Source organism: Hippocampus zosterae, chromosome 10 (genome assembly GCF_025434085.1).
Source record: "Hippocampus zosterae strain Florida chromosome 10, ASM2543408v3, whole genome shotgun sequence".
NCBI classification, from domain to species: Eukaryota; Metazoa; Chordata; class Actinopteri; order Syngnathiformes; family Syngnathidae; genus Hippocampus; species Hippocampus zosterae.
In genome coordinates, this window is record NC_067460.1 from 18,113,091 (window position 1) to 18,252,598 (window position 139,508).

At 42.8% G+C, this 139,508-nt stretch overlaps 5 protein-coding genes and 1 long non-coding RNA gene across 9 annotated transcripts; 2 read left to right on the forward strand and 4 right to left on the reverse strand.

Moving 5' to 3' along the window:
- Positions 1 to 1,237: 1,237 nt before the first annotated feature.
- taf15 (TAF15 RNA polymerase II, TATA box binding protein (TBP)-associated factor) lies at positions 1,238 to 7,768 on the forward strand. Of its 2 annotated transcripts, XM_052077373.1 has the most exons (16): positions 1,238 to 1,402; positions 2,077 to 2,110; positions 2,195 to 2,228; positions 2,315 to 2,402; positions 2,487 to 2,559; positions 2,671 to 2,816; positions 2,895 to 3,087; positions 5,101 to 5,135; positions 5,646 to 5,678; positions 5,859 to 5,968; positions 6,135 to 6,264; positions 6,342 to 6,437; positions 6,519 to 6,588; positions 6,674 to 6,759; positions 6,852 to 6,990; positions 7,370 to 7,768. In XM_052077373.1, the coding sequence occupies exons 1-16, from the start codon at positions 1,393 to 1,395 to the stop codon at positions 7,407 to 7,409; spliced, it is 1,317 nt and encodes a 438-aa protein (XP_051933333.1). In that variant the 5' UTR covers positions 1,238 to 1,392; the 3' UTR covers positions 7,410 to 7,768. The 2 variants fall into 2 exon arrangements, with proteins under 2 accessions (XP_051933333.1, XP_051933334.1); XM_052077374.1 differs by lacking the exon at positions 5,101 to 5,135.
- A 146-nt stretch (positions 7,769 to 7,914) lies between these two features.
- Positions 7,915 to 19,216, forward strand: mmp28 (matrix metallopeptidase 28). Of its 2 annotated transcripts, none has more exons than XM_052077371.1 (8): positions 7,915 to 8,246; positions 9,279 to 9,355; positions 10,570 to 10,769; positions 14,853 to 15,086; positions 16,009 to 16,254; positions 18,014 to 18,157; positions 18,258 to 18,425; positions 18,547 to 19,216. In XM_052077371.1, the coding sequence occupies exons 1-8, from the start codon at positions 8,139 to 8,141 to the stop codon at positions 18,939 to 18,941; spliced, it is 1,572 nt and encodes a 523-aa protein (XP_051933331.1). In that variant the 5' UTR covers positions 7,915 to 8,138; the 3' UTR covers positions 18,942 to 19,216. The 2 variants fall into 2 exon arrangements, with proteins under 2 accessions (XP_051933331.1, XP_051933332.1); XM_052077372.1 differs by having other exon boundaries at positions 14,853 to 15,074.
- A 232-nt stretch (positions 19,217 to 19,448) lies between these two features.
- Positions 19,449 to 25,448, reverse strand: LOC127608827 (protein FAM124B). Of its 2 annotated transcripts, none has more exons than XM_052078236.1 (6): positions 24,482 to 25,448; positions 24,089 to 24,120; positions 22,793 to 23,002; positions 22,276 to 22,671; positions 21,992 to 22,188; positions 19,449 to 21,004 (listed from the first exon to the last, which is right to left on the reverse strand). In XM_052078236.1, the coding sequence occupies exons 1-6, from the start codon at positions 24,508 to 24,510 to the stop codon at positions 20,354 to 20,356; spliced, it is 1,515 nt and encodes a 504-aa protein (XP_051934196.1). In that variant the 5' UTR covers positions 24,511 to 25,448; the 3' UTR covers positions 19,449 to 20,353. The 2 variants fall into 2 exon arrangements, with proteins under 2 accessions (XP_051934196.1, XP_051934197.1); XM_052078237.1 differs by having other exon boundaries at positions 24,452 to 25,448.
- A 145-nt stretch (positions 25,449 to 25,593) lies between these two features.
- On the reverse strand, positions 25,594 to 34,708 carry cul3b (cullin 3b). The gene is made up of 16 exons (XM_052078234.1): positions 34,440 to 34,708; positions 32,695 to 32,892; positions 31,729 to 31,842; positions 31,474 to 31,634; positions 31,250 to 31,364; positions 30,787 to 31,015; positions 29,948 to 30,093; positions 29,371 to 29,547; positions 29,125 to 29,295; positions 28,826 to 28,933; positions 28,306 to 28,430; positions 27,981 to 28,077; positions 27,535 to 27,669; positions 27,216 to 27,402; positions 26,872 to 27,017; positions 25,594 to 26,756 (listed from the first exon to the last, which is right to left on the reverse strand). The coding sequence occupies exons 1-16, from the start codon at positions 34,500 to 34,502 to the stop codon at positions 26,625 to 26,627; spliced, it is 2,304 nt and encodes a 767-aa protein (XP_051934194.1). The 5' UTR covers positions 34,503 to 34,708; the 3' UTR covers positions 25,594 to 26,624.
- A 1,492-nt stretch (positions 34,709 to 36,200) lies between these two features.
- LOC127608823 (cGMP-dependent 3',5'-cyclic phosphodiesterase) lies at positions 36,201 to 117,370 on the reverse strand. The gene is given in 32 exon segments (XM_052078233.1): positions 36,201 to 39,111; positions 39,871 to 39,977; positions 40,079 to 40,117; positions 40,559 to 40,671; positions 41,345 to 41,444; positions 41,523 to 41,597; positions 42,132 to 42,179; positions 42,591 to 42,678; positions 42,764 to 42,886; positions 43,285 to 43,355; positions 43,473 to 43,595; positions 43,695 to 43,772; positions 44,730 to 44,842; positions 46,027 to 46,201; positions 46,697 to 46,778; positions 46,956 to 47,019; positions 47,486 to 47,525; positions 47,627 to 47,738; positions 50,491 to 50,621; positions 50,891 to 50,959; positions 51,294 to 51,335; positions 51,460 to 51,534; positions 53,006 to 53,058; positions 53,536 to 53,692; positions 53,844 to 53,903; positions 54,085 to 54,140; positions 55,539 to 55,648; positions 60,357 to 60,427; positions 60,429 to 60,449; positions 61,598 to 61,687; positions 116,874 to 116,964; positions 117,187 to 117,370. Coding segments are annotated over 32 exon segments (2,847 nt in total). The 5' UTR covers positions 117,222 to 117,370; the 3' UTR covers positions 36,201 to 38,876.
- LOC127608830 (uncharacterized) lies at positions 106,314 to 109,749 on the reverse strand. Its single transcript, XR_007964341.1, has 2 exons — positions 109,614 to 109,749; positions 106,314 to 109,229 (listed from the first exon to the last, which is right to left on the reverse strand). It is a non-coding gene; the product is annotated as an uncharacterized LOC127608830 (long non-coding RNA).
- Positions 117,371 to 139,508: the final 22,138 nt, after the last annotated feature.

A 139,508-nucleotide genomic window follows, 5' to 3' on the forward strand; every position in this document is an offset into this window, starting at 1 on the left:
TGTAACCCCGCCTCTTGCACATTATCAGCTGGGATAGACACCCACGAGCCACAACCCTATTGCAGCTAAGTACTGTACTATACAGTAGAAGATGAGTAGATGCAATTTCCCATGCTTATCTAAACGGATAACGTTCCACACAGGTACTTCTGACACTGGGCTCTGACCTTTTGTTGCTGTTCCTTACTCCATGTATTTGACTACAAAGAAGTTTAAATTATAGTCATATGTTTTAATTTGATGCACATTGTGCAAAGAAACTAAACTTTTCTGAATATATTATGCTGAAAATCTTTCAAAATTGACTATATATTATTATTTATTTGCTGCTGATAGAAAAAAAGTCTACCTTTTCCTGATTTTACCATGCGTTACTGAATATACTGTAGTCGTTTCGTAGCCAAGATGTTTCAGGAAAAAGGTACACCTGTTAATGAATGTAACCCTTAATTCACAAATATTAGGCATATTACTTTATTTTTATTATTCTAAAATATCTGCTAGGGAGATTCCAAATCAGCGGGAAAAAAAATCTTGAAAATTTTACTTGCATGTGGTATTCAAAACTTTTGACTCCGCCCACGTGGACACTGAGCGTCTCTTTTTTGTGTGTGTTGTTGTATTTCCTTAGTGGTTTAGTGACGCGCTGTCGTATGATGTCACGCTTACTATTATAAACACTTTAATGAAGATCGACAATGACAAACTCAACTCTCAAACAGTCGGGAGGCAGCTAACGGAACTTTTGTACGGAAATCGTCGAAACGGCCATTCTGGGTTAACAGAGGTAGCCACGGAAGCTCGTCAAACGTGTTCCGATACCCTGAAATGAGGACTTGACGTTTGTTCTGCATGTCTTGTCCATTGGGGTCAACGTTTGTGGTAAAAAAAACGTCCTTCACGAAGAAATGAGTGGGATAGATGCAGTTAGCACATGTCCCCAGCAAAGGGCGCACTCCCTGTATTTGAGGTTAGTACAGTACTGTATTTGGGTTTAAGTCAATTGAAAAAGCTTGCCACTTTCGATGTAATTTTTACCTCATTAGACGGTGCATTATTATAGCTGCTAAGGAGACAGTTTAACAAAAAAACGGGGGGAGTTTACAGATTGGTTATCCGTGTGTGCGCAGCCAAATGTTTAGTTCCACCCCACACGTCGAAATGGACCATGAGCGATGAGGCACGCTAATTCTCTTTAACAATAGATGGCGGTAGAGCAATAGCAATTTGGATATCTGATGCCTTTATGAGGTAGTAGAAGAAGAATATCCATAAGGGAAGTGCAGCAGGAGGTTGGCCTAGCACTCAACCGAGGGGCGTTGTGACACACTTACCGGTTTTTTATTTAATATATCTCTGGAGAAACACGCCATCGATTTTTAGGCGAGCACCATGGCCACCGGTAAGACTTTCATTCTATATTTGAATGTAATGCGGATCGATTTATTCCATGTGAGTTCAAGATGAAAATAACTCCCTAACTGGCTAACTCGCTTGCTCACCGCGAGGCCTAATGTGGAAACCGTCTACTTCCTGGTATTGCCGTTTTGAATAGCTGAATGGCATCTGTTTCAATACTTGTTAACCTTTTTGGCGTACTAGGTCTACTCGTAAGTTTGGCCTCCTTTGTGATTTTCAACCTTCTTATTCCCATAAAATTGCAAATAGGCCTGGCAATGGCGTTCTTCGCTAACTTGGCCCGAGGCGCCCGATCGTCTGCATGAATGTCTCTTTGTTTACAACTTAGCCGTTGTCTTCCGTTTAAAGTCAACACGCGTGGATGCGAAGATGCATTATTCTGCAAATACGCAACGCTCCCCTTCAGTCCGCATATACTACGAATCACCATCGTTTTCAATTTGAAGTTCGTTGCGATTTGATCAACTTATGATTTCCAAACGTCTGCGTCGATCCAAGGTTTAGTCGGAGCCTCATTTGACCGCCATTTTCACCGGAACAGCGTGATGGAAGGCGTGTTGAGTCGCTGCCCGAGCTGTAACTGGATATCCTTTACAATGATGAACGTTCTGCTCTTTCATGTTGTTTAAATAACATTCAAACATCCCGTTCTTTCAGATTCGGGTTTTGGACAGCATGGTGGCTCACAGAGGTAAATTTACATTGATGCATTTATTTCATGTGAAGGTTTCCAATTTTGAAGGATACTAAATTGTACCTCACGATTGTCTTCCAGTTATGGCTCATTTGGCGGACAACAGAGTGGACAGGTAAAATCTGCATTTAACCAATGACTATTTGGTATTGGACACATCCCGAATTGTCTTTCTGATGTGTCCTTGCTCATATGTTACAGAGTTTTGGTCAAGGCCAAGGAAATGGTGCAGGTTCCTTTGGGGGCCAAAGCTATGGTGGTTATGGTGGACAGCAATCTGGAACACAAGGTGTTGTATCATGATTTGTGTGTAAACCTATCATTGTACAAAGCCAGATAATGACTGGCATTTTTAAAATATTTTTTTTGACAGAGGGATATGGCCAGTCTCAGGGAGGCTATGGGCAGCAACAGGGCTATGATAATTATGGACAGGAGTCATCTGGGTGAGCCTTTTAATTATACAAAAGTTGAACAAGGTCTGTTCAACATGCCTTTGTACATTCAGAGAAATGGCAGACTCCTTTTGTTTGCTGACTCCTTTTGTTAACTGACAGTGAGAAGCCATATGGACAACAGGCGTCATATGGTAGTCAAGGACAAAGTGGAGATGGCTTTGGTCAACAAGGATCATACGGTGGCCAGGGACAAAGTGGTGGTGGAGGCGGCGGTGGCGGTGGTGGTTATGGAAGATGGAGTGAAGGTAAAGAAGTAACCTTTTGTTGGTTGTTATGTTATCAAAGAGCATCAGATCTTATTTGTCTTTCTCCAAATGTGATAGGGGACAGTGGCGGACAGGGCGGCAGGTATGGCCGTGACCAAGGAGACCGGTCCGAAGGAGGCGGCGGTTACAGAGGCCGGGGTCGTGGTGGCTACGACCGTGGCGGCTATGACCGAGGTGGCTATGACCGTGGCGGTTATGACCGCAGTGGTGGCTATGACCGTGGTGGAAGAGGAGGACATCCTGGTATGGGGTAAGTTGCGCAGTGCCACTACCCCTAAGGTACTTCAATATTTTGTAACGTGGTACACAACTTCATCCATCAAACTTGAAATCAACAGTGCGCACTACATTAGGCCCGTAAACCTGAATTCTGTGTCAATCTATTACTTGTATACAGGGGGTCCTCGGTTTATGACGGAGTTTCTGTTCCCATGTCGACATAACTGCAGTTTGTACGCAAGTTGGAACGCGCCATTATCTATCAATGTTTATGTTCTAAATTTTAAATCTGAATTGCAGGAAGCATTTCTTTTTTTTGGGTGGGGGGCACTTTTAGTCCATAAGTAAAAGACAATCAAATGAAAAACGGTAAATACAGTGGTAACTGGTAGTGCCTTTGTCGCACCCTTGAATGTCATTTGTATGAAAAAACACTTGTAGGCTATAAATGGAAATATTGGAAGTATGGGTGCTGCATGTGTAGGACTTCTCGTGCCATTTGTCAACATTTGTAACCTCGAAGTGTCGCATTTTTGGACCGCTTTATCCGAGGCCCTCTGTATTCAATTCACACGCAAAACGGCTGACTTACTCAAAAATGCATTTAAGAAAACGGTAAAGCAGTCAGGGGTGTTGCCATTATGGGGGTGTATGGTAAAACAACTGTCTCAACACTTTTATCAAGATGGAAGAAGCCAAACTGCCTAACTTGGAAGACAGAGGCTGGGGGAGCGTGTTTCACATGTTTTAGATTTGGGAATCAATATTTTATTCAGCAAATGTTTATGAATATCAGAAATCAGTAACTTCAGCTGATGGAAAATGGGCATTTGCGCTGTGTGCTTTATCTGAATAGAACACAAGCATAGCACACCTAATTCTCTATCTCCTTAGAGAAGCGTGGACTTTTTTTTCCTATTTCATTTAAAATCAATTTCAGCGAGCCTCATTTCTGTCAAGGGCCAAGTCGTTATTGACTCTGCACAAGGTTCCTAGTGGATGTCAGCAGTTTCATGGTCTATTTTTGTCAGATGGTTGAAGTGCCCAAAATAGAGGGCACAAGTCCGATCAACAGTAAACTGTCAGCAATTGGGGAGGTGAAAAATGACTCATTTGTGACCCAGCATGGCAAAAACTCGCATTGACCCATATTTCAGAAATGAAACCAAAAAAAAGTCAGCTTTCCAATGATTAGAAGAGAATTATTATTTTAATTCCTTTTTTTTTTAACTTTGCCTCATTTGTGTGTTGGCAAAACCAGTCACTTGAATACATGACACAAGGATGCAGGTGTAAGATTTGAGCAAATAAATTGCACGGCCAAGGAGCGTTAACGTGCCAATAACTGAAGCCTTTCAAAGGTCCATCGACTCTAGAGAGGAAGTGTGAGTGAAACACTTTGGTCTGTCCTTGTTCTGAGGATCATGTAGCTTTTGAACAAGGAACTCTTGGCTGAAACGCTGCGGTTAGACCTGGAGCGACGTCGTCAGCTGCTTCGCATTCTACAGGTTTCATTCAACTATTGTATTTTTGACAATGGCCAGCATGTGTGTTCTGTTAACATGGATCTACATTTTATACTACAGGTGTTGACAGTGATTGAACTATAACAAGGACCTCAGTTAAAGGATGTCAAAACCGCACTCAGTGGAAGATTGCGTATCAAGCCCTTCTCACCAATTTGGCCTGTGACGCTAAAACAAAAATTTGCCTGACTATGCTATTTCAACACCATCTTCTAATTTCTTTTTCTTTAAAAAAATTCCTCTGAATGGAAAACGGCAACAAGTATGAAATTGGTTAAACTCTTGTGAGTGACCAAGCGACGTGTGATAACTGTCTTCACACGTCTGCTTGAGTCCAAACTACCTGGTCATCTATCTGTTCACTGATAATTGTCAAGGACTAACAACACTCCTCGTGTGAGACATTCCACATAGTCACACACCCTGACAGGAGTGCAAACTGGTGGGATGTAGGGGAGCTTTGAGCTCTCAGTTGGGACAAAGGAAAAGCCATCAATTCTTCAATTTTTCCTCTGCAGAGGTGGTGACCGTGGTGGCTTCAAAAATTTCGGTGGTAAGTGACGAGCATCAGAACTGTCGGTGGGGGAGGAAAAAAAAACTTGAGTTAGAACAAAAGGAAAACTGGGGATAAAACAACTCTGAATGCCATCAATATCATGCCAAGACCGCAGGGGATTCGACTGATTTGGATTTCTCTTTAGTCTTCAGATACGGTAACAGACATGGGGCCTGAGATGTAAAATAATGGTAATGGTTGCATGAGGACAACGCTTTATTATTAACGTGGCAGGTGTTCCCGGGATGAAGAGGTAAACTTCCTAGAACTTGAAAACTTGGTGGAGGAAAAAAAGAAAGAAAGGGGGGGAAAAACGGAATGAGGCTGTTTGTCGGTGAAAGGTGACTTTGAGCCTACGGTATGAAAACCCCAAACACATCTGTAAACATGGACTTTTGTTAAATTTCCATTTTGTTAACCTCTGCTAGGATGTGATTGATATGAAATGAGGCAAGATGTTGAAGATCTCTTGCTCATGTGCTCTTGGTCCTCTTACCTGTTTTGCAGGCTCTAGAGATTATGGCTCACGGGATGACTCTGGTAAGTTGCAGACCATGCGTGATCATGTTGACTATACTTACTAGTTACCAAATATGAAAATGTCACCAACAGTATCTGGTTGAGTTTTCTTCGAACAAAGAAGCACCATTCGTTTGAAGATGCTTGTGGTGGCTTCTTTGATCACTACTGATGAATTTGTTTTCATTTTCCACCCCATAGGTGGGGATCAGGACAACTCTGACAACAACACCATTTTTGTCCAAGGCCTGGGAGAAGAGGCCACAGTTCAGGAAGTGGGCGACTACTTCAAGCAAATTGGCATTATTAAGGTATTGAGTTGCGCGTTTACCCCGGAGAAACCTACGCTCGCTATCTCAAACGTGTCCCACTGCTGTCTGCGCTGTGTTAAACTTTTGATGCTTGAAACACTTAACAATAAGTGGGGGAGCTGGGTTACATATGGCTTCTGAAAATTGTGAACTTTGTCACTTTCAGGTGAACAAGAAGACTGGTCAGCCAATGATCAACCTTTACTCTGACAAGGCCACTGGCCGGCCCAAGGGCGAAGCAACGGTGTCTTTTGATGACCCGCCTTCTGCCAAAGCTGCCATTGACTGGTTTGACGGTAATGGCACTCACACACAGACCGACGTAGGATTGCATCATTTGGTGTCTTCTAACTGCTCCCGTTTGTCGTCGCAGGCAAAGAATTCAATGGCAAACCCATCAAAGTGTCATTCGCCACCCGCAGAGCTGAGTTCACGCAGCGTGGCGGAGGACGAGGTGGCGGAAGAGGAGGTCGGTGGAGGGAGGAAATAAACCTATTTCACACATCCTCCCCCTCCGTGTTAATATGTTCGTTCCCCTTTACGCTTGCAGGCTTCAGAGGTCGCGGAGGTGGTGGTCCTAACTTTGACATGAAGGGCGGAGACTGGCCTTGCCCCAACAGGTTTGTCTGCGATGGACAACAACTATGCGCATCTGATGCCCATCTCAATTCACTCAGATCCTCCTGCGTTCTGCGTCGTTTTCAGCTCCTGCGGCAACATGAATTTCGCACGGCGACAAGAGTGTAACAAGTGCGGTGCCCCCAAACCTGGAGATGCAGGAGGATTTGGAGGTGCCCGATTGCCTTCTCCCGCAATCCTGATCTGTTCTTTTGGTTCCATGCATGTACACGTGGAAAGTCGCAACACATTGCTTGTTTTACAGACCGCGGAGGCAGAGGTGGTTATGGCGGCGACAGGGGGGGTGGATTCCGCGGCCGCGGAGGATTCCGTGGCGGCGACCGTGGCGGCTATGGCGGTGATCGTGGTGGTGGATATGGAGGGGGATACAAAATGGGAGGAAGGTTGGTATTTTAATTTGATTGTCTTCGACTATCAGAATATCACCTCTGTTAAACACACTAATTAATATTAAACAGCAATCATGTAAATGAGTGGTAATAATAGATCTGTCTAGATTCAGCTTCCTCTGCCAGCAGAGGGCATCATCCACTTCATTGTTAAGCTTAAGTGGACGACTGAGCTGTTTTATATGAAAAGTGATACATTTTACAGTATGGTCCGCTGTTTGGAATGTGAACATTGTGTACGAACGTCACGGCATGACAATTGTTGGCTAAAAGAAGATGGCTGTCTGCGTTAAAATAAAGATGCACGGTGGATTTGGAGTAATGATGGTTCACACTTTGCCAACTTTTTTCTTGGTCTGAATCTGTCTTTCAGAGGTGACCGAAGGGATGACAGAAGAGAGCGGCCATATTAAAAGTTTCGAGCAGATGGGCATCACTACAGCTACAGAGTCCCCCATAGACAGAGCTTCGTCAAAGTGGGATAAAACAGACATTTTTGACTTGTCCACATTTTTCATCAACTGCTGCAAGTCAAGAATATTATTCACTCTATATGTGAGACAGTTTGTACTATGACAAGGACTCACTGGCTGTGGCATGTGCTCAAATGAATTAGTTTCATTTATTTGTACATCTTTTAATTTCCTGTCCTGGTTGCAGATGTGTGGTAGACTTCGTACCATTGTTTTGTATGAACGGAATAAAATGTTTTACTTTGTTTCTCTCCCCCCCCTAACAAATATTAAACTGATCTTTCGTTTTGTGTTATGTACGGTACACTAAATGCTTTAAATTACTTTGAAGAAAATAGAAATCTTAAAAAAAGTTAATTGATTGTAAACCTGGAACTCAAAATTTACACATACCGATCAACTGTTTTGTTAGCGACAAAAATATTAAAGATAGTTTGGGTTGAAGGAAGTGCAACTACAAGGGTTTGATATACGTCGTCTCGGGAAGGGCGGGGTGGGACCGTCCCCCGCCTAACCCGACGCTTGATCAAGTCACTGCTCACCGGCATGGAGACGCTCTGCCAGAAAGGCAGTTGTGCACTTGGTTGTGGCCGGACAACCGCTGTTGTCATGAGAGGTCCGTCTGAGGTCCAGTAATGCGCCGTGTGCCAACGCCGGGCCCGCTCCACGATGAACCGGTACCGGGCTGCTAGCAACGCGAAGCCCGCCTGGGTCCTGGCTGCGACCTGTTTGATCAGCGCCCGCGCTGCCTTCGGCTCTCCGCTGCTCGACCCACAGGTACTTACGCTCTTAAATGTTTACCTTAGAACCACTACACTGCCTTTTTGAGGTCTATGGCTAAATTTGGTCGACTTTCATCGTTTCTGAATGAGTGAGGAGATTTGTGTGATGTTTTGTACACTGTTTACAATTTTGGAGCTCTCCTGGGTCTTAATTACCTCACCGCGCCACCAACACAGGAAATGTATCTGCTCCTTTTGCCTTGTTTGTTGATAGAGTCAACATTTTTAAAAAGTGGGATGGGGAAACTTTCTGTTCTCACGGATTTATAATACTTTAATTTCATTCACTGGGGATGTATGTCAATTTCTGTTCTCACTGCTCGCTCCTTTGCGCCTTCTGGTAGAAAGCAAAAACAAAACAAAACCGTGTCAAGCTATAGTCTACAAGAAAATCTGAATTTTAGTTGCTGGTAGAGGAATTAAATGGTGGCAGGTGTGCGCTGACTCATTTCACAAGAGTAAAAATTTAAATGGTTACACTCACGCAATGTTACACAGTCCCTGTATATATTGTATATTGTATATTGTTACTTTCCGTTTAAAAAAAGATTCATTTGTTTTAAATACTGTTGAGTTCTACAAGTTACGGGTCACATTAATGGTGACGGTTTTGCAATGATTTATTGAATTTTGGTTTCATTTTCTATCACAAGGACCTGCAATTTCAGTTGGGATGTGAAGACTTTGGATTTGGTTTTTCAAGGCTCATCTCTGTTGTGGTTTTACACTGCTGCACGATACTTCTCCCCGTCCAACAATACCCCGTGGCATCATTCTTTGCGTGTAGACAGACAGGAATTTTTATATTGCGCATTCATTTCTGCCTTGCCTCGTTTTTTTTTTAATTTTCCATCTTTAAACATATCTGTAATCACAGAGCCTGTGCTAGTATCTGACCAAGCACTATGATTATTACAAATCATCATCTCAAACCCAATGCACCGCTGTTTGTTACCATGTACCAAGTTAATTACAGTACATTGTGTTTGCATGCCTCCACGCTTATTGATCATGATATCAATTGCAGGCATTTCTGGAAAAATATGGCTACCTTCATGATGACCACTTCATCCACAATGCAGTTGAGATGCAGTCAGCAATCCAGTAAGTTCCTTTTCTCAAAGCCACAAAACCCTGACGTAATGTGACAGATTTTATTTGCGGCGGTGAGAGCCAAATGATACCCTGTGTTCATCAGTGTGTGGAGCCTTGGCTTGGTAAAAGGCCCCCCCAAGGTCCCTCCCTCACTCACCTCTAAACCACAAACCTCTCCTGAACCCTCCCTGAACCATCCAGGAATGTCAGGAGCCTCAACCTCGCCTTCCAACCTGCATGCTTGCCAGTATAATCATGGAAAAAGATTGAACATGCCCACAAGTAGGCTTTACTTTGGCCCAGTTAGTCAAACTATGCAATTGATGTTTGGCTGCAGGGCGCGTTCATTTGCACCATGCCACTGCGTGTCCCTGGATTTAACATTTTCATATCGGTCTCGCAGTTTATTAAACTTCAATCCCTGCACGGCCATTTTGTTGTCTGTGTGTAAAGCTTGACAGTTGGACTCCATGTAAAATCATTAAGCAGCATTGTGACCTAAATATCTATTATTTTTTCTCCCAAAGAATAACTTTGTCTGAAATATTGTATGTTTTATATGCTATCTGTTTCCCCACCTTTGCATATTTTACATCAGAAAAATGCTATGGATCACCAAACAAAAAGGGGTTAAAAAATAGATTTTAAAATTCTCACCACCAGAACTAAAACCTGGTTCAAGAAAAAAAAACACAAGTGGAATCCCCTGTAAGTAGTGTCTACCGTGTGGTATTGTGAATGAAGGTTTTAAATAACTCTAGTTTTGATTAATGCGTTATTGAATTATAGGGCGTGTTTTATTTCTTTAAATAAATACCTACTATAAACCGCAATGTTGTGGCAGAGCCCCAACTGGGGACAGGAGTTGAAAATTACTACAAATTATGAAGTACCTATATATGTATCACATCAATTGCAAGCTTGTTAAGTACTGGGATGTTTGACTGCATTGTCCCCCGTTCGATAAAGAACAAAATAAAAACAAATCTCTATCGGGACTCCCATTCACCCATTTGGACAATTTACAATGAACGTTCCACGTGTGTTCTTTGAAGAAAAAGGGAAAAGATGCCAAGTCAGTAATACAGGAGCTGAGATTCCAACCCAGATTCGCAGAGCTATGTCATGCTAACCGCTATCCCCAATGTAACGTGTTCAAAATGGCATCTCAAAAATGCATGTGAGCAATGCGCCGTTAATCCAAACATTTGCCCTCTTTTTAGGAAATTCCAGCGGTTGTCTCGCCTACCCGTGACAGGTGAATTAGACAGCGCCACCCTGAGGCAGATGGCCGAGCCGCGCTGCGGCGTGTCAGACAAGGGCAGCCAGCAGGTGTGGGCCCAGAGGGTAAACTTCATCTTCACCTCCAGGAGTTCTGCAGCAGGACCGCCGTGGCGCCGCAGGAAGCGCTCTGCCATAAAAGGTTGCGTGTTTGTTTGTTTCAAATGTGCATCGTAGACTCGGGCCTTCTTTGTCATGGGTGCGTGCATGCTGTGCGCCGGTGTCTCACTTTGTATTAAACAGGGAGGGTCCACCTTTTGGTAAACTAAAATCACTTAAACGAGCTGAGGGTTGCGATAAAAGATGGTCGCAATTGTCGGATGCCAGATTCTCTGGCATTTGTTGTTGCAGATCTTCAAGCATGATCTTTTGAGGGGTAAAAAATCATGCAGATTATGGCACAAAAAAAAACAATGATCACACCTTACAATAGTTTTCATAGTGTTCCAGTTGTCTGCGTGTTACGGCATTTTGATTTTGCTTCTTAGTGCTTTTTTTTGTAGATTATAGACAGGCCTCCAGGGTACTATCCTAATGTTCGGCTCCAAACGCAGCTGTAAAAGTATTTACGGCTGGAAAGCTCAGTGCAATTTAACACGGCTAAACAGCGCCATATTGAACGGCAGTTAGGAATGGCCCTGAAATGCTCAATTTCTTGCAGACGCTTTGAAATAAGAAAGTTCTCCGTCGCTAGTTTAGAGCACGTTAAATGACATTTGTGATGATTCAGTCGCATACATGGCTCGTGTGGATTTTCTCCCAGGTACTTTCTCATGAGAATGCCTTGGAGTGACTTTCCTTCTCCCCGTCGGGTGGGAGTGCGGTTGCCCGCCAGACCAGCGCTTTCCCTTTGCTTGGCCCACGCAGCCTTGTGATGGGTCACGTCGCGCATTCCTCACTGTCACATGAAAAGTTGGTTAACGTTTGGGGAATGCACCGACGGGCTGACGTGTGCCGCCTGCCGCGTCATGTTGGTACCTGACATGTTCCATCTGGCAAACGCGTCCACAACTGGCTGAACGCTGCGTTCAAACGAGGAGAAGCGTCGTATTTATTTTGATGAATCAATACAGAACGGCGATAACGCGCAATCAGCCGCCAAGCTCGCCGTTGAAAATCGCCGTGGCACTCCTGCGCTATGGCCTCAGTCCAATTCTGTTCATCTGGAGCCACAGTTGCTGTCATTTTCTGGGATGTACACGGGCGGTTGGCACATCACCTTTATTAGTATATATTGAAAACACCGCTTTGTATCCCACCACCAAGACGACTTTTTTTTCTTCAGATAAATATCAATATGAGTGCTCAACTTTTTTTTTTTACAATGCATTTACTGTTCCCACCGCTTCTGAGCATGTCGCAAAACAAATCTTGACTTGTGTGTTGTGACGGACGTTCCCACTAATATTTACAGAGCTGACATTCCACCACCCGCGTTCTTGATAAGTGCTACCAAAGTGGCGGCTGTATGCATGCGTTCGACTACCGGATATTTTTCACAGGTGCCATGTCGGAACACCCTTTAACCTCTGCCCTGCTTTTGTAGCACACAGCTCCCAAAGCGAATTTTATACAATTTGACTAGATTGGAAAGAAATTTAATTCAACAGATGCAACCTTTTGTAAATTAGTCCATCCAGCCATCCCGTTCACATTATACAGTTTCAAGTTGATTTTAGTGCCCACTGTGGGCAACAATGAGCCTTTGTCAAGACTTTATGTACGATTTGGAAAAAGAAAAAAAAACTACAATTTTTAGTCCCAAAGTACACAACTCCACATCCTCGTGGTCAAAATAAAAGTCGCTCAGTCCAAGTAGGGTGAACTTTAAAGGAAAGAAGTATTTGCTTTTCAAATTACTTACAGATTGAAAGTACTTTTTGTCGCGACACAATGTGTCCTGTAACATTACATTCAAGCAATCTGACTGCATAATATGTTGGATTCATTCCTATGAAATGAAAATTCTTGAATGAGAAGCACATCGTACATCGGACAAAACCCCCTCCCAAAAAACAGAACCTCTGTAAATTTTTATACAGCCTAAAGCCAAAGATGGCAAGTCCATTTTGGGGTTAACAGCATGTAAAAGCAAATTTTCTCAACACGGTGTTGCCAACTTAGTCCTCTTTCTCCACCGCTTTTCCAAGTGAAATAACTTAAGTTCACACGTGTCAGCCGTTGTCTTTAGCGCTCGTAACCCCGTCGGCTTCTATACAAACAATAACTCCTGTTATCTTGCTCATCGCAGTCACTTCCTAAGGCCTGAGATAACCACAGCGACGCTACACTGGGCATCATCGCGATTGCTTCCATCAGGGAAGTGGAGGAATGTTGCGCGTATCGAACTTCCTGGCCTCTCAGCTGTCCACGGGGACCTTCTCGCTATGGAGCTGTGAGAGAGAAGGCCCCTGGACTGAAATCATACGTGCATGTGTGATAGGAAACTCTATGAAAAAAAAACAAAAACCAACTGATGGACACATCAGTGGGGTGGCCACACTCACGCTGGCCATCCCACTGAAAAATTTCTGGCTCCGCCTCCGGTGTTTCCCCCCACATTTGGATGGGCTCCAGCTAAGCTGCTACTATTGAGAAAATGCACAGTAGAAATTGGGCAGGTGACAAACTGAAGTCGCAAAGGATTTGCGTGCGCTCATTTCACTCGAGCGCAAACCCGCATGAAAAAAAAATCAATGCGAATTTTTTTTTAAAAAGTGTGGAGTGAGTCTGAACGTGTTTCGGTTATGGTGTACTTTCAGCCTGTCATTACTTGAATGAGGTCATTCTAATATTAGCCTCCACTAAGATAAAACAGGACTGTGTTTATCCTCACTCTTGGTTACGTCATGCGGTTCTCTCACTTGACAACTGCCAGAACCACATTCATCAACCTCGGAAAAAACAGTCCAAACTTAAGTATCCAAATCCTGAATATGTGTGAGTGTGTGTATACATGTATAATTAAAAAAAAAAATTAAACAGTAAGTCATTCTCTTGCTCACCGTCAGCAACATTAACGCCAGATGTTCCAAAAGTTTTGCCCGTGTATCTAAATCTTGTTTCCTGTCATGCAGCCGCTGTGTCTCTGTGTGCTGTGGATGTGTACTGCATGCCTGGCTGCCTTTGTGTGTTTGCTCCGGTCGCAGATCGACGCGTTGTGTATTCCTGTGTATATACCGCAGGGTAACTTGTGTCAATTAAACAGCAGCTGAATGCGTATTGCCATTTCCTCCACTTCTGCATATCCATAAACAAGTGTTTGGGGATGTTTATGATCACACGCGCTTGTGCTAGCCGTGAGCCGTGAAAACCACACAGGCAAGTCGGCCTGTAGTCACTGGTTGTTAGTCTGAGACGTTTAGTTAGTAGCTTTTATGGATAATGTATTATTTGAACTTGCGAGGGGGCGGCCCGGTAGTTCAGTGGTTAGCACGTCGGCTTCCCAGTGCAGAGGTACCGGGTTCGATTCTAGCTCCGGCCTCCCTGTGTGGAATTTGCATGTTCTCCCCGGGCCTGCGTGGGTTTTCTCCGGGTGCTCCGGTTTCCTCCCACATTCCAAAAACATGCGTGGCAGGCTCTAAATTGTCCCTAGGTGTGAATGTGAGCGTGGGTGGTTTTTTGTCTCTGTGTGCCCTGCGATTGGCTGGCAACCAATCCAGGGTGTCCCCCACCTGCTGCCCGAAGACGGCTCCAGCGCCCCCGCGACCCTGGTGAGGATTAAGCGGTTCGGAAAATGGATGGATGGATGGATGACCTTGCGAGTCGTCGTGGCTCCGCTCGGAAACAACAACCAATGGATGGAATTACAAGATGAAAGTACAATCTAGCCTGCTGCAAATGAAAACAACAGAGCAATTTTTAGCGAGGCTGTCGTCAAGTTCCTCTTTATCAAGTCCAAGTCAGAGTCCACAAAATCCGAGTCAAAGTCCAGATGAGATCAAGTGTAAACCTATGGAAGCAGATTGTTGCCACACCAGCAACAAACAAACAAATAAATAAAAAACCCACAAAATGTATCATGGTCTTTACAATGTAAAATATGCGATACTTATCATGTAAAAATGTGAAAATTACAAAATTATTGTTAGATGATCAGATTGAAGTCAATTGACTTGTGAATTGATGTGATGTGTATATATTGTGTATGTCATTTTAGCCAGTTTGTGCGCTGAGCACGTCAACACTTGCATGGCTCATTTCGTGTGTGTGTGTGTGTTTGTAGGTGACAAGTGGTACAAGAGTCACCTGGCCTACCAGATAGTGAACTGGCCCAGCCACCTGTCTCTGGGCTCAGTGCGACTGGCAGTGAGCGCCGCTTTCCAGGTGTGGAGCAACGTGTCAGGCCTGGCGTTCCAGGAGGCCCCCCAGGGCCCCGCAGACATCCGGCTGGCCTTTTACGAGGGTGACCACAATGACGGGGCTGGCAACGCCTTTGATGGACCAGGTTTGGGACAAAGTGAATTTCCTGGTGATAATTGCCAAGGGTAGATATTCGAATGTCTGCAGTGGATGGAATTTCCTGTCTTCAGAATTTTCATTTTGTGCAATATAGGCCGTTGTAAGTTATGTTCACAGCAAACGTTATCTCAAGGCACTTAACATTAACATCTGGTGCAGGTATCGAAACCCAACTCCTCACATATTAAATAAATGAATAAATAAATAACAAAAACAGACTCGGCCTTGTGGACTAGTGGTTAGCTCGTCCACCTCACAGTGCAGAGGCCAATCGGTTCGATTCCGGCTCCGGCCTTCCTGTGTGGAGTTTGCATGCTCTGCGTTGGTTTTCTCCAGATACTCCGGTTTCCTCCCACATTCCAAAAACATGCATGGCAGGCTGATTGCACACTCTAAATTGACCCTCGGTGTGAGTGTGAGCACGGGTGGTTGTACGATTGGCCGGCAACCGGTTCAGGGCGTCCTCCGCGTACTGCCCAAAGATGGCTGGATTGGCTCCAGCAGCGACCCTTGTGAGGATAAAGCCGATCAGATGGATGGAACAAAAACAGACCCCTGCATGACCAAACTCTATTCCCAACCAGCCTATTATTATTATTATTATTATGCGTTTTTCATTCGTCATTGGGTGAGTAAAATAATACAAAAGCTTATGTTTTCTTTAACGCTCTAATATTTGAATTTAAGACAAGACACAGCATGTCCTCATAAACTGTCATTTGTCCTTAGAAAGATAACAAGTCGATGACCTACTTCTCAAAGTATTTTGACTGCACTTTGAATTTTCCAAAGAAAATCCTCCAATTTAAACGCGTCTACTTTAATTTGCTCCGATCTCATGACACATTCTCTTTATGTACATTGAGAGGTGAAGTGAGAGGGCGAAAAATGTGACCTTGTATCCTTTCTGTGCCTTTCAGGCGGAACCTTGGCTCACGCCTTCCTCCCCCGCCGAGGGGAGGCCCATTTTGACAAGGCGGAAAGGTGGACCCTAAACGGACATAAGGGCCACAATCTCTTCATGGTGATGGCCCACGAGATCGGACACACTCTGGGTTTGGAGCACTCGCCCGTGCGTCACGCGCTCATGTCGCCGTACTACAGGAAGCTGGGCCGCAGTCTGGTCATGAGCTGGGATGACATCTTGGCCGTGCAGCAGCTGTACGGTGAGATGTTTCACACTTTGATTACAAAAACAAACGTATCGCATGTCTTCCCCCTTTGGTCCTCTGGAAAAATTTTGCATGCAGACAACGGTGTTGTCGCCATCACAGAAAAATATGTCGTTCGTCGCGCACCGATTTTGGCCTAAGATGTAAAAAAGTTGATTTCAAAAATTTCTAAAATAAAACAAGACGCGTTGATCTCCCTGAAGACTGCCTCCAAAAAAATGCTCGTGAGCATGCCACCTGACATTTTGTGCACAACATGTTCACTCCTATTTCATTCACAGACAAGGCACAAAACCACTTCCTGGTGAGGTGCAGTTATTTTCTTCCCACCGTCTTTTCTTCAAGTGCCTAAACAGTTCATCTGGGCGTGTCTGTATGGTTAAGTCTGTGCCCAGGTGCAATCCAGCTGACGACAAAAAGCATCGAGTTGATTCTGACTTTCTAGTCGTAGCGTGTGCACGGCGTCCCGCGTGCACACCACAGCTGCCTCCATGCGAATGTAAACTGACAAGGACGAGAAGGACAGCTGTGGACATGTTACAGCTGCTTCCAGCTATGTGTGTGCAAGTGTTTGTGTGCATGCGTGACGAGTAATGAGTCACACATAAGAGGCAATAAGAAAACCTTTATTAGTCTCGCAATGGAGAAATTCCCAAAGAGCAGCAAAGTTATTAACCTCCTTGGACCCCGAACTCTTGAATGACTGTACTGTCCACGTACATTCAGCGAATGAGTTAAAATTGTGAAATGCTTTGCATAGCAATATCTAGAATAGCAACAGTAGAAGTCACTTCACCGCGCTTCCCTAAATTAGAACCTCAATTAAATTGTCATATTATTTGACAAAGAAAACAAAGAATTCTTTTTTTACTTGATGAAACGTCCTCGTAAGTGGACGCCAGGCCCTTATAGTCCAAAATGTAACCTTATAGTCTTCAAAGCCAAAGACGCCATGTCCACACACGTGGACGCACAGGTTGTTGTAGAACAACAAAATATAGGAGCTGCTGGAAAGGCAGCCGCTCTCGCGGCGCCATTTTGAAGTCAAAATAACAAAAATAACACAACACAGCACATAGGACACAGACAGTCGTGCAATTTTCACCACTTTTCTGCATATACTTTGTTGTCTGAAGCAGTTGTAGATGATAACAATGAGAATCTACCACAGCCTTTGTGTGTGTGTGTGTGTGTGTGTGATCGCCCTAACCCCAAACGCCCGAACCCCAATCACCCAAACTCCAAACGCCCAAACCCCAATCGCCCAAACCTCAAGCGCCTTAACCCCAAGTGTGTGTGTGTGTGTGTGTGTGTGTGTGTGTTGCTGACTTCCCGATTGCACAGGGTAAAAGAACAGACAATTGTTTTGTTTGGACTTTTATAAATAAAAGTCTTTTTTATATTTAATATAAAAACTAATTTTTTAATATTAAATTTAGTATAAAATTCTTTTTTAATATCACAACCGTTACTGTAAATCGGCATACGCAATTTGGAGGTGTGGTGGTGGTGGTGGGGGGTGGGATGACGATGATCAATCAGCAGACCAGTTGTCTTGCTCAAATGAGCTAGTTTAGCGGGGCTAGCCGTGTCTTATGCAAATGAGCAACTTTATATCCCGCCCCTCAATCTCTCAGCCAGCGACAAGTCTGCCTTACCTCTCTGCCTATGAGAGGACAATCCAGCCCGGGAGCGGGGCCCTTTTTCCTGCTTTTGATGCCGTTTTTTGTCCTTCTTTCACGCTATGGTTCAGGTAAGCCGCCCGGCGATCGGCTCGTGCGACTGCCCGGTGAGGTGCTGCACGCCGCCCTGCAGGAGTGGGAGTTCATGGACGTCCACGAGAGCAGCGGTCTGCCTCTCTACTGCCGCTCGGGTGTGTTTGATGCCATCACCGCGGGTGAGCCATGACTCGGAATGAGATATTTATGCGCCCTCTATTGTATTTAAGTGACATCATTTTGAATCATCGGGAAGTGTTATTGTTGTCTTGAATCCAGACCCGAACGGGACGGTGCTGGTGTTCCGAGGCAGCGTGTACTGGAGTGTGTCACCTGAGGGGCGCGTGAGTGGCGCGTCGCCTCTCCGTCAGCATTGGGCTGACCTCCCGTCGGCCATTGAGGCGGCCGCGTTTTCGCCTCTAGACGCAAAGTGGTACTTCTTTAAAGGTATTTGGTTTTTTTTTTTTTTTTTTTGGTTGGCTTGTTTGTTTGTTTTTAATCGTACGGTTGAGATGGTGTTGTGGTTGTGATGCACGCTTGAATGGAGTGCTTGTTATTTTTCCTTCAGGGAAGCATATATGGCGCTACACAGGCCAAGTACTTGACGCAGGCTTCCCCCGGCAGAGCACCGATATAGGCCTACCTCGCCACCCGGACTGCGCCTTCTTCTACACCCCTTTGGGTCACATGGTACTGCTTAAGGGCTCCCGCTACTTTGTTTTCAACCTGCAAACCTTTCGCAGAGAGCCCTACTACCCCCGCAAGCTGAAAGACTGGGCCGGTGTACCGCAGGGCACCAACGGAGCACTGAGTCGTCCAGATGGGCGCCTCTACTTTTTCAGGCAGCGCCACTTCTGGAGGTTTGACCCAGTAAAAGTGCGAGTCACCAGGGTGGGCCAGTGGGTCAAGGAGCTGAATTGGACTGGTTGTGCTGTAGCTCCTCAAGGCAATGACATTCTTTGATCAGCGCAGAGAGCGCTTCTTTATCTTACTTTCTGGGAGGTTGCAAAGTATTTTTTTGCATGAGCACAAAAAGGCATGCTCACCTACCGCCATACTTATTGTGCATTTGATTGTTTTATATACAGGTACATGGCCAAAACTTTTTTATATATATATATATTTTTTTACATAGACATATTTACGACTACTACTGAATTAGCATAGTTAATCAAAAACTCTAGTTACGCGTGGCACCATAGCAACAGCACTCCGTCGTAAACCTGGGATCGCCTGTGGATGAATGCCCGAAGATGGCTGGTATAGGCTCCAGCACCCCCGCGACCCTGGTGAGGATTAAGCGGTTCGGAAAATGGATGGATGGATGGAAAAGACTTCGGGGAAAAACCTGGATTTACATTTCTCCAACACAACATTTAAATTAATGGTCTAAGATGAATTGAATGACTGCATAAAGATGTGCAATTGTAGCCACGTTTGAACAACACGTTGCAACAACAATATCACACAGTTATTCAAAAGCCTTTAATTGGATGGACATGTATAATATTAGCCTTTTTGATGCAGAATTGGAAACGACTTAGCAAATGTTAACTGTGAACAGTCACTAAAATAATGAATAAGGCCCAAGAAGCAGCACTTTGAAAACACCGTGATTAATGTACGAGGCACAAGACAGCAAACAATGTTTGACATCATTAGTCATAAAACTCAAGTTGTGCTACTAACTTGTGATACCAAATCAAAAGTGGATTTATCCACCACTACCAACAGCTCATCTTGAAATGCAATTTATTACACACCACAAAGGTTTGGTCATCGGGTTTAATATTTGTTCACAACAATGTAGGTTACACATTTCTCCGAAATACATAAAAATAATTTTGTTCGGTGTTAAAAAAAAAAAAATCCTGCTGGAAAGGATTTATATATTGATTTGATACGTTTAATTAATCAATTCCAATAACGCAGCTTCTGTGCTGATGTTTTTTATTTTATTTTACAAGCAAATAAAATATTTCCTATTCACAAAATAACACATCAGTTGCATGTCGATATACAAAGAACTAGAAAACTATTCATCCACCTATCTTCTACGGCGTTCTTATGGCCCACGATATTTGAGAAACAGTGTTTACCGTCATCGGCCTGCAGGTGAGCAGGACCACATCTCAGCCGACTTTGAGCAAGTCTAGGTTGACACCCTGGACCGGTCGCCCGTCAATCGCATGGCACATTCACACAATAACATTGAAATAAAACGACACAATGTCCACTGTACCCTGGACAAATATTTACACTTATGTTTCTGATGTGGCATTTACGAGTTTGAGTCAAAGCAACAAGTCACGGAATACTTCAAAAGTGGCACCTTACCCGCAAGCTGAACTTTCGTGCGGCTCTCTCCGGCGGCTTCAGATGAAGAACTCGTCGGCTTGTTCCTCGGCATTTGCGAGTGATGGCGGCGTCTTGGCAAAAAGCTCCACGGCGGCGCCGCTGGTCTCAATGTAAGAGGAATCCGTCGTGCGCCGCGCTCTGAAATTGCTGACGTCGTCGGCGCAATCCGAGGAACGCCACTTCCCGGGGGGGCTCCGCGCTTTGGCCGAGGGGTTCCGCGGCCGACACAAACTCAAAAGCTCCACGGAAGAGGAGCGAGTGATGCCGGCGAGCACGGGGATCCCCGTGTCCACGTTGGTTTCCCCCTCCCGCTCGTTCTCCTCCGGCGGCAGGCGGGACAGCGAACGGGTGAGCGGGGGACGCAGGGGGGAGTCGGAGGAAGGAGGCGGGGCTGGGCTGCTGCGTTGGGAAGAGTAGCAAGAGCTGCTCGGAGGAGTGCTGCAGAGGCTACCTGATCCTTGGCTCCCCGGTGGCTTCTCCGGAGCGCTCTCATCGGCGACTCTCAGGCCTGCGGACCGGCTTTGCCAGGCAGGCGGAGCCTGGCGGTTGCTAGGCGATACGTTTTGGGTGTGTCCTCCGCATTTCAGCTGCATGGCCCGGGGAGGCGCGGCGGAGGTGGGGGGGAAAGCGCAGGTCAAAGGTGGCTTGGCTTGTGTCGTGGTTTTCACCTGCGGCGCGGAACGAATAGAGGGATTACCATTTGGAGCTTTTCAAACAGGAGAAGCGAGCAAAACAACTGAATTAACAAACACGCATCCAGCACGTGACATCTTTGACAGCTTTAAGATCCTGTGATTGACACACACACACACACGCACTAAGAGCATTCTTCAGGAAATCATCTCATACCGTCACGTCTGTCGCGCTTTACAGTTTTATCTTTAAATCTTACAATAAATTCAATAAAACCATTCAAAGGAGGGTGTTGCTATGCTAATGTTAAAATGAAACATTGATGTTTTCATGCAATTTATTGTTCAATATCATCGCCTTCTTTAAAATAAGGTCCACATAATTTTCTGGCAGAAAACACGTAAAGCAACATGAAATGCTGATTATATTTAACTCATTCAGCACCAACCAATTCTGGACCAAGTCTGAAAAGACGTTCAAAAACGTCTTTGGGAGTGAATGAGGTAAATATCATCTCACTTCAGAGGTACAATTTAATGATCTGTTGAACTAAAGGATGGAGCTGATTTTAACAAGTGGAGAGCCTGAAGAGAAGTTTTTTTTCTCAAAATACAGTATGACTGAAGCCATAGTAAAATAAATAGGATATTGTATTATGTATTCACAATATTAGGTACTTACGCACCCTCCAATCTGCTCCAAATCAAGACCCACATTAAAAATTCTCCTTTTACAAAATAACCACTAACGCTACATTCACATAACAATTTCACCTTGTTCACAGAAAGAACTCCAACCGCAAGTAACTCAATAAGGTTCGGCATGCTCCACACACAAGTTGAAAGTGTTTTACGAAACTCTAAAAAAAAAAAAAACAAAACAAAACCTACCAGATATCCCGCAATTCACTATTCTAACGCACAAAATGTGAACATGTTTCAAATAAAACGACCAAAAAAAACATGGATGATTTTTTTTTGATCACCGAGTTGTGAGGCGCTCGTGACTTGCGGGTGACCTACCTGGAAGAGAACCTTGTTTCCATCCAGGTCTTCGGTCTGCCAGCGAGAGGTGCTGATGGGCGTGCACGGGTTGGGCAGCAGGGGCACCAACTGGCCGATTTCATCCACGCCGAACTGCAGCACGGCAGAGTCACACGGCTCCACGCAGACCCCCGCTGACACCTGCTTGATCGCGAGCTGCAGGCAGAGGCCCGGCTCTGCGCGGAGCACCAAACAAAACAAAGCCATGAAGCAAAATATCCAAGCGGCCGTCGTTAAAAAGCGTGAAGAATGCGGCGTCTTGCCCGTGTGGAGGGTGAACCAGCAGAAGCCCGTCTTCTGCTCCTCCGCCTGCTGCTGCAGCACCGTTTCATAGAAGCGCACGGCGTCCTCGTAGTTGTCGTAGGCGCTGTACAGCGTCACGCGGAGGATCTCCCCGCCGCAGTGCACCGGTCGGACCCCCCACACGGGCATCCCCGCGCCCAGGCTGTAAAAGTCCCGACTGGGCAGGAGGTAGGGCCGCAACAGGGCGTTGACGGCCGAGCTGCCGGAGGAATTGTGGAGCCCGGCCGATTTGCTGCTGCAGCTCTCCGTGTGGTGGTACTGCCAGGGCGGCCGCTGGAAAAAGTCCAGAACTTTCAGGATTCGCTCTTCTCCATAAGCCTCGTGGAGAAAGAAAGTGATGGCAAGGGAAGGGGAGCCTAGGGGGGGAAAAAAAACAACATTTGACAGTGTAATACCTGCAATGAAAAGTTCATGAAATCAAGCAAGCGAGAGGTGTGGTTTTAGGACTTTAACACAGGAGCTCAGGAAGGCCCCTACCGGCCTGCGGACAGAGCCGAGCGTAGCCGCCGTGGGGAGACGCCCTCTCAGACACGTGAAAGACGCGGAGGCTTGGGCAGATCCAGCGGATTAGACGGTCCAGGCTGTGCTGCAGCAGCAGAGAGTCTCCGGGGTTGGCAAGGAGGTGCAAGTTTAGAACTAAGAGGCGCTGCTGGTGCTGCTCGCGGGCGCGGCGGCTCACCAGCTCAGCTAATAAAGAAAAGTTCCAAAAGTGACAACGATGCAGAGTAGTTTGTCTCCCATGTGGAACAGGTTAGGTAAGGCACAGGAAACGTAAGTGCTCAAGTACTAGCCACACGAGCTAGTCCGTAAACAAACACGACGGCTAAGCATTTGGCCACAAACGAGCTGGTCCGCAACGTGCTTTGGCGGTACCGTACACCAAGTTAGTTTGAATATCGGTGCAGGTCGAAAGACAACTAGTACTGAGCAAACACTATTTCGAGTGGTATTTCTAAAGTATTGTTTTGTGTTTTTTGTTACTGTAAAGTGTCCTTGGGTGTCTTGAAAGGAGATTATAAATAAAATGTATTATTATTATTATTATTAAAAGCTTTTCACATTAAACGCTCTTGGTGTGTTTACTGGTTAGTCATTCAAAGTGTTGCAGTTGCACTTTCTGCTTTGTTTATGTCTGAAAAAGAAGACATAATATTGATAGTGCCCTTTCCAAAAATAAAACTATTTGTGTAATAAGTAAAACCTGCTGGCTGCATTTTATGCAATTGTATTTTATTTGAATCTATAAAAATGGGTCTCGACTTTGTGACAAGAGGACAATGTGGGTCTCTGGGTGACGCACTGGACTAGAATGCAAGAGTAGGGGGGGGGGGGATATATATCTAGCAGGTTTAAATGGTGGGTCTTTTCTTTAGTAGCCAACTTTGTACAAACATCGCTTGTTACTAAAATGTGCCAGAAATTCAGACAAAGCCTCGTATTGGCTCTCATTGCTGGAGTACCGAATAAGTGTCCAGCAAGTGTTCTTTTGCTTGAATCAAACAGTATATTTACTCATCGATGTGATCACAGATTGGAATAGTGCAAAACTGCAAACTGTAAATCACTTAAACAAATACGTCTTTGTCTGTCTCTCAAAAGTGAACATTATATTCTTTGCGTTGGCAAAACGTTGACAGCTCTTATGTAGAATGTCATTCGTTGTACAACTGTACCAAATAATGGGGATATTCGCTTGAGCCCGTCTATATGATGATTACACCCAATGAGCCATTTCAGTGGTGCTTTTCAGAGTGAGGAATTAAGCAGACTTACCGGCAGATGTTGACATCCTACTGGAGTCCGATCTAAGACAGAACATAAGAACATGATTTCAAAGTTTCGAAAACAACGTACTGAATCCATCTTGTGGGGGAGGGCCCGGACACCTGCCGCTTCAGTCCTGGTCGTCATGACAACGCATTGTTAGCTATCAGGAACTCGTACGGTTCAACGAGAACGCATTCAAATGCAAACGAAACCGACATAAAATGCATGTATATCATTTAAAAAGGGAGCCAGAAATAAAGGAAAATTGAAAATGTTGGAAGCAAATGGCAGCCGGTTCCAGAAAGTTACTTTCCATTTTGTCTCCGGTCAAAAGGCGAGGATGGCTAACTGCCGTTAGCCTGAAGCTACCTTCAAGCGAACCACGAGCAACGCTTAGACTCATTTGGCAATTCCAGCTTCGGGGTCATCTTGCGCTCTCTTGAACAGCATCGCTCGTGCCAACATGGCCCTGATCACTCTTCACGTGCAGACCAAGTTTCGGCGGCGACGGCTGACAGGCTGCGGGCCAAGAGGCGAGCATCCTGGATGACTTCTCCCCGCCGTTATGTTGCTCCCCAAAAAAGTGGGAACAGACGCGGAGGCGATGACGTCACCGGTCAACCAGACCCCGTTGGGCTCAACTGACAACACTGTAATGTTCTTAACTCGGCTAGCCCGCAAAAACAAACACGGCAAGACTCGTCGATGTTGGGTTTAGTTGATCCTGGGCGAAAGGAGGAGACTCGAAGTGTTGTTAAAGCCGTCGCTAATGCGGCGAGCAGATGGCGCGTGCGCCGAGACAAAAGAGCCCAGACGGCCTCTACAGATCGAAAAGTGCATGGAAGCCTTCAACTTAAAGCCATTGTTTGTTCAAAGCTCGCTAAGAGCATTACAGCCCACTTTTAGCTCGCTCTTTGGGGGACGCCCCCGTTTAGGAAGGCTTGCGTTCGTTACCACGTTCGGAGACAACAACTCTCGGTACAACGTCACTCAACAAGTTGGAAAAAAAACCTGCGCTACTTCATTAACTGGGTGGAGCTCGGACTTAGGGAGAACATTTCAACCATTAGTTCATTCATTCATTACATTTTTATAGTGTCATGCCGCAAAATAAAAAAGCTAACTCTTCTGAAACAATACGATCAACGTTACCCGTGCACAATAATGGTGCAATTTGTTTGATCCAATTTGCATTTCATTTATTTAGCCTTTTCATTTCACATCCACTGGGGTTTGCAATCATTTGCGTTAACTATGTGTTCCCTTTAGTAAAGTGGTACATACAAGTTCATTTGGTGATTTTCCAAAATGTCAAATAATACAAGTGACCTGAAGTGGACCTGAAAACAAAATGTGAGAGTTGTACTTGGTTTGTGGGATGCCCGCAGAGCTCCTTCGGTGAAGTAAGATGAATGAGTGGGTCTAGCTTTAAGTACATTTAATGGATAAATGCAGAGGCAGTTGACAGTTGCTTGGGCCTTCATCTTGGATGAACATCAAAAGAGAGAACATCTGTTTTATTCTACATTTATTATGATGAAAACAAGGCCCTGTACAATCCACCTTTGCAGTGAGTACAATAATTATTTTACAATTTGTACACATTAGAACATGGTGCAAGTAAGGTTCCACCCATTCAAAATGCAACCAAGAATGAAAAAACAAAACAAAAACCTCATCGCAACCTGCACCACAGGGATGTAGCCATTCAGAGAGCAGCCGCTATTATGTGGTCACTCATACAGGCCTGAGTCATATGTCATGATGGACCAAAACATCTATGGATCTTTAAATTGGTCTTATTCCCACGAAGGAGTCGGGTGGTAAAAGTGCGGTGGTTTAGCCTCTGAAAAATATTGTATGTGACAATGGCGTTTAACAGGATAGGAGAAGGAGCAATTAATGACTTCCAGGCATTGAACAACCTCAGAAACAGATAGTTTTGCAAAATAAATTAAGCACTCGTCAAGTTTTCTCAAGTACTCAAAGTGAATTTGACCGACATCACCGTAAGCCAAGTGCATGCCAGTTAACACTTTGCCCTCTTTGCTCCATTTCCCATCCTCCGAGAGGGGAAAGAGTGTCTGTACAGCCATCGTTGTGCCACAAAACACAAACAGAACACAGACATCTACAATTAAAACTGGGGCGTGAATTCAAAAGCTTTCTTAAGTCTCTGTGTAGCCACAACACGTTTGCTTCGTAACCACCGAGCAACAACACTCCTCCTTCAACCTTTTGGTCAAAACAGGCTCTCACAATTCTCTCCAAAGGCCACAAGAAACATAACTTTTGTACAAAACTAGACCTTGCAGTCATTTCTGTTAGCAGAAGAAATCTAATATTGCTAGAAAACTTCCCCATCCGTTGCGTGATTTTGTTTTTTGTCTCCTAACATTTTTTATGGAAGAAAAGTTTAACTTCCCAGTGTATCCCAGAATCAATGATGAGAGCACTTCCAAGTTCATTCAAACGCATAGCAGTCCACAAAAACAAGGCTCGCTGTTTCTCCCGACTGTATGGTGCACTGAATCGACGTGGTTTACGCTACATAGGTATACACCTTGCGGTCCTCTGGCGTTCTTGCCAAGTATTCCCTCTCAATGAGTCCTTCAATACGCTTCTTAATGACTACAGGACTGGGGAGGAATCGCGCTCGCAATTGTTGTGTGACCTGGAGAATAAAAAAGAAAAAAATTATTAAGTAAAAGCTAAAATTGGACTTTGCTGTTGAGGAGATTAACACCAAAATGTACAAAAACATTTTTTTAAAAAAGGAGCCAACGTACCTCTGCTACTAGGACATTGTGCTGCATCTTCTTCCTCGACTTCATGATGCGAACAATAGCAGCTTCAATCTCATGCTTCCTGTCATCGTCCACCTTCTGTCGGGTTTCTTTCCTCTCTGGGTCTGACTCACCCTGTTTAGCAGCCACTAGGGGGCACAATTGGCAACGGTCAAGACTACCTTCATGACTCAAGGCACGCGTTGAAAAGTATTTCATCAGCTTCATTTAAACTTCGAGCATCATGAGTAAAAACGTTACAGTGAACCACAGTTCTTGAAAAAGAAGGAAAAAAAAAGACAGTTCCAGAACACGACAGCTCGAATTTACTTGAAGGACCGCCATACCTGTTTGGATTTTGACCCTGTGCAGTTTGGAGGTAAACTGGTCATTGACTGTAAACACGTGGCCATTCTCAATCTCCTTCGACTTCGGCTCCTTGGTGAGCACTCTCTGGGTGGGCTTCCCACAGGCCAGCGACTGCAGCGCCCGTACCAGCTCCCTCTCCGGAATATCCGTCTCCTGTTGGATCTCCTACAGGGTTGGGAAACCAAGGGAAGGACGGACACATTAGAGTCCTTATGCAGAGTCCAGCATCAGCAGGAAAGACGCAGTAGATTTGTGTTCTTTAGTTTGTGTAGATGAGGAAAACAAAAGGACTGTCACCTCAAAGGTGGACTTTTCTCTGTTGTTGAAAAGCATGAGGATGGTCATCTGAAAGGTGGACACCTGCAAGATATGCTTCCTGGTGTTGGAACCAGTTACTTGCGCTCCGCCGACACCGACCTCTGACCCATCCTCCTGTAGACACAACATGTTATCACTAAAAACAAAAGCGTACACATTAGCTCTTCAATTTCTCTTTTAGAAAAACACATTCCTGTTTTAAGATGAGAACATGCACGAAAGATATATTAGTTGCATGCAATCCATCATTGTGGGATCAAGAGCAGAGTGTGAGAAAGGTCTTTCCTGTGTACCACTCGATTACACGACCTCACTCGATATCACGCAAGAGAACTTGAAATCGTGCAAAAATGAAAACGTCGCATGAAAGCAAACTTGATGGCTCTTGAACCACTTCCGTTTCACACCTTCTGAATGGCACATACCTTTTTAATAGGGCCATAGAAGGTGGCGTTTAGATCTGCGGAGCCCATGTGGTGCTGCAGCGTGAGTTGTCTGCCACTGTGCTTCCCAAGATAAAACCTACGTGCACAATGAAGTCGCGCAAGAGCAATGTCAAAGAATAGTCGCCGTGGCTTCACGAATGATAAATCTTGCTTCGAGATAGAATAGATTAGCTTGAAACTGGCAAGAAACATATGGGGAATACATCAGGAATTCAAACAATGCTTTAAGTAAAACAAAATGCAAAAATAAATTCACGATTAAAAAAAAAAACGCATAGCAAAACATCCTGTTCATTGTACGGACCTTCTGAAGACTTCAAAAGCATGTCGAGGCGAAGGAGGGATGTTGCATTTGGGTGTTGCTGACTGTGTCGGCCAGTAACCTGTCGTCAGCACCCTCACAGTGAGATCGACGCCGCCGAGAGACACCTGAGGCAACCCGTAAATGCATAAATAAGACAGTAATATCGCAGCAGAGTGTGTCTTGCGTTGTAAAGAACAGTCCGGTAGGCTCTACAATAATCCATGCGGCCATGCCGACTCAATGCGCAGTCCTTGTGTACACACGTTTACTTAAAATGTTACAACCTGCCGAGGGGATAACAGATTAAAAAATAGCCAATAGCTAGAATCTGTCATATTTCTAAGCACATGTTAATTGATATAAAATGCCCCCTGGGAATAAATAAGATATATTTGAACACACAGAGTAAACAAACAAGTTATTTGATTGACATATTGATCCATCCTCGCAGCTCGGCGGTCAGCCGAGCGATGATACAGTAGAAGGTGGCAGGGAGGTGCGGCGTTTTGCGTCAGCTCACCCCTGTGGTCTGCATATGTTGCCGAAACTCATCCATGGTGGTGTTGGAGATGCTCATATCTCTGAACATGCCTTCCAGTTTCGACGTGAACTGACAGCCGCACTCGGTCTGACGACGGATGAGCAAAAGGACGAGGCTCAGAAATGAGACATACCAACTATACTTCATGAGATGCAATCAGCTGACCGTCGTGTGTGAATGTACATTGTTCTCAAAATTGTGATCTTGCATTTGGAAGATGTCAAAAAAATAGGTTGAAAGATAACTCTTTATGTGCATGCTGGTAATTTGTCACACACCTTGAGTTTGGAGATCATGTTCTTCTCTGAGTCATCCGAGACACTCTTGTTGGTGAGCAGCCTGCGGGCCAGATGTTGTTTGTAGTACCTCTCAAACACATCCTTCTCCTGCATGAAGCGGAACAGCACCATGGCCTTGTCCAGTATGGACTCCACCTCCTGCTCTGTCAGCTGAAGAACAAAAAAAAAATGTATACGATGCTTCCTGGAGAAAGCGGGGGTGTGGTATAGAACGGTCAAACTCACCCCTTTTACTCCTTTTTTCAGTTTATCATCGATGAAAAGTGAGAGGTACTCCGGCGAGCGTGAGTTGAGGTTGAGGAAGTACTCAAAGTCTCCAGCAATGGTTTGTTTGAAGAGACGGTCATTACTGAAGGATTCCTGGAGGAATCGGTCAAAACGCAACTTCAGGTCCAGTAGACCCTGTGGGAAGAAGAGAGAATAAGCCAGGGCCATCCAATCAAAGGAACAGCAACCTCACATAGAAAACACCCTCATCCAAAATACCTAAACAGGGTCTCACAAAAACAGCCAGATACCCAAATGTTTGGAAGGCACAAAAATTACATTACAAGTCATAATTGCACTCACTTTACACAAAATATGTGAACCTACCGACCAAATACCCTTTAGGGTACTCAAAGTACTCGAAGGTTCAGTATTTCAAGGCTAAATAATGATGCCAATTTGAAGTGCGACTTGATTATCATCAAGACGCTTATTTCAAACCAATTTATTCTCTACCACTCAGAATCATGGTATCGGGTTATTCTTTTCTTGACTGGCTGGCATATGAAAATGCATTGTGGGCTGCTCGGTGTACCTGGATGTAGTCCACGGGGTTCTTCCCTTCTCCCTCCTCAGACACGAGAGCCTTGCCTTGCTCCCGAAGGTACGAGCTCATACACTCGCACATAGTCTTCAGTCCATTTGGAACTCGACTGAACAGCTTGTACATACATGCCAGATCTGGGGATTGGCGTGCACAGAACCCCCACACACATATTAGAAGTACATTCTTAGTGGCTGACAAACAGGATTCATCCTTGTTCACATAAAAAAAAAAACAAAGTCAGATACAGTATTTGTGAACATTCAGAACATACTGGAGACAAAACACATTCTTTGTTCTACAAGCGGCCAGACTGTCGGCTGATAACCGATTGACGCAATCAACTTCAGTTTGTTTTCGTTTGGTGCAGTTTGGTCAAGTGTCAAATGACCTTCACCATAGCATGTAAATAGTTGAGATAGGTGAGTGACAAATCAAGTTTTCCACTACGCACACATTGTATATGGATGGATAACGTATTAGCCGCCCTTGAACTTTTTATACCTTTTGCCACATTTCAGGCTTCAAACAAGGACATAACGTGTGATTTTTTTTTGTGTGAAGACTCAACACCAAAGGGGACGCAATTGTAAAGTGGACCAAAATAATTATTTTTTACTTTTTTTTTGTTAATGTACATCTCCTCTATTGTGTTCCTTGTTATTTGTTCATTGTCCATATATTCTCGCTGTCAAAAAGAAAAGGCCAATTTTGCTCCACTTTGTGCATGTAGTTCTTCTTGATTAAACTCTTGTAACCAATAACAGAAGTGAGCAATGTCACAAGGTGTGTTGTGCTGCACAAACCAGCGCGGAAAACAGCAGCCTTACCATCGGTTTTGCCATTCTTCAGCATGTGGACCAGACCGGAGTTCTCCATCTCCACAATGGTCTTCATGTGCTTGGATATGAGCTCCCGCTCCACTACCTTGACAATGGGCTCCTCGGTGGATTTATCCAGGCAGTGCATCACCCGCTCAATCTCCTCATTAATCCTGGCTTCTACTTTCTTTATGTACACACTCGCACTGTTTTCTGCGAGGAACTTCTGGCTCTCCATCTAAGAGAAACAGGAAATGCAACATTAATTTTCTTGATATATTTGTTCATCCTTGTTATTTGTTTTGGACCGAATTGTAACCAACGTGCCTCACCGACTTTCGCGTTCTTTAGTCTAATATTGATGTTTTTGAAGTGTGAAAGAAAGCACCTTTGAAGTACTGTTTTTCTTGTATGTGAGTAAATGGTGACGCGTGAATCGGCAGGGCTACACTGTCGAATCTATTTGACAGACCTGGAAAAACTCTGCAGACATTTCCAAGAAAGGTGCTTCAAAGTCCTCTTCATAAACTGATCTGCCTTCAAGACCGAGGATCATCAACATTTGGCAGGCATTTCTGATGGCGCCCCTAATGGATCGCAGACCAAACATGAATTCCACTGTCACTAGTTCCAAATAAATTCTGTTTACTCAAAGGTAAGGGCAATAAATCTACAAAATGATGATTGGTGTTGTACCTGTCCACCACTTCCCCCTTCCTTTCACGTGCGATCATGTCCAGTAGGGTTTGTCGGAGGTGGTCTCTGATACAGCCATAGCGGACAACCTGATCTCGAAATATGATGAGACCCAAGTTGTAGACATTCTCCACATTATTCTGCTGCACATAAACTCGGTCCTGTGGAAAGAGAAGAGTGTTGATGATGTTAAAACTAAGTGGCGGGCAGTCTCAAGGTGCTCAGCGTGGCTCAGAGTAAACAAAATCAGCTGACCATGTACATCAGAATGTCCCGGATCATCACCATTGCAGTCTGATGGTCATTCCAAGCCTGGTTTAGAGTTTGGAGGAAGTTATTGTTCAGGGAGTTGAGGACATCTTCTCGTACCTTTGCGGAGGGGGGAAAAAAACAACAACACACAAGTGGGTATGTGTCCGCACACGATGCAGCGGAAGTGACCAGAACTAAACAGAGAATTGCACTATTTATATCAACGTTCTTATGGTTTTCCTGTCTTCGTTTATGAAAATCGACCCTTTGCTAGATCATGGAACATCACTTGCAGACATTCAGCACCGCGATTTGAGTCCCTGCAGTGTGACTCAGCAGACATGGGGTAAAAAGAAATGTCACAGTCGATTTTAAGGGCAAGCTGACCGCCCCCCCCCCCCCCCCCCCCCACACTCCCCAATCTGGAGACTTGATGAATAATCACATGAGATCAAATAACACATGCCATTTTCACATCTACAAATCGATGTGCTGCTGACAAAACGGATTAGGCAGTCAAAAGGATTAATTAGTCTTCAACAAATGAAAAAAAGTCTGGTATGAAAAGGTATGTAACTTTTGTGTGTCACTATTTTCTTTCTTTTTTTTTACCATTGAACAGGTTTGACACCACTTCTCATCAACAATCTGTTCATTCTTGCAGTTAGAGTGGTGATGACCTGCACTGTATCAGCAACATCGAAGTAGCCCCTGTGTAGCCTTAAGATTGGCTACAACTAAATTAGAAACACTTCTCAGTGCGATGCCGTGTGGGAGTACATTTAATCGATGGACAACAACTACCCACCTAGATTCCTTTCCTTAAACAAAAACACTGATCACTTGTTCTAGAGGTTATTGTTACCACTGTTGTAAAGTTGGTGAATTTGAAATAAAAATGTCACAAGTCATTTCTTTTCAGCTGTAATCACAGCCATTTGTGATTCCGTGCACGTGAGTCGACCTTACTTTGTTGATCAGATGTTCAGTGACAACCTCCCGCAGTCCGGTGTAAAGTTTCTCGCCGTGTTTGTGGAGCACCATGGTATAGGCGTTCCTGTAAAGCTCCTCAAAGCTCAGGCCGCTGTTGTTCTTCCTCTGAATCTCCTGAATGGCATTTTTGAGGAGGTCCCATATATTGTTCACATACTTCTCATCCATGGTCATCTGCAAGGTAATTGGACATCAATGTTTTCACATTTTTATGCCAACATTTGGAAGTGAATCTTGAATGTGTCCTTCACTGGCACTAAAATTCCGTATCGCCTCTCTTAAGCATTTTTCACGCTGAGTTTCCATTCATTATCCATATTGCTCATCCTCAATGGGATCACGGGTGTACCTGATCGCACATAAATCAGGTGGGTGTACAAGTACACCATCAGCGACAATTGTGAACATCCATCCATCTATTTTCTATCGCGGGTGAGCTGCAGCCTATCCCAGCTGACTAATTGCATCCACCCTGGACCGGTTGCCAGGCCAATTGCAGAGCACATAGAGACAAACAACCATTCACAGGGTCTTCAATTAACTTACCATGTGTGTTTTTGGAATGTGTAAGGACACCCTAGTATCAGGGAAAAATAAAATAAAAATAAAGCAAGCAATAAATAGCACGGGGAGGCAAATTTAACACATGAAAGCCAGAACAACAAATTTCAACCCAACCTTTGAACTGCTATGCGAATTTGCTCACCACATGCTCCAACCACCATGTGAGCTGAATGATGATCATGATTTATCCAAAAGTGATTATTATTTAGGGGAGGGAGGGGGCGGTGGTGGAGAGTGGGTCATTCCCACCTTCATTTTATCTTGTCAAGAAGCAAGACCAAGCATGAATGTATATTCCACTGGGCCTTATCAACAGGTCCACCCGGATCAAGTTAACAACAGTTAGGCAGTTTGAGGCCACGGTCACATGGTTTAAGCCATCATTAGAACAGGAACAGCAGCCAGAAGGTCCATTTGGAAGATATACAAGCTCCCTTCACCAGTTCCACGAATGAATTTCTATAATTATGCGAAACGAGGTCAGCTGAATACGAGGGCGTCCGATGACTAGCAGACAAAGGGGGTGTCAGGTGGACGGATAAGATTCCTCCAACACCCCTGCAATTCGAAAATATCGATCCACTGAGTTAAGATCTAGTGTCCATTACAGCGTCTGCAAACCCAGAACGATGCTAACTACCCCAATAATTGTTAGCATCGATCTACATGGAGTGACGTCTGTTTGTTCTTGTATGTCGCCGATGGGTAACCTGACATTATAGGGCACAGATGTCAGTTATTATAAACGTTCAAATCAGGTTACATCCGCGGTAGGCATTTTATTGTCAAAAGCAAAAATAACCAAAACAACAAGTGTCACGAGTCGAGCTAATGTTAGCGTCAACGACTCATACGACCATCAAGCTAACGTTAGGGAGCTTTCAAGCTAACTGGCAAAATAACAAACACGAAAATATTTGAAGAGACGTCCCTCGATGTTCGTTGAATAATACACGCAACTCCTCTAAAAGGCTACAATATGTGCGTGTGGGGGAGGTTTGGGGGGTTAGGCGACATTTGACGGCGCCACTGTTTACTCCGAGTCATCTCTAGCTCAGCTGGTTAGCTTCTGAGCTAGCCAGCCAGCAGCCTGAGACCACGGTGATCGAGTCACCGCCTGGCGGGCAGGCAAGGCATCGTCTCCGGCGTCCACTTACAGGAAAGGCCCGTATCCTCATTTTGGTGTCCTTCTTGGTGTTGCCTTTGCTGAGATTGGACATGGTTGCCTCGTCCGTGAGCTCTATATTCACATTAAAAAGTTCTCCAGGGAGGGACGGGGCGACTACAGGGTACCGAAGCCGACGACTAGCTTTCACTCGACCTCGTCGCTCCGTGTCCCGGCGCAGTAAGTTTATTGTTGACAGCCAAATTCACCAGTAGTACTTGGCTCAGGAATGGCGGATGAGCTACAAGTCTCATTGCGCAGAGCTCACGCGCTCCAGATCTCGCGAGAGTTGCAGAAAACAGCACTACCTGTACTGTATTCAGTAGTGGATTATCATTTGCATTTCAACATGAATTAACATAAACACTTTGCTCTGATTTTAGTTGCATTCAAACACAATGGACGTCATTAATCTAATGGTATAATTTACAACTCAATTTGCCCAAGTAACATCAGCAGTTCTGCAGTGTTGTCGTTATAATTTCAGAATTAGCAGCATTGGAAAGTAATTAAGTACTTAAATAGATTATTTAGGCATCGGTATTCTACTGCTTTAAAAATATTTTCTAACGACGTTTTACTCCTTTGGTTAAAATTGTTACTCTTGATACCTGCCTTGATGACGACATGACGCGAAAAGACGAAAACAGAGACAAATCGACTGCTTTTGAGAACTTATTGAGCGATTTTGTGATTCTTATTGAACTTGGGGAAACAGGGAGCGCAAAGTAGCGTCATAGAGGGATGTGATCGTGAAACGCAGAGAAGATACACACTCTCGACAACTATGTCAACAAATTCAGAAAAAGCAATATATTCCCATTCCACGATCATAATCCAGAAAATAGTTTGATGTTGCATCCAAAAACGATTTGTGGTGATGTGTCGTGTCGCGTGGCAGGTTAAAAAACAATTTGCTTCAGCTTAAAAATATCTATAATCAGAAAAAAACAGCATACCAAAAATGTGTAATTTCTTTCACTTGCTATGAGGGAGTTTAGCATTTTTGTTACTGTGCATCAAACGGCACACGGGCTTAATATTGTTTATTTGTGGATGATATTGCTATCACTTGACTTGAATCATCATCATCATCTCAACTTGTGTCTCGTTATTGGTGCTTCTTTCTGATGAAAACTTTAGGCCACTTTTATTCCTTGTGTGTAACTAGGATGGGTGATGCTTTGGCGTTAACTCTGTCAGATAATTGACTTGCAATTGAATCTTCTCGAATGGGATGTCGGCACTTAAATTCGCAGAACACCTTCTGTTGTCCTCCCAAAACTGCTCAGTGGGGTTGATTAAAAGCATAATTTATTGGCTGTTAAATTGAAATAATTAGCTAATTGGAACCTGGTTGACAAAACACATTGTTAACTGTCGTTTTTTTTCTTTTTGCGTATCCTTCTCTCCTCCCTACTGCACGTTTTACAACTGAGAAAGAGTGAAATCTTCCGGTGTCAGCATGTTTTTGCACATAAAATGTTGTTCATGTTATCCTGGGTGACAAATTGTCTTTCCAGTACAAAATTAGTATTCAGGATGCTATTCTTTTGCTTAATATAATTGATATGATTGAAGAAAGCACATTTTTGGTTTTGTGACAATATAATTGTTGGAAAGTCTACATTTATGAATATCGAATACGTTTGACAGAGATTTTTCACTTCTTCAAAGCTCATACTTTTCCATTAAAACATTGTCGGGAAAAAAAACTATCATTTCCCAGTCATCAACCATTTGGAGTCAGTAATGTTGACACCTTTCATCACATTTATTCCACAAATGAACCAAACAAAAGTCATCCATTTGTCTCCCCCCCCCCTCCCCCTATATCATTGTTCATTGAAAGTCAAGACATAGCCCAAGCTCTCAAGACTTAACAAAACAACAACAACAAAAAAAAGAAATCAATTACTATCTATTACCCAGTAAAGCATCTTTTATACAGTATCCGATTTGATTTGGCTCCTGTTTGTGCGACATGATCAAAACTCCAGAATACAGTAAATTTTTTTCTCATGTTTCTTGAAAACTCAGTTCGGAGGAAGGGGCGAGGGGTCATAATAAGCACTTTAACTACATAGAAAGTATTTCCGATGGCAATAATGACTGATAATGTAACGTTCTTCAAATCTTCCTATTTACAGGAATATTTTTTTAACACTGTTACCATGTAAATCACAGATGAGTTGGCCTTATCACAGGTTTGAGTCCTGCTGCATTGTGATGGGGACATTTCAAAGCTGGTAATAATGGAAGAGAAAAATAAAGTCATTTGACATATACAATAGCCCACATCGTCACTCTACAAGAGAATATGTTTACTTTTAACTCTGAAGCTTGGCCAGGGAGTCCAAATCTGCACCTGGCCAAATAGCCTTGACTCTTGAAAGGCATCGCACAACGACAGACACACACTCAATAATGAGATCGAAACTTTCTGAGGTATTCTGGGATTAAAACGGTCACACTTCAGTGACACCGTTATTTCGAAAGCCTCGGAGAGCTCCAATCACAGGAAATAAATTAACAAGCGCCAGAAGAATTTACATTTTCACTCAGGCAGACATTTCAAATTGCACATGGAAAAAAGGCAGCGTTACAGATGTTGCTTCAAATAAACTTAAATGGTATGGAGCAACGCAAAAGAAAGCTTGAGTGGGAGAGTAACTGTAAAAACACATAAATCTATGCCCTTTTTAAAGCACTTGAGTAGAAAACACTCAAGCCATGCTGTGTAAGTAAAATACACACACCAACATAACTGCCCATGACACACGTTGAAAGACAAAACAGTACACGTATACACCCTGATTGTATTATTCTATACTTTCCTCCACACCCAATGGCATTACCAGGGACGTAGCAATGCCATTTCAAATAAGCCAAACTGGCTTAATTGAAACCTCTCTTTCCCAGCTACCCACACAGCCAAACTTTTCATGCACTCATTTGGTCATGAACTTGCTCCCATCCACGCACGGGCACACACAGCCTACATCCAGTGTTCTCCGTTTAGACTTATGTTGTGTAACTCAGTGATTGGCTTGACAAAAGCTGCAGCATTTCCTATTTAAAACAAGATAAATGTGGTTCAACGTTTAACAAAGGACTCCCAATGTTTCTAAATGAGGCACAATCCGAGAGCTGGAAAAACAACCCCCCCCCAAAAAAACGGTCTAACTTTTCCTTTGGGAATAATTTCATTGATGGCTACATCGCTGATTCCTTTTTCTAGCCATACAGGCAACACCTGATCTGTGATACTTGCCAAATGGTGGTTTCATATTTCAAACCAAATGGGTGAAATGACAAAATCGAGGTCTTTACAAAGGCTATTTCACAAATATACCTTGTCTGAGCTGGTTCTTCAGTCACCACACTGATAGTCAAGCTATGTCTATAACAAATACACGATAATAAACAGGCTCTTTTATTTCCGTTGTATATATTAAAAGCTCTAAGAAAGGCAGCAAAGATGCACAATAAGGCAGATCCATATGACACAATTGGTGGAGCACGCTCAACTCTGGCTCATTTACACAACAGGTGGGATGGATCGTTTAAAGGGCTTCACTTTCATCGTCTATAGTGGTTCTGTGAGAATAGGAACAAAAAAAAGTTGGCAAATGAGTGGTGAAAGAATTTATTCCCTTGAAAACAATTCAAGAAGTTGTTGTGGTGTGGTTTTGAATTCGATTTTTTTTCCCTAATGTAATATGACGGTAGTAGAGGAGTGATTGTCGAAACTGTTTTGCCCAAAAGACTTTGAGTCAAAAGTCAAAACAAATTGCCCTTGCAGATTTTTGTGGTAATGCAGAAATGACGGACCGTAGGACTTCATTTGAATTTTCAATACAAAAATATTCTCATGAAAACGTGGACTGCGTTGTCACTTTGATGAAATTAAGAGTGATGGAAAAAGGGAATGAGACATCGCAAGCATTCTTAAAGTTGATGGCAGCTGCTTGTGTGTGAATGACACTCAAGCTATTCAAATCAATATTCAACATCATGGAACATGTCACTCAACTTATAAGCACTTGATAAGTACATGACAACGTATCACCCCCGAAAGTTTCTGTAAAGACGTTCACGTGTGTCAATGTGTTTGTACAATCTTAATCGGGAGGAGTACTGCACATATGAACTTGTAAAATATCTTATTCCAGTCGTCACTGCACCACCTTCTGCGATCGTGAGCTGGGGACACTAGCAACATGGAGCATGTGATCATGAAAACCACTTCAGATGTTTCAGATCGTTCGTCTCGTTGGATTTGTTGTAAATGATGTCCTGGCCGTCCCGCACGGCTGCTAAGACAAGGAGCAGTGGGACCCCTCCTTCTTCGGCCGTGAAAATGTGTCCCAGCCTCATTATCGGATCACCAAAAAATCTTCATGAGCCTGAAGACAGGCTACTGGTGTCACTGGCCGTGCCCCCCTTCACAATCGTCCAGGCAGCCGTTAAGGCAGAGGTGGTCACTCCCGAAAGCGCCCTGGGACTGCAGTAGCTCATATTCCTGGTCCAAGAAGTCTAGGCTGTTGTTGCTAGGCAACCCCCGGATGGTGAACTTGTGGGACACTTTGGTCCACTGCTCTCGATTCGCCGCCACCCTCTCGTAGAGCTCAATGGCCCCGGGAAATAGTTCAGAAAGCAGCCTAATGGAACACAATTAATTTAAGGTGTCAGTTTCAGAGGTAAATAGTCCCCCTACCAAAAAAAAAGTCTTTGCAATAACTGTAACTGATTTGACGGTGGGTAATCAGACCTACGAACGGACTAACTTTGCAGGTATGGTGCCACCTGCTATAAATGTATTTGGCCACTTGAGGGCAGCAACATTTAAATACAAAATCCATCTGATCATGAAGCCGATATGCTTCAGGTGTTGGCAGATTTTTCAGTCTCTTCTGCCAGGCTCTGAAGAAATTATCCAGACATTTGGCAATAAACTGTGCCACATTTACCTTTGGCTCTCGCTTTGTACTGGGGAGCGAGACGCCGCGTGTCTCTTTATTAATTTGGTTTCACTGATCTCCCATAATATTTATGATCTCGAAATGCTTGTTTGTACACAACCACAAAGCAACTCAATTGATAACCTTTGTATTTACTCTTGCATTCCAAGTAAGCAGAATTATAGTCTAGTTCGAGCTGGTGTTAGTCCAGTTCGATCAAGACTTTCTTGAATTTATTAGAATTCAAAAAGTGGCCCAATTTGGCTGCAAATGCACAACCACAACTCGAAAATCAATTGCTAATCAACTGAAGACTACACCCGACTGAAGATAAGCGGAAGAAACAATGAATGCGTGGATAATGTACAACGCAAAGTTTCTGTTTTGGTGGAGATTCCAACGGTGACCCTGATCAGGTGCATGAAGTGCTGATTTTACAGCGTTCTGTTCGTTACATACTTGTAAATGGGCATGGCGATATGCTCCATGAAGCTGATCTGTAGTTCTGGAATGTATGCTTTTTCCCGGTCCATCATCTCACTGGGCCTGTTCCCCATGGCTTTTTCCTATACGTACACACAACCAAGATTTCTTGTATTCATCACAGATCTTAGAAACACTTGATAAATTTGTTAAATAGCTTATTTTACAGTCTCTTGGCACATACCAGATCTCCTTGAGAGAAGAACTCCTTGTAGATAAGTTCCTGTAGACAAAGCAGAGGGACGTGTCATTGTTCATTCAGCATTGTTAAAAATCAGATATTTTTTTTAATTAAAACGTCACCAGGATAGAAAATCAATCATTGTATCAAAGCTTTCGAATCAGTTTATGTCGACTGAAAGATGAAGGTATCATGGCAAAACAATAAAAGCCAATATGTGAGGTCTTTATGAATTGAGGGTCACAGATTTGGTGTTGAAAACCAGATACATAATCCTATAAACATTGCCGTTCATACAATTCCCTTGAAATAAGTGTCCTTGCTCACAACTAAGCAGTATAAAACCTCTGTTATGGCACTTGTTCAATTAACAGGATGTTTAAGCTATGTGCTAGCAAGACCCGCTGTCCACTCCGATAGCAACAAGCAGCTTTACATCGATACAGTGCATGCATTACAAATGAACAAGAAAAAAGAACTGACGGCAATCTTGCGTGTGGTTTTCCAGCCCTTGGTTTGGTCTGACAGGTCACATGATGTCATCAGCAGGCACAGCAGCATGGAGCGGTGGATACTGCTCTTTGGATCGTAGCCATCTGAAGCCATCGACACACACACACGCACACACCATGTTACTTCAAATGGAACATTCAAATGAGTTGCAACGAATTTCTAAAATTGCTAACTCAGTTTATTCATCTCTCACTCATTGCTTTGAAGGACAGGACCGTGCAGTGTTACCGGAGTGCATTAAAAAGAATGTCAGAATGGGAACTGTATTCCTCGGCACAAGTCCATGACTGACGGGCACTCAGTCAAAATTTTTAATATCCTTGAATTGCTGAAGTAGCTCAAAATAGGTTCCATTTTGTCGACATTCAGCCAGAATTACTTTTAATTGATTGCATTCACACCTAACACACCACTGGTCAAGAGGTAATAGCCAATTATATTATGCAAAAACACAGTAAGTTACTGGCTCTACAAGTAGAAAGTCATTGGAATGGTAAAGGTTCTTTCCACTGTATTAATTTGGGATGTAATATATTAAAAAAAGATATCCTTAATTTGTCCCACACTGGGGAAATTTACATAATTTACAGCATACACTTACTAAAAAATGTACCTTTACAGGTGATCTGGTTATGAAGTGTTTTTGTAATAAATCAGACATAGTCTCAGAAAACAGGGTTCACTTTGAACATTAATTAAAAGGTAATAAAATAATTGATGGTGATAATGTCCCATCTCCCACCATCGTGTACCCACCATCAGCCATCTTCTGTAGGTCTTTGAATATGCGAAGGTGATGAGCCAGGTCTGTGGCCAGAATGATTTCCCTCATCAAGTCTAGCATGCGTTGGTAATCCTAAAGTCAGCAAAATATGAGAAGTTAATAAAAGTGTGAACAGATAGATACAAGTAAATGCAGTTGTGTAGATGGCACCTTTCGTGAAAACTTCTCAAAAATGTTGCAGCCTTGGGTGTTCAGAATGGCGATGGCCTGGGCAAAATGATGTCTCTGTCGGGGGGGAAAAATATAAATGAATGAGTCTGGAAAGAATTTTACTGTCATAAAAAGATGAATGAGAGATATGCGATTTAAAAACACCCACAGCTGTAGAAAGTGTAGGTTTTGACCACGAGGTGTCACGAAATACACAATAACACAACACAGGCAATTGACCATGTTCGACATTGCGTTTCTGAATGATTTTAGACTACTACAAATGATGGAAATTATCCTATTCTATGCCAAATACCCTACACACAGTATTTTAAATAACACTTAATGATGGTTAACATAACTAAAAAAACAGTAACACATACAAAAATCATGAACTGTTTTGAAAAGAGCAGAAGCTGCCTTATGTTGTCTCCTGTTCGTTCGAGTTTTGAATTGTTGTTCCATTTCCACCTTTCACTAAATCTTATGACCAATTTAGACGTTTTCTGAGGCTGGACTGTACTGTACAGCAATGGAAGCTACTGTATATTGCGACATGGCGCCATATCACACATTCCGGCTATTGGGTGTCTCTCACTGCATGTTTACCTCCATCACAGATCCCTCTGAGCTGTAGAGAGCAGCCAGCACAGATTGCTGAAAGCAGAGACGGTCAACAAATAAAACAGCCTTTCATGTCAAATGTTCCTTTGATGGAAAGGCAACAGGAGCAATTTTAAAAAAACAACATGTCTTTCATTGAACCTATGTTCTGAAGAATCTAGAAATACCAAGTGGAGTGGTGGGGTGGGGGTTTATACATGTGAGTGAAGCAGACAAACGTGCTTCCAGTCACAATGACATTTTGTGTCTGGTGGAGGTGAGACACAATCCCACAGGAAACCACTCACAAACATTTCTACTCCCGTTCTTCGCCTTGAAGTTGAGTTGCATTACGAAACTTCATTCTAGGACTGATGCTCGGGAGGCCGACTCCTCCTTTTAACCCAGCGTCTGTGTCACCGCATCGACTGTTCTAGCGGATATACTGTACTCGTATGTTCTCACCGAGGCCACTTGAAAGGAATTGTTGGTGCCACGATGGTCCAGGTCATGGCACAGACAGGAGACAAAGAGAGCTAGAATCTCTATATCCCTAAAAAATGAGAGCGGAGGAAATTGATTATTCACCACAGGCAACAAGTGGTGCCACTGTCGAGACTGCAGGGTTGGAGACTCACTCGAGGTAGTTGGACAGGCCAAGGTTTTTACAGAGCAGGTAGCAGAAGTGGGAGACGGAGAATGCGTGCATCCAGTTGTGGTATGGCGGGTCTCTGTAGCCTTTCTTGACCATAAGACAAAACCTACCCAGAGTATTTCAGAACAGTAGTTCAGAAAAATCAGTGTTGGTCTCCATTTAGGATTAAAAAGTCTATATTAAAAAGTATAGATTTTTTGATGGATACTCTTCCCCATAGTTGATGAACTCATTGAGTACCAGCCAAGTCTGAAAAGACGTTTAAAAACGTCTTTGGGAGTGAGTGAGTTAAGGAAACGGAGTCAAATACTGTATCGATACATGAGACCTGGGCAAAATTGAATGATTTTAAGTTTTAAACCTGTGTCAGGTATAATTATGCACAAAGGCATGACGTTAGGAGAGAAAATACATATAGTTAGGTGAAAAAGAAACACAACTGCATGCAAATAAACATTTGCAGTGCCACAAGTACTGCATTTTGGACTGCTGAGAATGTCAGACCTGGCAAGAGTCTGACGGTCGATCTTGTACGTGTTGATGAAACCCATGTCTTCAAACATGCTGAGGACACACTGCAGACACACACGGGAAAATCAGTTGCTATGCAATCACTCATCGCTTCCACTTCTTCCATACATCTTCCCTCATACGGCCTATCGCTCTTCATGTCCAAGACTCCCTCGGCTTACCATAGGTGTGGTCTCATCAGGTAGCGAGCGCGGGGTGTAGGTGAACTCAGCAAAGCAAGGGTGGATTTTCTTGACCGGCTCGATCCCTACCACCAGCAGTTTACACACCTCGTCCTCTGAAAGCTGAAGCATACACACACTGAATGATGCTACGTACAAAGCAACCAAGATTCAAACCATTGTCCCCGCCAGTGAGTAACAGCCATGCGATTTAAAGTTTACCTTCATGTGGTACTTCATCATTTCGTTGGCCAGGTGAGATCTGAACTGAGCTTCGTGAACCTTCTTGTAGAGCAAGGACTAAGGGCACAGCAAACACTTGCATAAATTGATTAGGAATACATTTTTTTAAATAGTTGTGATTCCCCAAATACTGTATATCACAACAATACAGTCAACCATCACTATTCCACTATCTCAAAAACATGTTTCACTCCATGTTTGTATTTTGCAGACGGTGGGGAGCCTTCTTGCCCCTTTGGGACATATGCTGCTGGGTCCACCTTAGATCCTTGGCAAAAGTGGAGAATGGTGGGCTTGACAATATTGTCCGTAGAAGATGTGGAAGACATCTAGGAAACTATAAATATATACAGCTTCATCTCAATGAATTTGAATATTGTGGAACACTAAATTTATTTCAATAGTTCAATAAAAAAAACTAAACTGAGATTAAAGGAATTTTACTTGTTAAATTGAACTACTGAAATAAATTAAGTTTGACTGAATTCATGGATTGAATTGGGGCGATCCAGCAAATGTTCTATTCTCTAAAAAAACAAAAAACAAAAAACAAAAAAAAAACTCCCAAATTGTCACCCAAGTAGCCTTTCTGTGATAATCCTTCCTATCGCAAACTCTGTATTAACAATCTTTGACAACTACATCAGATTGGGTTGAATGGGCTCGCGGCAGTGCCACAAAGCCTCTGCGCTACAACATAAAAGCAGCTTGCTTCTATCACGTACAGGAATCTCCCCCAATTTCCCCGGAGACTTTCGTTCTCTCTGTACTCTGACTCGACTCACATTTTTGTTCCCTCTGAGCTGATGCACGCTTGTCAGACAATTTCGATGCTCTCAGGTGCACCATGTACTAATTTACATCCATGATCAAGGTGAAGGTGTAATTACGGCCGGATTATTTCCTCAATCACCCAATCAATCAATCAAAGAGGATATGAGCAATGTGAAATAATATGAATCCATATCCCAGTAACAGTTATGTAAATAAATGGATGGGCGAGAAGAGACTTACATGGGCAATACTGATTCCACAGTAGATGGAAAAAGCTGTGGCCAGATCCTCATCAAAGCGGTTGAACCACGGCCCGTTCATTTTATTCACCAACTCAGCAACCCCGATCACCTCTGGGGAATATCAAGGTGGATTAAAAATCGATGAAAGTCAGATAATGAAGATGAATATGAGGAAGAACATGAGAGTGACAAATAGACAGCAACGTCAAGTCACTGCACTGTATTCCCCAACAACGCAGGGAAACTGTCCACACACCTAAAATCTTGTCGAAAGTCTTTCCAGAATCTGGGATGCTGTTATACTGTTGCTATAAAAAGATAACACAATATATATCTTGTCTTCTTGGTAAATCCCTGTGCATGTCAAAACATGTTATAGTTTCATTCATTTTGATCCTCACTAGGGTCGCGGGGGGTGCTGGAGCCTATCCCAGCTGTCTCCGGGCAGTAGGCGGGGGACACCCTGAATCGGTTGCCAGCCAATCGCAGGGCACACAGAAACGAACAACCATTCGCACTCACACTCACACCTAGGGACAATTTAGAGTGTTCAATCAGCCTGCCATGCATATTTTTGGAATGTGGGAGGAAACCGGAGCACCCGGAGAAAACCCACGCAGGCCCGGGGAGAACATGCAAACTCCACACAGGGAGGCCAAGTTTACATAAATTTATTGATATTCTGCCCCGGTATGTTTTAAGATGGGGCGGCCTGGTAGTCCAGTGGTTCGCGTTTTGACTTCACAGTTTAGAGGTGCAGGGTTCAATTCCGGCCGGCTCCGGCCTTCCTGTGTGGAGTTTGCATGTTCTCCCTGTGCCTGCGTGGGTTTTCTCCGGGTACTCGGGTTTCCTCCCACGTTCCCAAAACATGCATGGCAGGTTAATGGAACACTCTGAATTGTCCCTCGATGTGAGTGTAAGGGCGGATGGTTTTTCATCTCTGTGTCCCCCGCCTACTGCCTGAAGACGGCTCAGATAGGCTTGAGCACGCCCCGCGACCCTTGTGAGGATAAGCGGATCAGAAAAGTGTTTAAGATGGGTAATGGGTATCTGGACCTAACCACCTGCACCTAGAAAAACATGGACTATGGTCTATCTTCTCCCTTGAGTGACACGAGGCTGATGAGAACAGGTAAACTGTTCTGTCACTATGGAAAAAATTGCAACCCTTCGATTATAACGTTTCCAAAGTGCTAGCAGATCTATCCTGGAAGTGCACCTATGGAGGGACATGTGCTCTCTGCTATTTTTAAGAAATTTCCAAGTCACATGAAGACCGCCATCAATGATCTTACCGTTGGTCTCATCTTTGATGGGGAAGCAGAGGATGTTGCGAGTTCTGAAACCGGTACTGTCGTCCACACCACGGTAGAAAAGAGGATGGGAGTAGGCGTCCTTAATGTTCAGAATTTGACCTGTGGTCGCCACGTGACCAGCGATGCCTTGATCTGCTGGGATACGGAATTCCTTCTGCACACATGGAAATGCATAATACAAATACACCCATGTAAGTTTGTGTTACATTTCTTCTTTGCATTGTAGCAACAAGGTCCAACATGTCTGGCGCTGTCAGCAAGCACCAACACAATCAAAGTGGTGACTTGATCATTAACATGACGCCTGTCAAGTCTTATGTATCAATCTCTCATCTTTTTTTCACCGTGTATAGTTGCACACTTTGTAGATCACATTGATGGTGTCAATAAGTTTTGAAAGCTGACAACTGAATCAATGTGTGGCAACCCTTCATGTCCACATTTCGATACATCTGACTAGGGTCAGTTCGGTCAAAAGCAGGAGTCGCATTTAATGCATGTCTAAATGTGTTTGTAAGAATACAACTTTTCAGTGATTTTGAGGTTAGATCCTTAAATCGCAAAAAAAAAAAAAAAACAACAACAACAACAACCAAACAAAGTGGATCGTAACCGTGAGTTTGAAAATGGCAGCAGAATGTCGACATACCTCCTCGTCACTAACCACACCACCGTCAAACACCTTGGCCACTAACTCGTGGCTATGGCGATCCAGAAGGAACACTGAACAGCTGAAAAGACACACTGAAATGTTTAGACTGAGACAACCAGCACAGTGCAAAGCCCTCCGAATGACATTCATTCTATTTCATTGCAGGTCACCGTGAACCTTCATTAAAAGAGGCAAGATAGCATTTTGCAAAGGGAAATGAAGACATTCACACTGCAACCCCCACACGCTGGCTTACATCTCTGCACCACTGAGGTTCCTGGCCTCCACTATAATTTCCTGTAGGAGCACGGACACATCATCTGAAAGTATAAAAGAGATGGGAATAAAAATAAAATGGGGGCTGGGGGGAATTACAGTAGTTAACGGACGAGATAGACAAGGACAGATAGAACCACGAGTAACGGTGATTCTTTAATACAATCAGATAGAAGCTTAATTGTTAACAGTGCTCTATCCAAAGAGGTGCTGATTGTTTCACACGCAGGTTGATCTAATCTGCTCGAGCAGCAATCATGATGGCTCAGCCAAGAGTAATTGTACTGAGGGTGCCTACCGTTTAAGACAAGCTTTCACTTTTAAATGCCCTTGTTATTTTATGGCTCCGTGTCTTAATGCCTTTGCCGTCTTTCCTACATTACACGCACCATGCGTTTCCTTAGGCAATCACTTAGATATATTATATATCGGGTAAAAACAATAAATATTATGCCACGTCCGCTGTCACCGCAGTCAAGATACAGACAGGAAGACAGAACAACATCATACCCAAGTGTGTGAAGAGGTTCTTGGCCACTTGCAAGAGTGCCTATGTGGATGAAAAAAAGTGTACATAAAAAGCTTTTTGAATGAAATGCTCATGTCACATGAAATGAACACGCAAACAGAATGGGTGTATCGGCACATTACCTGGCACTCTACTTTCAGCTTCTGTTCCTTTTGGAAGGCCAAAGTTGAGGTGAGGACCGTTGAAGTGTAGCAGAAACAGTGCTGGATGGCGTGTTCATCGGCCTCTGTGTGTCTGTGGGGAACAGGTGACTCTGTTCTTGCATGCACTTTTACTACAGCCAATAAAGAGGATCAAGGATTCAAAGCTGAATTAAACAAAAAAAATCGTGACCTTTAGAAACATAACAATGCTCCGTTTTTCTATACGGTGTTTATTCAGCAGTCTAGTTATTTGCATGCTTGTAAATATGGCCTAAATATATGTCAGGATTAATAGACTGATGGAGGAATGTGGGCACTGGGGCAAATATTTCCAAATTTCAGTTGAAATACGTCAGCTTGCTTACTCGTGTGATTTCATATCCGATCAAGTCACAATATATAACAGGCAAATGAAAATTTGCTAACAGATGCTGACCTCTGAGATCATTGCCTGCAGTTGTGTCTTCCTGTCACGAGAGGGCAGTGGAGCATTAGCGGGCAATTGTGCAACTTAAAGAATACCTCCCAGGGCTTTCTTGCCCTTGGCTGACTGAGCCTTGTGGCAAACCTGCAAAGGAGGCAGGAATCATATCCAGCCTCAAACAGGCCTCCAAACATGTGAAATAAAGTTCACTCCCACTATAGCCCTTTGTGACGGTTGTTCAATCGAACACCAGGCTGTGGTCTTGAGTCTCTCCCTCTTTTTTTCCTTAAATTAAAAAGGCTCGGCTTGTTCTTTCCTATGAAGAAAATAGCCTTACAGTACATGGAAAGGTTTAAAGGCCGGCGGGACTCAGCTTCAAAAGACCAGAAGTCACAGTTGCGCACAAGGAAAATGGCACACAGAGATCATACAACGTACAGTTAAGAGATAGATGCCTGCTGCGGCGTTCCCATAGGCTTTCTTTAAGGGTTGTGAATCTATCTCTGTAATTACTAACCAAGGTTGGTCTGCAACACTGATTACAAAAGCTCAAAACTCAAGATGATGACAGTTCATTGAGGGCGTGAACGTGAAATGTTGTCCGTCTCCATATGGGGCGACCACCAGTCAAAGGTGTCGTCCGTCTTTTATGTGGAGTCAGATGGGAGAGAATCCACCTCCCTGCGACCTTGAACATCATAAGCGGTAAGAAAATGTCATAAGCGGTAAGAAAATGGAAGGATGTTGAGTGTGTGAGAAAAGATTCAGCATCCTGTGAGAGCAGTTACTGCCACAATCCTGCGGCTGTTACTATAGTAATGAGCTACCGAGAAAGCAAAGGACATGATTTTTTTTTCTTCCCCCCCCAGCTAGCGCAGGCTGCAGAACAAGGGTGCTTTCAAAAGATAAGCACTGTACCCAAGTGCATGGATACGTGATGTTGGTGAATGTGCAGGAAGAACAGACAAGAGACCTGAAGATACCGATATAGATGGCAGACAAAGCTGGCACCAAGGAGAGGTCAGATTCCTGCCAATTACACATACGCACACAAGAAGTGAGCTGACATATCGCCCGCAGCTTGATACAGTCGATTGATGTGGGCTGTGGGGTGTATCCTGCTGGTTCGGGGGATTAATAGAAACAGCAGTGAAAAGATCAATTGAAAGAATGATTGATCTGTTTGCCATTCCAGTAAGGCTGAAAATCCTGCAAAAGTTTCAAAATGGGAAACTTCCTACGGAAATGTCGGTTGAATGTTTGGGAATTTCCAGGAATTGAGGGCAATAAAAAGGGAACCTGGTGTGTTTGATTGTGAACTGTCCATACCAGATCCAGAAGGTACGGACTTGGATGGATTCGATAGTCAGGAGCGATAGAAAAATAAAGTGAGTACATTGTTAATTAAATACCTCAATAAACTACAACCAAACTACTGCTGCCTTTTGAAAAACATACGCCAGCGTGCATGCATGCTCTCGTATTGTTTAACCCTTGGGTTCTTCAAATGAAAAAAAAAACCCCAAGTTACGCATTTTACAATTTTTGTAATGATGTATTTTGTGTTATACAAACATTCTTTTTTTTTTTTTTTCAAACACTCAAAATGTTCAGAGGCATCTGTGCTATCCATACATATATAGTTTTTATTAGTTCTTTGGGATTTTTTATTCTTTATTTTTTGCAAAAGGAAAAATTGTGTCTGGAGGTCCCAACCAAGCCCTACTAACAATCCCGACTGGACGTGTTCATGTAAAATGCATTGGTTTGAAGCCTCCTGCAAAAAGGCAAACTCATTTGCGATCCTCTGGCGCCACCTAAAAGTTGCACAATTGGAATGACCTCAACCCAACAATGTGGCATGCATACGTCTGTCCAAGCGAAAACAAAGCGATTGACGTAAAAAATCGCGTGAAATGCATGTTTACACATTAGGTTTACGATGCATTCAAAAATATGAATTATAACGGGTCTCTATGGTGCAAAATATGTAAATTGTGAAGATTACGGAATCAAAACCTTTTTTATTATTGCTGCAATGCCTGAGAATTATCAGCCAGTGACATCATGAAATTTAGGCCATTTTAGAACCCCCCCATACGTTTCAGTTCTCTCGTGTTTTTTCGAATGCCTTTGCCTTTGATTCAAAGACATAATTTTACATTTATCGCAAGCGGTGGACTACGAGGGTTAAGTGAGCGTACGTTTTAACCACGCGTGTGTGTGTTCAAATAGCACCCGTGACTGACGCTACACCTTTTAATACGGTGCGCCGTATGGTCAAAAGTGACCCTTCATGTAGGCCGCTGTCAAATTAACGTTAGAATATTTCATGAGAACGCATGAATTTGAATGCATAAGAATCACACGCAGAGTAATTAGACCTTGAATGAAAAATGTGAGTCACTCACAAACATACCTCTGTCCACCCTGCTTGTTGAAGGCGCATGCCAGAGCCACCACTTGGCCCGTAGCCCTGCTCACAACTGGGACACACAGCATGGAGGAGATCTCACAGGCCAACATACTGCACAGCTGCCTGCGCTCCTCCTGGCGGGCAGGGAGATTGGCTCAGTGTGCACACAGAATGAACACGGAAACTGAGAGATAGACGGACAGATCGGTGAAAAAAACCCATGCACTTTCGATGCACTTCATTCACTCATGTACGTCGTTGCACGTGAATAAAATGTATGAAACTTCCATTTGAAGGGGAAAAAAAAGAGCAGAAAATTCCGTCAGTTGACCACGTTTTAATCACGTGCAACTGAAAGTTACGTTTTTTTTTTCAATGTGGGAAAAGAGATGAGTTCACTTACAGCACTGATGTCGCGAAGAGTTATTGACTTTTTCTTCTCGACAACCTGACCAAAACGTCCAAACATCAGCTGTGTACGAGAGAGCAAATGATCAGTAGAATGAAACGTTTGCGATTCAGTTCAATAATTTGGCATTAAGTCCAAAGAAATGGTGCATTGTCAAAATTACACCAAAGTGGTTGGGAACCAAAATCAACCTGTTTTTACGTCACCGGTCACTAGAAGAACAAAATTGTTCATTATCTAATGTACTTTTGATAACGATGAGGAGTAGTAAGTAGTTCTATAATTCACAATCAACTGCATCATGTGCAATTTCGGAGCATATTTCAATCCTGTCATGTTTTCGGACGACAAGATTCCACCCGACTGACTAAGTGGCAAACATGATTGCGGGTCTCACCGAGAAACTGATCTCCTCCTCCAGAACTTTGTCTCCGACTACCTAAAGGTCACAGAAATATGCGGCCACAAGACATTACAGGAATTCAATAGGAGTTAATAATGATTGAGGCAAATCACAAAGAGGCAGGCGCTGTTGACGTTGCATATTTGGCTTCTGAATGTACCTGGCAGAAAAGCTGGTGGTTGTCCTCAGACACTAACAGCAGACAACAACACTGTGACTGAGTCTGCTGCTGCAGCTATGTGGACACAAACACACGTGAGAAATATTGATCAGGACTCACACGGCAATGTGTTTGGTAGACCTATAAAACATAAAATGCATGATCAGGTTTCAATTCATGACTGATTTTCCTCTTACACTAAAGGTCATTTGATTAGCTGTGGAAGGTTTTGGATAAATTGAGCTCTTAATGAACTACTTACAGGAGATTTTGCCTTTATAAAGATAATCATGCTGGACACGAGCTGTTAACATCACTTTGTACGATGCAATTATAAAACATCCGACGGTGTCAGAAAAAAAACAACTGGGCGGTCAACTCTTTGTTATGTCAAAACCTTTGATGCGTATGTAATGGCAATTTGAACATACAACAGCGCTAAATGGAAGGAACTGTTCGTACTATTGAATGCTGACCGTACCTTTGAATGCTGACCGGTTATTTTGCGGATAAGCAAAGTTGCCTGCACACGCACTAGTCTGTACTCTGCTCAAAATGCTGACCTTCACCAACTCCCAACAAGATAAAATGAGATCGCAAGACGCAGAGTGGGAGAAGGCTCCCTTGACAGATGTGTGAATGGTGTCCCTCCATGTTTTTTTCTTTTCTTTTTCTTTCATAAATAAATCTCATCATTTTTTTAAATAAATACTTTCGTCGTCTTGGTTGTCCCTGGACAGGACACGTATCTTGTATTGTAGCGATGTGCAGTAACCGGGTTGTAATCATGTGTAGTCAGTGCGGGTATTACAAAAGTGACACGAGTGTACCTAAGGTGGTTGCAGAACGTATTTTGGGTACACATGTACATCAGTGCACATGTTGTATGCGCGTGCATCCACCCACACACTTGAGTATCAAAATAGCAGTGCTTCTTCACACTCCTGTAATCTACCAAAATGGCTGCGGGATAAGATTAAAAACCAGCCACAGCTAACATAACATACTCATCCCCCATTGACACACAATTGTACATACCCGCATATAAAAGGGCCCTTCACCCCATTTTCCCAAATACTTTAATCCAATGAGAAACACCACAAACTCCACCCACTATATTGCTCATTCGTTGCAATTTTCTGCTGCTACTTTTTCATATCCTTCTGGGTCCTATCTTGCCCATTTTATTAAAAAAAAATTAAAATACAACAACAACTATTTAACCCAAACCCGGTTGTATGCTTCCACTTCACACCTCTGTAGTTCATGTGACTTTCTCCTCCCGTGCCTCCTTTAAAGTCCATATTTGTATTTCATTTAAATTACCAGCTTTCAGCCCACCATTCAATCGCCTTTCTTTGTTTGTATTTGTTTCACTACAGCTTATATGCAAGCATGGATGTGATCAGCAGGTAAGCAACAACATTGTAAGCAGTATCGTGACAAATTGTGGTGCCGATAGGCAGAAGACACTTGAAAGGTTTTCACCTTTGGCAGGTATAGTGTGTATGCATGTGGGAGTGCACGACTGAAGTCAAACACTTACATAATTGATGACTTTGAGCTGGAGAGACGCTGCATCAAGGTCATAAAGCTCACCTAAAAGATAGGGCAGAGCGAGAGAGTGATGACTGTGAAACAGAGGAGCCACGGTACAAAAAAGAAGAAGGAGGAAAAAAAAAAAGAAAAGTCCGAGGTAGGGATGCAGAACATGTACGCGGCTTGGACAGAAAGCAATCGCCAGGGAGATGCTTTGTGACAGAGGGGTCAGGGAGCGGTGAACGCGAACCAGCAAACAGATACTGGAATAATGAAGACAAGACAAGTGAAGACTGCAAGGAAGGAGGAACTGAAGGTTTGACAGAGAGGAGGCAAGACAAAATGCAGAGACGGGCAGAGGCTGAGAGAACCCAAGGCAGCTTTCATTTGTTGCCAATTAGAAACCGGTAAATAAAGCTTACGTATGCTTGTGCAGCATTATCAAGTTCCATTATGCGTAAGGTTATAAACATTGACAAAGCAATGCATTCCGTTTTCACCCTAGCTCACTCGATGTGGATGCGTGCGTTTACATACCACAAAGTTGAAGGATGTTGCGGTCCAACTCGCTGTAGTCCCGGTCGGAGACGTCGAGGTGCAGCAGTGCATTGTGGGACTGAATGGGTGAGGGGCTGAGTGGGGGTCTCTGGTAGGACGCCTGAACAAGCTGGACGCGGACGCATGCCACAGAGGCCTGCGATGCCACCCAAAATAATTTTAAACAAACACATCAATGACCACATATGCTTTCCACACCAAGATCAAAAGGTCGGTCGAGGAATTTTCCGAAGAGATGGGAAAAAAAAAGGTCAAAACAAGAGATAATGCTGTTATGATGAACATACATGTTTTTCCAGCATAGTAAGATGCACTTCATCTTGGTCTGAGAGAGCACTACAGCCCACCTGCAAAAAAAACACACACACACACACGCACACACAAACATACACAAAGATAAGGGAAGATCTAGTCGGATCTGGGGAGCTCATTTGATAGCAAATTTCTACATCTCTTGTGACAATGCACCTATAGACATTGGTCTGCCATCACCATACTGTGTGCGGGTTTGTGTAAGCAAGGACTGACCAGTAAGACAGCAATGGCCTTGGTCCGCTCCTGGTCCAAGATAGGAATAACAACAGCTGAAAGAAAGAGCAAGCAAGGAAAGAAGGCAGGAGAGACAAAAGATATCTTAAGGTCTTCATTTAAATTCATTCTTTCACTCGCCCTTTCATTTCCCCTCCATGTCCTTGCCTTGCCTCACTCTTAATCTTTTTCTTTTCACCCAATTTGTTTTTCCTGTTGGGTGTGTGTGTGTGTGTGTGTGCGTGTGTGTGTGTGTGAATAGAACATGTAATATGAATTCAACAAGGACACAATAAACATCCTTGCATAACACTTGTTATGATTATCATTGTAGAAAGAGCAGCAACAGATACTGTAATTTTTTTTTCATTCATGACAGTGTAATTTTCTGGACATGTGGGAAATATAACCACATTTTCTGTCTTTGGCTTCTCCTCACTTGGGCCACGGTTAAACATGTTATTTATCAATTAATTTTAATGCTTTGAAGTATTTATTGTTCTTTCTGTTCCCTACCATCTTATCAAATGAACATCGACTTCATGTCTGCTTTCGAACACACAATTAAAAAAAAAACCTTGCTTAATATTTTGCAATTCAAATAAAGTCTATGCATGACATTCCATGTCGTTGGTTCCCATTTTCATCCTCTTATTTTTCATTCATTCATTCATTCATTCATTCATCTTCCGAGCCGCTTGATCCTCACTAGGGTCGCGGGGGTGCTGGAGCCTATCCCAGCTGTCTTCGGGCAGTAGGCGGGGGACACCCTGAATCGGTTGCCAGCCAATCGCAGGGCACACAGAAACGAACAACCATTCGCACTCACACTCACACCTAGGGACAATTTAGAGTGTTCAATCAGCCTGCCACGCATGTTTTTGGAATGTGGGAGGAAACCGGAGCACCCGGAGAAAACCCACGCAGGCCCGGGGAGAACATGCAAACTCCACACAGGGAGGGCGGAGCTGGAATCGAACCCGGTACCTCTGCACTGTGAAGCCGACGTGCTAACCACTGGACTACCGGGCCGCTCCTCTTATTTTTTCCCCCCTTATTCTTACACGTAATTTTCCTCCCACATACACAGGAGTACCCACATGCTCAAACAAGCAAACTCACATCAAGATGTCCGCTAGAATCATGAGGAATCATTTGGATAAAACACTAATCTTGTTTTACAGAGACTATATCAAGTCCATCCCTGGACATACATCCCGTTGTGCACGGTTCTTCCCATATTTCTTCCCCTCCCACCGCTACCCATTTTCCCAAGAGAACATCCAGCAACGAGTGCCTTAACGCGCATTCTTTCAATTTCAGTGAACTCTTTTTACCGTTTTGGCAGGAAAGAGGCATTTCTAATTGAATTGAAACATGCCTGTGCACTTAGGGCACTTCTGGAATAAATCTTGCATTGATAAATTTGTGAAGCGCTGTATATCTACACATACCTCTTTGGTGTGCTTTAAGTGGGGCTGCGAGACAGATTTTGTATTTTTCTGGCAGTTCTGATGAGGGGAAGCCGGCACACTGACATCGCTTCAGCTGATCAACAACACTCCTGTTGCGGGAAGCACATTTGATTTAAGTTGCACAAATGCAGTTAACTCAGTGGACAGAGTGAAAAACAGATCCGAAGATCGACAAAGAACAGCAAGGGGCAAATTGAAAGTGCTTGCAGGAGAGAAAAGGCCAAACAATAAGCTCCGGTGACCCATTTGTGAAATGACATAAGATTGATGGAATTGTATGTGTCTGTCGAGAAATAACGGTACACTCCCTTCAAGAAGTACACACTGTAACCATGCGGTCAATTCCTTTATTTCTGTACAAACCAAAAAGATTTAGGTTTGACATCAAAAGATGTGACAAGCTCAAACTCTCAGTTTTATTTTCCGGAGCATTTATATTGAGATCCATTGGACAACTTGAGGATATGTTACAGCTTTTCCCCAAGCTACCTGTTCTGTGTCTGTTTCTCGGAACAGCAGTGTTTTTTTTTGTTCTTCTTCTTGAGGACACTCCAAATGCTGATATCGGGTATAGACAATGTTTTTGCACTGGCTCTGATTTTCCATCTTCTCTCACCTTGTTTTGGCACCCAGAGAAATGTCTCTCGTTTCTACCGTGTTTTACACCCTCCAACTAGTATTGACGTAATCTTCACAGGCAACATTTCAATGTGAATCTGAAGCTGACTGTTAACATGAAGCTATTGTTGGAACATTGTTTTTTGTGCTTCACACCTTGCCACATGAATATGGAAATGAGTAATTAAAAATATATATATCAGTCCACCCATGCACACCGGTTAATTCGTCATCTCTGTGCTTCATTTCATACCTCCTGAAATCTTGTCAGAGATTTTCTCGGACAAAGTTAAAGAAACGACTCGGCACACAGGAAAATTGTCTTCAATATCGGCGGAAGCGGACCTCTGAGAGCGAACGACGGTTAGTTGCTCCGCGATCACACTCATAGTCCCGTCTCCGCGAGTTCCACATTTTATTGTAACATATGCAAAATACAAGAAAAACACTGCCCACGATATTTGCATGCCGCACCCCCGGTCCTGCCCTCGGTAGTGATTACCCGTTTTTCAAACTTGAACCATCAGTACATTGGCGCCTTTTTTTGTCTGGTCTACATCGAATTAACATGTTGCAGACTTTGCGGATGGCCAATGTCGCCTGGGCACGACGGGTGTTCTCAACTCGTCTTTTGTTGCTCAACCGCTGTTCCCCAATTATTCACTCCCCTTTTTGTGACCGAGTTTCGCCTTCTCCCCTGTGGTCGCCCACCTGCATTGACGTGCTAATTGTGGACTTCAACAGCCCTCAGGCCAGATAGTCGGCATTTGGGGGTGCTGGATATGCACCCAAACGCTTCGATGTGCCCAAATAAATGAAACTTTAAACACGATACAATTTTGCTCATAGATTCCTCTAACAAATCTCCAGTGATGACTCACACAAAAGGGCAAAAATAACCATTAAAAAGTGTCTGCATTCTACTCCCGGCATGCAGTCAAATGTGAATGGTGCATTGACTTTTAAAATAGCCATTTATCTTGGCTCACTGAGGAATGGTGTGTTTCAGACAAAAAGCATTATTGTTGCGGCTTACAACGGTGGCAAAGGGGGCTGACCTTTACGTAGTGCCCATTTGCTTGACTGTATAATCACACAGGGGCAAATACACACAATGGAGAGGGAAAAAAACTAATATAGTAGCTCCCATGGGTGGTCAGGGGAGACCCAGGAACACCACCATAATTTAGCTGCCATGTAGCAATAAATGGGATTTGACGGTTGCTTTCCACAGAGCACAAACACTCAAGTGTCACGCTTCCGACAGCGCAGTCAAAGCTCGGGTATCTACGCAGCATTGGTGTAATTTTAAAGAATGATGCCATTTGTGATATGGCTATTGTACTCAATCATAGGATGAGTGCAAATGCAAGTAATGCTGTGGCCTGTGAATGTGAGAGTGACGACTTCTTCATGTCATCAGGGCGGTCGTAATGATATTGAATCCCTCCTAAATGTACATTGTGAACTTAATTAGACATAACCGCTCAGCCATCCATGAAACGCACGTAAGCACGCACTGAGGGTGTCTTAATGAGCATCAACATCCGAATCAATTGCTACTAATCGGAATTGTTACGTAGATTGAGCATGTTCTGTGCAGATTGTGATTAGTGAGCTTGAAACAGATGGGCAGAGCTTCGTGAATCAATTCTTCTGCTTGGGCAAATATTTTGTTTATTCTCAATATAGCTAATATTTTTACCTCATGTACGTCATGCTGCACTTAAAGTAAGAAATGCTTTATTGGTCTTTTTGAAGAGCTTTTCTGCTCAACGGTTGTCGTGTTTTAAAAGGCACATTTATTAATGACGCATTTATACTACATGTGCGGATTGATGACAGATGATCGCAGGCAGGGGTCACAAACCTTTGTGAAACTGAGAGCTATTTCGTGGCTACTCATTAGTGTGCGCGGCTAGCGGTTTAATAACCATTCCTGAAATAAAGTATATTACCAAAATGAATGAAGCAGTGGCCGGTAACTATTCTAGTTTTATATGGGTTCCACCTGACAACAGCCCACATATAAGTTAAGCGTACCGATACTTACTTTTATCTGACTTTTATTTTAAAGCCCAATAATTGTGATTGAAGCAGCCTGCGGTAACTTTCACTCTCAGTCAAGTGCTGAAAATTGCTGAAATTTCCCCAGACTTGGTAAGACATGAAATTATTATTTTGACAACTCCTGTGCTCAAAATGCCTGGCGAGCGACAGTTCTTGTTTGAGAGCATGATTAAAAGCAGCTGTCTGGCTGCCTGAAGAGCAGGTGACTTGATTAATGCGGATCACAAACTGTGAAAAAAGCCTGCAAAAAATGTAACCCCTTATTGTACAGCTTATTGTCACCGGGGTTGCGAATGTGCTCGAGCGCATCCCAGCTGACTATGGACAAGATTCAGCCTGCAGCCTGAAGAAAAAACCATTCACACTCACATTCTTACCTCAGGACAATTTAGAGTGTTCAATTAAGCTACCCTGCATGTTTTGGGGATGAGGGTATAAACAACATGTCAAGTCCACACAGGAAGGTCCGAATTTAAACCCTCACCCTCTGAACTATGAAGTGGATGCGCGAACTCGTTATTCAATGCAAGCGCTGCATCCTAGTATTCCTCCTTAACAAAAATAATAATCCACATTGTCATTGACACTGTCAGAGAGGAGTTCAATATTTTTTAAGGACATTTGTATTCATCCATCCATTTCCTAATCCTTTTTCTTCATGTGGGTTGCAGGCATGCCACAGCCTATTCTAGGTATCTTCGCGCAGTAGGCGGGGTACACCCAGAACTGGTTGCCAGCCAATCGCAGGCCACACACAGACGAACACAAACAACCACTCATGCTCACACTGACACCTAGGGACAATTTCGAGTCTTCCATTTACCTGCCATGCATGTTTTTTGGAATGTGGGAGGAAACCAGAGTACCCGGAGAAAACCCACGCAGGCACAGGGAGGACATGCAAACTCCACACAGGAATGCTGAGCCGGATTTGAACCGTGCACGTCTGCACTGTGACGCGGGCGCGCTAACCAGTCGATCACTGTGCTTTTACTTTGAGTTTTTTTCGATATCGTCCTTGTAGTTTGCAGTGCGATAGTATTATACAGCAGTATGTTTCTGTTTCTGATATGATATGTTTCACTCACTTGTGTGAGGTTGTGTTTATCAATCCAAAGGTTGTGTTTATCTATTCAAACATATCTGAATGTTGATCTACGATGAATGGCTGAATTAGCTCATCCTCTACTTGTCTCCTCGTGAGACTGTGCCTGCATGAACACGCTTGTGTGAAATCACGTGTCACAAAGAGGTGTCATTAAAGGGTGGTATTGTCTGACAAAAACGACAGTTTCATCAGGAACGTATTGTTGGGTTTTAGCAAGACATGATAGGAGCAGGCAGCTTTAAGAGAGCACTTCAGACTTGAGATGGCATCGCCGGGCCCCTTTTGGAACTTGAGAATGCCGTTACCTCCTCTCACCCAGCGCTATTACAGCCACTGAAGATGAGGAAGTGGAGCTTCATGCAGGGGAAAGTGGAGTGATTGCATCCAAATTTAGAAGGGTCAATATCACTGTAAAGAATCACTCAGTCATCATGAAAATGGAGCAGAATAATGACATTCTGAGGTCTTATTATCAGTGGCCAAACATTTGCACACATATCAGGCCGGTCCAGAAAAGTCTGACAATATGTTTCTTTTGTTTGACAATGGCTTTACGGGTTTTTGGACGGGTCCCGCTTGACCAATATGCATTTTCACCTACACATCTATTCAAGGCAATGGTCATGAAGTTCAATGGCAAATCACACGTTTTTGGGGGTGAAACGAAGAAGTCTCAAAGGCACCTTATGGTGTTACTGACTCTTAATGTGCCTCACGGTTCCTTGGAGGGGAATTGGTTGATCTAAGGGGAAAAAAAGGGAAGGTGGAACCGCAGAGTTTGTCATGGCAGACTGAGCGGTATGAAGAGCGGCCAGCGTGTGATGTGATTGAGCGCCGAGCAGCTCATAATCATCCCTCTTCTCTCGCTTATTGCAATGCCTCTCAGGGCACCTCCTCCCGTGACAAAACTGCAGCAAGTCAGTGCACAGCAGTCAGCCACTCAAAAAGCAAACCTGTGGCGTGCCGCACATATGTGAAACACACTCAAAAACAACGCGCACCTGATCTTGCCCTCCTGTGGCAGCTCGTGTGGCGGGTCGTCCGACAGCAGCCTCGAGTTTCCCTCCAGTGTGTGTGTACACACATACGCACTCCTAGAATGAAACAAACACACACACACACACACAAGCACCTTTACTAGAAGTGCTTTGTTTATTCATAGCCTCGCTATATCAGAGTTTTTGAGCAAACGGGTTTTGGGTATTTTTTTGTCAGTGTGTGTGTGTGTGGGTGTGTGTGTGTATAGACAGTGTGTATATATATATATATATATATATATATATATATACACACACACACACACATAGACCGTATAAAAAAAATAAAAAAAAATAATATATATATATATATACACACAATATATATATATATATATATACACACACACACACACACACACACACACAGTCAAACCTTGTTCGAAAACCGAAACCACACCAAAAATATCTTTATTGAACACGTCTGTTCACAATGGAACGCTACCCAAGGAAGTGTCACTTCCTCGTCTAAGGAAGGCGAGAGGAGTCAAGCGACGCATTCAAGGGCGCTCAGTTTGTTCGAGAACCGAAATTCGGTCGTCATCCGAGGCATAAAAAAAAAAAAAAAATCGAAATTTTTGGTCAAAAACCGATTTGGTCGAGAACAGAGACGTTCGAAAACCGAGGTTTGACTGTACTTTCAAAGTGGGGGAAAAAAATGTGACAAATGCTGAAGCAAGCATTCTTCCATCTTTTTTGGGGGGTAAAACTTTTTAAATGTTTTTATATGGTCTCTCTCTCTCTCTCTCTCTCTCTCTCTCTCTCTCTCTCTCTCTCTCTCTCTCTCTCTCTCTCTCTCTCTCTCTCTCTCTCTCTCTCTCTCTCTCTCTCTCTCTCTCTCTCTCTCTCTCTCTCTCTCTCTCTCTCTCTCTCTCTCTCTCTCTCTCTCTCTCTCTCTCTCTCTCTCTCTCTCTCTCTCTCTCTCTCTCTCTCTCTCTCTCTCTCTCTCTCTCTCTCTCTCTCTCTCTCTCTCTCTCTCTCTCTCTCTCTCTCTCTCTCTCTCTCTCTCTCTCTCTCTCTCTCTCTCTCTCTCTCTCTCTCTCTCTCTCTCTCTCTTACTTATTTATAGATTTGTACCTATTCCGGTTAGCCCCCATTATAGAAAGAGATTCACCATTATGGGATGTCTCTGCTCTTATCAGGGCAGGTGCATGAACTCCCCCACTCAGAGAATACTGTAAATGTGTGCATGTTTGTGCTCATACCGTGTGGGGTAGCAGAGTCTGTAAGCCATCTCGAAGGGCCACTCGCAGCGAGCGCACATCGACAACGGCTGCCAACTGCAGCAGAGCATCCTGTGGAAGGAGACACACATATATGCCTTAGTTTCTGTGTGGCTTCTCATTTCAAATAAACATTGAGATCTCCAAGTGCTGAAGTTCTCTCATTTTTTTGTAACGTGCATGTTTGATGTCAAAAGCTGCAGACGTCTCTAAGCAACATTCAAACAGTGATACGCTGGCGTCACTTTCAGTAAAACTCTTAGGAGAATTAGTTTGGCTCTCCTCGATATGTGATGACTTGGATTCATGCACCGTGAAAACCTAATGTGTGGCGATTCACTTGCAGCATTTCTTCGGCAAGAACACGCTCGTTATTCACAAAATGCAACAAATATATCGGCCGTACAAACCACATCATCTAATAAGAATAACAACAATAATACATGGTACTTATAATGCACGACACATTTGTGGTCATCTTTTCATGGTTCATGCTCTCTTGAAGACAAGATTAGAGTGATAATCAGGGCAACTGTGCTATCATCAGTGCTGAAATAAACATAGAAGTTCCTCTTCCTTCACATGCCAAAAATGTTACAGCTGATTCACATCACGATAGAGGTGAAAGGAATGCTGCCTGAAGAGAGTGGACGTACAGTACATGTTTGGATTTTAGATTTCACACTTAAAGCCACATTTCCACCAAGCGATACAGTTCAGGTGGGTTAACTGCAGTCATGTGGCTTTTTGATTTCTTCGCATCCCACTCTTTCATTTCAACGCACAAGGAGAAGGACAATTTTCTGTCCACCAGTGAACAAACGGCAGCGTGCTTAGCACCACCCTTGGCGTGCATTTCAAAGTGGACCGTTGCAACCATCATATCAACTCTGGGCTCTCTTTCGGCTCGATATTTCATGTCATTTTCCAATGGAAATGCAAGACAAGGCACACAGGATTGAACTAAAGAGTACCACTGAGTGCAACGGAGGCTGCATTGTAGTGGACACCGATTGCAGAATGGAAAAAAAACTCGAATTAGAGGATTCGAGAGAGAGTGCTGTTCAGGCATTTGTCGGTTAACTAGCTAGGCACACTGGCAACTAATTTCAAAACGAGGTTACAAACCTACAAACGAAATCTCCTTTCATTTTGGTGTTGATACAGATAAAATGTATGCCTTTGGGCCTTTCTTTCTCCATATTGATCAAGAGAGAACCTTTTCCCCCTCCCCGTTTCTTCCATTTCCAAGCAAATAGTGAATGAATCTCAATGAAAGCTTCAGACATATGCAGGAGGTGAGTATCTTGTACAATTTGGTGCCGGTCCTTCGGATGGATGCACACTGTTGTACAGGAGTTGACGGCACTGAAACAATTTGAGGGGGAGAGGGGGCCCCTTTTGAGGTTTGTTTCAATTCAACTTCTTCAAGGCAAATTAACATGGTACACATGTTTCAACTGTGCCTTGAGAAGTTTTGCCTCGCTAGCATCCGCAAACTTTAGGAAAAGCCTGAATCACAACTACAATTCAGATGCTGTACATACCGACCGCAGTGATATTAACCCACTTGGTGACATTTCGTTTTATCCTTTCCAGTTGTCATGCTGCAACATTTTAGCGGAAGGGCATCACAGCGGGACATCGAAATCTGATCAAAGCATTGGGAAATAGTGGAAGAAATTTAAGATGCTTCAGTCACGGCAGCTTTCATGACTGGGTGGTGAATATAAATAGGAAAGATAAGCGTCATTTTCAAAATATTAACTGTGAGTGCCAGATCATGTTCAGCCTGTCCTGATAAATCTGGTCGTCACACAGAACATCTCGCTTCTCTCTGGAATGCCTGCAGGATCTCTACCAAGGATGTCCAAATTTAAAAACAACCCTGCCCTCCCCCCATCCGCAACCTATTTTATCTTCTTGTCTGCCACTAGTTCACACTCAGAATTGTGATCTCTGCGAGGCGCGGTGTGCCAAAGTGTGAAGGATGCGAACAAGTGAAAACTCAGTTGCTGCCCACAATTATCGGTTCACCGTGTGTGTGGCGTGGGTGTGGGAGAGCGCACACCACCAGTGGAGATATGCCTTGGTAAATGTCAAACTCTGGCTTATGACCTTTCACAATCATTATTTCGCCCAATAAACCCCAACACATCTATTATATCAATGATCCTTCAATCTGCTTGTCACATCTCATCAGTTCCACACTATTTTGTAATCTGTCAAATAAATGAATAGGGCATTTCAGTTTTGCCGGATTTATGGCATTTTAATGTCATACCACGACCTATTTCCACATCATATGGCACAAAATAGCCCAGTAAGTCCCAAGACATGTGAAAATAAAAATAGAAAACAAAATAAGATAAATATAAATACAGGATAGAGACATAGGGGAGATGCTTACTCACAATTTAAATGTGTGAAAGATGCAATGCAGCAAAGGCGTGGGGGATGCGGCAGAATGAAAATTGAAGTGGCTTGATTTGCACATGGTATTTACAAGGTCATTTTGTACTTGCTTCCCCCCAACCCCAAAAAAAATAATGTTCAAGGATAAAGTTTTTGCCCTGCTGTGTGAATGATGAATAGCCATAGGAAGTGAGGGGATATTGATGTCAGGGCTACAGGGCATTGTTTGGGTTTAACAGGCTAACAGCTTGCGGAAAGAACCGCTCCAGATGCTTCGTAACCTGCCGCCTGAGGGGATGGGATAGAAGAGGGTGTGCGTGGGGTGTTTTGGGTCCTTGTTGATGCAGAGAGCCCTCTTTCAGCATCTGCTAGCCAACATTTCTGTGGTTGCGGGAAGGCTGTTCCCCACAATCTTCCGAGCAGTCTTTTCAAGAGACTTCCTTTCTGCAGCCATGCAGTTCCTGTGCCACGCCGTGATGCTGGTGTTGAGCACGCTTTCTACCGCACTAGAAGATCCTCAAGTCACAGCTCCAGAAGCTTACAGAGTAAGTGAAGACATTGGTGGGTCTTCTTCAGTTGACAGGCTCGAGGTGACCCCCTCCGAAAGGTGGATCACATGGTACCCTTTAACTGGATACCACTTCCACTGCTGCTCCTTCATTGCGCAGGGGGCGAGGGGACGGATGAAGCGTATTCCTTCTGGTCCGCTACTGCTTCCCGAGTAGCTGCTTCCCAAAGCATTTGCCATTTCGTGCACTGATAACATTCTTGAAGCGGTGAGGCACCATCGTTAAGCCACGTCTTATTGGACCCCAGTCTATAGACCCAATGGGTCTATAGGCTCGGGCCGGTAATTTCGAGATGTGATTGTAAAAGCCTAGTTGGGTTCAGGGGAGGACTGTGTACACAGAGTCCAGAGTGTTTCCCCCGTGTTAGCTAAAAATAAAACGGCATAGACCAGCAGGATCTTGTTCTGTTTAAGTGCTAATCTTGCTGGCTTCAACAGTGAGGAGAACGGCAACATGCTAGTCTTGCTGGTGTCATTAGCAATGTTCCGTCAAGGCAGTGCGTGTGAGCAAATGTGCTCTGTTCTCACACTGTCAGCGCACACGGTGATGGTGGTGTTCACACATATTACATTTCGACACTCATTCCTTCATTTCCCCCCCAGTTTCATCTCCAGACAGGGCACCACACAATCCCCCCTTCCTAGAGTTTCAGTAGTGTGACTGATAGTGCACACACAATAGCTCTACTATAGTTTAAAGCATTCGCTGACACACACACACACTCACCCTCAACACTGACGTGACGCTGTCAGCGACATGAACTGCTCCAGTCAGGAAGTCCAAACATTGGCGTGATATGCAAAGTACGAGCCCATTAAATGAGGCTCTTTCCTGCGTTTCAGAGGTCAGGTGACTTTTTTTTGTGTCAACAGCTAGTCACCTGCTATCGCCAGCTCTTGGCAAGTAAAATGGTAGCCCTGCTTGCCGGCTGCGGTTTAGTTCATAGCGGGGGTTGCCCAGTGACCAAAGGTCTGTTTGAATCTTAGGTGCTTTGCTTTGCTTTTGCTGCTGCTCTTGCGAAAGGAAAGACTAGCAGCAAAATGCAATAAAACCATGCTTTTCTATGCTGTTTATTGACATTCTAGTGAAAACTCAGTCGCGCATCCATCAATTGTACATGATTAAGACAACACGTGGCCAGATAAAATGCCTTTCTTGTGCATGCTGGATTGTAGGGAGCTAATAGTGTCATGGAACTCCTGTCGTGTCTTGAGAAAATTAGCATTAGCACGAGCTCTTGATGCTTTGTAAAAATGAGTGATGTAAAACAGGCTGCGAGGCAAGTATTGGCCAGGGTCTATTCGTCAAATGCTCTATTTCTTCAGAGCGACGGCTCCATCTAAGTCCAACTAAGACCAACCTTTGTTGATGTAGTAACATGTCCAGCCCTGCATTTCTTTCCCAACCGGGGATCATGGTCCACTTGAAACAGCCATAGACCATCAATCCAGACAGAATGTCATTTCGGCACGTTTACATCAAATGCCATTAAAGCACAGAACAATTCCTCATTGAACTGGAACCAACCAACCTCAGGCGAAGTAAGTCCATTTCCTAGTCCAGTGAGCAAACGTTGGCTTGGAAGGGAAGAGTGATGGTATAAATGGCTTGCTATCCTCTAGCTCAGGGGTGGGCAATTATTTTCCCTGGGGGGCCAAATGAGAAGCAGAAAATATTGTGGAGGGCCGGGCCAAAAGTTAGAAATAGAAATAGAAATAGAAAATAAAGAAGATAACACAATGTCTTTGTATGCCAGTAATAATGTAACATTCTCCTCCACCATCACACTCAGCACCGGTTCTCCTCAAGGATGTGTACTGAGCCCCCTGTTGTTCACGCTCTACACGTTTGATTGCTCTCCGATTCTTATTAGCGGTCCAGTTTGCGGAAAGTTTTTAACATGATAATCAAACCATTCTAGGAAATGTTCATTTACTCGAGCCACAAGCAATTCACTCTGAGCATGGAAATGACCAGAATCGGAATGAGTAAGAATCGCTCCCTTGTTTTTCAAAGTCTAGTAGATTTGAGTGTTTCCGACTCCAGGCGTCTCCTGAATGTTTCGTACTTTGTTACCCACTTCGTTTAATCAGATACAGTACGTATCACTTTCTCTTCCATGGTCATTACTCTCTCCCTCTTTCGTCGTCTTCCCCTCCCTCCCTGTGCTCTGCAACTTGAAGTAACTGCGTCACCTGGTGTTGAAATATCTGTCATTACAAGTCCAAACGAAATGAATGCAATCAAACCTTAATTGTGCACCAATCGTTGGCGGGCTGGATTAAAAAGACCAATGGACCGGATACGGCCCGCGGGCCGTAGTTTGCCCACCCCTGCTCTATCTGAACTAGCCACCCGGCACGTTTATCCTGCTTTTGTTGCCACAAATAACGCTTTCTGTTGCCAGCCAATCACAGCCCGCCAGTGTTGTGTACCGTTTGTTTCGTAGGAGCTGCAGTCTATCAAAAGTTTTCAACAGTAGATTAAATAGTTGTCAGTGAACTCTCTCTAAATTGGCATTGTTCAGGCAAGCTATACTTCACATGCAATCTTTGTGTTGTTGTGGGCTTTGAAGTCATCGTAAAGTGCCTTGATCCTGGGAGCTTGAGAAGCCAGAAGATGTCCAGAAGATCCGTGACACACTTTACATGGAGGACACGGTCATATGCACATTTGTACAAACGAATGTGTCAGTTTTCAAAATGCGAATGGAAAAAGAGACATCATTTCATTATGCTAACAAGATTATTTTCTTCCCAATGCCATTTCATTTTGCATTAATTTGGGCAAAGCTTTTAACGGAATTGAAAATGGCATGACAACACTTGGATCCCCTGCTAACATGATTATGATAATGGTGTATTGGCATTATTGTATTTATTTACCATGTTATCTTTCAAATCAACAGGACTTCTTCACATTTTGCTTCTGCGTGAGTGTGCAAACCCCCAAATCGAAATGTTAAACTAATCAAGGCCATACTAACATATGAAGTGAGTTGTTGCCTTTGTCTTTTACTTCCCATGAAATCGCCTCATGCCACCACAGTTTTCCTTCTATGTCTCCTCTCATCTCCAACTTGTCTATTTATTTATTTATTAATTTTTAATCACTGGCATTTCTCATCTCACTGAGAGCTCTGACATTTTGGATGGGATCTGTAATGAGCACAACTAAAGAGATCCCTCTTATCAGGATTTTATATCCCCCACAAATCTCCCAACACCGCCACCCTCATACACACTGTGTATTATTTGTAAATGCACTATCCATGAATCAGGACAGTAGAAATAATGTATAGAATATTCTGCAGAAAAAAGATTCTGTTTGACAAATATTCACTGAATATCCCAAATGAAAAGACAAAACCAGCACTTTAAATTGTTTACAAAAAATGTCACAACATCAATAGCATGAATGTGAAACATCACACTGATGAACAAAATGTATCAAGACCTTTCACTGTGACCCTGTTAACATATTTCCTTATGAAGTGGCCAGTGGTGTTTATTTACTCAACTGTAATATTAAATATACTGCAAGATGGCCCATACACGATATTAACTACATCCCTTCAATGGCATATAAACATCCATTCATCCATTTTGTAATCGGCTTATCCTCACAAGTCAAGTCCCAGTATGTATCATCAAGCAAATGTTCCACCACAAATACGTACATCATTTCAGTACTTAAAAAATAGCGATTAACCATTAAATATACACCATGATAATGTTTTTATGTACATGCCCGATACCATCGACCACAATATTTATTTTTTCCCCCCTTGGAAATCCACTTCTGCTTTCCTGAGGGTAGTGTTTTTCCCCACCAAATGTTTCGAAGCTCTGCACATCAACTATGTGGAAAGTCATTATCATTTAAAAAAAAAATGCAAAAAGCGATAATGACAATGCATTTCTATTTCTATAAACAAATATTGGGTACGCTACATCACACCCACCTCTGAGTGGCTTCCTACTAAGATACACATCACCTGAACTATACACTTTTCTCCTGTAAGAGCCACACTCAGAGCCCACCTGAAGTGCAACAGAGCCTAAAATATCTGTGGGGAGCCTCTGTGCAATATGCGTAAAAATCTGAGAACACACCAGTCAGCACGTAATAATACCACTGTATCTGACAATAAAATGTACAGGTAAAGAAAAATGTTGACTTTACTCTATTCCCTGAACCGCTATCATGTCATTTCAAAGTTAATGAAAAATGAGGTAGACATCTGGAGCAGATCTTTGGGGACAGCTCTCTCTGAAAAGTTTAATCAAGTCTACGCAGGGAGCACACAAGTGGGCGCCACGAAGCCAAAAAAAGCTCCGTATAATGTCAATATCATTTCACTCTGAGTAGTAAGGTTACATTTGTACAGGCGTTTGATATTTTCCACAGTTCTAATCTGTGTCTGAGTTGATTTTACTCTAAATGTTATTTCTGAATGTGAGGGTGAGTGGTTGTTTGTCTATGTGTGCCCTGTGATTGGCTGGCGATCAATCCATGGTGTAGTTCACCTGTCACCCAAAGTCAACTGGGATAGGCTCCAGCTTACCCCCTGGCCCTCATGAGGATAAGCAGTATCGAGAATGGCTGGATGAATTTCTGTAATCCACCTGAGGAATATTCCTGTGACGGCTCATCACAATGACTTTCGACAAAGCTAGTGCGATTCATTAACTTCCATATCCTGTCAAGAGTGAGATGGTGAAATCCAAATGACATAAATAGGAACACCAATGTATTTGGGCATTGTGGAATATGCTCATTATATAAAGGAAAGCAGGAGGCCCAACGACTCTGACAGCTCAGGTGCACAGCAGCAAAGAACCACGTTTAATCTATTGCGCATAACAAGAGGTTGCAGAGGTCTAAGCAGTTGAAACCTTTTACCACAAATTAAAAAGCAATGCGCACATTCCCTTAAGAGTCATCTAGCCAGTGCAGAGTGACCTGGTAGTGATGCAATGGGTCTTGGTTGTTATTCCAACAGAGCTGGGTCTCCAGTAGCATCACTAACATACTGGAGACACATGCACTGTAGAATACAGCCAAGCCATGAAGACAGGCCCTCACAAACTGACCGCCCATCCCTAGACAAAATTTGTGTTCACAGTTAAGAGAAAAGGAGCGCAGCTTCCGAGAAATGTGTCAGAGCAATCAAGAAAAACGGTAATACCAAATTGTTTTGATTTCAATATCCTGAGTGATTATGTGGAAAAATTAATTGGTAACATTAACGGATAATGTGAAGTGACTCGATCATGACTGTTATATCTAATGCAGCACATGCAACCCATGGAGACTAGATAAAATGCATTTTTTTTTCTGACAGAAAAGAAGATCTGCCAGCCATTCCCTCATTTTAAGGCCTTAATCTCCTATGGAGACAAACAGAGAGAAGACACTCGTTTCTGTCTGGCTTCGTCCCTTATCAAAATTTTAATTAAAAAAGAGAGAGCGAGAGAGAGAGAGAAATGGAATGAGCTAAATGACAGCCAATAATTGCACAAGCCACTAATTGCATTTTCGATTGTGCTTGTCCCCATTTGGAGGAAGGTTGGAGGTGAGCTGGAGTCTATCAACTCGGGGTGAGTAAGAGGTGACCCCCACGGGACCCCTATGGACAAAGACAAATATTAGAGATAGCACTGGAAAAAAATGGCGAAAATCTTTCGGCTTAAGTGTTGAAAGCGGTCGCATTAAAGTCTTTCAGATTAAAAATGGTCAAAAAGTTGCATCGCTGGACAAAATATTTCCATAGCGGGTACAGGGTGTCAGTCATATTTGTGCAACAGCAGAACTTCCAAAGCCTTGAGAGATTCTGTTTTCAGCGGTGACGTACAGCAGTGGGGGCAAAGGGTGCTTGGACACATTCCCCTTTTCCCTCGATGCCCAATGCACACTTTATTACATGTTGACAATGTGGATAAATGAATTGGAAACATTAAGGGATGATGTGAAGTGAGTCGTTCACTACTGTGAAAAGCCCACCGACAAGGAGGAGTCTGACTCTGTGCTCCAGCCCTTTCGGATAAAGAGTTAAGAGCATTTTAATTATGTCATAAAGTCAATTCAGGGCCCGAAACTCAGGGTGATATGATATTATAACCGACCTATGCAATTTGTTAGCTCTTTCTGGAGGTGGATGATGGTAGGAGCAAATGGCTTGGGGGAGGTCTCTTAATTTTCGACTCACAATTTGTGCCCACAGCACTTTGCAAATACAGTATCAATGGAATACAGTTATGAAAGCACGTTCAGTATTTGGGAATGATCCTGGTCTTATTTGCCGGTTTTGGTGGGCATGTCATGATTTATTATGTGTTTTATTGAAGAACAAACCCCCCCCCCCCCCCCCCCAAAAAAAAAATCTTCCGTGAATAGATCTATGAACATCTTCGGAGCCCCAGACATGATATGGGATTTTTTTTTTCATTTGTGGCCACAATATAGATGAAACTTTAGACTTTGGGCTATGAAATCAACAAAATAGGTGGACAAAATCTTAGTTTGTGAGTTCAGTTCTTATCACCAACTTTGATAGCCGCGTAGGCAAATGGCGCACCCCATTGCTGCAAACTGCACTGACGGGTGTCCTTTAAGGCAAGTGTGACTTCCTATTCTGTTCTGATCGATAGCCTGCAATTTACTGTAAGGGTTTTGGGAATGTCTTTGAAGCTTATTCCCAGCCCAAAAGAAAATTCAATCTGCCTCCCTTATCCCTGTCCATTGTCTTTAGCACCGGCCTCTACCTCTGCCTTTCCATTTCCATAAAAGGAGTTCTCAATTTGATGACCCAATTGTTCAATAGGGAGCTACATACGTTTGTACTGAACGGCCACAAATTAGGTTTTTGGACACGCACATTATATTTTTATTAGTTCCGCAATAATAATCACACAAAGAGGGTTGGCAAACCCCATGTTATATTACGCATCTCAAATGTTGACAAGGCCCATTGTGCTTCGGTGACTTCATGCAACAACGTAACAAGGAAAAAAGTCAACTCAAAGTAAACAAACTCGGATGCCGTTTGACAGTTTCCTCTTCTATTTCCTCATTCAACATGTCAAAATAATCAAATGCCAATCAGAAAAAATGTATTCTGACACTTAGTGTTGACTTGCTGAAAAACTATTACACAGGAGTTGTTAAACTAAAGCAATGAAAGTCATCTCAAATTGTTTTATTTAGCTAATACTTCAAGAGGAAGCCCGTCAGCGTAAACAAAGTAAAATGCAATCACTTTTGTCGTGACATTTTTGCAAAAAAACGTAGCATTTATACACAGAGTTTCAGTGTTGCCAATGGATTTAAAAAAAAAAAACAACTTCCACATGTAGAAACATGAGTGACATTTAAGGAAAGCTGTGCGCCTTTTTAATCAAACATAGCACACTTCCAATATGCATCACTACTTTTGCTGCCATCTCATACTGTCGCACCTCTTTAGACCTGTTGACGAGTGTGAAATTATTTTGAGCAAACTAATTCGTCCCATTGCTGACGCACAAAGACACGTGTCATGTTTCATTTGGTTCTTTGAACGAACACCGCTTTGTACTATGTTAGTTACTCTTGCAAATACAGTATCAATGGAATACAGTTATGAAAGCACGTTCAGTATTTGGGAATGACTCTCATTAAATCTGCAGCTAGTCACTGTCTATTTGATGCGGCACTAACATTTCCATGGTGGTGCTATTATGACAAAGTAAATTAATGCTGTATCATTGTAAATGTATCGATGGATCAAGACCGACTGTAAGAGGCAGCGTGGCGCCACAGGGCATCCTAACTGCCAAAAAAAAAAAAATACAAACAAGAAAGAATAGGAGTAAAGAAGAAACAGAAAAAGCTAGGCTAACTGTTAGCTTACCTGCTCACTACGTTGTATTTGTAAACACACCTGTTACTGTGACTGGGAAATGACTTGGGAGACACCTTGTAGGAAAAAAATCCACACCTTTTGCTCCTCTATTGGTCACTGGCAACAGCATGAGGTTCATTTCACTTCGTAGTTGGCTATTTCTTCACAATCAGAGCGTATGAGTTGACCGTATACGTAACGATTTGCGAACCAAATTACTGAACAGGTTTAACATGAAAACGCTACCAAAGGATAACTGCTCAGGATAATCTTTCAGCGTCATCCAAGAATTGAAACTTTGATCGCAAAGGAAGAAATAGGCTCACTTGAAGTCCAACACCAATTTTAGAACTCGTGACTTGCTTGGCTAAGACTTATAAGCCTTGACTTGGTATTCATGAGACCTGAGTTCACTTTGACTTCAAACTCAACCTAACAAGTCTTTCCTGTTTACAGTTACTCTTTTCATCATGATCCATAGGAGCTTGAAGCTTTCTGACATGCCCAGTATTTCCCCAACATCTCACTTTCAAGTTTTGTCACAGTCTGCGACGTTTGGTGCACATTTGGTCCCGGGTTTGGTGCAATTTCTATGACGAGCTAACGAGGTATCCGTGGCCACCTAGAGTCACATTTGAAAACTATGCCTTTTATTTGATGATGCCACAATCATTCCCGCTATGGTGCCATGAACTGCAACGCACCATGTCTCATTTTCAATGTGTGTGATTATCATCATTCGTCACAAATGCACTGACCTCATCTCAAATGTTGCCAATTGCCAATTGCTGTCCAAATATCACAACTGTGCACAAATGACCTTGTGGAAAGTGCATGATAGGAACCTTTGTTTGAGAAAATGCTAGGGTGCTCTCAGACAGCTCTTTTTAAAAGCCCCAAGGAGGAAGAACCCGAAAGTCAGAGGAGGAGGGGGCGGGGATGATTCATTGCCACAAACTTAGACGGGTAGGCTACAATAATAGTCTCCACTGTTCACGTTCACACTGATTCGCACGCCACCTTTTTTCGTGTGTAGCCATACTCATGGAATCTCTTCATGTTCTTGCAAAATCCTGCTTACCTCTTTGTCTCAGTGTCACTTGTCACTCTTCTTTCTTGGCCGTAGTTATTTGACTGCCTCACTCTCGTATATGGTTATTGTTGGATTTTAATCACTTTGTATGCAGCGATGGCTGTTTAAAAGTATTCTATAAATACTGTTGACTTGACTAGACTTTACACTCTTCTGTTTAGAACCTGACACCCACATACTCTCACCGTTCACTGAGCTCCACTTCACTTTCGGCTCACCCTTCATCATCCTTCTCTAGTGTTTCTTTACACTGTTTGTGTACCTGTACACAGTATACAAATGGAAAGAGCGGTTTACTTATGAACACAGTTATTGCATGATCAAAAACATCAAGGCTTTCTGAAGCCTCCAACCACGAATGCTGCTGCCCTGGAAACTGATGGCAGAAGCGAACAAGTCGATCTCCATGGTTACAGATCTCACAGTTGGTTCTGAATGCCGTGCTTGTTATTGTCAAATGCAACTTTGTCACCTTTGTCTCTGACCTGCGGTGGTCTCTTATTGTACATGAGAATCATGTTAATGTGTTTGTGTGTGTGTGTGTGTGGCTGTACATGCATGTAGCAGAGTGTGCACTGTGCCATTGTTTAGAGGTAGAGAACATTTCCTGTTGAAAATTCCAGAATGGACTCCCGACTGAGTACTTCCGTGTTTATCTTTTCTCTTCAGGAACACACACGCACACACACACAGAAATACAATGTGGCATCAAAGAGACCTCTTGACCTTTCACCCGTGCCATGAGTCAGTGTGCGTCTGCACTAGGTCATCTCCTGTCCCCAAACATCATTCACACCCTTCCTGTGACCTCGTCTTTTCCTTTTTAAACCATCATGGGCTGTACATCAACACAAATATTCTCCAGTGTTAATTAAGGTATACAGAGCCAATATACTGCATGAAAAAAAAATTCACGTTGAGGATTACGGGCAAATCCTTTCTTTTCTGTCACCAAACCTTAGCCTTTCTTGTACTTTTTGTAAAAGTCTTTGGCTCGTCAGTTCGTAAAACCTTCTCACATAATATTTGAAGCTCCTCTCTGTATTTATATATATATATATATTTTTTTTGGGGGGGGGGTCACTCCTCCAGGACTTCTGGAGTGTAAGCTACTGCTACAACTTTATATTTGACAGTTAAAGACACAAGAAAAGATCCCATAGTCTCGCATTACATCCCTTGCTATCTTCTCATGTTATATCATACATACATAAAAGAAAAAAAAAATCAAACCAGAGAAACTCATTATGTTGAATCCCTGGCACATCACCCAAGGTTAGCTGTTTCATTTGGCAACGGGTAGAACTCGCAAGTGTAATTATAACCCCCGATAGCTAGAACATAATGTGGAACATGCCCGAGAAGAGTAATTGCATGCTGGCAGGATGAGTTTATTAACTCAAGTGAGCTTATTTTGCATACTGAAACAGCAGAGGAAAACTTTTTTTTAAAGGTTTTGTTCATACAATGTTTCTACTTCTACATCAGAAATAACTGCATACATAAATCATACATAATTTGTCTTTTTTTTCCCCCCAGTACCACTCCTGCAATGCAGTTTATAATCCAACAGATGAGTCTTTCGCCGATTATGCTAAACAGCATTTTAATTTCTCGCAGCCCACGTCATTGTTGGTTATGAAAACCAGGAGTCAAGAAAAAAAAAAGGTCAAGGTAGCTAAAGATAACGATTGAAATCAACACAAGCAAGCAAGGGGAGGTTGAAATGGAGACCTATTTCTACTAACGCTAAGTGCGCTGACAACAGGGCACCAGGCACTCAATCAACGCTGACCCCAGTGGTCACATACACGCACGCACGCACACACAGACAAGCCAAGCAGCGTGACTGTTGTGTTGGTGCTGCCAGGGGTCATTAGTCTGACTAAAATATTCTTGTGCTGTGGTACAATTACTGCTAAATCACTCACACCTTCACACACACACACAAAAACAAGCACAATGTTATATCACCTCCTTTGTGAAGACCTTGACTGACAGACCCTACAAAGTAATTTGAAATTAACAGTCATACAATCATATAATGCAACCGAGGGGCCTCAACTTCATGGTTCTCAGACAAACTATCTGAAGACACATTCAGTGATTGATCGAGAGGTGAGTGACGGATCGGCCACTCTTTGATTAAGAAAAAGCTGTGGCTCCAGAGAACCAGAAGGATCATCCTTCCATTGAGCGCTTGTGTCCTTGAGAAATGCTAAATCCTCATTGCAAATCCCATGACGAGTTATCGTTGATGTTTTCCTTTCTGTCCCCAAAAAGCAGGAAGATTAATGTAATGGCAGTGACACATGCACGGGGATCCAACCCCACACAGACAAGAGAAGATGAAGCGGCAACAAATTACGTCATATTTTTACGATATGTCTTATCGGCCTATTCCAGAGGCCCGATTTGAATTCCAAACTAACGACATCCACTGTGGGAACGTGACATTGCTTTCAAATTGAATTCCAAACAACTCTGCGCAATTATTCCGTCAACAATTGAAGAGTATGCCGCTGAGATCAACACGTATTGTTGCGAAAGAGGTGCCCGGGTACTTGTGACGTGCCGCTGCATCCGCTTGCAAACATTTACAACCTTGCAAATGGAGGAAGGATGCGTACACTGTCGCGGTGGGCAAAATTACAGTACGTGTCCATGTGTGATCTGAAAGAGAGGTTTACATGATTGAAATGTGTGGCGTTGAAATTAAATCCATAGGTGCTGAACTTATACGCACATCTTGTGTGCGTGCCGTACCACTCGCATGCGAATTCAAGGTGGCGAACTCAAGATATTTATTTTCTCTCACATAACGTCGACTGAAACGCCCAGAGAATGAACTCGAACATGAACCCCGTTATCAGCAATGCCACTAACCTGCATCGAAACGAACCCCCCCACTGTAAGGACATGTTTGCTCTGTGCGATTTACGTGGTTGTTAGCATAGCTAGAAGATGAACTGTTTGAAAATAATTTTCAGTTGAATAGATTTGGGTAGAAACGTTATTCGCATCCACGTCGCCATCGTTGTTTACGTCGCAACGCATCGAGTCGTGACGTGACATGGTTGCACGCTGTTGTTGTCTTGAACATTCGCAGCGATCCATTAGCGAAGATGAGCTCCTCGGTTTAGCCTTTTCAATTAAAAACAGAGCGAGGCCGAAAACACGAGGAAGAAGCTCTGATGAAAATGTCATTTTGGGGTTGACATATTACCGTAATGACCATACACAAGGTGCATCGGATTTTAAGGCGCCGTGAGCTTTTAAGGAAATGGAAGGCTTTTAGGTGCGCCTTTTAGTGCGGAAAATACGCTATTCTATATTTCTGTATCTATTATGTAATGTGTTGGGGTCAGGGGTTGTATTTTCAGACACGTTTGTCATTATGATCAGGGTTCCTTTTAACAGCAGCACGTCCGTCGGTGATGTTTGAACGATGCAACCTGAAGGGACAATGTATGTTTGATGTCAAAGGTGTACACAGTATATGCAACGTACACCCTGCCTGCTAAGCTTCGAAAGCACTGAATACACACAAGGATAAGTTGTTGTTATCCTACTTTACACAAATGTGAATATCTAATCCGAAACACCAGCTCAAGCTACGATCATTGAGAAAAGAAAAAAAAAACACCAAGCACAGGCCAAAACAAATTGTTTACAATGCAGACACAAAAACAAAAGCAACCTTAACCCTGGCTGCGATCAATTTCCCAATAAGACTGACTGATGGCATTATGTGGCAGCTGCAAAGAGCTGTGAAAGAGAAAGTGAGGGCAAAAGGGGTGTAACAATTCTTCATTAAGTTCTGTATCGAGGAACAACAAATGCACTTTTGGGCCTGCTTGAGAATGGCCGAAATGTCCATTTCCTCTGCTGTTTGCATTGTAAATAGTGTTTGTGACTATTCGATCTATAATACTGATAGATTTTTGTACTCGAGAGATGAGCTCACGTTACTTAAAGACAATGATAGGACTGTTTTTTTGGCCATTCGATTCCACTGGTGTTAAGCAGCAGAAATACCAGGGATGCCGCGCTGCTCGTACACATAAAGCTAGAATGAAGACTTAAAAGTTTGCTTTTTAAGAGGTGGTCTCCACATGCAAGTATCTGGGCGTGCAGTTGGACAACAATGAGACGTCATGAGGCAGTTCAATCAACACAATGGTCCTATCTTGGCAACTGTGCATGGTTGACGAGTTTTTTTTTCTTCTCCATCCTGACACTTCCACTATTTTCTTGTTTATTTAATATTTACTATGAGACCTGACGATATTAACTTGATTTTCACAGATGCTACACTAGAAAAAAAGTACTTGATTTTCTGTTACACATGATGAAAATGTATTCAACTAATATATTCCATTTGTTTATTTTTGAGGGAAACACATTACATAGGCTGCAACTGATGTAGGGTACATGTTCGGATTTACTGATTTTTTTTTTCCCAGTGTACCCTTTCAGACCTCCCTAATTCTAATACCAGTGATTTCTCAATATTGCAGAATGAAATCCTCACTTTCATGTTTGGATGAGATTTCGAAATGTGCAGTCATTACTTAAATTACATAATTTTCTGGGAAAGGATTCATCATTAATTCTGTGAATGTAAGCAATTTGGCTGAAGAGTATAAAAATACATGTGCATGCACTGGCACCACTCTCTTCCAGGCCAGCTGGTATGTGATGGTGCAACCATGGCAACAGATGAAAGCCATCAGAGCCCAAATGTCTTGCTAACAAATTGGTAGTCACGGCAGTCTTTCTGTTCGCATCCCTTTATTCAAATTGTAATCTTTGTTCCGTGCTACCAACCATCCACCTATCCTTAATGCACATCTATCTCAGTGAGTGTATGTCGTTATCTCTTACCTGATGGAAACATCAGCAAAAGAAAGAACATAATAAATGACCAAGGCAGAGAGAAAAAGAAAGAGAGGGAGGAATACAGTCGTTATTAAAAAAGCACACTCTGAACACCCAAATCTTTTTGTCAAGTGACCTTCATGTGATATTCAAACTTCTTCCATGTTCATTCTGCTGTATCCACACCTTCGATGCCTTGCATCTTTTGCACATTATAGACTAAAACTTGGGACTTACTGGGCTAACCTGGGACCTCTGTGATAGTATTTCGTGCCATGTCATGTGAAAATGTATGTTGGTACGACGAATGTGTAATACTAAACCAAAGATGTTTTTTTTTCACTCAGAAAATAAAAAATTACAGCGTTTTTAAATGCATCTTGATCGTTTATTAAATAAGAGGTACTCAAGGTTGAAGAAATGAACTCACACTTTTCAGGCTGAAAGAAGGCACCTGAGCCATGCCACTCCTGTTGTGTGTACCGGTAAGTTGTATATTCTATTTCCTGTATCGCTAGTCGTGGAAGCCTTGGACGTCCGAGTTTGTTCCTCATCCCTTAAGTACCTTTTTCTAATAAACAAGTAAAATGTACTTAGAATTCCTGAGTGAAAAAAATATTTTTTTTTTCAAGGAAAGATTACTTCACATTTTTTACAGTGCACTTGCCACGGGGCTGTAAAAAATGTCCTTCTAAAATAGTGGGGCAGTGCCCCCTGGTGGGGCGTGTTACCCCGGGAACATGTTTTTTTTTTTGTTTGTGTTTTTTGAAATACTAGAATAAATATTAATTTCACATAAACTGCAGTAGATGGCAGTCTCGCACTTCTTTTCTTTTTATTTCAGACAAATCACCAGTTCAAATCATTTCGATTACAGACTAAAAAACAGTGTTAATAAAGTCACTCTTTAATATAAGATGATTTATATTTCCATTTTTTTAGTTTGTGTTTTATTTAATGCTAATCAGGATACAGTCTAATGGAGAGGTGTAACAATTTTATAGACAAACAATAATATTTGTCAAAGAGTTGGGAGGGGGATATGAGGGGGAGAAATATGTTCTTTCTCCAAGGGTTTGTTTGTTTGAAAATATATAAAAAGAGTTATTTTTATTAAGCCCCTTAGGCAAAAGCGTTGTGGGATATGGCAGAAAGGATTTAAAGGCGGCTGTGTATTGTGTTTACTTCTTTTTTTATTTCACTGGCAGGTTACAGACTGACTTGCGGCTACGGTGTCGCACTATTTACGGAGCTCATACAGCTGCTGTCTTGCCATCAGGAAGCGCTATGCTTGTAGCGTAGCAAACCAAAATGTATCAAATGGATCTGTCTATAGTAACGGTAATTACAGCTACTGAATGGAACTGTTTTTTTTTGGGGGGGGGGGTTCTTGAAGCGAAGGAAGGATTTGTTTGAGTGACTAAAGGCATGGATCAGAATGGAGGCCACTATATTTTACCGTTTGAGAATATGTGCTTGTTTCCGCTGTCACCACTTTGTGTTTGGATGTGGTCTTACAAATCCTGGATGTGCTTTGCACATTGCATCTTTTATAGAGCACTTCTGCATCCAATGTTCAAGTGTGAGTGTGTATTTGCGCTCTAGAAAGTGCAGTATGGAAGGGTCAGCTTGAGAGAAAATAGTCCAGCGAACAGAAATCGCATTCCACCATCAAGGACTCTCCAGGCTTGACTCCTGACTTTTCTATGGAGCTTTACGTAAAACTGCTGAGCGCCCCCCACACACACACACACGCGCTTGTAGATGAATGGATAGAGATAGATGGAGAGCTAAAGTGGAGGCGGTGTGACTAATCTTCTCTTCCTGTGTTCGGAAAGACTGGAAGAGATGAGTGAGGGCTGTAGAATCGTTTTGATGGGGAGGATTACGACTCACAGACATGCACACAAACAGGTACTTCCTAACTGGCTGTCAGACAGACAGCTAGCCAGACAAGCCAAATTTCATTTCACAATTTGTCGCACCTATTTTTAACACGTTGACACGCGTTTATGCTCTCACACAAACGCATGTCTAAAAGGCACCTGACATTAGTGCAGCATCCAACCAGACTGTAGATGCAGCAGAATTATAATTACATCTGCCGTTCATTTGGCATGCCTTAAAGTAGTTTGTCACACCACTGGCACTTCCAATTCTTGGAAAAACAGTGAAGGTGTCCGTGTCATTCAATTTTCATGTTGCCATAGGGGCTTAGCACTATTCCTCACATTGGGTTCATAATTTATATGAAACTGTTACTTGAAATCAATTTGAATGCTGAACGAAACCGAGCAAAACATACACAATGCTGAATTTAATTTGGACAGCAGCAGCAGATTAGCTGCAAGTAGGAATGCAGTATTGCAGTCAATGTACGTGATTACTCTTATTTATAAAAAGGATTTTTTTTTAGGGTAGATAAAAAAGTAAAAAGTAAGAAATCAGTCTTCATTCAACACAGTTATTATGTTCAAGGAAAAGTAGGAAATACTCTGATACTACAACAATGATACTGTACGAGCCAAACGGCCTGACCTATATCTTCAGGGTGCAGGCCGTGCCAGCCTAGTTGGAACATTTTTCGGTAAATATGGATGAAAACACTTTTACTCAACAAAGTCAACAAAGCTCTCCAAAAAAAAATCACTGGCGCCTTTGATTGCGCCACCATGACTTGGATAATTGCGCCAATTTTAGAGCTATTTCATAATACTCTTCATTTGGAAAAAAAAATCCACCATTTTTTTTAACAGAGTCCAGTAGAGTTTTTGGTGGTTATGGTATCATGCAAGTTGACACGCATGATTTGCTTTCATAGGCCAAATAACATGACGTGGTGCGCCGGATCTGGTCCTCGGTCGGTCCTTGGGTTTGACACCTGTGAGCTACAGTGATTAGGGTAATGATATGCAGCACTGTGTTGGCCAATCTGTAACCAATTCTAACCATTCACAGCACAAATGTCATGCTATAGATCTACATTTGTGAAAGCCAGCTACCACTTCCTCATCTCATCAGCACCACCCGTGACTGTGGATTATTCCTCGAGAATCTTGCGGCTTTCAACCCCTACCCTCTGCATCTTACTCCGAAGGGAGAGTCCAATTATCTTCTAATATTGATTCTATCATTGACTTCAGAGCACTCCAACTGGGTTTGATGACTGACTTTGTCCCTTCTTATCAAGCGTAAAGTAAAACAATTCACACATTTACTTAAAAAGAATTTAATTTAATGTCTCGTTTAAAAAAGTCCCAGAGACTGATCTGCCATTAATATAACATTCAAACAGCAAGCGACACTGTTTGCAAAATGGCAGCAATCTTGCAAATGAATAATATCCATCCCTGAACCAATCCATTTTCAACACCGCTTACCCGGAACAGGGTCGCGTGGAGTTGCTGGAGCCTATCCCAGCTGACTTCAGGCGGAAGGCAGATTACACCCTGAACTGGTCACCAGTCAATCGTAGAGCACGTATCGAGAAAAACGACCATTCACACCTACATTCACATTCTCACTGAGTGAGTGAACCACTACAGCACCAGCGAGTCCAATGAATAATCTTGACAACAATAAGAATATAAACACACAAAGAGCAATGTTATCAGGAACCAGGATCCAGTTCTCATGTGTCTGTTTCCTGTCAGATCAGTCAGAGAAATAAATGTTTCTGATCAAACCGTCTTGTGCCAGATATTCTGCCTTTGATGCGCAATGCGCGATTGGAAGGTCTGATGTGCGTTCCAACACATTCGAGGCTCCTCCCACTCGCTCACTTGAGCAAAATGTCAAATTGCATACCTTGCCAATTTTCCGCAGTATAAGGCGCGTCGGAGTGTAAGGCGCACCTTCAATGAATGGCCTATTTTAAAACTGTTTTGTATATAGGACGTGCCGCATAAAAAGGCACACAGAATAATCGAAGCATCCACAAGATGGGAATACAAATACAGCTTTATTTATTTTGCGCTTTCACAACAGCCGCAGCTGAAACAAAGCACTTTACAGTACATTTAAAATACTACATCCAAGAAATCAGAATATTGATCCATATATAAGGCACGTCGGATTATAAGGAGCACTGTCGGCTTTTGAGAAAATTGAAGGCCTTTTGGTGCGCCTTATAGTGCGAAAAATACGGTACGTCATTAACATTGATTCTATGTTCTGTGGCATTTGTCACATTATTCAAGTTCTATTAAGCTTATCTTCGGAATCGCTCCAGTTAAAAGACAAAATCTTAAGAGGCAATACAATTTTGATGAATGGGTGGAAAATACTTCAATTTTAAAAAATGTGCATCGAAGAGTGCAAACTATTGACCGTCAATGAACGGAGATTTATGGTATTTATTTTGAAACCCACCAGATTGGATGGAAAGGAATGCAAAGAAAGGTGAGGATTGGAATCCAAAGACAGCTAAAACCCAAAGCGTTGAGTGAGATCATTCATTTTGAAATAAAAACACAACCCAACACCCAACCTGTATTTTATGTGCTTTCCAGACACACACGTTTCACACAAAATATGGTGCGTCCTTGCAAGCGGAGAGAAATAATTACAAATTTGATCATTTGCGTCATACGCTTTTCTGCCCGTCTGTTAAACGTAACCAGTCAAGCCCTGAGAACATAACATATTCCAGAGCCGCATTCTTGTTACTCTTCTTTCAGACTGTCTTTCAGGTTCATTTGAGAGAGCAAGACACCTGACAGCAAATTGCATCCGACAGTATAATACACTTCTGTTGTGTTCAAGGTTCGATAATTCTTTTCAGTTTAGGAGTTGCCTTACAATTAATGCTTCTTATGTGGAAGGTCAAGCTCGAATCAGGAGGTCCTGTAGCCAATCAAGTGAAATCTAAGACTAATTTCAAAGGCGAACTTCCTCTTTAGAAACCAAGCTCAAGGCTATCCAGAAAAAAATACGGTGGGATATTTAGCCACAAGACTCATGCTACTTTTAACAAGCGCTTGACATACGTGTATGATTACACGCACAAATTGAGATGCAGCTTAGCATGCTCTTTCCATTTGATTACTCTTCTGATTTTACCCTTACTGCATAATTGAAGACGAGACATGAGAATGGTTACTGTCTGTGTGCCCTGCGATTGGCTGGCAACCAGTCCACGTTGTACCCAGCAGCAGCAGAAGCTTGGATCAAAGTGGATCGGCTCCAGCTTACCTGCGACACGAATAAGGACTTGTGCTCTCAAAGATGCATGGACGGATGAACAGAATCCGGTCTTTGGCCAAAAACTAATTTATGTACAGTATAACTCCACAATGCCAGGTGACGCCAATGTTCTTTCTTAGCTTCAGCATATCGAAATGGGAAGAAAATGATGGGTCGTTGCGAACTGGTGGAGGCTGAGCAGCTGAAGGGATCATTTTACAGTAAAACTTAATTTTGAAGGTCTTGGAAGCTGATTAAAGAGTGAGGACTGTTCAAACATGTTGAGGGCTAGCTTGATTGATATTAAATCTTTCCGCTGTGCAGACAATTATTTTCAATGCATTCATTGAAAGTCAGATCTGCCCGCCAACTACAGGGGTACGAGGATGGTCCCCTCTGCATGTCGATGTATCTATTGACGATGCTCTCCGGATCAGTTGTTTAAATGTCACTGCCTGGAAATGACAAAATGCCTTATCATTAACATCTGGGGAAGCAACTGCAATGGAATATGCCAAAATTTATTTTTGTCCTAAAATGATTGATTAGCTACATCCCGGCTTCAATATGTCAGTAACTTCTGCGCACCTTTTGGCAAGCCTTTTCATACTCGCGGCTGAGTTCCAGTTATCTGAAAAACATCAGTCAAACCCATTGCCTTTGCAGCTCATCAAAACCATATTTATGAACTTGAGTGGGTGATCAAAATGGAAACCAGTTAGTACTCTGTAGGAACATGTGATTCATCCCTGACAATCAAGGCAGGGTGGAAATATTGTTTATCGTCATTATCGAATAGGGTTGGGCAACAAATGTCGAGAATCGATTGGAACTGGGACGAACATTCAAATTCTCTCGGAATCTTTCGCATCTTAAAAGTAAAATTCTCCATTTCGCTGCCTCCTTAACCGCCTACCAGAAGAAGACCAACGAAAATGAAGTCTACACACGGCAGACAATTGAGAGTGCAGTTTAACTTTCAACGTTCAATTGAGGGAACAGTTGCTTCCGTGCAATACAATTAGAACGTGCAAAGGAGGTTACACAATCTTTAGAACTGAAGCGAATGTACTTGTGTTTGATGTGCTACGAGCCTGAGCCAACAGCGTGTTTTACTTTAGTGAAGTCGGTTGAGCTCGAAGCGAGAATGGTTTGGAACAATGGTCACCTCTAATAATAAACATTCTTTCAAGAAAACCTCTCAAAACAAATGACATTTGTAATGATCGTACTAAATGCATAAGGGATGACGTGTTTCCCTTTATCCGAAGCAGTTATTCTTTGTATTTAATCCCTTGCCTGAGACTTTCCTCCAGCAACACGTTTTTGGACATATTTAATCCGTCTTTGACAAAATGCTGGATCAGTGAGACAAAAGAGACTTAGGTGGATTAAATGCTGAAAATCGGCTGTAGGAACAACATTGTCGGGACTCAGAGGTCAGCGCAGTTCACCCCACTGGCAGCAGAGCTGGTAGTGATCTTTCACACCTACGGAACCCGCACTCATTATTTGATCTCTGGACAAAGGGGACGCGCCTGGTGCCCGACCTTGCTCGGCGCGGCCCGCGTGGAGGTGGATGCCACGGTTCAGGTGGCTTGGTCCCTCATAATGGTTCAAACCACACAAAGCAGAAGGTTCAAATGCCGGGGCTCGGCACGCCCCGGCATTCCAAAGTTCTGTCCGATTCTGTTGCAAGGGACTACTCGCCGGGATCCGGGGCCCTTGTGCTGCTTGTCTTTTCACATAGTCGCCAGTACATCTGACAAAATATTTGCCACCCCCCCCCGCCCCCACCCCCAACACACAGACACACACACAACCGAAATATTGTCATGATAATACAGTTTTTTATCATTCCAGAACCAATTGTATATATCTACAATCCTGACACTCCTTCAGATTTGTGTTCCCAAGGCGACGGCAAGATTACAACCCTGATGGCCGTTTCTACGGTTACAGCGAGACGACCAACAGTGAGCAACAAGTGGCCTTTCTCGAGAAACCCGGCCCTCCCCTTCTATCGACCTCACTCACTCACTCACTCACATCTGTTAATTGTTTTTTTCTTCCTGGGAACAAGTAATCACATTAGATATTTTAGTTTGAACAGTTGATCTCTTCTCGTAAGATCTTAAATCATTTCAATCCGAACAGTGGGACTGTGCAAAGCTAAGCAGCGTAGTAGATTAGAGGCGGTTGTAGTCCACAACAGCGGGTTGTGTGCAGGAGTCTTACATGGCAAACAGAAATAGGAACAAAATGCAGGAACATTCCAAAAAGTCAGTCCTTTCGGTGATTTTGTTGAAGATTCTGTTTAGTGAACTTTTCTATTGTAATTCTACCACGGAAAGGCAAACTGGACAAAAAAGGTAGGGTGAGATGGAGGTTCAGGAAGTTTTTTTTTGATACTTTGTATAAAAATAAATACAATAAAATCATAATCATGACTTGAAATTGTTTTTAAATTGGCGGTTTTAAAGAATTGGTCACTGAAAATTAATAGAAATAGAGAGTACTTCAACATTTTATTAATAAAGGAAAAGAAAATGTCTACGTACAGTGCTGTGAAAAAGCATTTGCCCCCTTCCTGATTTCTGTGTTCTTTGCATTTTTAATTACACTTACAAGTTTCAATTCATCAAACCGATTTTTCACGGCACTGTATTGTACTGTGTAAGACTAGTCTAATGTCAGTCGCAGGGTACGCATAGTACAGAGCCATACGACTGTCAAACTCACATTCATGCCGTCACTGAGTGAGAACGAAACCCACGCTTCTTGCGCCAAAGTCAGGTGAATGTATCACCCTATCAGTAACGATGTTTCCATCCTACACTATATCTGATATCGAATTCCTTTCCAGTGTCAATGAATAAACTACCGATGAAAGGACATGGGAAGAATCAAATGACAATTTCAGTCAATGCATACCAACATATCGTAGCAAGCCCAAATATTCAAATGTGCAACTTACGGATAGGAATGTCATCCAGACAATTTGAATTACTGGCCCAGCATTCATATGATTAATTCATGCAATCTTTGAGAGGTATGGCTCATTTTCCCACAATGATATAAGCCGACGCAGATCATCATCACAACGAATGCAAAAACGCAGGCCAGGGGAAATCGTGGGGGACGAGATCAGCACAATCTGAAATAAAGAAAAAATCTCTGAAGCAGCATTGCGCAAACGCCACCCACAACGCGCTGCGGCACTTTGACGGGTAAAGCGATGAGCAAAGTGTAGCATATGCTTTGGATTGCAGACACTGAATGGAGAGATGGATGGGTCACATGACTGCAGCGTGTGGAGGAAAAGTCACCGAGCTGAAGCGCACTGATGGCAATCGGGCCGAGGACACTGACAGCGTATCCGTGTCTCATCAGGAGAACAAACCCTGAAAGGAGAGCTGATGGAGTGCAGGTGCATATATAAGCTTGCAGGCTCATCATTTCACCACTTTTTCAACACTGCTGGGGGAGGCTGTACCTAGAATACGCCACAAACGTATGACTAATTCTAGAATGATTAAAAACAAAACAAAAACAAACTTGTTTTTGTTTTATATATATATATATATATATATATATATATATATATATATATATATATAAAATTTTTCTTCTACAAGGAAGAGTTCGGTGAATGTGCATATGAACTGGTTGGGTTCAGTACCGCTAATAACTAGGTTGAGAACCACTGGTTTAGACCAACAGTACACACTTGTTCATTTAATCTATAGTACCGGTACTTAAAGTCAATAAAGGAAGTCCAATAAGATTAATCATGAAGAGACAGTAGAACATTGTAATTTTCCATCTAATGGGAAAAGAAAATTGTAGATTTATGGATAGTCTCAGTCAATTCAATGTCATCTAAAGTCCTTCATTTTTAAATTGCAATCCTTTCCTCGCCTTGCGTTTCAACGTGAAACGCTCAAACGATTCTTCCCGCGCCATCAATCAAATAGCTTCGCTTCCACCTCCAAAACCTGCGTGAGTCGTTTTGCGTTTCATTGTCTGAGGCGCAAAATATGAACGTCACTAATATTTTACAATGTAATCATTGATATAAATTGCTTCAGAGGATAAATGAATACAACATCAAAAAATAAGAATAAATACACCTGAATTCATTCATTTTGAGAACAAAAAAATCTATGCAATACATTTTACAGGATGCTTTATAACCCCTAGTCAAAAGTTAGAAAGTTAGTACACCTTGATGAAAAGCGGGAGTTGGCAACTCCAGTCCTCAAGTGCCGCGAACCTGCCCTGTTGTATCCTGCACGAAAGATGAGGATAGTCATCCTCTTGTTGTTAAAATTCCACTTGGATGAGTTGAGGAGAATCCCTCTCATTCCGAGAGTCAAACAGATGTTTCAATGTGTTCAGGAAACAGCAACTTGATAGATTTAGCATCTATGGTTCATTTAAGTTCTTCAAGCAATTAAGCAGTGAAATGAACCTCATCATATGTCATTTGCCTGCTACCAAAACAGCTCCATATCGCAGCGAGAGCCTCTAAAAAGGAGAGGGAGACGTTGGAATAACGGAGGGAACGGAAGAAAAATGAGCCGTTGAAGGTGGCAAATGGCACCGGTAGAATCCGGTTTTGTGATAAATCGCATCTAACTGCTGTTATAATAAGAGAAATATTTCATTTCCGATGGAGAGTTTAGTAGAGGCTGAGGTTGCAGTAGTGCCCGTTATATTTTATCAGCCTCAATAACTAAAACTAACACGCCATTTGGTTCACCTACATTAAGCGATAAAAACAGGCATGTGCACACGCACTCCAACACACATACACACACGCGCGCACGCACAAGGCACTCCATCACTTAGCCCTCTTTTCTGGTTGAACCTGACAATTTGGCTCTGTTATTTCCATGGAAACACAGAGGAGGGCTGATTGCGGAGCCATGTGTATTAATACACTCAACCCAACACACACGCATGGTGTATGTATATGACTACCCACTGCTGCATTTAGAGACATAATTCCATATGGATGTATTAAAAACTCAACTGTCCAAATCAAATTAGACAAAACGGACATTAAACAAAGAGAAATGGATGTCACAAGAATGTGACATTCCAAAATAAGGACAAACAAAAAACATCTCCTGTCGTTCTCCCCTTTGGACATTTGCAGAATACCAAGACAAAAGCAGTCAAATTCGATAAAACCTTTTCACTCTGGTTTTATTGTCAATCAAAATCCTTAAGAGTGAAAGATAAACGCCAAGGCAAGTGTCAGTCTTGAATGTACTGTATCATGAATATTGTTGTTTTTATACATTCATACAAAGGTTTGATATCGATAGCGCCATGAATAAGTAGGTCCGCATATCCATGACACCAGCAATCCCCAACCCTCGGGCCGTGGTACTGGTCCGGGTGTCATGTGGTACCGGGCTGCACAGAAAGAATAAATAGCTTACATTACTTCCGTATTATTAATTTCGGAATCTATTTTATGAAAATGACCGGATTCTTTGTGACATCCGGCTAAGGTATGTCACTCTTGACGCAGGTGAATGCGCGCTTCTTGGTCACGTGATTGGTTGCTGCTAAAATGAAACCCCAGGGGGCTCACAAAATGAGTTAAAATTAGTCTTTGAAAAGTTTTTTTCGGGAAGGGGAAAAGGCCCAGCCAGGAGACAGAAGAGGAGCCTACGACTTTCAAGAAGGCAACATTTAATAGACAGTATCAGGATTTTCTACTTAAAATACGGACTTAATTCAACGGGAGATTCCCACGCACCGACTCTGCGTTATGTGCAATGATGGTGAGTCATATTTTTCATGCACTTTGTATTTGTTCTTGCATCTTATTTTGAAGACACGTTTAACCGTTATATCGACCAGAGTGTGTTGTGGCCAGAAAGGACGATCCTCATGTTATGATTTGTGGTTATTAATGATAGGCTGCAGCACCCCCCGCGACCCTAGTGAGGATCAAGCGGCTTGGAAGATGAATGAATGAATGAATGTTTAGAAAATACCACAGTTTTCATGCAGGTCATATCATATTATTTTGTTGTATTTGTCCCGTCTTAAAGGCGGGTCCCTGACATTAAACCGGTCCGTGGGGCAAAAAAGGTTTGGGACCGCTGCATTACAGGATTTAAAACATTTCTTGAGTGAACAGACGAGAGGTAATAAGGCATGGGTGTGGCCAATGAATATGAACTAAGCAGGGATACAAACGTTTTCCAAAATAACCACTTTGGCAATTTTATGCTTTGTCTCCAGTAAATTGTGGATCAACAACTCTATTACACTTACAGCTTGAGAAAGCTGCGAACATCAACACTGAATACTGATAACCGGAAATTCATGCATTTGGATTGAGGACATTTTTTTTCCCGTTAAAGATAATGGTCTGGGTGCTGAGCGTAACATTCTAACTTTTATTAGAAAGGAATTTAATGGAGAGCACTAAAATCCAGGATGGTGATCTAAAAACGATTGCTATCGGATAAATTGAATTGATCAAATGTTAAATGACTGATACACACATGAAAATAAGGCTTGTGACACTTTGGAGCACAGGCCAAGCTTTGTGACTGTTCATTTGTTTAGAGTCCATATTACAAAGGCAATGCGACTTGAAAATAGGTCCGACTCACACGTGTGTGTGTGTGCGTGCGTGTGTGTGGTTGTGTGTGTGCGTGCGTGAAGCGGCAGCTGTGGTGTCTGTTAGCGCTCCCTGTGATTAAATCATGCATAATTAAAGGTCTGAAAAGAGACAGGGCGAGCTGGAGGAAAAGTCGAGCAGGGAAGACAGTGAGAGTAATTGTGTTCTCTGGGGGTGCTCATGTGATTGTTGCAACAAGCCCTGAGCTGATGCCTTGATGACTTCAGATGCTTCGCAAAGAACATTCCATTATTCTTTGATGATTTGAAAACATGTATTTCAATTTCTCTCTTGCGCCTTTCCCTCCACTGCTTTTTCGTTTCATACGTTGGGTCTGCTCATGTGCTTCAGGCTGAGAGTGCTGTAGAAAAAAAAAGTCTTTTTTCCTGTTCAGAAAAGTTACTTAAAAAAAACAACAACTGTGTTTTGTTCCTGTAGTTTTTCTTCTAACCTACTGCTGTTTCTGGGCCGCTCAGTTTCCAGGTACGAGCGCACCGTCGAAAACGGCATTAATAATGTGCCAGTCAAATCCTAAAGTTGGCAACGTGGTGGATTTCAAGCCTCTTTGTCTGTCATCCCCCTCACATCACACGTCACCACCTCATCTGAGTATCATGCGTCACAGTGCTGGATGCTGCTGCGCAATGTTCAGCATTTTATCCAAAGGCGTCAGCGGCGTCTCTTGCCCTCGCATTTCCTCTCTTTCAACGGTTTCCTAATGTGAGCTCTTGCAAATCCCTCGACTTCGCACGCTTCTGCTTTTAAATCCTTTTTCTTTTCGTCTCTGGATGTGTCCTCACTTTTGTTCCCGATAGATTCTACACAATGGCTGCCATGAAAAGTTTGGCGTAAAAAGATCGATCCGATTAAATATTTTCATTTCATCTTTGTTACTTTTTTCACGGATTTTAATTACAGGGTCACACGTTTATTTCATTCATTCATTCATTTGAAGTATGGCAACAATTTTAGAGCACAGTGCGCATTTATTTCCAGTCCTACATGGCAGTGTTTCCCTGTAAAGGCTCCACTTTTACAATAGAAAAATCTCACAGCACACAAAAAGGTCACAATTGGAAATAATGAAATCATGATGATCTTGACACAATTCACAAATTGACAATCCACATTCCAGCAGGCCGGGTCACTCTGGGTGAATCTGGCTTTAAGTGAACAGAAAGCGGGTATACGTGCAAGAATCAGTGATTTATTCAGTGGTATGAACGGCAACAGGTGAATATAGAAGTTTATTGTACTTTCTGCCATCTATAAAGAGCATATAGCTCATTGGTGGACAAACTACGGCCCGCGGGCCGAATCCGGCCCGTGGGTCTTATTAATCCGGCCCGCCGAAGGTTGGTCCACAATTAAGGTTCGATGTCAATGATTGCATTCATTTCAATTGGACTTGTAATGACAGGCATTTCACCACCAGGTGGCGCATTGACTTGAAGTTGCAGAACACGGTGGGGGGGCAATCTTTTCAACCACCTAGTACCTCTGTATCGCTCTACTTCTACTAGTCTGATCACAACCCATCTGCAGCGATGCACAGGCTAAAATAGGTCATCAACAACACTTTTGTCATTTAAAAAAAGTATATTAATACCGTACTTTCATGCTTTTGTTCTGTTGATGTTTGATATGGACTGTCAACAAATCCATTTTTTTGTACCACAGCTCGTGCTGACCTGGCCCTTCTGTCAAATTTTAAAAGTCAATGCGGCCCCCGAGCCAAAAAGTTTGCCCACCCCTGATATAGCTGTTTTGATGGTCATGATACATCAGTGGCACAGATAGATGAACAATTAATAATCACTTTCAGACAAATGAACCCTTTCATGCATCCTCTTACCTGATAACATGATAAACTGTCCACTGTAGTAATCGCTCTCCCTGAAAGGGTTAAGTGAAATTGGATATTTAATATGTATCGCCATCACATGTATGACAGACACAGCCGTCAGGTTTTATATCGTTGCTTTTTGAACATTGTTCTCATAGGTGTATAAAGTCCAGTTTTATTTAAACTGAAGGTAATGAAGGGTCATTCGACTGTTCAAAGAAAAATAAGTGAAGATGCCAAAGAAGCCAAACTTGAGAGAGAGAAAAAAAAAAGCTGAAACGGGAGAAACGCTAAGCGGCAACACACCTGTGCAAAGTTTTGGTCGTCATGGTGGAAAAGGGCTATCACGACCCTATCCAGAATCTATATCTCCCCCCCAGCTTCATCTCCCTGAGACTGGAGCTGCAGGAAAAAGGCATTGAAGCTTACGAGCTTAGATATGAGCAGTCCCCAAAGGCCTGAGCTTGGAGGTGACACGGTGCCTGTTTCAATCGAATTGGCAGACATTTCAAGGCGCTCCCTAAGGGTGACCATTTTATGGTAAGCTTGGTTGATACAAGAGAGGAAAAAGGGAACAGACAGAAACCAAAGCTACCATTTAAGTTCCGCAGGCAAATAGAGTCTTTGCTTAGTTTAGCCCATTAGCCACAAATCACCAATGATTTAAAGCGGTGCCAAGACCACTTTAGATTGATTTCCTGCACTCCACTCTACTCCACGCTGTATTTGGTTTTAATATATTCCCAATCTTCACTCGGCAAAACCCCAAAAGGCCTTGAAATGAGTTGTGGGCAATGTTTGCAATATATAACTTCTTTTGAGTACAAAATATTTCCCAGTAGAAGTCTGTAAAGTGTTTATATTTGTAGCTGTGGGTGTGTGTAAATTGTTTGCAGGTGCCGGCGACCGTCAGGAGAACGGGGATGTGCATAAAACATAAAACAACATCGAGCTCCACGATCCGGGGAGTCGGAGGGAGAGAGCGTGTCGCGAGAGGCTCTTTGGACACCGCAGCGGAGATACCCCAACAATGCCGTGCTGCTTCGCAAGATATGCCGCTCGCTCACGTGTGCGACGACACGGGCTGGGAGCACAGAAGAAGACTGTACGTACGATCTGAATGCGGGGTTGGTATAAGTGACGTACGAAGTCGGCGACGCGCTACCTTTCAAGCCCAAGGAACTGGATCGGTTCACGTCCAAAAGCTAAATGCTAAAATAGCATTTCGCATTAGCCAAAGTAACATAGCCACCAGATTGACTCGCGATATTCAAACTTTTGTTTCGTGTGTCCGAGCGGCTCCTCGTCTTCTCTGCTCAAAGCAACCCCGGGTGGGGTGTATTTGCACGGTGAATTAAGCAAGCGAGACATGTGGCGCTACCCGATACGTCATGTCATCATAAAAGCGCTAAATCTATCAAATAAACATTATGCAATTAGAAGAAACTTTTTCACATGCTTCACAAACACAATGCACTTGATTACCCGGTGCGACTTGTTTGACAATGTATTAAAATAGACACCTTTTTTTGATATCGCCCCTAATAAATGGGTAAGCCTAATGTTCTGAAAACCGCAGTAAAAAACAAAAAATGTAAAGTTTTCAAAGATGGTTGTCAATTTCCTAATTAGCAGAAGAGTTTCAGCCCTTAATTTGAAGTTAGAGCATTTTATGACCTTCCGTTCTCTTCATAATCATCTACAATTTGTTCGAATGAACATGTCATCAGTAGAGGATGAAAACTCCAATTATTCCCCAAGAAAGTCGAGTCATTTGGGGAAAATGGCCCAGCAATGTTACATGGCACATCCAGGTACGTGCATGTACACCTCATTAACTTTGTTATTATTTGTACCAAGCCAGTATTTAAAACCTCTTTCTTGTTTTTGATTATGATTTGAGCTTATATTTCCCACTGACGCTCGATTCTTTTTTTTTTTCATCCTTCCATCCTCACATTTGTCACTCCCCTCCCGACCTGACCCAGTCATTAACGTGGCATCATGGAGACATACTGTAGCTTTGCCGTCTGTTCAAGTATTAAAAACGATGGCCTGTTCTATAGACCTCATTAACCCCAGATACACACTCACGTATGCACGCGCGCAAAATATATCCGCAAAAAAACGTAAACATACACACACAGCTGCGCCTGCTGAGTGAGGTGAATTATTCACCCCAATGCACCGCATTTGCATTGGAAGATGGGTTATGTTCCACTATATGTGTGTGTGTGTGTGTGTGTGTGTGTGTGTGTGTGTGTATTTTCGGTTTGCATGAGTGCAATTGTGTAGCTGCGTGTCTCTTTTTTTTGGTTCTGTATGTGAAATATTTTTGTTTGTGTGTATGGCAAGAGACCTTCGCAGTCTTGGCTCGGCAGATGCTGCGACAGCCACTGTTGCACTGCTTCTTGCGCTCCCTCCTGGCCTCAAGCCCACTCGGAGACAAACACGACGAGAATACATCGCACACGCGCACGTGCACACACACACAAACACATTCATATTGTTCCTCATATTTCATGAAGTCTCACAAGAGGGGTCACGGGGATTGAAGAGGAGGAAGAAGAATGTTATTATAACCAAACGTACGAATTGATGGCTGAGCTTCCAGCTGAGGTTGCAACTCATTGATCCTTGTGTCTCTTCGTTCTATTCTCTACAATTCCTTTTTTTCTCTTGCTCTCATCCATGCTGTCAGTTTGAGTTGTGGTGTCATATTCCACATCCATATTCAGAGCTGATACCATCTGTGTCCCTCAAATATGCATGTCGGTCAAGCTCACAGCCAGACAATGTTTAGGGACGATGCCGGTGTCGCTTTGAGTCGAGGAACGACACGTATCCTTCTGCCTATGCAGTTTGCAGAGTACGGTTAAGTCACATTTAATCAAGCCTTGCTGAACATGTCCAGATGAGAGCGACTGCGGCTGAGTGAGGGTGTTTTCAGTCCGTTGGTTGGGTACATTCTGTCAACAGCTGACAGAATCAGTCATGTAGTCAAAAGACACGCGGAATGTTTGCACGGATTCAAATACACAAACAGACAAATAAATGACACAGCGGGGAAAATAACAAAATGCTGTTTTGTTAGCGCAAACAACACCGCTTACATGAAAGCTCTTTGTGTTTTATGAAGGAAGGAAAACAAGCTATGGGGACGGCGTGCAGATTGCATCGCATTCAACAAAAGATCAAAAATTTCGACAGTGGTAGTAGAATCGTGGCGGCCCGGTAGTCCAGTGGTTAGCACGTCGGCTTCACAGTGCAGAGGTACCGGGTTCGATTCCAGCTCCGGCCTCCCTGTGTGGAGTTTGCATGCTCTCCACCTGCGTGGGTTTTCTCCGGGTGCTCCGGTTTCCTCCCACATTCCAAAAATATGCATGGCAGGCTGATTGAACACTCTGAATTGTCCCTAGGTGTGAGTGTGAGTGCGAATGGTTGTTTGTTTCTGTGTGCCCTGCGATTGGCTGGCAACCGATTCAGGGTGTCCCCCGCCTACTGCCCGAAGACGGCTGGGATAGGCTCCAGCACCCCCCGCGACCCTAGTGAGGATCAAGCGGTAGTAGATAGTAGTAGAATCGGCCATTTAGACTGCCACGAGTGAGGTATACACGGTAGAGGTGGGCGATCTATATCGTCATCGATTGGGAACGTCGGTTTCTTGATGCGCAATTTGACATTTCCGAGTGTTTATACGGTCTCAAAAAAGAAAAACAAAAATGGGTCTGTTGAGTCGCTGGACAGTAGGAGGAGGTGATCAGCGTCCTGGTTTGGCGAGCCGGGCCACATACATGGCAAAGGGGGAGGAAATGATGAGTGACAAAGTCATCACTCTGTCAATCAGCAGGCAGGATTCAGTCACGTGACGCCGTTGCAGACGGCTGTCACCTACAATTGGAATGGCCTGCACGTTCTCCAGACCCGATTCGATTGAAAACCTGTGGGATGAAGCCGGTCGCCATGTCGACGCTTCAAACTCTGCACCCCAGAACCTGTATGAGCCGAGGGCTGCCCTGAAAGAACAGCGGGATGCCATGCCTCAAGCAGACAAGAAGTCGACTTGCGAACAGCACGACGCGTCCTTGTCAGCTCTATAATTGATGCTCAAGGGCATGTGATGAGATCTTAAGACGTTGACATTTTTTGTTGCGGTGTACCCACCATTGAGATGAACTTTTTTTCAATGAATTCTTTGACATGAGGAAAATCACCAGTGCATCCTTTTACTTATATCTTCTACTTTATCTTCTACTATATCTTCTATGATATCAGTGTCGTGTGAACTTTTTACAGTTGCCATAAATTTCACCTGAAAGCCAAATTTGACTACATTTGAGGAGTGTAAACAACCACAGACAAACATACACACCGAAGGACAATTTCAAGTCTTCAATGAACGTAACATTCATTTTTTGGAATGTTCCTTGAAGAAATCCAAGTAAGCGCGAGGAGAACATACAAACTCCACATAAGAAGGCCGAACCCCGGATTCGAACGAACAAACGCATGACTGCGATGCGGATATGCTAACCACTTGTCCTACACTCATGGAAATATTATGCTATTTTTTTTTTTGTTTTAAACAGGCAAGTTCAGCACCCAGGATTTTTTTTCTTCTGTTCTCTAACCACCGCTAACAATCTCCATTGTTCCATCTCCATCTCTCTCTCTCTGCCATCTTCTCTACTCTTCGCTCTGTATTTCCACTTTCACTTTTTCCCTCCTCTTCTCTGTCGATTTTTTTTCACGACCGGTTTCGCAGAAGTTCAACACGTACCCACTCTTCTTGTTATGAAGCCAATTAGTGTATCTGAAATAGTTTCCATGGCGACAGGTGCTAATAATAACAGACACCCCCGTACCGAGGGCGGCGAATACACACGCATGCACGGTGCACACACACTGTACACGCTCGCACATGCAAGCCGAAACATGACAATAGGCGAGCCACCGATGTACAAATGCATCGCGAGCAAAGTGTGAGTGATTCAACGCGCGTCCATACATTCAGCTGCGACGTTAGTTGAATGACCGAAGGCAAGCAGATATGCAACAGCAGGTGTCTAAGCACTGCATTGTGCAGTTGGGCATCTTATATTGGAGCTCAGCAAACATTCCATCTTTTACCGTGCTACTTTACTGGCATTTATGACAGGATTTTTATTGACTCATTGGCTTGGAATTTGCGAGTGAGACTAATGATCGTTTACTATGGGGCACTACTATTGGACACAGAACCATTTTTTTGAAGAACAAAAGTGTCGTTTTGTCAACTCGCTTAGAGCACAAAAGTGCCCCCTCCCACACACACACACACGCACACGCACACACAGATACACTAGTGCTTTTAAAATAATTTGTCAAGATGATGATCAATATCATCCGTTCAATTGACGATTCAAAGGGATGGTCACACCGGTATCATATTTAGGAATGAAATACATCACGTCCACCACTCAAATCCCCGCTTGTCCTCATCAAGATTACGGGCGAGCTACAGCCTCACCGAGATGACTTTGGAGAAAGGATGACCACACCCTGGAGTCAGACTGGTGGTAAATTAATCGCAGAGCCCCATATGTGGAGAGACAAGATTGATATTGCCACAAAGTGAGGCTTGAATCCGCAGTGTCTGCATGGAAATCAGAATAGTGAACCACTATATCAATGACATTCATATTTAAAACTCAACAATGACCTCAAACATATAAAAGGCCGCACAGGAACGTTTGTGCTTCATTCTCACGTAGCTCTACCTTCTGATATTGATCTACTGTTCCTTGGTTTGACAGCCCTGAAATAGCATTAAAAAGTAAAGCAACAAGGGAAACGCATTCGGCCCACGGGCAGACCATATTGTTTGTGGTTCTTTTCTTGCACCGAAACAGAGTTGACATTTGGAGGGAATTATAGGAATTCTTGTGAGAAACATTTTGAGGGGGGGGGGGGGGGGGGAAAGTCAGGGGATCTCTGAGGCACCGCAACACGAAAGCTAAATGCAACACAAGAGGAAATTGGTGCCAGCGCAGTAACATCATGCAAAATTGAAGGAAAGTCTTCATTTTAAACTATGACCTGAGCAGCTGTTCAAAGCCGCTAGATGTGAACTCTGTTGAGCTAACCCGAGGAGCAGCTGCTACTGCCACACTGGCAATTCTTGCGACATTATATATGCCTCATATAGAATATAAACAATCTGAACCAAGTGAAGTTAAGTAACTGTGGCCGCCGCACAATTAAATGATAAAATTCATGTCTAACGTGAGGTAATACAACGAACGCAAGGTTGATGCGGAAAATCAAAGGGGGAAGATTATGAAATTGTTGCTGATCAGAAGTTACATTTTCTCCCTTTCAACACAAGGCTGTCCAATTTATTTTTTCTTAGTTGAAATGACTTCCTGGTCAATCGCTCCTTTTAACCTCACTCGTTATTTTTTTTCATATTTACTAATGTACCAAATAGTCTGCTTCTATATTCAACCAGTGCATTCAATGGAATTTCACGATTTAACCAAGCATTCATTCATTCATTCATTCATCTTCCTAACCGCTTGATCGTCACGAAGGTCGCGGGGGGTGCTGGAGCCTATCCCAGCTGTCTCCGGGCAGTAGGCGGGCGACACCCTGAATCGGTTGCCAGCCAATCGCAGGGCACACAGAGACGAACAACCATCCGCACTCACACTCACACCTAGGGACAATTTAGAGTGTTCAATCAGCCTGTCATGCATATCTTTGGAATGTGCGAGGAAACCGGAGCACCCGGAGAAAACCCACGCAGGCCCGGGGAGAACATGCAAACTCCACACAGGGAGGCCGGAGCTGGAATCGAACCCGGTACCTCTGGACTGTGAAGCCGACGCGCTAACCACTGGACTACCGGGCCGCCCTCAACATGTCAAAATAATTCATTTTGGCGCTAAATTAACAACGCAGTGATCAGCAACGTTTTTGCTCACGATGATCAGAATCTGTTTGAGGCTCATTATATTATGTCTCTTTAAACTTGAACCGACATGTTTACTCAAAGTTAATGAAGCTAGAAAAGCACCGTAGCTTCACTGTATATTTGACAAAACACAACAAAACCTAAATCAGCACAATCCGACGCTCACCACTTTTACCGTACACGGTTGCATCAAAACGGAGTAAGGGGCCGTCACCTCCATTCTTGACATCAATAAAGCGGTGGCGCATAGAACGCAGCTACCGGAAAGCGTGACGAAAAACATGTTTTTATTGGTAGTTTGGTACGAATCGTTTCAGAGATTCACATGGCAAGTCGTCAACAAATAAGCAACTGCACATGATGGACTGCTAATATCGGTTTTAAAGCTGAAAAGTGAGCGCTAATGATACGCTACGTTGTGCTATCGATATTTTGTCCCACTGCGACCCTTCGCACCTGCTGCGTTGCATCATCTCACCCTGGTTGATGTTAATCTGTCGCTGAAAGTGACAGAGGCTTTTACTGCCGGCTCAACTGGAGGGCTGAAAGTGTTAGGGTGTTAAAAGACTGCACTGTTTGTTTTTTGTTTTTTTGCTTTTTTTTTTTGGTGTGTGTATTCACCTCACGCAAAAGAGTTCGATTTGACCCTGGCAAGTTAAATTAAAACAGAGCTTCATTGAAATGATTCCCTAGGTGTGTTTCTCTCTCACACATGCAATCATCCCGTGCGTATTTAGTATGCCGTCAAAAGCAAGCAGCGATAATCACAAGAGCTCCCCCTGTGCATCGTCAATATCCTGTCCAATATGTAATTGAAAAAGCCGGTTGTTTCATATGATCTGATCAAATCTAAGAGTACGTGTGATTTATCATGTATTCTACTGGGAAGCAACTCTGTCATTCAGGTGACACTGTCATCATTGTTTAGCTTCAGGCTTGATGGGAGCCGTGGGCTCACCTTGCGAAACAACCTTGGAGTCAGCTCGTAAAACTGAAAAAGAAAGATGTTTATTTTCCTGTTCCTATGGGCCTGTAAAAAAGGAAAACTAAAGAAAAGAGAAAACGCGATCATGTGGAGCCGGTCCAGTAGTGGGTTCGTCGTTTTCATTGTTTTTTTGGGTTGCGACGTACTTTTGACATTCTCAGACTGACTGACCGTTGTCACACACAACTGGTTTTAGCATTTAGAAATGATAATGGTGTGCTTTACAGAAAGAGGTCGGAGAGCCGGGGTAAAATGTTCGCATTTTCAAACTGAGCTCAATCTTTTTCGCCTAAAGGTCCCAATTTTTCAGTGAAAAATGGTCTCATATAAATCATCACTCAGTGTGCAGCAGCGCCACATTTTTGTTACCATGACAGCTGCAGTGGGTTGGAGAGGAGGAATAGGACAATCCTAGCAAGAAGTGACAGGAGTTATGGCCTCTATAATTATTTTTCTTACTTTTTACTATCCTTTCAATTAAACTGTATTCTCTACCTTTTCTAGCAGTACAGTGTGACACTACTTTTGCTCTCTATCACGGGACATGACATATCAGCGACAAAGATGTTGGTTACATTGCAAAGAGCTTATGGACAAAGGGTGCAGAAGCCATTAATAACAGTCATCGGTTCTCATATCGAATTAAAAAAGACAAACAAATAATCACTGCTTATTTTCTGACGTCAACCAGCAGTCTCTTTGACACAGTTTGAGGAAGAACCGAAGAGTGATGGCACCCCGCAAGCGTAGACACAAATAAAATCCGTATGAAAACTATTTATTTAAGGAAAAACGAAGATCTGAACAAGGCACCAACAGAAATTGCTGGTGACAAATGCCAGGAAAATGATACATGAAAAGAAAGTGCTTGCAAAAAGTCGAGGCAACGGCAAAACCCGAAAATATATGAAATGAAGTAGCAAGAGTCCAAACACGCGTAACCAAAATCAGCCAAAATCTCGATAACAAAAAAATACTAAACCAGAATCTAAACGGAAAAGAGCCACTAGGAACATGAGCAAGAAGGTCTAAAGTGTCCTTGGGTGTCTTGAAAGGCACTTATAAATAAAACGTATTATTATTATTAGAAAATAACATTTGAGGCAGTAACAGTGAGCAAGGTCAATAATCCGACAAGAGACTAGGCAATCTGGCAGTGGTTAAATACATGGCAGGCTTGATTGGTAAAAATCGAACAGGTGCACCTGCTGGAGGGGAACACCCTCCACCCCACTTGGGGATGAAAACAAAACAAACCATGACACCCTTGAAGGGAAGCGATTTTTGTTAAATCATCACTGCACTGTCTCAGATTCGATTGACAGGATGAAATTTGAGAGGTCATTTTTTACTTGAACATAAATATTTTGCGGATTTTCAATCTAACTCTGATAAGAATGGTGTAAATGTGATAATAGCATTTCTGCATCTGTGCTTCAAGCGGTAGCAAAATGAGATTTCACTACTTGTGTTATATTTGTCTTTACACATTTGGTCACCACGTGTATTGAGCATTTGAAACTAACCATGATACATTCTTTCTCATCAACCATAGGGACAGGGGACATTTTGTTCAGGCTTGGTGACATATGTTTTGGGGAAGATTTCATTTGTGAGACCAGTCACACACAAGCACATGCGCACGCGCGCGCACACACACTCACTCACACACACACACACACACAAACACACACACACCGATGACTGATTTTAAAAACTTCCACCAAAGTTGGAACTTTCTCAATTTCTATGGAAACCCACGCGCACATGGAGCTCATCAGTCCAGTTTCCAAACATGCCCTTTTTTTACCGTAAGAATCTGAGGCCGTGCACGAAATAATTGAAGAGATAATTTATTTTATATAACTTCACTTGTGATTCTTTGGGAAACTATGTGTGAGCTTGTTCCCAAATAAATTTAGTATGCATTGGAACCAAAAAGAATGCACTTTTGTTTGTGGTCAACACATTTCCGTGTTTTTTGTTTTGTTTTCTTGTGGTTTTTTTTGTTTTGTTTTTTTAAATTTGGTGAATGCCAAGGAAGCAATGTTTGTCCCACCCATGCATTTAAATAGGCATCAACTATACGCGTTTTTCAATTTTTTGCTATTTTCCTTTTTCCATTAATTTTCATTAACTTTTTCCTGCCACTTCCTGTCCTCATAACTTGTACAGCTTGACTGTGAGGCTCGAATCAGGACAAAGTCCTCACAATTTATCCAATCATAAAACAATCACTGACTACAAATCATGAGAACACAAAATTGGGGCTTAGAAATTCTTTTTTTAGAAAGTTAAGACTGTCTCGTGCCAAGAGAATAGATGTTTAAAAAAAAAGTAGTTCTCTTCTCCTATTAAATTCTCATTCTTTGCTACTCTTCCCACCGTATTTTCACGAGCACACTTAAAAATCTCAAATTTTCTTCAAAATGGACGGGGTGCCTTATAATGTGGTGCACGCCTTGTGTGTGCACCGAGTTCCAAAATCTGTAAAAGTTGCCGTGTGACTTTGATGAGCACTCCGCCTGACTGACTGGAAGCATTTACTGTCAACACGCTGTTTATATCGGGGAAAGTCAGAAAAATCTGAGGACAGCCTGCAGATATTAAGAGGGCGAAGGGTGCCTGTGAAAGAGGACGCTACAGGCACTCCCCCATTAAGTATATAGTGCCGGTATGTGCATTTGCATTGAGCAAATCAACATTGGTTTGGCTCAGGACTCCCGAAAATGGCACCTACAGAGACAGGCTTGCGAAGCACAGTCTAAACTGCAAGCAAATATTTTAAATTTAAAAAATGTAAAAAAAAAACATGGTGCCCCTAGTGGCGGCTGAGTCTACTGCAGGCAGTGAAATTCACTGTTTTAAGGTCTTCAATTAACCTAACATGTACGTTTTTGGAAATGTGGGAGGACGCCAGAGTACCTGGAGAAAACCCATGAAAGTCTGTAAAGAGCAGGCATACTCCACACAGAGGACAGACCAGAGCAGGAATTTGAACCCCAAAACTTTGAACTGCAAGCCACACGTGCCAACGACTTCAAAACTTCTTTGGTTTTGCTTCATTTTGCTAGTGTTGATTTCTTTTTCAACTGCTGTTGGAATGTTACTGAACAAATTGGCTATACAGTTGAAGGTTTTTTTTTTATGGTAATAGTTTGACCCTTGAATCGATCTCGGTTTGCCTGGAACAGATTTTGGCGGACTTCACTGTAAGTGCTTATTTTTGGTACATATTCTTATGAGAAGGATGCCTGATGTGAGAATAATGGTGTGATCGAGCAGTGTGCTATGACAGGCTTACTTTGTTTATGTGTCCTACATTTTCTAATTGCCTGCTTCGTACTCTGTCTGCTTCAAGGGTGATGATGTGAATTCTTATCTTTGGAGAAATGATCTCAATGACCTCAATTAAATTGAGGTCACACTCAATTTGTCAACAATATATCTCGACAGGTACATGAACGTTTGCTCAGGCATCTCTCCATACACCTCGATGACAAGGATAAAACATGAAACTGGCTCGGACAATTATTCAATTCGATCGTCCCTGTCTGAAGTTGCAGTTCCAATTACTGTTTCTCCCCTGAAATAACACATCTTCACTTCCCATCGCCCCCACACCAACACGACTGCATGACAGTTGCCACGGTGATAACCGTCACATGGAAAGCACAACGACCCGATGGGGAAAAGAATAACAAATTCTTTCAAACTCATTCCCTTCGCTTTGTGCATTAACCTTTGTGGTGGTCTCATTCTTAGGTTAGGTTCTTCACAACCATCTGTGTGTGTGTACGTGTGTGTGTGTGTGTGTTTTTTATGGTTCATCTGTCCATGTCCATGATGAAATTAATGACATCCGCAGCTTGGCAGAGGGAGTTCAAAGGCTAATATGAGCCGGCATGTTGGTTTTGGTGGTTAAAGGATAGCCACCTCTGCGTGTATGTTATTAATCACTGCTGATGCGTTGCGTTGGAATTTGAGCACGTATTCATACTGACGTAACATCAATTGAGGATTATTTCTAACCTTGGGGAAGAAAATGAAGTTGAAAATATAATGATGGATGAATCATCGGCATTTAGTCTCCAAAATGTGGCCGATCAATTACGTTAAACGTCAATATTTTTGGGGCTCTGAAGCAGGGCTGGGCAATGAATTTTGCAAAGGGGCCACATTAAAATTGGGAACGCTGATGGAGGGCAGAGCCTAATGTCATCTTTGTTTTTTTGTTTGTTTTTTTTTCTTTGTTATCATTGGAACATATTTAGAAAAAGCATACCGTTTCTATAAAATGCTATGGGTGTGTATATAGTCTGTATCGGAATGATTGGAAAATACAAACCGTAAACAAATTGTCAGCAGTAAATAAAAGCACATCTTTACACTTTAAAAATGACAACATTAATTGGTGTACCAACAAGCAAGCTGTTCCTTGTCAGAACTCCCAAATCTTGTCATACACCCCATATGGACAGGATATGAAACTGTTGATTTGCATAAAGTATTATCAGGATAAATCTTCTTGCCCCCCCCCCCCCCACCCGACCCTCCACGGTGCAGGAAATAAGAATGTTGAGCAATAGTGGCTAGAGGGGTCAGAAAAGTCATTAACTATAGCGTAAACAGACACCATTTGTAGCTCTGGCTCGCTAACTCGTTTGTACTAGCGTCCACATGAGTCCATATAAAATAAAACCACAACAATCATAATAAAAGCAGGGCAATTTTAACATTTTACTTGGATTTCATGGTCACATTGAGGGCTTTCCATCCACCCATCTGTGATACCGCTTAACCTCATTAGGGCTGTATTTTCATACCCAGCGCAAGCCGAGCACAAAGCACATGGGGTGGGGTTTCTTCCTTTTGTTATTTTCGGAGACATGGCAGGCAGAATGGGCATTTGCGGCGTTGTGGGAGTGAACACAGCCCACAAGCTTCCTGGTTAAAGGAAGAGGCTCCTTTCGTTCCTTTTTACTTAGGTGTAGGAGAGGAGTGCGGTCGTCATGGCGAAAGCAAAAACGGACTCATTGGAGTCCATCCAGGAGATTAATGCACCTAAGGAAACTGCAAGATCTGCATTTGCGGATGTAAAGTTGGCTTTTGTCAAATGGACACATGGAAACCACCTTCCACCATCTGGGTGTTCATTTTTAATGACCATTTTGCATGTCAAATCGAGTATCGCCAATTCGTGCACTGCCATATTAACCATGCATGTTTTTGGACGGTGGGATTTAACCCGCACTCATGCACGAGGGGACAGCATGCAAACTACACACAGGAAAGTCTGTGAGCCTGGATTTGAAGCTGAGGCAGATGTGCTAACCAGTTGCCCACTGTGCCTACGAAGGCGAGCATGTCAAGGAAAATTGTTTTAATTGCTTGAATTCAAATAATTAGGTCTCTAGTGTGCCTGCCCTCCCCATCAAGTGAGAAATTAAACAACAATGTCATTCTTGTTTCAGTTTTATTGGTAATTCTGACCATTTCCGTAAGCAGGCAGTTCTGCACATCCACCAAGGGCTGCACAAGCAATCGAATTTTAATTGCAATCATGATTTTGGCACCGGCTAAACAAAGACTGATTGTTGACCGTTTGGTCCAGTTAGATATTTTGTGAAAACTGTTTTTATCAGAAACGCACAGGTGAGAAAATTAAGACTGCTATTCAACTAAACTTTTTAAAAGCGTCCCATCACACTTTGGCATTCACCACAGAATACAACACGCACACATCCACATAAACCAAACAATGTGGAGTACATTCAAACGGTTAGAAAAACAGGCATTGAAAATCTGACAATGCGTTCATTTTTAGCGGAGAGTTCAACACCCCAATGGAGAATGGCTGTGTTCAGGGACCCTGTTGCTTGAAAGATAAGAAGCAGAATGATTGAAAGCAGCAGACTTAAAGATTGATCGAAGACTGTGGAGCAAAGTAATAAAGCCCAAGGAAAAAAACAGGAGGAAACGCCAAAGCCAAAGAGTTGTGAGGACATAGCGCTCTAAGGTGGTGTGCGGAAACCAAACGCACGTGGAGAATTCAAAAAGATGAAAACGATGCCACGAGTTTTGTGCAGAACATGAAGATCAGTGAGGAATAAAAATTGTAAGGCATAATGTGTTGGGTTTTGAAACAAGTAACAAGGATAAATAGAGCTTAGTCACAGTGCGTAAAAAACGGAATAAGACCCATCTATCTTTTTTTGGGGGGGTGGGGGGGGGGTTAGCCAATCGCACGACAAACATAATCAAACAACCATTCGTACTCACAGTCACATCGAGGGACCTTTTAGAGTGTCTAATCAATCAACCATTCATGCTATTGGAATATGTAAGGAAACCGGAGTACCCAAAGAAAACCCACGCAGGCACGGGAAGAACATGCAAACTTTTGGCCTCTGCACTATGAGGATGCTGCGGTAACCAGTGGAACACCGTGAATATGCAAAGATAATCTTCTAATTCAATGGAAAAGGGAACGAGCGAGTAGGGACAAGTAAAAGGGATGGCTACATGATGGGACAATAAGTAAAGCCAAAGAAAAGAGGAGAGAGATGAGAGGAGGGATAGTGGTCTTGATAGATGAGTAATGTCAGTTTCATTTCCTGAGGAGCAGGACAAGAGGGTTCTCATTTTAGAACCGTCTCACACACTTGTTCATCCAGGTTGGTAGTGGGTACGTTATAAAATGTCCTGGCTTGAGAAAAGATTGAAGCTGAGCCCCAGATTGTGTTTGGAATGGATAACATGTCATCTCATTGCTGCCTGATTTAATAGAAAAGGCATGTTGTTTAGCATGCAGCCTTCTGTCTTTGTCTGTGCCAGCGTAGATTGTATTTAAGTGTGTGTGTGCGCGTGTGAGCTTGCGTATACCTGCTCACAATGCTAATTCCAGAGGCTGACAAGTTTAAAAGCCTTTGATCGCAACCGGAAATGTGATTATGTCAGCATAGTAATAAGCAATTCTGCATGTTATATGACAGGGCATTTCTCTTTTCGATGTGTTTGTCTCCTTTATTATTAAGATCTAATGCTTCGACATGGCTGCAGCCAGCCTGTCCTTCCGCTCGTCTCTGTATATTGAGTGTGTGCTTTTTCTGTGATGCGCGGCAGTGCTTGAGCTAATTTCTCAAGGGGGCACTAGTATTGGTGGATTAATCAATGGCCACCTGTCTGTGATTGGATGGTCCATGTCAGGATAACCATAAAGATTAGCACTTCATGAGAGGCAGATAATTGCGTGAGGAGTCATGTACATTGAGAAAAAGGATCGAGGACGCAGTGCTACGGAAGGAGAACGTGACGAACGGAGACGGACGATGGGTGAAGTTGATACCGGAGCCGGGGATCAAACAAAGGTGACCCACCTTCTCATTGGTGACCTCTGGGTGTTGTCTCTTCAGCAAATTAGCAATACTTCAATTGTACAGCGCTTTAATCAGGAGAAGCGCTCATCATCTATACCGGCGATTCCAAACCCACTGTGTCATGAAAATGATGGATTGACTTCAAATTATGCATCATCTTTCTATGCCAGCGACATATATAGACATCATCCACCTGTCGCCATTCATACACGAGAATAACAGCTTTGTGTTCAAGTGAACTGGCCCAGATTTCAAACTGATGAAATAAATGAGTGAGGAAATTGAGACAGCGTACACCATGAATAAAATTAGCATCATATTAAAATTTACACACATAGGAAAGTTTATCTTGCCATTGTTTTTTTTTTTTATCATTAAGATTTTCTATTGTTTATCTATCAAAACTACACAAGCTATTTTTTTACAGCGTGGTGTTAATGCATTGCCGATATTCTGTTTTTAAACAAATGAAACGCTTTGATGACATTGCATGATCCAGATAATTATTTGATAGGAAATGTGTATACCTCTACACCAAAGAGCGTGTGTATGTCTTGTGTGTGTGTGTATGTCTGAATCAAGCTGGATGATGCGGGGCCACACACACACAAGCGCTTGCCAAAGAAAGCATAGAGCAGCACGAATGAAAAATAATTACAAGAGTGTAATCCACATTTGTTCAGTTTCAAAGGCTCCATTGTTTCATTCGGAATCATGCTGTTCACAACACTGTTTGTTTCTACCAACTGACATGGTCATAAATTGAGTTCATTTGCTTTGAGGCGCAACAAAATGCACTATAACCCCTTAAAAGAGTCTTTGATGGACATTGCAAATGCTGACATTCAAATAACTTTATAAGGAAAAGCCAGATCATAACAGTGAATCATAAATGAATTACAAACCCGTACCGTGTCGTGCAAAGTGAGCACAAATTCTATAGTTTTAATTATTTTTTAATTTTTTTAAACTCTAAAGTAACCAGAGTTGGCATTTCATTAATGTTGGTCATTAGTGAGAATACAAAAAGTTCTCTATTCTGTGTGACAAGAACGTGGAACTAATCTTTAGCATGCTCCCAAAACAAATCCCCCTTCTTCACTAACTACATATTATAGGTCAATCACATAGTTTCACGGCTGACATCAGATAGAAATTCAATGTGACAATGAAAACTCCAAGCTTGGGGCAGCATGTTTGTAGTCAGTTTCTGGTGAGGACAACCATCCAGTATGGCACATTCCTGCGTTGGCTCTATTCTCCATAGACTATACAGTAGTGTGTGTGTGTGTGTGTGTGTATAAGTCTCAAATATGTGTTCATGATATTTCTCACTTCTGTCTCAAGTATTTTCTTCAATTTGGACATCGTCAAATTAGAAACACAAAAGATGAAGCACAAGCAATCCGCAGAATCCACAGATGCTATTCAAAGAAGACCTCAACCGGTTGCATTTTAGCATTTTAAGAAAAGTCATCAGATCAGGCTGATACAGAGTAAGTGATCATTTTCAATTAATACAATCATTTGGTAGCAATTTTAATTACAGTCTGCTGGCATTGAGATCAAGATAAGAGTGTTGGGCATGCATCCACATGATGAGCAAACCAACCAGACATGTTTTAGTTCACCTGGCCATTTTGTTGGAGTAAATATTTACGAATTTGTCTCGAGTAAATTTGTACTTGTACTCTTGATATGCTGGGTCCAACTAGGAGCCGGAATGAACAGATGGACAGAGCATGGAAAGCGAGACCACTCACTGACACGCTGGACACACATTCTGCCCGGCGCCTCAGGTCTGTGGACCAGTCTTTGCTAGACGTACCAAGAACTAAACTGAGGCTCAGAGGGGATCGAGCCTTTTCTGTTGCTGGTCCATCTCTCTGGAATGACCTCCCACTGAACATTCGGCAAGCCTCCTCGCTGCCCATCTTTAAAGCCCTCCTCAAAACTCACTTGTATTCTTTGGCGTTTGACTCAGCATGACTTAGATTTGCTATTGGGTTTACTGCTTGGTGCTTTCTACCGCCTTATTACTTATTACTTATTACTGATTCGTCTTACTGTTTATTGTATATGTTAAATCGCTCCATGTACAGCACTTTGTATGCAGCGATGGCTGTTTGAAAGTGCTCTATAAATACTGTTGACTTGACTTGACATTCTGTTTTACACGGCGGCCCCTGAGCTCGTCGTGGCAGGTAGCAAACGACTACTCGTCATTGTTGAGCATGCACTACTAAACAAGCTGAAAACAGAATCATCACCACTTAGCTAGCGGAGGAATGGATAAGATAAGATAAGATATCCTTTATTTGTCCCACAATGGGGAAATTTACAGCCTCCAGCAGCAAGAATGTATGTAGAAAGAAGAAGAGAGAAAAAAAAACAACAAACATCTTTCAATTAAATACAATATGAACACAAATGGTAAATAATGTAGTACGGTTTTTTTTTGGGGGGGGGGGGCGATATTCCTGCTACTGAAAAACTGCATTTCCAACAACCTAATCTACCATTCAAAGTGAATACAAATGTGCTTGACACAGTGCACCAGGCTACAACAGAAAAAAAAACTCAAGACAGATAGGTAGGACGTGCTATCATGTTCAGTCTTTCAGTAATACAAACATGTGCCACTGTTTGATACAACCATCAGAACATTGCAACTCTTGGATCAACACTGCTGGCGACAGCTGCTATAATCGCAGGCAACAAATCCAAACACTAAAATGAATTCTTACCGCTCGAGTTCCTTTGATGAGAACCTTCTATCCAACTCATACTTTGATGCCTCACTGCACTTGTGGCAGATGTCTTTATGCATCATTCAGATGAAAATGACTACTCAGAAACTGTGCTCAGCCAAATTAAAAAGAGTAAAATTGTCCCAAATGTCTTGGGAAGATGAAGAATTATAATGCGCTTCAAGTCTCATTCGAACGTGACTGTCCATCTGTTATCCGATCTTGGAAGCTAAACGGGGTCAGGCATGGTTAGTACCCCCTGATTCCCTATCTTTGGACCTGTATCTTAGAACCTGATGTTAGGCCTGTTAATCACAGGAGGCGCACGGCAGCCTCTCAGTCACACATGGCACCACGCGATGAGATAAACAAGTATCATCCATTTCAAAATAGCGCGGCATCCTTTTACATTGGGGACCAAGTGTCTTTTGAGTCGTTTGTCCTGCAACTTACTAAGTTGGAGCTCCATCCACATTTCAGGTCACAAAATTGGCCTTTTGTTCAGAAGCAGGTGGTTGCAGTCGCTGTGCTTTTTTTGTTTCGCGTCGACCGAGCTGCGGCAACATAAATCATTTTGCACTGTTGTCTTGTTAAACACACACACATATCTCTTATTGTAGTCGCCCAGTGCGCAGGTAGTTTTGACAAATCTCTGTCATAGCTTGATGGTAAATTGAACAGACACGTGTAGACACAGCTGGGACATAAGTTTTTCATTCATGAATTTATTTATCCATCCATCCAACTATCCGGTTTCTGCTCCGCTTATGCTCACGCGGTGTGCTGGAGCCTATCCCAACCGCCTTCGGGCAATAGGTGAGGTACACCTGGAACTGGTTTCCCCCCCAATTTCAGGGCACACAGAGACAAACAACCATATTACAAAAATTGGGGAACCAGCGTGACCCCATAAGGCCTCAAAGATCTAATTGGCATAATTGGCCTGCATGGTGGTGCAAGAGGTGAAGCCTTGACAGCTTGATGATCCATCCAAAGCTGCATGGATGGAGCCTGTGCCTGCGAAGGAACGACCAGAACGACATCTACATCCCAAACACCCTGGTTGGCCCCAAGCCTAGAAAAATAGGGATGGTTGGAGTAAAGGAAAGCATCCATCTATAAAAGAACCCCAATTAAAATGGTGAGGAAATGCAGAGAGTAATTAAATATATTGGGGCTGCGACTAATGATTATTTTAATTAATCTTTAGATTATTTCATTGATGAATGGGATTTTAAAAAAACATTGTAATTTCTATCCTTTTATTCAAAAACAGGACATTATTTCAATTTGACACTGCATAAAATGGAAAAATATAAATAACGATTCATTTCCTGCTTTGTTCCGCAACTTTGGTCAGAAAATCAGCAAAAGAAAATGTCGATCATTGTTTTTCAAAGGAAAAACAGACATTTCAAAATGTTTTATTTTGATTAAACACAAACATAATCCGTCTGCCTTTATGGAGGATGACAGAAATCTAAGAATAATTACCTGTGAGAGGATGAAATTCTAAGGATCTCAAGTTAAACTAGGTCTGTAAATGATTAATCAGTTATTTTAAATTATAATCGATTAATTTGACAGTAGTCTATGAACTCACACACACACACATATCCATCCATCCGTGTGTGCATGTGTGTGTTTTATGTATTTGATAAATGAACTATATTTAGAGCGACTGAAGTTGATCTCTAGTGGGTCCCTACGGGATATAAAATATTAAGTGATATTTGTTTTTCTCTGTCCTACTAGATCTGAAGCTCAATAGACACTAGATGTCCTGTATACTGGTGTGAAGTTTTGTGTGCTTGCTTCGAGACAATGAATTGTGCATCACACCAAACTCGCACATCTACAACTGCAAACAACCATGACACATTTTGATAACATAGTTCATGCAAAGAAGGGGAGACATCCGAAAAAGAAAAACACGCTGATCAGCAGTTCAAATGTAGTGATTGTTCACTGAGGTATTCAGGATATTGTTATTTGGTGTACCCAACACTTTAATACACAACGGATAATTTCCCCTCAGCTTTTCTAGCTTCATCTTCTTACTTTTATATCAAGTATTTATCCAGTAATTGCATTTAGGGAAATCCTCAACAAAGCTAAGAAAATAAGACAAGGTCACAGAATCTCAAACAGCTCCGCGGGGATCAAAAGATTTCAAATTCTTTCATGCAAATGTACAGTATGTGGCTGTGGATCCAAAATGGTCATTTTAATGACAGAAAATGTTAGAATGAGTTAAAAAGAAAAATAAATCCCAACGTTGCAGAGTTTACAGAAGTGATGTGGGCAGGCTCCTTCCCACGCTCTTTAAATAAAGACTAGATGTTCCTCACTTCACCAAGGCCAGGTCAGCAGTGCAGAGACAGAATGAGTAATAGAGCATCTCTCTCTCTCTCTCTCTCTCTCTTTCTATCTCTCTCCCCCCCCATGTGGAGTTTGAATGTTCTCCCCACGCCTGCATGGATTTTCTCCGGGTACTCCGGTTTCCTCCCACATTGCAAAAACATGCATGGCAGTTTAATGGAACACTCTAAATTGTCCCGAGGTGTGATTGTGAGTGCAAATGGTTGTTCGTCTATGTGTCCCCTGCGATTGGGCGCGACCCTTGTAGGGATAAGCGGATTGCAAAACGGATGGATAGGATGTGTCTGTCGATGTCTGTCCGTCCGTTTACTTAAGTATCTACAGTATATCGCTATATCCCCCCCCCCCCCCCGCCCCCCCCATGAACACTGAAAGAGTTAGAGGTCAATCCTGGGGCTATTCTCTGACTGCTCCAATTAATTTCCCTTCCTTCCATTGTAATAATAAAATGACTGAATGTTGAATAGAGGGTGAAATAAAAGGTGGAGAAGAAAAGAACCAGGGAAATTGTTGAAAACAACCTCAAGAGAGGTTGATGTCTGTATGTGATTTCCCCAGGGGACTGGGGGTGAGGGGGGGTCGGTCCTTTTTTTTGTGTTTGTTTCCGCACACACACCGCTGTCACCTATAGTTTAACCCATACACGGTGCCATCTGAAGGGATTTACCATGAATTGTTTATATGATTTGGAAATCAAACAGATTACACCCCACTTTAATCGACACAAATTCACACCTGAAATGTTCCATAGGTGGAGAGGTCAGCATCCCTCTGGTTTATTCTATACCTTTTACTCTAAAAGCTCAACTGTGCCAGCAGGGAAATCGAGACCTATGCAGTAAGTGGCTTTTAGACATCCCAGTGGAGAAACTTGAGGGTAAACTGGGAAAAGGCATATATGAGCCTCCATGCACAATCTACAATCAGCTGTCATCTGCACCCCTATAGTGAACAAATACACAGCTGCTAACAACGTCTGCGGTCATGACCAGCTCGCACCATGCAAAAAGCCTTTGAATATGTCACGAAAGCAAAATGCTTATTGTCTGAAGGTATGAGCAACGCAATAAAGAAAACAATTACCTCATAACGATAATTAAATGAACCCTATGAATTTAGGTGGAGCCGAATTATTTCAACGATACCAATGCACAAAAAACACGTGCATATTTAACTTTATTGTTCTCACAAACGACTGAGTGGAAAATGCTCTGTGTGCTTTTTCAAATCAAAAGCAGAAATGAAAGTGGTTTCCACAAGACGACACGATGCTGTGCCGTGCTCTGTAGGAAGTCCCAGCAGGCCGTCACGCTTCAATTGGAGGCTAATTTGAGGGCATTTTTCTTTTAAATTTGCCTCTGTCATCCAGCTATCATATCATTTAATCATCATCATAATCAGTTATGGATCGAATATTTGTTTTCTTGAAACGATTTTTTCTGAAGGAGAGTTCCTTTATGAAATTAATGAGATTATTTTTGAGATGAAAAGTATTTGAGGAGAAGGAAATGTGGAATCATTTGCCATAGACAATATTTGAGCTGCGTCCTATTTTTTTCTTTTCTTCTCATCGATGGAGACAATGAACCGCTTCCTGCTCACCCGCTGAATATCGCAGTGCAACAGCAGATGACACATCGCAGCCTTTTACATAACCACCCAAAAAAAAGTGAAAAAACCAGCGAATGTTTTTGCATCAATGTGTACGAGCCAAAATAACTACAAACCTTAGCAATCAGATATCGATTTTGTCAAACGTTTTCATTCTTCATTTTCCTTACCTTCCATAAAAACCTGAGAGATGCTTCCATTCCTATCCATTGACAAAACGTAGTTAAAATTACGTGTGATACTTAAGATGGTTACTTCATCTGACAGACACCCCCCCGGAAAGTCTTTATCTACTTGGTTGCAGTGGAACACAAACAAATTGCATTTTCATAAACATGTCATGGTTCGAATTCACCTCCATTTTTATTTTTGTGTCGAGGATAAAAGGAAGACCATCTGGAATCAAATGAACAAAAAAACGGCCCCCGGTTAAGTCCATGTAACTCTCAAAGAGTAATAAACACTGGCAAACATTTCCATGTCACTCATCAAGAGGCCAGGAAAAAAAAAGCAACACTATGCACATACCTAACGGACACAACATCAAAAGCCGCAAGAGCATTTTCTCATGACACAACACAAGACAAACACGTATGAAAGCACATTTGAAATGACTTTGTTGGCCAGCACGCCGTCTCGCCACCCGCTCTTGATAATTATGACGCCACAAGTGGCACAGAGAATCATTGGTTCATTCACTGGCACACTTGCATCATCAAAATTTGCTTTCTTACATCTAACCATCATCAGCTCACAAGTCGGTGTTAATTGTGCATGAAAACCCTCCGGAACAAGCGGCTCATTTGAGCCACAACTTTTGTTGCTCTTTTTCAACGAAGACTTGAAAATGAGCCATTGAATCCAATCAACAATGCTTAATGTTGCCAAATAAATGTAGTGGAACCTGGATTCAACTCGTAATAATTGCATACTCTATTGGACATTTTGTGGCCACAAAAAGGTACTTCAATTTAAGGTTCATACCCTCCATTAGTCCATTCCATCGAGGTTGCACTGTATTCCTATTTTCAGCCCGAAGCGACACGCCAACATTTATCTCCCCTGAATTTCAGCCTGCAGCTCACACACCAGAATGTAAACACCACATGATTCGCTGGCAAATTAATCCTCACATCTGTTCTGCTGAGGGCCGGGAAGAGATTAACTTTTGCTGCCTCATTGCTTCAAGTACTCGTGCAAAATGTGTACACACATACAGTACGCGCAGTGTGCACAATGACTCATGTCGCCGAAACCTTCACGTGGGCCAGCGTACCACTGATCCACGCTGCTGCACATTTTGGTCAATTTCATTTGTATCGACATATGCCACAACCGCAAATGTTGTCATGAGGCCGAAGCTGCCAAAAATGCATCCTGTATGACGCAACCTCTGAGACCTAAGCGTGTGCAATCACTGGGGCAACACCAACAGGTGGCGCTGCACGTGAGTCAGCGGGCGCTTCCTAGGATTTCACGTCATGGTGACACCTTAGCAATGAGCCAAAACCGGAATGCTGTTCAACAAGCTTTTAAAGCGTCATTGCCCGACTGTGGAAATACGCATGCGGAAGCCTGACGCACAGAGAGCAACACGACACGCATACCTCAACAGGAACAAACGCACACAAGTACACTTGACTGCAGAAATAAAGGTTAAGTAAATCAAATAAACACAGAATCCAAACTGGTCACTTTACGGGAGAGCAGCAACAGGGGGGTGGGGGGTGGGGGGGTTGGGGCAAATGTGTTGCAATCAACACAACAGCCATCGAGTGTGTATGTCGCGTGTACGTTTGCATGCAGCTCACTGCGTGTGTATCCATACATAAGTCGTTTGGTCCGAATGGAGCAAATTCACACCGGTGGCCAATCAGTGTTCATGAAAACGTCTTTTAATTTCAATCGCTGATGCATAACACGCACTTGTTGCATATATGCCGATACAGAACACGATCATCATGCGGAGGGCGATTGCTAAAATCTTTGCGCGTGTGTGCTGGGGAAGGGCTGTGTGTGTGGGGGGGTGGGCGTGGGGGGGGGGGGGGTGAGAAACAAAAAGAGTGGTCATTTTCAATTGAATGCCTCTACTTGCATGACGCACATCGACCAAACGCACAAAAGGACTCACTTGGATTCCTTCCTGATTCTTGAATGGACAGGTCAAATTAATACAAAGACACACACACACACACACGTACACACACGCACACACACACACACCCACACACACACACAATAACATTCACCCACCACTCAAACAAACACTGACTGGTTTTGCCTCCTCTATTGTTAATGATTTTTTTTCCTGTGCCCTTACAAACACACACACACACACACACATACATACACACACAAACAACAAGTGATATGAATCGAGGGAACAAGGAGGCTGCTCCAATGTACCTTCGACGGAGAAAGAAGTTTGGCGCTTCTCAAGTGAACACTGTGTGTGTGTGTGTGTGTGTGTGTGTGTGACATTGAGACAGATTTCATAAAGCATTGTTTTCATAATCTACCCGTGATTGTGACAGACTGGATAAGGGCGATGACAATAAATAAAGGGAAGGGAGAAGAGAGTGGCAAGCATCGGGCATCCTGTTTGAGTTCCTGTTTTGAGAGCGACGGGCCATGTGGCCGCAAAGACACGTGAGGAAGACGGAGCTCCTACCTGGACTTGTTCAGGAAACGTGGTGGACTGTCTGCTTGTCAAGCTAGGAGCTGAACTCTCCTCTGGACGCAGTAACACTTGCTGACCTCGTCTGCGGGCAGAAAAGAAAAGTCAGTACACATGCGCTTTCTTTTTTTTTCTCTTTTTTTTTGGTCTGCTGTGCACTCACGCAGTCAACGTTGACAGGATGATAAACTGCTGTAAAAACCACTCACGCACACTAATCTAGTAACTTCTGAGTTGAAGAATGATGGAATTTAAGCACGTGTGTAGAGGAATTCAAAGTAAAAAGCTATGTGTGTGAAGCCCTTACAGGTCCTTCCCTTTCTTCCTCTCCAACGCGGTCATGTCATCTCCAACCTGTGGGACGCGGTGAGAGCGCCGGAGTCACACACGCATTGGCGTACACGGCGACGCGGTGATACACACGCACTCGCAGCAGCGGGCTGGGACACGCACTGATACACGGACTCCACGAGCTGCGGCTCGCAAAGCTCCGAGTGAACACACTCTCTCCTCCGCTCTCCTCCTCCCGCCCTCATCGCTCTGTTCATCCTCAGGGTCTTACTGCCTCCATCAAACCTTCCCGTGTTTTCCCTTTCTTGTTGTTTTTTTCCAGCGGGATACTTATGAACACACAAGCGCCGGCAACAATGTCACGTAGGGAACAAGCGGTAGACCCGGGAAAAGACAACATTGCCCGTACGATCTGTTTATTAAGTCCGCCCCACAACCAAATAAAAATGAAAGACTCAAGAGTGACCCTTTGACTAATCCCGTCAGGCTCACAATTTTTAGAGGGGGTTTTACAAACCCAAAATATTCTTCACAAAACGATGATACACATTAGATATATTAGCAGAGGAGATGGAGGGAAAAAAAATACCTGAAAAATCCTAGAAAAAAATAAAAAATCTGCGAATATGCGAATGTCGAACTGTGCATATATTGGGGGTCGACTGTCATTTTTAGTTGTAGTACCACCACCATCACTAGATGGCAGACATGTTTTTGCTGAACTTACACCGAGTCTTACTGCCTTATCCTAAGCAAGTAGGCATTGTATTTTTTTGCAGATTCGGAATGCAGGACAAAAATAGTACCTCAATATTTTTTGGTGGAGTGCGGGGCTGAAAAAAATGTACAAATTGCACATGTTCTTGTACTTGATGTTGATTTCTCTTTCTGCAGTCTTGTGCCATCCTTGAATGGTAACTATTATGCAACAGGGCCAAGCAGCACGATAAACACAGAGCCATCAGTGTTGCTTTGAGTTCATCGTAAATCTACGACAACACACGCGCGGGCGCACGTGCATCACCAAAGCAGGAGGGTGCCTGCCGATGGACCGTGCGTCCATCTTCATTTCCCGTGGACCTTTAAACACACTGGGGCCATCTTGAGCACCAGTTTCAAAGACCAGAGTGGGAATCAATTTCGGCGATGGAAAAAGAAAGAACTGGTGCTAACTTGGGCGCAGGCCTGGAACTAGCACTGGCACTAGCGAGGTGGAAAAGGCCCAACACAGGACTTAAATGCTGAGCGGTTCATCTGAAGAGAGTATTGATCACAAGTTTTCCATTAAAACATGTGGCTGAGTATTGCTGTCCAAAAACAATCAACACACAATCCCCCCCTCCCCCCCCCCTCCCTCACTCACTCACTAGCAGCGCTCATAACCACAGTGCAGTAGACCATAATGAGCAGGGACCTGAAAAACAGTGAATAACCTTGGTCTGTTGTCAGTGTGTGCCAGGGGGTGCGCCGGGCATGCATAAAGCACAGATGTGATTGATCGAACTAAATCAGCGTGTCATCACAAATTGCGTGTTTGTCACGAGTAGTACGCACAAAACAATGATTGAAAGTGCTTTTGTACCGGGCGAGTGTGTATTCCCATAAAGCATTTGTGTGATTGAAAGCTCTAAATGGCGAACGTGCACTCAGGGGAAAAGGGCTAATCTACATAATGGTGGAGCAACATTAACAGCAGGCTGATGCACTCGCAGTCACACAATTGGGTGTCTCATCAGTTCTTTTGTAAAAAGGCCTTGTCAAAATACAGCATTGTACATGGCGTGTACATTTCGGGCACATAAACATTGATTTGACTTTTGGATTTCTGTGGAGGTTTTTGTTATACAACAGAGGAAAAGCGGGATAGTAAATGGACAGCTGGATATTGCCAATGGGAAAACAAACTGGTTCCTCCGAGAAAGAAGAGGTCCGCCGGCATCAAGGAAGGGAACGAGATCAACGTCAGTGTGTTTGAAACTTGAAACTTTGTCACACGCATGTGCGATTGAGTCGAAAGTCATCTTCTCATTGGCATATTTCAGGTGTCAGTCACGCAGCCTCACTTCCAAATTACATTTAAAATGAATTGAGCCCCTTATCCTCCGTTGATAACCGATCCTCCACGGCTTATTAGATTCTCCCCGATTCTTGCAGTTCATCCCTTCTCAAAAGAAAAACAAATCTTAAGAGAGCCTCTTCTAAAATTGACGATTGGAGCCCATCTTCAGGTGGCAGTGACAGAAGTGCGTTCAGCTTGACAGGTGACGCGCGCCTGGGAAGACGCAAGAAGCGTCCAAGGAACCGAATAAGACAGAGAGAGGAAGTAGAACAAGTCCATGCGCAGGAGTGCAGTGGGAGAATCGGGTCGAGAATATTTGGAATCATAGACATCAATACGGAGCTTTGTAGATCCAGAGGACAGCATATTGCACATCAACTACTGCTACTTCTACTAGTACGAGAAAAAAATTTGCAATAATAATCAATGTCCTATCCAACTTGAAAAGCCTCCGCATGCATCGCTGCGCATCGAACCGAGCTGCAGTGTGGCGTGCAAATGACTTTACCTTGCAGTATTGTTGCGCAGAATGTATTTCCTTCAACAAGACAAGGAGTAAGAAAACAGGAAAGCAACAAAGACACGCCCTGTACATAGACGCACGCGTGTTTCGTGGTCATTTCAAAAGTACAGAAAGGCTCGTCAACTCTGTTTGTGTGATGTGACGAGAAAAAGAAAGCATATGATGATGATGAGGCGTCCCAGTAGTCCAGTGGTTAGCACATCGGCTTCGCAGTGCAGAGGTACCGGGTTCGATTCCAGCTCCGGCCTCCCTGTGTGGAGTTTGCATGTTCTCCCCGGGCCTGCGTGGGTTTTCTCCGGGTGCGCCGGTTTCCTCCCACATTACAAAAATATGCGTGGCAGGCTGATTGAACACTCTAAATTGTCCCTGGGTGTGAGTGTGAGTGCGAATGGTTGTTCGTTTCTGTGTGCCCTGCGATTGGCTGGCAACCGGTTCAGGGTGTCCCCCGCCTACTGCCCGAAGACGGATGGGATGGGCTCCAGCACCCCCCGCTACCCTAGTGAGGATCAAGCGGCTCGGAAGATGAATGATGATGATGAATGAACAAATTGGGAGCAGGAAAATGTCATCCTCAAATGATAAATGCGGCGGTCCAAGCAAGCGAGACGTTTGGGTTCGGGTGGACGGGACCGTTTACTTTCAGTGGCGTTTTGATCGATTGCTTGTGATGCATCGGTGAAGGATTTAAGCAACCCTTCAACATCAGCATCAGTAATTTGGAGAGGCTGCTGAGCAAATAAGTTTGGACTTTGCAGCTATTTTGTGAAGTAAGAAAAAAAACAATCTGCATTGGAAATATATTTTTTTTAATCGAATAAGAGTTTGAAATGGATTTTTCACAGTTCTGTTCCTTCTTTCTTTTTAGTAACTATCGAGGTGATAAAGCCATTTGCAGATAAGCAATAAACATTAAATGGTAACGAATCCCATCAAAATCAGGACTGAAATGGATGCGAGAGCCTCTTCTCTCTGCACTTTTCATTAACTATGATATATAGATTATTATGCATGCAGTGTACTTAAAACATGATCAATTTATTAAAACGGCAACATGAATAGTGGACACTATATGATTCTATTTCTGTACCTCATACTTTGGAGACGTGATTTTGCTCGGTGAATATGAAAGATTCCACTCAAATCTTCCTCTCTGAAGGAGCTGCTTCCTTCCGGATGTGCTGCTCAAAACGTGCGCCCACACACACACACCCACACACACACACACACACACACAAACAATGCGTACTTCCTTCAGGTCGGGCATGGAATACAGAAAGCACAGGGAGTGAACTAAAAAGACACGAGAGAACGATGGCACAGCTGATAATGAGATGTTGAAGGTTGTACGTGAGGGGGCGGGGGGGGGGGGGGGGGGGGTCAGACCCTGCCCCTGCCACTTGGTGAACCTTGTGCAAATGATAGCCTTGGCTGCAAAGCTCATAGATGTCACAGCTTATGTGATAGGAGGCTCCAAAAGGAGGAAAAGGCCTGCGCAAACATGATCTGGGAAAACTTCCAACAAAGAAAAAAAAAAAGGTAAAGATGTTCAAAGATTACAAGACGAAGGGAAAGAAAGCCAATTGGCTAGGGGCAGCGCGCGCATGCGAGCAAACAAAAAAAAAATAGTGTTGGAGAATCCAGAGCCACTGCGGCAAAAAAGCCGCTTTTGACATCAAGTAAAAAATCAGGAGAAGAGTCCAGCACGGGCAGGAACGTGCAGAAAAACTGCAGCAATCCAAACAAAAAACAAAACTTCCTCCTTGTTCTACCACGTCTTTGCTGTCTTTCTGACTCGTTTACGTAAAACAACCTTGTTACTACAATTGTGGGCGCGGGACTTTCAAATCGCTTCACGGCAACAATCATGGCACGGAGTACAGCGAGGCGAAGCGAAGTTGATCTCAGCTCTCCGCGTGCGCCTCAAAAATCAACAGATTGTTTTGCTCGTCGCTCTGGATGAGAGAAACTGCAAACGGTGGCCTATATCACCGGTGGAGCACTTCCACGATAGCATTATGGCAGGGAAGGCGTACAGCGTGGAACAGAAGCATTTGAAGTCGGCTCTTTATAATCATTTTGACAACAACGCGGGGATTGACTTAGTTCTCGTCAACTGTCAAATGTGAGAAATGGATTTCATTTCAGGCAAATTCGACGATAGCCACATACATCAGATTAAAAGCTTTCCTCTTTCAATGTCAGGAAAGCACACTGGAACGTTAATTAGAAGCACTTTAATGGCTGCAGTTGGGTTTCAATGCTGTAATTCTAAACGCAGCCACAACATTTGAAATGATTTATCTTGATCCATTTTTCCACATCACAAAAACTTGGCATTGGAACAGAATGTTTAGACTATTTTAATGCCCGTATCAAGAAAAAAACATATGAATGTAAAAGGATATTTAAATTTTAACTACACTTCACGTTCACTTCACGGATGTTCTGTGCTACCAACGTGAATAATCCAAGTTTTCTTAACATATACAATCAAATGTTTTCAAATTTCACCCATATTTTTACAGATTTTGGGGGATTTGGATTGGATCGATTTGTCCATCTTTTTTTTTTAACTCACTGATCAGTGATCGGCTCCAAATTCCTGATTATATAAAGCCTAATTTTAACATTCATATCCGACATGGCTCACAGTCTTTGTCACATTTTCACATCAATGACACCAATTTAAATGACAATTCACTGTTACACAAAATCTGCGTTTGATACATTACATATAAAATATGTTTGTACAAAGCGTAAAGGTTGCACAGAAGAAGCCCGGCAAAAGTTCTTTTTCATTCTTTCAATTTGCTGGGAAACTGAACAGAATGTACGACTGGAGACGGTTGAATAGGTGCAGCAACTTTTTTTTTTTTAATTACACTACAAGTGTGTGTGTGTGTGTGCTCTTAGGCGTGTGTGTTAGAGAGCAGAAAGGAAAACAAAAATGACTAAGATCGGTTGTCATGGTACCACATGATCCTGAGTTTCAAATATCACCATGCAATTTCCACTTCATAATGAAAAAGTGAATGCATTGCACCGACCTTGGTGGGTGCACAGACGCACACGTACAAATATGATGCACACTCGGTAACTGCTCTGTCCACTCAAAGCACAACCTTGACCCTTTGTACAAATGCCGGATCAGAACTAACCTCACAGAATGAAGAGATTAATAGCAGACGGAAAAATCTATCTTTTCAGAAGGGAAATATGACTTGAACACAATGTTCCATGACAACCTAGATACAAGCTTCAAACTTTTATATATATATATACACACACACACACTGCACACCCATGACCATAACAACATGAACAGACGAGAGTAAAAAATGTTTGACCTTGGTCATCTCTGACTTCTTTCCTGTTTTCACACTTTTCCTTCCTGCACTCCTTCCTCCAATTATTTCCCCCGTATCTTTTCTTTCTGTCCTTTCAACATTTCCAGTCACTTCAATTATCTGTGTGTGTGTTATGCAGAATGGATGTTAAGAAAAAAAGGAAAAAATATCAGTACTGTACTGCTGTCAGAGTGCCTCCTAGTGTACACATACTGACATTACACGCCACACAGATATGACATGATTTTACATTCACATTAGTCATGGTGCAATAAAACAACATAACATTATTTAGGGTTAATCAGAAGAACTGAATTTTATCTGGGCTTAATCACAAGCACTTTAAATGGTGGAAGGTGTATGCGGAATCCCATTTAAGTAGAGTTTCAATGTGATTGGTGAATTTTGAACACAGCCATATAGCAGTTCAGAGGGTATGAACACTTGTGCCTCCACGTTATTTCAGTTTTTCATTTTTACTGTGGGAGGCACGAGTGGCACATCTGCGTTCAAATCCGCATTTTCTCCAGTTACTCTGATCTGCTCTATGGGGGATCCTGTCCTTCTGTGACAAGCTACTCCATTTCCGTTTAACTTCTCCTTGCCTTTTGTTATTCTGATTATTTGAATAAGCATCATTATTTGTAATTTGTCGGCCTCATTTACTTTTTTGACAGAGTCTACATTGATAGAGTCCAATTCTGTCCAGAACCTTCCGGACACCCCGACAGCATGCAGTGTTTGTCATAAATGCATACTGTAATAAATAAATACATACATACATACATCAACCTACATATATTATACATACATACATGCATGCATGCTTAATCTCCATCCACTAATGCTGACATGACTTAAAATTGAGTTCCATTTTCTAATTACAATAACCGAAAGCACCTGCGTATTTGTCATTCATTGCACCTGCAACAGTGACACAGAAGAAAGAGTCCACCTCCCAAACCCAAACTTCATACAAGGCCTCCCCTCCCTATTTTACACATTAAATAAGTGGTATAGAAGATGGATGGGGGATGGATGACAGATCACTATTGGAATACCAATGAGTATACTTTTTCCATTTCAAAAAGAGACAGCAGCCTAAAAAAGGCATGAAAAAAGCCCCCCCGCCACCCAAAAAAGATAAAAAGGCCAAATAACAGAAGGAGTAGAAAACAGGAAACACACAAGCGAGAGGGTTGTCTAATCTACTGAGAGACTCGCAATAACTAGGACGTATTTTTTTTTAAATTCTTAGCAAGTATGCCGTCTTTCTTTCTAGTTTCAGTCTGGTGCGATTTGCTCTTGGGTGAATCGTAATGACATTTGTATGTATGAGTTGCAGATGTTTACAGGCGCAAATTCCTGCAAACATGTTAAGTTCTATAAAGTCTTAAACTGGAAGAGACATTTTCATGCCTTGCCCTATATTGACCAACAAACAGTCATAGATCATAAAAAAAATCAGTTTGAATTGCTTTTGCCTCATTGCATCGCAAGAATTAATTTCAGTGTTTTGATTTTTTTTTTTAATTTGGCATTTAGTTTTTTTATTTTTATTTTTTATGATACAACAGAAGGGTGACATCATAGAAAAGGGAAATGGCGACATAACATCGCTACAGTATATGCCAATACGTCTTGGCTGCTTGGTGCAATCACGCTAAAGTATTTTTAATCTCCTCTTCGTCTGAATATACTATTTCTTTATTTCCATTTATATATAAGACAATAGATAGATCAAGCATCCATCGTTTTTTCAATACAGCTTATCCACGAAGGTTGCAGGTGAGCTGGAGAGAGGCGGGGTACACCCTGGACTGGTCGCCAGTAAATTGCAAAGCTAAGAAATCATAGACAAAGACATTTCATTCCAAGCATCTGATTGATTTGTAAATAGACATTGTCTTACTTGGTATATTGCATTACACAGTATACATTCGCAGTAGTATATCTTTTTTTTTCCCAGTGGGCTGCACTGGATCATAGCAGTCTGGTCGTCCCCAGTGTACGGATTGTTTTGTGAGAGTCCATCTCAAATCCTCCAGAGCACACGGATTAAAAGGAAAGAGCGAGGCACCACCATTGAAAGTTTTTATCTCAAGATTAGTGCAGACTGGCCCTTCGTCTTGCCCTCAGCATCTACTAATGACAAAGTGTGACAAAGCTGGTGGTGTAGTGTGTGTGTGTGTGTGTGTGTGTGTGTGTGAGATTGCATGCAGTCCCCCAAAGTGCTCGTGAAATCATCCCTCTATATCACTTTCATTCTGAGCCCTACAGCTGTAACCTGTGTGCCTTCAATGTTTCATTTTAAACGCAGTTTCCATCCTCTGGCAATTTTTCTCAAGTATGTGTTGTGACAACGGCAAAATGATTTGGGAGTGACTCTTGTGACCCCCTATATTACATTCCCCAGCCTCGGGATCAACACCTGCTTCCTGCAACACACGAGCAAAGTGCAGAGGCATTCCTATCAATGATTGGAAGACTGGCCAGGCGGTGTCATTATCATCTCAAAAGATACGCAAAAGATACGTAAGTACACAGGATGCACTGATGCAAACATTTCCTACCGTGCATCAGTTGAGCCACAAAAGTTCACGCTTTGCTCAACACTGTGCACACTTCCACTTCACTTTTTATTTGATTCATTATCTGCCTGTAATCATAAAATGATGAATCCAGTACTAGAAAGCGACAGCTGCCACGGCAACACGATCAGAATAATCTCATTCTCCTTTCATCAAAGCCGTCTCTCCAAAATCTCTCAGACCATTCTGACTCCCCTTTGGATTCTTTTTCCTTTTTCCTTGTTATTCTTTTGCCATTTTTATAGAACACTTGGATTTCTCATGTGTATCTTTTTACCAATAATGCATAGAGTAAAATTCTGATTTAAAAAAAAAAAAAAAAACATGAGAGACACATCAAATGAGCGCGCTAGCACTACGACGCACTCCCGGACAATGCAACTATGCATGTGTTCAAAGTGAGCATCAGAATGGCGAAAACAAGATCAACTAATTGAACATGATATTGGTTGATGGTTTACAGTGGCAGAGGACCATGTTGGTTCCACCCTCTGAGACCTAAGAAAAGGAAATGGAGGCGACAGTTTCTGCAGAAATGGACAGAAAAGTAGAAAAAAAACATTTCCTTGAGTCACCATTTCAGCTGTGCCATTCGGATGGGCAGGAATTTGTTGTAAATAACTTGAAAGCATGGCACCATCCTGCCTTGAACACTGAACATTCAGGCTGGTGGTGATGGGTCATAATGGCGCAGGGCGTATTTTTGGCAATTCGGGTCCCTCTGGAGCGAACAATTTATCATCATTTAAGGGCTGCAACTTTACTGTTGCAGACCATGATTGGGTTCAGAATCATCCACTTATTCGCTACTCCGTAATTACTATACAGTATAGCTCGTACTATTATTTTTCACTGATTAGTCACGTATAAAATAGTTTTCAAACACCAATCAGGTGCGCCGTTTATGACATCATATAATACAATAAAACTGCATGATTACAACATACCAGATGAAAACATACCGTTGGGACTTCAATCATAAATTTGGCACTAATGAAAACATTTCTTGAAAATTATTTTGCTTTAAACAGGGTGAATTTTGACAAATGCATGCAAACAAAGCTCTCGAGCGGCACAATAGCTCTTGCAGTGACCATTTTTGATTCCTTTTTAATACGCATTATTTTGGGATACATTGAGGGCACCACATAGGGAATAATCTTATCCCGACCACACATATAAAATGACTTTGGTACACAAAACTTTCTTGGCAAGAATGCTTAGCCGAGGTGATGATTGCTTATTTTGCTTTTGTTTTGGTGTGTTAACTTCCACAACAACACACAGGATATGGAGAAGGAGAGGTAGGAGGGGAGAAATTACATTTCAATCTGAACCTCGAATGCGTGTGTGCATGCCCGTGTGTGTGTGTGTGTGTGTGTGTCGGCCTTGTTTGAGAGTGTCAAGGAGCTTGACAACAGGTTCCCAAAGCAAGAGAAATTCACTTTCCCCTCATCCCCGTTTATCCATTCCCACTCCACTTTGCATTCAACTCTCTTTTTCTTCCTCCTTCCTATCGTAGCCCATAAGTGATTTTAAGAAACGCGCGTGTGCACACACTTGCACAAACGCCAGGCCATCGACAGCAAAAGAAGATACGTTCCGCAATGACATTAAACTTTATGTCAAGTAGGGGGTGACAAAATATCATTCTGCAGGCCGCAAACGGCCCCCGGACCACGAATTTGATACCAAAATGCATGTATATAGTGCATGTAAAACAGCTGCGAGAAGTGTTGATTTATTTGAATTATCTGACATGGCCATTCTAAAACATTTACAAATTTCATTGTAGTTTTGACAGTGTGTTTGTCATGCAGGTTTTGAGTCTGCGAACAAAACTTTTTTAAAAATATTTGTGCGAGTGCGTTTTCGTCCTACGAACTACAAAGCAAGAACATTTCAGTGGAAAAGGGCCAATTACCAGAACAGAGCTATACTTAACATTTGCAGTGGTCTAGTTTAAAAAGATCTCATTGACTTGGCAGCGGCATTTATTGCCTTCCACAAAAGATAATAGAGACGTATACAGAACAAGCTGCTGTGTCTTTCTATCCTAACAACCTCCGTTGTAATCAATTTCAATGTTATTCTAATAATCATTAGTCTTTTATGATTTGAGCTGTTAAGTCTCCGTGATACATTGGGCCATCTTTTTTTTAATGACACATCTGTTTGGGTCTCACGCTTTAATACCACCGGCTAACCGTGTATCATGCTAAACAGCAGTCTGTTTAGTGTCCTTTTGTGCAGCCGGTCTCTAATAAAACGCATGCTTGATATCAGTTTGATTCTGCCGCTCATTTTGTGAATCTCCACAGAAAGCTACAAAACGTCAGGGAATATCGCGTCACCTGTGCGAGAAGACAAGATTTGAGGTGTGCCTCAAATATCCAAGTGGTTTCATCAACTCTTCTATAGGCAACATGGCCGCAGGATACACGCTGACGATCATTACAATTAATTAAGGTACCAGAAAATGAAATAAATGCGTGTTTGCATTCGTTTGCCCAAGTAAACAATGTGGTGGTGTTTGGAGCGATAAGGCCTCGGGCTAGTTTGTTGGTTCAGTGCCTGTGTGACACCGCCGATAAGGCGGCAAGCCTATGTGCATACACACTCATCAACACACTGTATGCATACAGAATAAAGGGTCTAAGATTAAGCCTCATGCCCATCATTGCTTTCCAAACAGACGGCAAGACAATATCCGCTGACGTTTAAAGACATCACTAGCATTTAAGGCCGGGTGACTGTGTCACCAACGTTTTTCTCGGGAAAGTCTCAAGATGCAAATCTGTCACTTGGGGAAGAAAGTGCAAAATGTATGATCAACCTTAAACGGATCAACACTGTACACCGATTGTGTCCATTAATACACTTGCGTCATGACCAATCAAATAATCAACATTTGGCCCATGCGGAGGGTGTACAGAGGGGTGTGGTTGCCCAAATGACATAATTTCGCCGTGTGAAGCCATGTTGCCAAATCAAGCATGAACCAAGCTCTGCCCTGTGGGTCATCCATCCATAAAGATCTCACAAAAATGACGTCATAATCTCTCATGACTTGTGTTTCAGGAGCAAAATAACCTCAAATGTGATCGCGGTCATGATATAACTTTTTTTTTGGGGGGGGGGGGGTCAAGTCTGGAAGTGCCATGCAGAGAGGGAGAGGAAACAAGAACAAGAAATTGAGAAAAATAGAGCAAAGGTCCAAACAATAGCTAGCTAAAAGAAACTGAAAAGAGGAAGTCAGGAGCAAATTCAATCAACATTGAAAATGATGCAACTCGGATCAGACTCCAATAATGATCTAGAAAACCAGCACACGCACGGGGGGGAGCGAGAGGGAAGAAAAACATACTGAAGTAAATGAAGCGAGACACACGGAGAAGTATGAAAGGGAAATGGCAGAGAACACTATGAGGACAAAAGAGCCACGGGCGCACAACAGCTTGTCTTCATAATGCAAAAATAAATCAGCGAACACACCTCCATATTTGGATCATGTACACACAAAATGACATTTAATCTGCTGGCCCTTCCAGGGCTGGTATGACTTTCCATGGCAAGGTAATTAGGAAGCTTAGAGAATTTAGCAGCTTCGGTAAGTCACTTACACAAAGTGTGATATTAAGCACCTGACTCCATTTAACAAACCCGGTTTAGCTTCATCTCTTTTGACACTGAACTCTCCATTAACAATGACCAACTCTGGCCAAGGGTGCAAAGTGTGTCATAAAACAAGATAAACACAGTCAATTACACCCATCATCTTGAGTCACTTCTCTTACCTCTTGGGGCCGACAGAAATGCAGTGACGTGCTGCTTGTGAGCCTGAGTTTTCTTCCAGCGTGCTGGTGCAAGTGCGCTAATGTTTGCATCAACTGACTATTGTTGTAATATGAGATGGCATTTGAAGAAAAAACGGACCGGGTTAACGAGACCAAAGGTCAATGAATGCTAATAGCCACACCCACACAGTAATCATACTCACACATACAAATGCTCTTTCCCAAATGAGACACACCCAAACACAAAAGAGGTTAATAATGTGTTCAAATGTCGTCTGCTGGCAGCCATTTGTCTCCATTAGTTTCTTGAAAGGGACAGCTTGCTGATAAGCAGAGGGCTGGCATTTTACACAGTGGGAGCCATTCATTATGAAGAGTTGTCAGTGAATTATTGATCGAGGGGATAAAAGGAAAAGGCAGATCATAACAAAGGGAAATTGGTCAGAAATAAGTGATGAGCGCATTCTAAAATCTGTCCGAACCTTAACTTTAGTCCATATATCATTCATTTTAGTCAGAACCCTAAAATAAACGGATTGCATTACATGACTGATTATGAAAACCAATTTGAAATGAGAGGGATCGGCTGTGGTAAACCAGCCATTTTAAATGAGAGGGATTAGCCACGGTGCGTTTCCGCTCATTTGACCCAGTCAAACAAGTTTCTCTTTTTAAACTCCCAGGGTTCACTTTGATGCTCATTCACATAATACCACTCCAACCTCTAAAGTGAAGTTGGTCCTATTTTCATGGATTTGCGCATACTCCAAGTGTAATGATTCATGACCTGCTCCAAATTAAGCTCACAGGCAAACATGAGCACATAAACGCACACCACACCTTGCATCGGCTGTTGAAGTCGATCTTCAGCCTCGTCTTGATCGGGGGGGGTATACACCTTCAGACGCACACTTCCAGCAATCACTCAAAATCCTTCCAAATGATTTATTGTGCCCTAATTCTATACATCCATATCGGGATGAAAACAATAATCGAATGGAAAACAAGTTACAATAAACCGAATTTAAAGTATGTGGTCAAAACACTATATGATCACCTCGTCTGTCAAACAAATCGCTTCCTGGTACACCGGTAGATGCACATATAGACACACCTGAACAATGACCTGATTCACAGCGCTGGCCGACCATGGCATCAGCATCGCACATCGTTCCAATACTCGTCATAGGCAGTAACTTTCAACCTGACAATATGCAATGATGATAATAATGATAATAATTTCAACATAAATATCATTGTATGATTGTCAAAACTGAAAACCTTAACATAAGGCAATATGGCTCTTAAAATCATTCCCCTGATTGAGTTGCACATCCTGTATTGGAAAACCTGCAATGGGATGGCATCCAGTCCAGGCCTCTTGCCTCAAGTTGGCTGGGCTCGGCTTCAGGGACCCTAATGAGGATGAACGGATTTTAGAAAATGGATGGCCGGATATTTGAAACCCTGCTTCAATTGGACAACGGCAGACCTCAGAGAAAAACAGAAGACACTGCATCTATTCAAGACAAATAATTACAAGAGAATTTCGACCGTAGAGTTAAAACAATGCAGGTAACTAACTCGTTACAGAAGTAAAAATAAGTACCGGTAGAAATAATCCATTCCAGACAGTCACCAACATAATTGTTTTTTTCAACACTATGTTTGAACAAATAATTTCATATTAATACACGCATGATGCTTTCTTTAGTGACACAGAAGGGTACAATTCAGCTCATGTATAAAACAAACAACCTGCAACCTCACCGGTAAATGTGGTGATGCATGTATTTACATACAGGTGATTAAAGTACACAGTGCGAGCACCGCGCAGTGTACGCTACGGCGCATTCTCTTCACATGAGCACTTTGCATAGCAGTTTTTGCAGCTGCATTTTCGTCTTGTTTTATGACTAAATTATCATCACCATCATCCACTGTATTCAGGAGCCAGAACAAGCATTGCAGTTTCATCGCAATATTGCAGCGAAAGTTCCATTTGAGGTTCCTTGATAACCGTCCACGACCTTCTATGTTGGAATCACAACTCTAAAATAAGCCGATGTCTTCCGCAATGTCATGTGATGTTGTTTAGAGGTGTTGCACAACGGCAACAACTGCCGTAATTGTTCAAAAAAATACGGAACTCCGGATGGCATTCAAATGTTCACCTTAAATGGGGACAAACCTTATTATATGGCCCGTCTACAGAAGAGATGAGATGCAGCAAGGACAGGAAAATATTGAACGAGTGTAAAAAGGCTTCCAACTCGGGCTGAACACCCCCGAAATGCTGCAGAACAGCAATGTAGGTAGCGTGGAAACCACCGTTTGTGTCAGCACTGGTGTCTGGTTGCTGGTCAATTAGCTTTCGCTGTTGTCTAATGGGTCTGCGCGTCCTTCCTGTTGGGGAGTGTGATGGAAGACGCAGCTACACACTGGCCTCAGCATTAGCAGACAAGCGCGGAGCTGTGTACACACTGGCAGGAAACAATTTGGCAGTTCACTGAACTAACCGGTGGTTGTTGGGCAATATGGTGAAATGGCCATCTAACACCACTTACTTCCACATCATATCAATAAGCCGATTTCGGGTTGGCCTGCAGGTGTCACGTCTTGTTTAGATTTCGGGCACGAACAACAGAAGACTCAGCAGAGACAAGCCATCGTGTATTATTCTTTGCGGAGTTCCGATCAGGGTTTTATGCCGCCGGCTGTGGTAGCGATCAGCCATGACTGAGATTGGCCGATACAGAGGCTGATACTGAGCACAAGGATTAGCTGCCCATTTTAAAATTTTTTGATCTGCCCAATACGATTCGCCTTAGTAGGCTGGTATTGAGTTGGCTGAATCAACCGCAGGTGATTGTTTTTAGTGGTCAGTAATGAAAGGCTCTGAGCTCTTCCCTGCCTCAGGGAAAGGAAAAGCGAGCGGTAGACTGCAGTGAGTACTGCCAGCCTCTGAATCATTCAGACTTTGCCATGCAGCAGGTTCCTCAATAAGGTTCAGATGGCACTAACATCGTTACCGGAGCTATTGACAGGAGAGGATGCGGTTACGCTGCCGTTGTCTTAAGCACTCCATAGGAGATCAAAAGCGCGCGCGTAATCTAAAAGTTAGATTACGTTAGATTAAGTTAGATGAAATACTAACATCATTTGCATGGATTGCAATTTGACCGTCGTTAAACTTTGGAGCATTCTGCAACATCTTTCTTGCCAGGCACACTCGAAAATAATGTCGCTACGTAACATCACTTGACCCAACCTGGAATTATAAGGGAATCCATCTATCCATATTCTGTATTTTTTAATCCGCTTATTCTCACAAGGGTCGACGGCGTCCTCCCAGCTGTCTTTGGGCAGTACACCATCCGCACTCACACTCACACCTATGGACAATTTAGAGAGTTCCATTAACCTGCCATGCATGTTTATGGAATGTGGGAGGAAACCGGAGTACCCGGAGAAAAACCATGCAGGCGTGGGGAGACCATGCAAATTCCACACAGGAAGGCCAGAGCTGGAATCGAACCTTGCACTTCTGTGAAGTGGACGTGCAAAGCGGTCGAACACCGTGCTGTCTGAGAAGGATTGAAAAATCTCAGGACTGGTTTTCAACATGAACCCATTTTCGATTCCCATCCAAGCAACAATGACAAGCATGGTCAAAGTAACCATGACGGAGTGATGGACTGATGATTACGGTTGTTCCGGTTTGAAATGATGAGGGACTCACAATGATGGATGCTGGCAAATGACGGACAGGCAAAATTCACTGATGCGCACATCTGTGTCAGTTTTTGTTTCCACCGGGTCAAGGATTATGTGCCTTTTGGGAGCTGATTTTAAAGAGAATGAGAGGAGCCGCTTCACCTGGCTGCGAATCAAGTCAAAACTACTTATACTTGGTGTAAATGATGACTACACGCCAGACTTGCACTGGGCACTGGTTGCTGTGCAATCCTATTTAATTCATTCTGGCTGTACTGGAATGGGAATGTCTATTTATATTACCTGAATGCTCATCCTTTCATTCAAAATGATCCAACCGCAAATTTCACTCGCTTCCTGTTTACGTTCCCTTTTCAGCTTCTTTTATTGGTAATAGTTAGGCTTAGGCCTTTAAGAACTCTGATCTCCGCTGGTTGCTGCCATTGTGAGCCCATCACTTCAACACGTAGCAACTACCATCTGAAGAAATAAACAGTCGGCAAGGGCAAAAGAAAATCACTGAGAACATGAAAAGAAACGGCTATTGATTGCATTCATACTAAGAACACAAAAGAGCTGCGTCGCAATCACTCGTTTAACACTCATAATGATTGGCTGACAAAACATATCGGCCACTTCACGGCACTCGGGATCAATTTTCTAAACGTCTTCTCTGGTTTATTCCACTGGTGAAAGGTGTGGCGTCTGTCAACCCTCTTCTCATTCTCTTTCCTCCGGTCTCTTGACAATTTGCTGTCGTCCACCACCCGGTGTTCGTATTTGGGAAAGGTCATTCGGCGTGCAACTATAAATAAATGACGACAGGGAACCAACAATACAGTCAGTCAACAGCATGAGAGCGAGAGAGAGAGTGGGAGAGGCAGATGGGAGTAAATGAGAGCGCCACATCAAATGGTATGGGGTTAGATTGGGGAGAACAGTGGGATGAACGAAGGCGATAGTGGGAGAGAGGAAGGGAGAGAGAAAGCCCGCTTGCACTCACTTGTAATGTATAATGTATCAGAATGGGCATACCAGCAGAAAGGAGCATATGAGAAAGGGTGTCATGTGTGAACAAAAGGGCTTATTATAACATATCACCGCCAAAACAGAGCTTTTTGTTGAATTGAGAATTGAGCTTCAGGGAAATAGGGGTCACCCAAATACAACATGCATGAGCCACATGGTTTCACATACGCTCCTTTGAGACACATGGAGCTGTGGAATGTAACCGGTGTAGGACGTTGCAGTTATTACAGTTGTATAAAAAAATAATAAAAATAAAAAAACATGCTAGAGCACATACTGTGAGAATGTGCTCTGGGTGAGTGACAGGTAAGACTTGAGAGGGCCGTGTTTCCCAGCCAATTCAGGAGAAACACTTACAACATCAGAGAAAAGACAGAATGTCTCAGTTTTCCAGCATCTTGAAGCCTGGTTTCATATATATGGCAATTTAAAAAAATACACACACACACACACACACACACATCTATATCAACATCTACATCGATATAGATATCTACACAGTGTATATATATATATATATATATATATATATATAATGTGTGTGGAGTTTGCATGTTCTCCCCGGGCCTGCGTGGGTTTTCTCCGGGTGCTCCGGTTTCCTCCCACGTTGCAAAAATATGCATGGCAGGCTGATTGAACACTCTAAATTGTCCCTAGGTGTGAGTGTGAGCGTGGATGGTTGTTCGTTTCTGTGTGCCCTGCGATTGGCTGGCAACCGATTCAGGGTGTCCCCTGCCTACTGCCCGGAGACAGCTGGGATAGGCTCCAGCACCCCCCGCGACCCTAGTGAGGATCAAGCGGTTAGGAAGATGAATGAATGAATGAATGAATATATATATATATATCGATGTAGATGTTGATATAGATGTTGATATATATATATATATATATATATATATATAGGCCAAATACCTCCAGCGAGTGAGGCAAGTCCCAAAAGCCAGCTCAATGGCAAGAATAAGACCCGGGCAATAAACAGCTATGCCCTGCCAGTGATCAGTGCAGGAATAATAAGGTGGCCAAAGGATATATATATATATAATATATATATATATATATATATATATATATATATATATATATATATATATATATATATATATAATATATATATATTATATATATATACTGTATATATTATTCATTCAAATTAACATGAGTCTCCGTGATGCCTCAGCATGATTCCAAGTGTTGATCCCGTCAGGACGAGATCTTCCTGCCAATTGCCTGCTTTAAATTGTAAGTGGCAGAGTAACGTTCCAGGGCGCCTATTTCGAAACAAACAAGCGCTGCCCCCAATGTAATCATGAAATGTCAAACCAGTGTTTGAGATTCAACCCGAGCTGAAATACAATAAAGGAGGCAGACCCAAAACCGGTGATTGGGGGACATATCACACCGTGGTTTAATGCAAAGCTTGAAAAACACATTACAGCAAAGGTGTTTGTTTTCAAAGAGCAGAATGCATGAAAGCAAGTGTGCCACCTCCTAAGATATCAGTTCAGTATGTTCCTCTACAAGGACACCCCTCAGAGAAGACTTGAGGAAGGCCGAACGGTGCCATCAAAGACTTAATGGTTAAGTTAAGTCTTAACCTGTCAACCTGTCCTACTTCGCTTTCAAAGAAACTCTCCAAGTTAACTTTGATGTCGAGAAAGACCCCACATCACCGAAAGGTAAACACCTGTGAACTTTACATGGGTGTAATAAACAAAGCAGAACACAACAGGAACGAATCATCTGCAGTAACATTTACTGTAAGCGCACACATCTAACGAACATAAAGCACATCAGGCGCATGCTTGAATGTGTTACATTTATTCAGAAGAGTTTGCAATCAGCTACATGGACATGGGTGCAAATTCACAGGACACTGTTGCAGTCATGCTCCAATAAATGCATACATAAACAGTACATAAATAGCTGCCAGGCACCCTGTTGGATTTATTTATTTCTTTATTTATTATTGCTGCACTTGACCGAAAAGTAAAAGCAAAGACAGGAAAAAAAATACAAGAACGACGAGTAGATGGAAAGGAAGAGGCAGAGAAAAAGAGCCTCTGGGGAATCTAGAGTGTAAGTGTGAGTGTGTGTGTGTGTGTGAGTGTGTGTGCATAATCCAGGGCTTCTGACGGATGGTGTGAAAAGTCACCTGAAAGGGTCAATGTTGACAAAAAATGGGGAAAAAATGGAAGTGACATGCTGACATACAAAAAAACGCAATCAGATGTAAAGTAACTGACCAAAAAAAAATAATAATAATTGGAGTTGATGACGGTAATCGATGGACTCGGCAATATTTTTGATCCCGGATCTTTCTCACAAAAAGACACATCAAAGCACATTTTTTTAAAGTGCTGACTCAAGTTGTTGTAATTAGTGGGAGCCCTGCACGTTTGTCTTCAATAACCAGGACGAGCTTATCTTGCGCTCCGTAACGTGGCATGTTTTAAGAGCAGGCACGGAATTGAGGATCACCAAAAATTAAGCATTTCTCGGCTTCACTGTTTTTTTTTTGTGTGTGTTTTTTTCCATGAATGGTTTCATTGGATTGATAGGATAACACAGACTTGCATACTTTGAAGAACCACGCTACGCTGTTGAAAGCTTCCTGGCCCACCACCCACCGGTTCCCAATATGTTTTTTCACGAGGACCAACTGAGCTTGTCAAAGTTTTCACGAGAATCTGTAACCATTGTCATATGCACATATTTCAAAGTATTTTTGGATTATAATATAAAAATATTATAGGGAGGGCGTTGCCCAAGAACCCTCTCTATTGATGAGCTGCCATTGTCTATGTGTAGAAATGAAGAGCAACTTCCTGAGCATTCATATTTAACCCGGGGCTCTGTACATTCCTTTGCGACAAGAGACAAGAACAACTTTTGTGTGGTTGTTGGGGAGCAGGAGTTTATGGCCTCTTTGTCACTGTGTGTGTTATACCGGCCCTAAGTAACGTCGGTCCTGTCCGCGGTGAATGGATGATTCAGGGATGGAAATGGCTCAACAAACTGAAGGTGATTCATGTGCCCGATTTCAAGAGAGTACAAAAAAAAAAAAAAAAGAGCAATATGCGTCTAGAATCCAGCTTCAATAAAAAAAGTTCTTCATTGGCTTGTTCGATCTCATTGAAATGCATTAAAGCAAGCCTCTGTGACAGTACACTTCGAAGTAAACAAGATTGGCTGCAGATTGCACCAACTCTCAATCTCAACTCAACTTTATTTAAAGAGCACTTGAAAACGACTATCGCTGCATGCAAAGTGCCGTACATAGAGGAATGCAGTCGGCGGCGGCTGCGGCAGTTGCAGTCACCGGCCGAAAAATAAGGTGGCGGGCGTTCCCACTTTATTGGTTTGTTCGGTAAGCCAACTGGTGGCAGCTTTATTCGACCTGGAACGTCAGTAAAAGCTTTTCTCCAGTCGCTCAAATTGCCTTCTGTCATTCCTATGACGGTATTTGCTGTTGTCACAACCTTGAATAGAAAGTACCGTTTTGACTGCACAACGAATGCATGAAAGTCTGTGAAAGGTTTTCAATCAAAAGTTTTGTTGGAAGCGTTCATTTTCTGCGGAGATATGTGTACAAACACACAAAACACACAGGGCTTCCCTCTGCCTTTTCGTTCACTTACACGATCCGCCTCTTCCGGCTCTTTTCTACCTCTGAATATTTCAGTATTGATGAGGCCATTACTGATGATAACACACCAGTGTCAGCATCTTTTCTTCTGCTGTCAAATAGGCCCGCAAATATATGGCCTCTCATCTGGAGTCGGGTTACAACTGCTGCTAGTTGATGTGTGCCAAGTGTATTTGTGTGAGTGAGTGTGTGTAGAGCTTCCTGGCAGTAATCCAGTAAATAATGATACATCATGAGGCCTTTAATATACACACCTCGTGGCATTAGAAGGCTGCTAAAATGATGAAAATGACAACAAATCCCTTTTTAAATGCTTCCAACAAATCAGAGTTCCAAACAATGACCATAAACATGCGTCGGTGTAATTCTTGAAATTGCAGTCAGTTGCATCAATCTGTTTGATGTTCAGGGACTGTAATGATGAACCTTTATGAACGGATGGTTAAAAAAAACAACTATTACAACAAAGGGGAACCACATAGCTCAGAAAGAGAATATGCTTTGAATTGGCCGTCTTTCCCCATACCATATGCATCTCATGAAATATTCAAATGGGAGATAAACTGTTGGGATTCCCAACATAGCGCAAGCATAACATTGGCTCTTAAATACTATAACAGCATCATCCCCGGTGATCTTCAGTGTCTGATCGTCAAAGCAAGTCATGCTCAAGGAGGAGCAGGTAAGGTCGGCTGCTGAGACTAATTGTGATGTCAGAGCTGGCACATTTCATTATTCGTCAACAAATCTGCTTGCTTCAGGGGATGAAGTGCTGCTGAAACTTGATACTGAGCAATCCCCAAAACGTGTGTGCCAAACTAGGGCAACGTGAAGAGAACACTAGGGGTTATTGAAAAAAAATCCTAGAATACAGACATCAAACCAAGCTCCGAGGAAGCCTCATCAGCATACAGTATTTACAGAGCGTGAGAGGCGTTTGATCAGCCTCGCGCTTTGATCGCAATAGCTCACCTGAATCACAGCTGATGCCTCCATTCATTTCGGGGCAGGTGCTTCACAGGAGAATTTCAAGCAGCAGAAATTGCATTTGCCAACAGGAGGGATTTATATTAACATTATGTTGAACACGTCGCCTTGACATTGTCAACGTGTGCCCCTGAGCAAGAGCGGGCCAACGTAACAAAAATAAAAAAATAAACTTGTCCTCCACGATCAGCACCATCCACTCCACAGATGACGACACATAATGGTTATGTCATGCCGCTGTGGGCGCATCCACTACGACACCTTTGCCAGTGCAAAGACAGGAAGTGGAAATGAAATTCAATTTGGAGCTTGCAACATAAGATGTTCTACTCTTCATACTATGTGGTGTGTGTATACATTATTGTCCAGCTATGCATAAGAAGTCACTGTTGAGTTGGGCCTGTCTTAACATATCTGTTCTAGTCCATCCCAAAAGTGTTCGGTGGGGTTCAGGTCAAGTGTTTCCTTTACGGAACTTCCTTCGCGCCATGAAGTGCAAGAGAAATAAACAAAGAAAGACATTTTGGATTGCTATTAATAGCCTTTGGTGGTGCAGTAGAAAGTAACAAAGTACAAATACTTTCTTATGGTACTCGTGTAGATTTTCCAGCTATCTATACTGGAGTATTTTTTCTGATGACT

Bases quoted from the DNA above. Each gene is read 5' to 3' on its own strand.
- taf15 (XM_052077373.1), top strand. The intron at 6,438-6,518 runs GTCGGTGGAGGG...TTACGCTTGCAG, and splicing joins ACGAGGTGGCGGAAGAGGAG to GCTTCAGAGGTCGCGGAGGT. The intron at 6,589-6,673 runs GTTTGTCTGCGA...CGTCGTTTTCAG, and splicing joins GACTGGCCTTGCCCCAACAG to CTCCTGCGGCAACATGAATT.
- mmp28 (XM_052077371.1), top strand. From the start codon at position 8,139: ATGAACCGGTACCGGGCTGCTAGCAACGCGAAGCCCGCCTGGGTCCTG. The intron at 15,087-16,008 runs GTGAATTTCCTG...TGTGCCTTTCAG, and splicing joins TGGACCAGGTTTGGGACAAA to GCGGAACCTTGGCTCACGCC. The intron at 18,426-18,546 runs GTATTTGGTTTT...TTTTTCCTTCAG, and splicing joins AAAGTGGTACTTCTTTAAAG to GGAAGCATATATGGCGCTAC.
- LOC127608827 (XM_052078236.1), bottom strand. From the start codon at position 24,510: ATGACCCCGAAGCTGGAATTGCCAAATGA. The intron at 23,003-24,088 runs GTAAGTCTGCTT...TTTCTTTATTAG, and splicing joins TAGGATGTCAACATCTGCCG to CTGAGCTGGTGAGCCGCCGC. The intron at 22,672-22,792 runs GTAGGGGCCTTC...TTCCCCCCCTAG, and splicing joins TCGGCTCTGTCCGCAGGCCG to GCTCCCCTTCCCTTGCCATC.
- cul3b (XM_052078234.1), bottom strand. From the start codon at position 34,502: ATGTCCAATCTCAGCAAAGGCAACACCAAGAAGGACACCAAAATGAGG. The intron at 31,365-31,473 runs GTACAACACCAA...GCGATCCATTAG, and splicing joins AAGGGGGAAGTGGTGGACAG to GGGCGCCATCAGAAATGCCT. The intron at 29,548-29,947 runs GTACACCGAGCA...TTCTTCCCACAG, and splicing joins ACCCCGTGGACTACATCCAG to GGTCTACTGGACCTGAAGTT.